General features: G+C 29.1%; 15 protein-coding genes across 19 annotated transcripts; 8 read left to right on the top strand and 7 right to left on the bottom strand.

Moving 5' to 3' along the window:
* The first annotated feature begins 4,489 nt into the window (after positions 1-4,489).
* LOC123305351 (neural Wiskott-Aldrich syndrome protein-like) lies at positions 4,490-10,589 on the top strand. Its single transcript, XM_044887042.1, has 6 exons — positions 4,490-4,570; positions 6,672-6,838; positions 7,674-7,901; positions 7,966-8,059; positions 8,251-8,445; positions 9,042-10,589. The coding sequence occupies exons 2-6, from the start codon at positions 6,722-6,724 to the stop codon at positions 9,974-9,976; spliced, it is 1,569 nt and encodes a 522-aa protein (XP_044742977.1). The 5' UTR covers positions 4,490-4,570; positions 6,672-6,721; the 3' UTR covers positions 9,977-10,589.
* Positions 10,590-15,129: 4,540 nt separating this feature from the next.
* LOC123301769 (F-box/LRR-repeat protein fbxl-1) lies at positions 15,130-22,046 on the bottom strand. The gene is made up of 6 exons (XM_044884702.1): positions 21,810-22,046; positions 21,322-21,577; positions 19,489-19,611; positions 19,123-19,411; positions 16,792-16,965; positions 15,130-15,608 (listed from the first exon to the last, which is right to left on the bottom strand). The coding sequence occupies exons 1-6, from the start codon at positions 22,043-22,045 to the stop codon at positions 15,130-15,132; spliced, it is 1,557 nt and encodes a 518-aa protein (XP_044740637.1). The 5' UTR covers position 22,046.
* Positions 22,047-24,856: 2,810 nt separating this feature from the next.
* LOC123305343 (zinc finger protein 236) lies at positions 24,857-32,704 on the top strand. The gene is made up of 4 exons (XM_044887034.1): positions 24,857-25,186; positions 26,521-27,188; positions 29,404-29,741; positions 30,117-32,704. Exons 1-4 carry the CDS (start codon positions 25,046-25,048, stop codon positions 31,628-31,630), a joined length of 2,661 nt encoding a protein of 886 aa, XP_044742969.1. The 5' UTR covers positions 24,857-25,045; the 3' UTR covers positions 31,631-32,704.
* A 5,006-nt stretch (positions 32,705-37,710) lies between these two features.
* Positions 37,711-41,251, bottom strand: LOC123305353 (mitochondrial-processing peptidase subunit beta). The gene is made up of 6 exons (XM_044887044.1): positions 41,104-41,251; positions 40,876-40,969; positions 40,296-40,755; positions 38,803-39,271; positions 38,130-38,333; positions 37,711-38,067 (listed from the first exon to the last, which is right to left on the bottom strand). The coding sequence occupies exons 1-6, from the start codon at positions 41,173-41,175 to the stop codon at positions 37,927-37,929; spliced, it is 1,440 nt and encodes a 479-aa protein (XP_044742979.1). The 5' UTR covers positions 41,176-41,251; the 3' UTR covers positions 37,711-37,926.
* A 1,998-nt stretch (positions 41,252-43,249) lies between these two features.
* On the bottom strand, positions 43,250-44,503 carry LOC123305376 (60S ribosomal protein L32). The gene is made up of 4 exons (XM_044887077.1): positions 44,426-44,503; positions 44,116-44,217; positions 43,902-44,054; positions 43,250-43,430 (listed from the first exon to the last, which is right to left on the bottom strand). The coding sequence occupies exons 2-4, from the start codon at positions 44,206-44,208 to the stop codon at positions 43,272-43,274; spliced, it is 405 nt and encodes a 134-aa protein (XP_044743012.1). The 5' UTR covers positions 44,209-44,217; positions 44,426-44,503; the 3' UTR covers positions 43,250-43,271.
* A 396-nt stretch (positions 44,504-44,899) lies between these two features.
* On the top strand, positions 44,900-57,858 carry LOC123301851. Its single transcript, XM_044884822.1, has 7 exons — positions 44,900-45,258; positions 46,997-48,446; positions 50,420-50,508; positions 50,571-50,769; positions 51,734-52,078; positions 52,399-55,448; positions 57,790-57,858. The coding sequence occupies exons 1-7, from the start codon at positions 45,121-45,123 to the stop codon at positions 57,817-57,819; spliced, it is 5,301 nt and encodes a 1,766-aa protein (XP_044740757.1). The 5' UTR covers positions 44,900-45,120; the 3' UTR covers positions 57,820-57,858.
* A 3,679-nt stretch (positions 57,859-61,537) lies between these two features.
* LOC123301972 lies at positions 61,538-73,475 on the bottom strand. The gene is made up of 15 exons (XM_044884850.1): positions 73,288-73,475; positions 72,315-72,460; positions 71,332-71,770; positions 70,610-70,801; positions 70,429-70,529; positions 70,106-70,305; positions 68,904-69,004; positions 68,615-68,765; positions 67,971-68,179; positions 67,689-67,884; positions 67,447-67,630; positions 65,771-65,925; positions 65,358-65,707; positions 64,197-64,465; positions 61,538-62,821 (listed from the first exon to the last, which is right to left on the bottom strand). The coding sequence occupies exons 1-15, from the start codon at positions 73,473-73,475 to the stop codon at positions 61,638-61,640; spliced, it is 4,065 nt and encodes a 1,354-aa protein (XP_044740785.1). The 3' UTR covers positions 61,538-61,637.
* A 1,790-nt stretch (positions 73,476-75,265) lies between these two features.
* Positions 75,266-82,802, bottom strand: LOC123300612 (glycosylphosphatidylinositol anchor attachment 1 protein). Its single transcript, XM_044883211.1, has 7 exons — positions 82,591-82,802; positions 80,788-81,132; positions 80,129-80,320; positions 78,446-78,648; positions 77,603-77,819; positions 77,019-77,514; positions 75,266-75,587 (listed from the first exon to the last, which is right to left on the bottom strand). Exons 1-7 carry the CDS (start codon positions 82,763-82,765, stop codon positions 75,287-75,289), a joined length of 1,929 nt encoding a protein of 642 aa, XP_044739146.1. The 5' UTR covers positions 82,766-82,802; the 3' UTR covers positions 75,266-75,286.
* Positions 82,803-84,309: 1,507 nt separating this feature from the next.
* LOC123303876 (exosome complex component MTR3) lies at positions 84,310-89,067 on the top strand (the record flags this gene model as incomplete). Its single annotated transcript, XM_044886314.1, has 4 exons — positions 84,310-84,536; positions 84,692-84,944; positions 86,271-86,527; positions 88,817-89,067. Coding segments are annotated over exons 1-4 (894 nt in total), but the record flags the coding sequence as incomplete, so codon positions are not given.
* Positions 89,059-89,478, bottom strand: LOC123303892 (splicing factor 3B subunit 5). Its single transcript, XM_044886315.1, has one exon. It carries the CDS (start codon positions 89,376-89,378, stop codon positions 89,121-89,123), a length of 258 nt encoding a protein of 85 aa, XP_044742250.1. The 5' UTR covers positions 89,379-89,478; the 3' UTR covers positions 89,059-89,120.
* Positions 89,479-92,155: 2,677 nt separating this feature from the next.
* LOC123301784 (N-acetyltransferase ESCO2) lies at positions 92,156-97,830 on the top strand (the record flags this gene model as incomplete). Its single annotated transcript, XM_044884685.1, has 4 exons — positions 92,156-92,268; positions 92,354-94,741; positions 96,532-96,705; positions 97,513-97,830. Coding segments are annotated over exons 2-4 (2,784 nt in total), but the record flags the coding sequence as incomplete, so codon positions are not given.
* Positions 97,831-102,998: 5,168 nt separating this feature from the next.
* On the bottom strand, positions 102,999-105,508 carry LOC123304293 (cytochrome c oxidase subunit 5B, mitochondrial-like). Its single transcript, XM_044886347.1, has 2 exons — positions 105,333-105,508; positions 102,999-103,434 (listed from the first exon to the last, which is right to left on the bottom strand). The coding sequence occupies exons 1-2, from the start codon at positions 105,412-105,414 to the stop codon at positions 103,154-103,156; spliced, it is 363 nt and encodes a 120-aa protein (XP_044742282.1). The 5' UTR covers positions 105,415-105,508; the 3' UTR covers positions 102,999-103,153.
* Positions 105,509-106,890: 1,382 nt separating this feature from the next.
* On the top strand, positions 106,891-111,001 carry LOC123296504 (40S ribosomal protein S7). 2 transcript variants are annotated; one of them, XM_044878005.1, is made up of 4 exons: positions 106,891-106,990; positions 107,288-107,455; positions 107,512-107,844; positions 110,887-111,001. In XM_044878005.1, exons 2-4 carry the CDS (start codon positions 107,288-107,290, stop codon positions 110,962-110,964), a joined length of 579 nt encoding a protein of 192 aa, XP_044733940.1. In that variant the 5' UTR covers positions 106,891-106,990; the 3' UTR covers positions 110,965-111,001. The 2 variants fall into 2 exon arrangements, with proteins under 2 accessions (XP_044733940.1, XP_044733932.1); XM_044877997.1 differs by having other exon boundaries at positions 106,956-107,104.
* Positions 111,002-113,777: 2,776 nt separating this feature from the next.
* LOC123291042 (activin receptor type-1) lies at positions 113,778-121,591 on the top strand. Its single transcript, XM_044871472.1, has 8 exons — positions 113,778-113,959; positions 114,023-114,234; positions 114,298-114,532; positions 114,804-115,027; positions 118,078-118,533; positions 119,609-119,796; positions 119,916-120,141; positions 120,272-121,591. The coding sequence occupies exons 1-8, from the start codon at positions 113,899-113,901 to the stop codon at positions 120,422-120,424; spliced, it is 1,755 nt and encodes a 584-aa protein (XP_044727407.1). The 5' UTR covers positions 113,778-113,898; the 3' UTR covers positions 120,425-121,591.
* Positions 121,592-125,848: 4,257 nt separating this feature from the next.
* Positions 125,849-139,650, top strand: LOC123302768 (trifunctional nucleotide phosphoesterase protein YfkN). Of its 4 annotated transcripts, XM_044885872.1 has the most exons (9): positions 126,500-126,558; positions 133,134-133,398; positions 134,612-134,698; positions 134,757-135,022; positions 135,742-136,134; positions 136,219-136,629; positions 137,047-137,412; positions 138,645-138,701; positions 139,414-139,526. In XM_044885872.1, exons 1-8 carry the CDS (start codon positions 126,529-126,531, stop codon positions 138,696-138,698), a joined length of 1,872 nt encoding a protein of 623 aa, XP_044741807.1. In that variant the 5' UTR covers positions 126,500-126,528; the 3' UTR covers positions 138,699-138,701; positions 139,414-139,526. The 4 variants fall into 4 exon arrangements, with proteins under 4 accessions (XP_044741815.1, XP_044741807.1, XP_044741798.1 ...); XM_044885880.1 differs by lacking the exons at positions 126,500-126,558; positions 138,645-138,701 and adding an exon at positions 125,849-125,966 and having other exon boundaries at positions 139,414-139,647; XM_044885863.1 differs by lacking the exon at positions 138,645-138,701 and having other exon boundaries at positions 139,414-139,649.
* Positions 139,651-144,179: the final 4,529 nt, after the last annotated feature.

The raw sequence follows: 144,179 nt of genomic DNA on the forward strand, positions 1-144,179 counted from the left end.
TAAATTTAGTATAAATCAAAGCTTTATAAGAATCTGTTATTAAATAATAATATATATTAAAAATAAATTTATTAAAGCTCGTTTTTACACATGTTTAATATCATTATTCGCTAATAAAAACTTCCAAACCATAATTAGCCTTATGGAAAATTTGTAGTAAGCAAATAATTCGCATTCCTTAGGATGGGTGTATCTAGCTTTTCACTTGAATGAGAGGAGAAGAAATGGCGCTAATTAACAATTTACTTTACTAATTTTTCAAAAAATTTAATAAACCCAATAGTATTTTGGCACAAACATATTCCTACTTAGTCAACTAGGTAAATCTAGAACCAGGGAGGCAGCTGCCCCGATTTGTTTACTCCCGGCACGTCTACGTCTCCTAGCCATAATGAAAATTTAATAAAATAGAATAGTTCAAAGCTAGAATGAAAATTTGGGATTTTCACGACTTTTTTATTTTCGATTTTGATTTCATTTTTTGGAATAATTTTGAGTGAAAGTATGTTGAAGTCCCGAAGCAATATTATCAGTCGATACCCCAGAAATATGCAGTTTAATCACAATACAAACCATATTTTCGGGTTTCTGGTTTATACAAGGTAATTAGGTATAAAAATTCAGCCCACTTGACGATTAGATCAATATTCTAGAAATAACTAGACCAAAACTCTGGTCCCAACTCCCAAGTTGTTGCATCAAATTCTGAAACAAAAATCTGTTTGTGTTTTAAAAATATATCTAATGATTTGTCTCCTATTTGGATAAAAATCATTTTCTAGAATAATTTTGACCCAAAATATGCAAAATGTTGTCTTGACAATCGGAAATTCAAGACTATTTAAAAAGAAAAAAAATTTCAAAGTTTATTCTGACACATGAAACATTTCTTTTATGAAAATTTTAAAAAGGCCTTTCTCCTTTGTTACGCGATTCCTGTCAAATTACCGCACATTTTGTAAAGATCATTTTTATTTTAAATTGATCGTCCATAATTTTTTTTGTATTTTGCATATTTTCGGAGATATATTACGAGATATTATGAATTTTAGTTCATATTAAATATTCAATAGTGAACTAATTTTTCCTTTTAAAATAGTCTTTTAAAATATCCGATTGCCAAAACAATTCGATTCGAGACTTAGAGTGTTTTAGAATATAGCGCATCATTAAGGTCTCTTTTTTTTTATTTTTACCCTTAAAATTAGTCTTGATAGGGCCCAAAAGGACTAAAGATAACAAAGTTACATGCCTGGAAAATTATGTATTTTTAGCAAAATTTTTTTTTTTTCAATTAGTGTCACATTTGCTAGAGATGAACTATATATAAAATTTGATTAAATCAATGTTGAAGTCAAAAATTAATTATTAATCATGTGTAAAAATGGAAGTTATAATTAGACCTCTAAAAAGCTCCATTTAAAATGGTATAAAATAAAAAATTCCGTCCCCATTAAAAAATTTTATGTATTTTTCTAAAGTAATCTTATAAGTAATAAGATAAGAGAATATTTGTACCTTCTGTTGTGATATATTTATGTTTAATATATAAATAAGTTAATTATTGTAATTTATAATAAAACTATGTACTTAATGAAAAAAAAAATATAATTCGTATTTCATTAATATCCACTTTCCTTTATGTTTATTTTAGTGTTCAAAAACGCTACAAAATCTGAAAATTCAAAATTTATACAAAATATTTTTTTTTTACATTTTGAAGTACTTTTGTAGTCAGCGCCCGATCTAGCTATTTAATCGCTCTGGGGAAAAATAATATTTGCCGTTCTTTACAGTGATACCATATACAAGGTATCCTTTTTAAGTTGACATATGCTTGAAACTCGATAAATAAATTTAATCAAGGAAAATGCTTCAAACGAAAAATATTAGTTTCAAAGAGACACATCGTATACCAGCATCGAATTCGATCTAAGTTTTCATGTTCAATTAAAACCTCATATGATTCTCAACTGAATGAACGCTTTAAATTAGAAAGTTGTTCTTTATAAATACGTAAACATTTATTGTTTTTGTTTGAAACGTTTTTTTATAAACCAAATAGTTGATAATAGATAGTAATTGATAGCAAAAAACTAGCTTTTTGTGCGATTGTTTACCACTTTTATTGAATTTATTGGAGAAACAATTATACGAAATATCAATTTTAATACGAAACAAAAATTTTGAGTAAAACTTTTCAGTCCATTTTTGCCTAAACTGTACGCGTTGCGGAAAAATGTTTCGAACAAAAAATGTTACTTTTTTAATCAATAACAACTTTCAAACTTAAAGCGTAAGATGTGCGCCTATGCACCCAACATTTCAAATTAAAAAAGACCCTGTATACAAGGTCTATTTATAAATTATAATGAATTTTTCCATACAATCTTAGTTTTCCGAATGGTCCTGGTCTTATTGAGCCCCATTATCGAGATTATCATATTTTAAGGATTTGACGCCCCACATTCTTGCCGCGCCGGTTGTTGACAAGGCTGCGTTCGTCGCTCGAGGTCACAAACTTGGATTATTCATTATAGGACAACATCATAAACAAGTCTGCTGAAAAACAGAACTATCGGATTTGACATTAGCTCTGATGTATAAACTTACGTCGATAAATTTTGAAAGGCTATATCTCGGAAAGTATTGGATCCACAGAGTCCATTTTCGGCGCCTATTGTAGCAAATTTAGTCTAATTTAAAAACGTTCGGGAAAGATTTTATCAAGAAACTAGTCCTTTAGGGTTATAATCGCCAAATTCTAAAATTTTCACTGATTTTTCGAATTTTGGCAAAGTTGCGTTCGGCGCTCGAGGTCACAAACTTGGATTATTCATTGGAATAACATCATAAACAAGTCTGCAAATGATCAAAACTACCGGATTTGATACATACTGTAATGTATAAAGTTACTGTAATAATTGAATGTGTCTCGATTTCTTTGGCTAATACAAACCAAAATAGATAGATTCGAATAAATAGATTAGAATAAAGAGATTAAAATAAATAGATTAGAAAAAATAGATTCGATTATTGATGGTGAGTAACTGGTAGGATTTTGTTTAAACTAATTTTTATACCATGTATATGAAATATACCAAGGTATACTAAGTTTACTCCCAAGTTTGTAACGCTTAAAAATATTGATACTATGAAATAAATTTTGGTATAGGTGTTCATAAAATCACCTAATTAGTCCATTTCTGGTTGTCTGTTTGTCTATCTGTCGTCTGTCACAATTACTCAAAAACAAAAAGAGATATCAAGCTGAAATTTTTATAGCGTGCTTAGGACGTAAAAAGTGAGGTCAAGTTCGTAAATGAGCAACATAGATCAATTGGATTTTGGGTCCGTAGGACCCATCTTGTAAACCATTAGAGATAGAACAAAAGTTTAAATGTGAAAAATCTTTCTTATAAAAAAATAAACAACTTTTGTTTGAAAGATTTTTTCGTAAACATCACTGTTTACCCGTGAGAGTTAAAATTATACGCAAATTGTATTGTATGTATTATATGGGAATATCAGTTATATACGTGTGACATGTATATATGTATAATGTAATCAACATTATCTATACATGGTATTTCAATAATTAACTCAGTCAATTGTTTGTTTTCACTTGTTTTAAACAGTATTTATATTTTTTATATGTTGTAACGGTGTAAACAATGAATTAAAAATATTAAAAAAATACATGAATATTTAAAAAAAATTTCTTATAGATATTTAAGCATACCTCGATCCGAGGGGGTTCATTTCGGTCGCTAATCCTCTCAATTGTCAGCGGCAGTTCATCAATTTTCAAAAACAAGCAGGTAAAGACCCGTTTCTATTATTAATACAAATTCGAAAAATCAATAGTTTTCCCAAAGAACCCAAATAACCACCTTTTTTCAAAATTTTTCAAAAAACCCGCCAAAAAAGATCACTCCGGGGCAAATTTTTGTGTGCAACTTTTTAGAATTATTGTTTTTGATAACCATTGACTTTAGAGTTACATAAAATGTTAATGTTGATAACATAAAGAATTTTTGTATTATCTTACATCTCCCATGGTCACAAAGTGGGTACTTCAAAAAAGCTAATCTCATTTTTTGCCTAACAGGAGGACTGAACTATAAAAAAAATTTCCTTACAAAAAAATTAACAACTTTTGTTTGAAACATTTTTTCGTAAACATCATTGTTTTCCCGCGTGAAAGCAACTTAGGGCAAAACTTTGGTGCCCATAAGACTGGGCCAACTAGATCCAACTATACCTTAAAACCGTGTTAAATTTCAAATTACAATCCGTTTAATAAATCTTTAAAATTATTAATTTGTCTGATTTGTAATATTTTATAAACATTATTATATCAAAATATTATTATAACTGAGTGTCTCATATAATTAAAAATATAATATAATTATATTTTTTGATTTAACAGTTAAATTTTAAAATTCCCGCATTTTTGTATGTCATGTAAATATTCGTCATGCTGACGAAAATGTTATGATTAATCTATTTGTGAAAGTTTACACCAAAAAGAAAATTTTAAAAACATAGTTAAAGCCTTTAAAATATAGTAAGTACTATAATCAAATTTCAAAGTTTAATTATCATTGTCAAACATTTTTCAGAAATTTTTTGTGTACAATTTTTACAAGAAGTTATTTTTAAAGAAAATATGTACATTCTGACATTTACACTTCTATTAATTTAGAACATGCCTACTTTAATCAGGAAAATCTTCATAAAATGTTTAAAAACAATTGAAATTCTTATTAATATCAATTGTTTTTTGTGTTGTTAAAAACTTGTTAAGTTGTCTTCCTTACTTAACTTAATATACTTCCAAATCGAAACCCAAAAGGAACATTCGTTATTAATGTAAAAATATTTTCCTTTTATAGGCTTATTTAAAACACATTGCACATAACAAATATTTACTCAACTATTTGCGTACTGAATCATAAATACCAAATTTAGTATTTAAAACAACCAAAATATCTTATCAATCATTACTAAATATATCAATATACTTACACCTGAAATAATTGATAATATATTGTATAGGATGATCATTCAGTAAATAATACGAATACAAATCGAGGTCTAAAAATGTCTCGTCAAGACCTCAACGAAATATTAAGTAGACCTCAACTGAACCTAATACCCTAATTATAGCTTATAGTAGCCAAAAACTAAGTTATAAAATTAATTTTTTTGTTGAAAAAAGTTTAAACATTAGATTTATCACAGAATTATCAAAGTCTAAGAGTTTTTAGTTTGACTTGTAGGTTTTTATTAAGTATTTGCGATTAAAATAAATCCAAGTTTTAAATGAAATTAATATTATTGTACCATACCCAATAAACAAAAACGTATCTTTTTGAATTCAATAGTTTAGATATATTTAATTCAAATACATAAATCGAATTTATACATTTAATAAAATTTCGATTTCATAGGTATTTATTTTTGTAATAAGTAACGAAGATAAATAATTTAAATTGAAATCAGAGAAAAACAAACGCAGGAATTGTTTCTTTCAAAACTATTTTAGGTAATTAGCAATTAACATGCATACCCTAGCCATAAAACAGTCGAATAGCTCGTAGCTATAATGGAATTCCTCAAAATTTTTGTTGATATTTTCTCGATTTTTCTAAAAGGACCACCTGTTAAGAAAATGGCATAACAACAAAAATTGTGAATTTGTTTTTATCTAATTTAGATATCCTTTTCTAGAATAATATTGACTCAAAAAATACAAAAATCGGGACCCTTTAACAATTGGGCAAATTGTTTCTAAGATATTGAATACGAAGGGTAATATATCGAGGATTTTCTTCGATACTCCAGAAACTTTCCATTCAATCGAAAAGTCAACCAGATTCATGCCTATGAATTAATTATTTGGGGTAATTAGAATCACAATAAACATAAAAATCCAGCATATTTGACGATTAAACTAATATTTTTCGGTGATATTAAAAAAAAAAACTGTTCACCCAATCGTAAAATAACACAATTTTTGTATTTATTGAAATAAATGTCTCGATACTGAAAGTGTTTTTTTTATTTTTTGGTACAAAATTATCCTATATATATCAAATTTCATCAATTTTTTGAAAAAAAAAATATACTAATAATAATCTTTTTCTAGAATAATTTTAACCCAAAAAATCCCATATGACGATTGGACAAGAAGTTTTTGAGATATCTTCTGAAATCGTATTTTTTTGGGTCCAAATTCTAAAAAATTCTAAACCATATACACCAATTTTTTTCAAATTCCAAATTTTTTTAAAAATTTTCTCGATGTTTTATGTCTAACGAATCTATTTACGAAATCTTGCTTGATATTTAAAACTTGAATTCGTTTTCATTTCTTGAATAATCATTTGTTTGTATAAAAGTGAATAATTTGTTTCCACTGTATATAAAAATTTCAATAATATTCTTTAAAAAATCGATATACATATAGACGAAGATAATATAAGATAACAGGTGTCTGATAATTTATAAACTTAAAATAACTAAATTTAAAACTAAAAATTACACATTTAAAATGATACCGTCAAGCAGCATGATGTCCTTACAAGAGGATGTTAATAATTATTTTTATATACAAACATTAAAACGAAACCCAAACGTTAATAAAAACAAATATGCTTCCACAGGTAATTTATCGCATATTAAAAACAAGAAGCTTACTATATCACAACCAATAATGGTATCTGCACCACAAACTGCCAAAAAATCAAATCATATCGAAAATAAAGAATCAATATTGTTAACAAGAACGGAAAATGAATTGATTGTTAAATTATTGGGTGAAAAGTGCCAGGTAATTATTTCAATTATTATGTATATACGCCTCAAAAAAGCATACTTTATATTTGGCCACTAAGAAATTTAACAGCTACTTACTGTATGTTAATAATTACATTGTAAGCGTTAAACAGAGTGCTCGGTACATAAACCATATAAACTAAGTGATCTCTAGGCAGTTAGCATCCTTGTTTATTTTTCTCAAAGAGGAAATTAATCTGCTACGTCTCTAGAGGTAATTCAGTTTATTTATTATTTATGTTTTGTACACTAGCTTGTATACAATTTTAAACGTCAAAGCCTTTCGCTTATACAATTGATGTTTATTTATGATGCAATGGCATAAACTATAAAGACAAATAACTTGCCGAGTAATCTTAATTAAAGAGAATTGAAAAGAATACAATCGCACAAAGATTTGACTCAGGACCTCTTGGATTCATACCAAGTTCCTTATCCAGTTTTACTATACAAGCTCTAGACACAGAGTGTAATTTTTTCAACTGGTCGAATTTTTATTTTTGTTTATTTGTTTGTCAATATTAACTCATTTAGTTATTATTTATGTTTTGTTCACTAGCTTAGAGTCCAAAAGGTCCAAGTTCGAGTTCTGATGCAAGTGTATTTTTTTCAATTCTCTTTAATTAATAATTCAGTTTGTTTACCGAGCGCTCATTTCTGAACAATGTACCCATTTCTGTATGTTATTTCATATGTCCAAAGAAATTCATATACAGAGTGTGTTCAAAGAAATGCATCTGCACAGTAAAATAGAGGATACAATTTTAAGAAAAAAGCAAAGTTATAGAAAATAAAATTAGATACAATTTATCTTTTTACGATTTTTTCAGACCTTAGCAACAGCAATAATTCAGTTATTTGTAACATCTCCACCAGATCATTCATCATGGATAAAACATGAATCAGGTGTATTATGTTTTGTTAAAGATAATGGTAAAAGATCCTATTTTTTTCGAATATATTGTCCAATTCGTAAGCGATTGGTATGGCAGCAAGAATTGTACAATAATATTGAATATAAATCACCTGCAAAATATCTGCATACATTTGAAGCAGAGGTGATTTGAACAAATAATATTTATTAATAAAATTAAATTTAAATTAATTTGGAATTTATTTTAGGATGGGATGGCTGCATTTAATTTTGCAAATGAAGATGAGGCCTCGTTTTATCGACAAACTGTTTTAGAAAGAGTAGCATCACGCCAAAGAAAAGGTACCATTTTTTTCATAAGAATATAAGAGTGTAGAAAACATTAACTTGATTTCAATTTCGTTTATAAATTTTTCCATTGTTGAAATAAACTAGTAATGTGGAGGGGAGGGGGTCCTACTTAAGTAAAAGGCTAACATTTTTTATTAGAATGTATACTGACATTTTAAATCTATTGGCATTTGTATTTTTAGAAAAACGCATGCGCAATTCAATACAAAGTCAACGAGCCGCAACTGCGTCGAGTATGCAACAAAGCCGAAGTCATACAACATTAGGACCAACAGGAACATGGGGTGGCGTATCAAATGTTTCAAATGGATCATCACTATATCCTCATTCAAATGGGGGACCAGTTGTGCCTCAACATCAACGAAGCAATAGTGCAGGTTCGGATAATTTTGATTTGTTAAAATATCCTCTGCATTAAAGCATTCAGCTAATTTTTGCAAATGTTTGAGGCGAGTGTAATTAGCAATAACACTATCTAATAATAAAACTACTCGCAAAATTACTAAACATGTTGTCCAAACAGGTTTTATGCAGTTACTAAATACTTGCACAAGTTTCACTAATCACTAAACAAACTGAAATAAATACATCAATATTTTTAGCTTTAATAGAGAGAACCCATTTTCTTTTCTTTTTAATACCTTAGTTGTTAGAGGTAAGGATATTAGTAGTTTAAGGTAACGCCACTGTAGAATTATTAAGCAATTTTGAACATTGTACAAATAGAATAATAAAAACAAGGAAAAAATCTCTAAATGTCACTAAGTTTACAAAAAGCATCTATTTTACATTCTAAGAAAAGTCCCACTTTTTTTAGTTTAACTACTACAGAGTCTGTCATCTTTACCATCCACATTTAGTACTTAAATCTACCATCCGCATTTAGTACTTAAATGCAGAGAGCAATTTCAGAATACTTGGAGAACTTTTAAATTATTTTACAAATTTCAAAACTAACATTATTTATTTGTAGGTGGTCAATTAAAAGTCGTCGATAAAATCAGTTTAAGTAAAAAACGTACACGAAATTTAACGACAAGAGATATTAGTGCACCAAGTGATTTTAAACATGTCTCACATGTGGGCTGGGATGCCACCAAAGGATTTGAGATTGATACAAATGATGAAAATCTAAAAAAATTCTTTGATGAAGCTGGAGTGTCAGAAAAACAACTTGCAGACAAAGATACAGCCAAGTTTATTTATGAATTTCTTGAATTGAATGGCGGTATCGAAGCGGTAAAGGAAGATATGCAAAAGAATCAAGCACCACGAAGTGCTCAACCGCCACCAGTTCCCGCTCGTATTTTACCTCAACAGCGAACTGCTCCACCTCCTCCAACAAGAGTGCCACGAGCTGTCCCAAGTATACCAACGAAACCTCCACCTCCTATTACTTCTTCATCAGTGGCTGTTCCACCAAATGTACCGCCCCCACCTCCTCCGTTACCTAGTGTATCTGTTGCTACACCACCACCACCCCCTCCTCCACCACCACCGCCACCCGCACCAATTGAAGATTTGACTACTAGATCAACCGCCTCAATTCCATCGTCTCAAACTGATTCACGATCAACTCAATCAGATTCTCGATCAACTCAACCAGATCAAAGATCAGCATTATTAGAAAGTATTAGAAGCGGACCAAAATTGAAACATGTTGAAGTTGATAAAACGAAATCCGCGCCTACAAATTCTGGTGATTCGCGAAATGATTTACTGAGTGAAATTCGACAAGGTGTTGAATTGAAGTCGGTAACTGTAAATGCACAAAAACCAGCATCTTCAAATCCAGAAAAAGGATTAGCTGGTGCATTAGCACGAGCATTAGCAGAACGATCACGTGCTATTCATTCAGATTCTGATACTAGTGATACATCCAGCGATGAAGAAGAATGGGAGGATTAATTGAAATTATTTTGAGTTAGTCATTTATTAATTGTAATCTAGAAATATAAATAATTTTATTTACTTCTATTCAAAGGCGAAATTTCGTTTAGCGGTTGGATCATACGATATATCTTTACCATAACTTCTTGCGAGCTCTTCACAATTTCCGTAACTCTTAAAAAAGAAGTTATTAGACTCAGCATAATTACGTTACACGGAAACCTAGTCTATTAAAAATTTATGACGAAATTTTCAATTGCAATTTAAAATTTCATTTCAAAATGTAGTTGAAGAAAGTAAAATCTCCAAGATTCAATCGCTTAAGAAACACCCCTTTTTTTGTTTGTGGGGTAGAATAATTATTTTTTTTATTAACAATATTAAATAGATGGTTAACAGAGATAGTTTATTTCCGTATAAAATTTCGGCCAGATCCCATTTATTAAACCTCTAGAATCCAAATGGTGGTAAAAATTGGTGCACGGAACTAAATATAAAAAATTCCCTTCATTGTTCATGGCCATATCGCCCATTGCCAGACTTTTAAAGTGTGGAATGTAGTAAACTTCTAATCTACCTCACTATTTAACAATTTTCAGTCAATCCAAAAAATATAAGAACGATTAATCGCACAGAAATTTTTATAAACATTTTATTTATATTCATTTATTTAATAACAATTTTAATCATATTTTATGTTTTTCATTAAAATTATTCCATTATGTGGGTACGAATTCCCCAAATTAATTAATTGAAAAGTATTAACTCATTCATATTTTTTATAGTTAAACATTAAAGACGTGTTTCGGCATAGTAAAAATCCTGTTTCGCGTAGAAATTAGTAATTACAGACGTATTTCCGATAAAAAATTAAATTCGCGACAACATGCAGACAATGCATTATTAAATTACTTTGAATTATTCATTTGTCTTGAAGTTTGATTTTGAGTGAAAATAGCAATGATTAATTAATGTTACTCTAAAATTTTAGGATATTCAATATCTTTGTGTTTATGTGTGCATTTTAAATAAATTTATTGTATTTCCTATTTCCAGAACAAACTTTCGTTGTAAATCTAACAAAAACCTCATAATTGCCGAACAAACCCTGTTTATTCAGAGTTTAAAATAAAACACGAATGCGCATCAATCCTCTATAAACACCATTGATCAAACTCTAGTATATTTAAGTAATCTGAATCTTTAGAATTTGTTTGATAATATTTTGTTTGCTACTTAAAGAAACTTAATTTTCAATACTTATACTTTTAATTGAGAACTGATCATTTTGATCGGTTGGAACAACATCTGATAGTCACTGAAGTCACATTTCACACTCATTTAATGTTTCTTACTGTTAAATGCTTTCTATTGAAACGGGATTTTTCTCGAGAAATGTCTTCAAACTGAACTTCTTAAAGCATTATTTTGTTGTATAAAAAGGAAAGAAGAGAGACTGACAGGGACTTTACACTTACTCAACTGATATACCAATTTTAAGCTGTGGAGATGTGCAAAGCTTTTAAAACCCGCGAAAAACATGGTTTTATGGTATAATGGCTGTAGAGATATAGCCAATAAAATGTCGAAAAAGCAATTTTTCTCCTGGGAATCTCTTCTAAGTTACTAGATTAGGCCCCCGCATCTATGACATCGATCCGCCTAGTAACCAATTCTCCCCTAGTGTTATAAACTTGCGAGCGAAATTAGGTCGTATCAGGGTCGAAGGGCTTCTTGATACACACTTCCACTTGATCCTTCTTTAGGATTGTATCTATCGTACGCGTTTCGATAATACTGTGTTTGCATTGAAACAACGTAGATAATATGCCACTATATCGCAAACCGACAAACTTTTAGACGTAGTAGAAGACATCCAAATAAACGTTTTAGACCTACAAATAGGAAAATTCATTTTCTTTGAGATAGAGTATATTAAAATTTATTTAAAAAAATCATTTATTTTTCTTTTTATATAATAGGAAAAGATGTTGTACCTTGGGAACAATGATCTATGTTTAGAGGCCTAAAATGTATTTTGTCTCCTACCACCTATAAAAGTTTCTCTGCAAATTTATGAAAAGCACTGTATATCCTTAATTTTAATTAATTATACCCAATAATTAAATGCCTTAATGACTTTTTATCGTAAAATGAATTAGACGACCGATATAGTGACCAAATAATCGTTACTTCTTTTTGCGTGGAGTCATTACATACATTGATCCTTTTCAATTTTTATGTAAAAAGTAGTGGGAAGATAAAGTTTTAAGTCAACGTCTGTTATTTGTTGAACTATTTTTGTATAATTTTAAGGGATAATATATTGTTTTGAGATCTTGAGAACTAGCTGAACATAAATAAATTTACTAATAAAAGAAAAATTAATAATTAGCATATAATTTAAAATGATATGTAATTTAATTGTTTATTCTATAAAATTGTTACAAAAAAATTTTTCTGTGTTTTCTTTACTTTACTAAATTTTTCTAAGTTTTTTATCATTCATTAAATTTTTCTCCCTTCGGCAATGTATTTGATTGTCTATCATTCGCTTACAAGAACGATTTTCTTTGTAGATGCTTAGCATTTATAGCCTAAAACGATTTTTTTTTTAAATGTGATTTTTCTAACACCTTCAAGTGGTTGGGTACAAAATTGTTTTGGATGATAATTCGTATTTTCCATCTTTGTTTAAATATCTTATATATTTAAATATACCATGTGTGTTTGAACCATCTAGGCATATACATATCTGTAGTATGACAGAATATATCCGTTTAGTAATGCATCTAAGCGAGAGGTATTATATACATGTATTGAACATTAGTTCACATCGAGACTTCAAACAATCCTCTTATGTCGTCTACGTCGTAGTCTTGCTCTAATGATATCTGAAAAGTTTCCTAATCCAAAAACCTTAAATGAACTGCTGTTTCTAGCCCATATAATTTCTAAATTAATTTAATTAAAAAAATTTCTTTTTTTAATAAAAAAACTAAAAAAAATTTCAAAAAATTTATTCACAAACCTCAATATTTATAAGCAAATTTTACAAGAATTGGAATGTAAACATATACTCATTCTTTCAACTCAGGAACTATGTCAATATAGTAGAATGTTTCTTTAAACTTTCTTCTTGTTAACGAAAGATTACGAAAAATACAAAATCGTAACATAAAACAAATAAGAGGACTATAAAAAAAGACATGTAAATTTGATATTCCCATAAAAATATATACAAGCGAAATAAGTATGCATTATAGATTCCACAATATTTTTTTATCCGGAAATTGAAAGATTCGTGGTTGATTCCGCCGTAAGAAGTAGTTACAATAATAAACTACGTTTTCTTAGTATAAAGCTTAAATTATGGATGTATGAGGTACTAAATATCTGAAAAGTGTTTCCTCGGCAAACCAAATCTTCTTTTATATCAACTAACACTTTAAAAAATTAAAATTCAGATAGCAAAACATTAAATCTTTATTTTTAAAATTATCTGGTTTTAAATTATGTGATTATAATATTCCAGTCTAATACAAATTTTATTAATAAAAGCCAGTTCTTTTTACATGTATTTTTTTCAAGACTTAAACATATTGTCCGTTAATTAGAATATTAAAAAATTGAAAATGAGTTTTATGAACAATTTGCAATATATAGAATGCCACTTGAAAAGAGTGTACAACGCTTTACCATGTATAGTTTACTTCAAAATAAGTCGATTTAGCCAAACGTACCTTAGTACAAAGTTGCTACGTTTGGTACTTGGAAACCAATGCTCAAATTTTGTATTAAAACTGCTTCCAATGATTAAAATTGTAAATTTCGAACAATCCATTTGAGTAAATCAAATCCTTCCAAGTACCTTTTTTAGTAAACTTGATTTCAATTTCATACTAACAATTCTTTATCTCCATTAGCGTAGACATTTGGGGGGTTAGTGTTTGGTAAAACAGTGCTTTCAAAGTATTATATTTCGAATATTAAAAGAAAAAACTTGTTCTATATTTGAACTTTAAGGCCGTCTAACTCCAAAGTCCCAAACGAAACAACTTTGTACTAAGGTAACTTTCGCTAAATTGACTTATTTTGAAGTGTACTATACGTGGTAGAGCGTTGTACACGCTTTTCAGGGGCACTTTCTTGGATAATGTACAGAAGAATCCATGTCCACATATCTAAAACTCGCTTTAGAAAAGTGATATGTATATGCTTTAGAAAAGAGATATACATATGACTGAAATTATTATTAATTAGCACTCATAATTGCTTTAGCTGGTTATTTAACACTCACTATTTTGTTGTTAGTTTTATTTAGTTGAATTATGTTGGCTTGAGTTTATAAAATGTCCTAATGACAAAATATCGAATACACAAATATGAAACTATTAAATATTAGACGCAAAAATATCTAGTGACATTAGATATTTTGTAAATTCAATCTAATATAATATAATCCAACTAAGTAAAATTGATTTTGAGGCAATTACGACAAAATAATTAGTACTAATCAGTTTGATAAATAATCAATTATTTATATATATCATCCTTAAGTCCTTTTGATACAAGATATCAATAAAAGTGAACCATTGGCAGTTCAATCCAACTAATAAATTAAATTGACTTTCGTGGAAACTAACGATAAAATAGTGAATGCCAATCAGTTTGATAAATAATTAATCAGTCGCTTGCAAATATTACTGGATATAACCAAAAAATTAAACTTTTCCATTCATTCATAACAAATTTTAGCACCAATTTACGAGCCAAGAACTTTCGAAAATGAACTTTCAATACATAATAATATGTAAGAAAAATTTTACAGGCTACGAAAAGTTAGTTGACGCCTAAATTAGTATAAACACGCATTTTTTATTTCTTTCGATCGTTCACTTGCCGAAAAATAAAACTTTACATAATAATACCACGTAACTTATGTTAGTAACTTTGTCCTTAAAGTTAGATTATACGCCATTCTTCAAATTTTTAGTTTCAAAACGATTCAAAAATTTTGAAGTTTTTTATTTCAATTATGATCAAGTATTCCAGCATATGACCGTAATTAATAGTGCCCAGATTGCACACGAAATTCATTTGTCGAACATAATCATTATTTAAAAATAATGAAAAGCAACAGTAAAATTAAAAACGCAAGTCGTCTTAAATTAAATTTCAAAATCACATTTCAATTCACAGCATGGTCGTAACGCTTGGAACTTTAAACATCCACTATGTGTCACACCCGTACCTCGCACGTCAATAAATGAAATTGTTTGTGATGCATTCGTTAAATAAATTAAACCTTTATTGGTAATATTTTGACAGCCACGAAACGAAACACGTTCTAAATGTACACATTCTGAACGTGGATTGAACAATGCATGAACCGTTCGATCATCAACCGATGAGACATTAGGTGCAGCTCCTAATCCCACCAGCACTGTATTATCATAAAAATTTGCATCAAAATCAATATTCATATGTTCGTTTTGTCCGTTATTTACACGACGTGTGAGTTGTTTTAAATCGTTGAGGAAAGTCTTATCTAGATATGGTGCATTGTCATCGGCATGTTCTTCTACAGTTTTACCATACTTTTTTGTTACATTCATACAAATGATTCGGCATGCATCACCAATTGTAGCTGGCGGCGTTGAACAAGATGGTTGTGGATTGATTGATTGAATAAATTCATTTAAACCATGCCTAAAAAAAGTAAAAATTCAATGAGATCTTTGTACCGAAATAATATTCAGCCATCTATGTGGTTTAAGAGCGAATCGAAAAAAATCACTCATAACCGCTCATTTGAAGGGTCGAAACAGTACTTAAATTTCCCTGAACTTATTAAAATTTGCAGATATTTTAATTCAAACTTGATAAAACTTCAATTTATTATTAGTCCTTAATTGCGAAAAGGATTAATCAAAAATATGATCGTTATATAAAAAGAGGGGTGTTATAAGTTTGATCGCTATGTATGCCTGTGGCATCGTAACTCCTAAACGGGTGAACGATTTTTAATTTTTTTGTACGGAAGATAATTTACTGGAAAATGTTCTTAGCTATGTTTCAAGAAAATCGATTCAGTTTGGAGAGAGCTACAAGGAAAAAAACCTCATTTGTCGGATTTTTTAAAATTTTGTAAATTTCACTTGTTTCTTATTATCCTTAAAAATTGAAATTTATATTATGATGTAATTATTACAGGAAAATAAATCATACAATTTTCGTCGAATTAACCACCTTTTTTCGGAGTTTATAGTATACCTTTAGATTATATAAAAAGCACTTGTAGGTTGCCTCTGTAAGTTTTATTAAAGGTACAAATATAATTTTAAAAGTGAGCTTTAGGTAATGGGATAAATATTAGTGAGAATTACATCTTAGTCAGCGAGTTCCACTCTAAACCAGCGTAGCTCAGTACGTAAATGGATTTCTCTTATATCTACCTCCCCTTCAAAAGAGCTTTCATGTTAACATTAAATGGTATTTAGTTCGAACAGCTATTCTGCTTTCTTCTTAGTAGTCGAAATTTTACCTGATGGATGATGATGACACTGGCGATGATGAGATTAATTTAATGGTGTCCTCATCATCAAACGAATTAATAACAACATTATCACATTTGTCTGATGATTGAATTCGTTTTTGTATTTTAAAATCATATTTATTTAATGTACTATGAATGGCCACTGTAGAAGATGTCAAAGATGTATCGTTATTATCATTATCATTATCGTTATTAAAATTTACTTCTAAATTGACTAGTTTTTGTAAATATTCGAAAGAAGAAAATAAACGATAGAAGTTTATTTTTGAAATACTTTTACTTAAATCTTGCATTAGAGTATTAAAATTTGTTTTCAATATTCTTGATTTTGGTGTATTCATATTTTCTAAATGTTGTTCAATTTCTGTTATCATATTTGACAAACGATCCAATGCCGTTTTAAAAAATTCGGTTTGTAATACTTTTGAATTATCTTCTTTTAAAATTGCTGAAATATTTCAAACAGACAATTATTATCAAGTTTATAAATTTTGAATTCATAGAAATTGTTTCACAATTTTGCAATTTGTAGGGTTTTTAGTGACGATAAAAGTTGCGGAATAAATTTTTTGCCTATATGAATGCAAAAATATACTCCCGGTCTAATTCGCGATTTTTTTAATCAAATGGCGAAAAAACCCAACTAATTTGTAAAGAAATACTATAGTTTTTTACTTTTTAGATATAAGCACTTCTACCGTTTTTAAACGAAGTTTACTTGGGCAGAATTTTTGGTTGCGGCAGCCATTGAAACAGTGACTTTTTACGATTAATCAGCAGATATTTTCCAAAATGTGTTTGCATTCAAAAGACAAACTTTTTATGAAACAACAAATTTCATTGAATACATTTTATGACAAAGGGTCCTCCTCTGCAATGTTTGTAGTTATTAAAGACGCGTAGGAAAACAGACAAACATCTCTATTCGTAGATTGAATCGTCACCAAAATTCAAAAGATTGTCAAGCTTCCGCATAACAAATTTTACCTCTACAAAAATTTTCATAACCGGAGACTTCTCTTTTAAAGGGTTCGAAAATTTTAAGTTGCGTCACAATTAGTCAATTTTAAGCTTGTAGCGAAATTAAAAATTATTTAGGTCTCTTAAGAGAAGTTTGTGGCTATGAAAATTATTGTAGAAGAATAATTTGTTAGGTGCGACATTTACAACAGACGCTCCAATTTATGTCCTTATCAAAATGAATTTTTAAACTAAAGCCTGGCGTAGAATAGAAAATTATAATCTATTTATGCGTAGAATAGAAAATTTATTTCAAAAATATTTAAGAATTGAAAATAAAATAAATAGATTTAAAAATCCCCTTGAAGTCGTTATTGACAAGAGATAGAAAACAGATTAAATTAGAAAATTTTTCCTTCTGATTAAGGTAATCCTCGTAACTTGCGGTAGCACCGTAGAAAAATAACATGTAAATTTATATTTACGATAAAATTTAAAAATTTTGTTCAATTATGAAGCTAATAATTATTATCCTGTAAAAGTTTTAGGTACTGCTTTCGGACGAATTTTTAGGAAACATCGATTTATATTATCCAAATTGTTTAAAGTTTTGTTTTTTTATAATATTATTAATTTTTATGAGAAAAGATCTCCTTAAGCAATCATCATTTTTTCAAAACCTTTTTTTAAGAATTAAATAGTTACGACAGATTTTCAATGAAATAGACTCATAAAAATAAAAACGCGACACTTTTTGTTTTGTTAAAAATACACAATATTTGCGGGTACGTTAACAAAAGTTAAAAGTTTTGTCATGGTAATTGGAAATTCAAGTTATTTTGTAAAAAAAATAGTTCAATGTTTAAACTAAAGCAACAAAATTTGATGTGCGTTTCAATCACGGCCTCCAATCTCATGTGCGTTTCATAACCGTATGATTTTTAATTCTCGAGACTTGAGCATATTTGTAAGCGGAAATCGTATAATATTCAATTCTATTTTACTCGATTCTTGTCAAAAATACGACACATTTTGTAAGGATCCTTTTTAGGGAATTTTACATTCTATAAATTAGTTGACTATAATTTTGAAAATCATCTTTTACAAAATCGCCCATAGCTTAACAAATTGAAGGGGAAAGATAGAACTTTCTAACGATCATAACAGCTTTCATAAAAGGGGCGTGACACGTGCCGTGAGTCAGGACAAACCTTGAACTTTTTTTTTCTTTTGCAAACAGATCAATGATAAAAAAGTTATTTTTCTGAAAATATCGTGTATTTTTAACGAACAAAAAAATGTCGCGTTTTTATTTTTGCAGAATATATGTTATTAGTCCAGAGGCGATAAAAAGTTTCCAACAAACTTTGCAAGTTTTTTATAAATATCAGCAGTCTTAGTTGAGCTTCCCTGTATCTCTTACTTATATCGAAAATTGAATAATTTTTGGAAATTGAAATATTTGCAATCATTTTTATTTAATCTATAAGGTACAACTTTCTAAATTAAAGCCCTGAAGTTCAAAATCAAATTCAAGGTAGATGAAAATTGTTTGTTTAAAAAATGTTTCTATAGTTTAGTTCAAAATTGTTCAATTTAAAATGGTACATTTTGTAGAAACTGAATAAAAAAATAATAAAATTACCTCTTGTATTTCGATTATTTTGACTGTCCACAGGAACATGTTCTAAATATAATGCTTTCAATGTTTTTGTTGCATTAAAACATGATACTTCGCTATCACTAACGTATGTTCGTCGTAAATCAACCAATTCTAAACTCTTAAAACCGTAACGCGTTGATAAACTTAAGTAAGGCATAAAATTATTTAACTGTATACATCCATCTAAATATAAAAATTTTAATTTTGGTAATTTTGAAATGGCCATTATACTATGTGATGAAAACCAAAGACAATTTGTTAAAATTAATGTCTGAAAAATTAAAAAAAATATTAGTCATTACCGATGGCATTTGTGTTAATATATATACAAAAAAAAAATATAGTTACCTCTAAATTTGTAAAATAGGAATCAATACCAGCGAAAAATCGTTGAAAATATGAATCATTTAATAAGGAACAATTGGCTAACGATAATTCTTTTAACGTTGAAGGAAATACTGATACGAACATCTAAAAACCAAATGCATTTACTAGTAATATTTTGGTGCTAAATCAGAGACTCGAAAAATACTGTTTAGGATTAAGATAAAGTTAATGGACCCCGCATTAATCTGGGTTTCAATCAAAAGTCTCAATAATCACGACGGTCAAAATGCAAATGTTTTTTAATTATGAGAACTAGAATATCAGTAATCACAGTGTAAAAGCAAACGCGTTTATTAAAAAAATTTTGAGAGTGTGTGCGTGTAAAAAACACTCATTCTCCACACTTTTTTAACTTTTTTTTAAAAAACGCACATACCTTTACACGGTAATTATTGACATTCAAAAACGAAAATTATTACAACTCAAAAACGTTTGCATTTGGATCATGTTGTTTATTATAACATTTCATCAGGATGCCAAACTCTACAAAATATCGCAATATGAACAAATTTGACCGAGACCTAATTCCCAATATTACATTTCAAGGTTACATTACAGGTGGTTCCATACTTTCATACGAATTACAGAAAAGGGAAGGTTGTGCTCAACTAACTGGTATTAACTCGACCCAATTAAGTTTTTGAATTAAGATCCATAATGTCACAAATATCAACGATAATCATCGCTAAAACAGTGTGCTATATTTGATTTAAGATCAAATAAAAGTTTTTTTTTTTGTTATTATATATTTTAAAGGATGTAGGAGTGGGGTAGTGGGGGGCACAAATTTAATAAAAATATTTTTTCAATTTTGATGGTGAATTGCTGCACCTTGACGCTGCGCTGTAAGAGGAAAAGTAAAAATAAAATTTTTCGATAGCTGGCGTAATTTTCAAAAAATCGAAAATTAAAAATTTTTTTTAAATATTCAGTTTTCGATATTTCGATAATCAACACAGATATCGAAAATTTTTATTCTTATTTTTCGTCTAGATTCATGAATTTATAACAAAATTCATCATCAAATGAATTAGAAAAGGAATTGTAATCTGGGTAAAAACAAAATCTGGCTACGATTTATATGCTATGGCTATCAATGACGTAGCTCGCCTTGGAGCGGTCCTGTATCAAAATTAGTTGGAGGGTCCAAATGAAGGGTAAAGATTTCTCACAAAATGCTTGCATTAAATTAAAATAAATGTTTATTGATTATAAGTTATGATTTTGGAAAACTGGGTGCAAGGCTATTGAATTTTATCAGCAATAATTCCATGACTTCCTTAATGGAATGAATTTTTTGGATTTTAGATTTTAAGCATGTTTTCAGAGCAATTAATTGTTCATAACATTATGCTAATATTTGCATATCATTGATACGGCTGTAGGTATGCCCCTAATAACCATACTACCTATAGTAATACATCTACTCGCTTCAAAATATATCTTTTACTGCCCCTATATCACATGAAAAATAATTTCTGGAATTACTGAATCATTCCTTTCATATTAACATAGAAAGATTTTTATGACTCAACAAAATGTAGACTAGGTGAAATCGTGGAAAAACTCTCTTTCTTTCGAATATATAGGGTCTAGGGTCTTTCAAACCTTATTTCAAGTATGGGAGAGAGAAAAAGTGGAAAAAAGCAAATACTGACCTCGCAATCTTAATTTAGAATAACTCAGATTAAGGAAAAATGATTTTTCTACTTACAAAATTGAATATGAATGTCAAGTCGAGCTATATCACGCTGTATAATCGTTAAATGATAAAAAATGAGAAATTATACTTACATAAACTGAATCAAGCATTTGGTTCTCCAAATGTAATGCACGTAAATTTGGACATTTAATCTTAATTTGATATAAATTGTCAAACGTTAATATTCTATTAAGTGAATCTGTACCAATTATGTGAAATTCTTCAGTGTGAGGACCAGCAAAATTCATGTATTGTCTGAATATATCGTCAGTTAAATTTATATCACGAATGTTTATTATTTTCCATAATGATTTTTCGTAGCATAGATCAAAAAATCGCTCACAAGTTCTACAAATAAGTCATTGTATTTGTTAAATTATTAAGTTCACAAATCTTGTAGAAAAAGGATATCTCACAAATCTTATCAAAAACTGACTTAAATTCTATATAAGCTATACCATACGATTTACATGTACATTATTATCTTGAGGGCTAAATTTATAATATCCTTTTATATCACATATAGAAATTTTTACTATTTACAAGTATCAAAAATGGAAAATGAAAACTTTTAACTTACAAACATAAATCCATTAAATCAACAGTATCTAAATAACTAAATATTGATATTAATAATTCATTTGGTAAGTTACATAAGTTTGTCTCAATAATTTGTTGATCATTTTCAATTATGGGTTGAAATATTCGTTTACGTTTAGCATCAATATGATCTTCATCATTGTCATTTACATTACGTTTTAGATGTTTCATTGAAGATGTTTCACCATTTTTTGTATTTTTCTCAATATCCTCCATTATTTTGTACTTTTTTAATATTGTTAAGCTATTTATTATTATTTATAAATTTGTTAATGAAACACATTACTTGTTTTAAAACATACTGAAGTTTACCAGATTATAATAATATTTATATTTTAATTCATTATTATTTAAGTCATAACCATAGATTATAGAAAATTTATATTTATTTTTTATAGTTGAACTTATCTATCAACTTTTCGTTGTTTTTCATAAATACATAAAAAGCGGTAAATATGATTTTTTAACTGGATAATATTACGGATAGTATAAACTTAGAACATGGATAATAACATAACATTATGTGGCAAAGGATTGTTAAAAATAAATATAACAAGTGAAAAAAAAAAAACAACTGACTGAGTTATTTGTTGAAATACCATGTAAAGACAGTGTTAATTACGCAATCGTTTCTTTTTTTACGTCATCTAAGTAAAGAAAGATAGCCAAACATATATACATACATGTCACACACACTTAACTGATATTCCCATATAATACTATATAATTTGTCCCTAATTTGCGCTCTCAAGTGATATTTCAAAGAAAAGTTTGTTTATTTTTTTAATAAGGAACATTTTTTACATTTAAATTTTCTATCCCAAACGGTTTACATCATGGGCCCTACGTACCTAAAACCTAAATGACCTATGTGGCTATGTGAGGTATCGTGTTGACAGGCAGACCTATACCAAAATTTTGTTCTTAGCGTCGATATTTTTAAGCGTTAAAAACTTGGGACTAGACTTAGTATACCTTGATATATTTCATATACATGGTATAATTATCCATATTTGAATAAGTAGATGATAGTAGGTACGTATACAATGTAGTTGAGTATTTTGGTCTTTTTAAAGTACATAGTGATAGGGCTGAGCTCCACCCAACTCTATTGAAAGTTGAAATGGTTAGTAACGTCCAGTGACGTCAAACACTGACATTAGTCGTTAAGTGACGTCAAACTAAACAGAACAGAAGCCTTATTTGTTAACTAAAGCTTCATACGGCAACTAACATAACTACTAAATGGTTTTCATAGAGTAAGGCATGTGTTTTCTACTTCAATAGAGAAAAAAATTGGTGTTAAAAATTTTAATATAACTTCAGATTATTTAAAATTTTTTTCCATTGACTCGACAAACACATATTTGTTAGGAAGTGGGAATCAATCAGAAGCCTTGTTAATTGGCTAGTTGCCGTTTTGGACACGACAATGCCATTAACGGCAAGAGCCTTAATTTAATCTTATAATGTTTGTTAGAAGCAACTGGTACGTTCTCACACGATCGACAAAATTATAATCCAACATTTTCGGTATTTCTCAGACATCCGTAATAAATTTAAAAACAAAAGGTTTTTAACAAAGAGCATAGGATAGAGGAGAAGCAGCCCAAAGAGCATAGGATAGAGGAGAAGCAGCCCATATGAGCTAATGTAAAATCGTAGTATACGAGTTTCAGCGCCTCTACCGAGTCAGGCTTTCAAACTTAATAGTTAATAGTCACCCCCGCAAAGTAGTTAAACTTAATAGTCATACCCGCAAAGGCCTACAAACTTAATAGTTGATCGCCTCAGACTCCAGATGTCACTTATAATTATACTTCTGCTTCTTGTCTATCCTATAGTCTTTGAAGCAGCCCATATGAGCTAATGTAAAATCGTAGTATACGAGTTTCAGCGCCTCTACCGAGTCAGGCTTTCAAACTTAATAGTTAATAGTCACCCCCGCAAAGTAGTTAAACTTAATAGCCATACCCGCAAAGGCCTACAAACTTAATAGTTGATCGCCTCAGACTCCAGATGTCACTTATAATTATACTTCTGCTTCTTGTCTATCCTATAGTCTTTGGTTTTTAACTAATTTTTTAATAGTTGTTGATGTCAAATTTCTATATTTATATTGCTGTGATTTTTGAATTTTTTTTTTTTTGTGGTTAATTACAAACCACAATTAAAAAATTTACATAAAAAATCATTGTGGATGTCACTAATACGGAACTTAGCTGATTGCACTAATACCGGGCTGTCACGAATATATGCAGATCGGTCTTTATATAAATCTGTATTATGTAGATCAACCTTTATATACATCTGTATTTCACAGATCGGTATTTTACATAGAATTAGAACCAAAGAGGTTATATATTACATAGAGGCTTAAAAGCATAGGAAACGCAATAAGTGAATTATTGACCGATTAAAAAGAGACCGAAAAAGGGGGGCCATCTTCCCTCTTTGTCTCGCAGCCTATCTAAGCGCTATATTAATATTTTAAATTATTTTATAAACACGTGCGTGTCTGTGTATTTCATAGAGGTAATATAAGACAGACGAAGTCAGCTATACGTGTACATTGGAGGCCACATTACGGTTCTATATTATTAATTCTATGCATAGAACCGTAATGTGGCCTCCAAATGGTTGATCGCTATAGAGAGAGACCTAAAAAAAGTACGCGTAGAGCTGTCCTCGTCTGTCTTATATTACCTCTACTAAATACACAGACATGCATGTGTTTTATATAATAATTCAAAATATTCATATAGCGCTTTGATAGGTTGCAATACAAAGAGGGAAGATGGTCCCTTTTCTCGGACTTTTTTTTAAGCGGTCAATAATTCACTTATTGCGTTCCCTATGATAGAGGCTTTTAAGCCTCTATGTTATATATAACCTCTTTGGTATTTTAACATATTAGTAAAGTTATAAACCCTTAATAAAAGTAGCCATTATGAACAATTGCTAAAATGAAGAATAAAACATTTTAAAATTTGTATATGTCAAAAAATAAGAAATTTTAAAAAGAGTTATTCAATTAAAACTCGAGAAATACTTAAGTAATATAAAATTGGCATTGTTTCTTATTAAATAAAACAAATTCAAAATATAAAAAAAAAATTATTTGTAACCAAATACACCAAATACGTACAATTTTAGTTGACAAACAAATATGAAGTTTTAACATGTTTTAAATAATTTCAATTGTAAATATTAAAAATGTCTGGATACAAGCGCGTGAATTATTATGAACTGTGTCGTTTGTGCACCAGCAGTGAAGGTGTTAAAATTCATATATTTTGTGAAGATGGAAAACGACGACAATTACAAAACAAGATTCAAATTTGTTTACCGCTGCAGGTAATTAAAATCTAGCATTTTTTTAGTAAATTATATGCCTTTATCAGTTCTCTAGCCTTCATTAGTTTATTATTCCATCAATTTACTGGTTTCCCTATTCACCTTGAAACACCTAGGATAATGAAGTCGGGGAGCCATAAAGTCCTTAATCTATGTTCTTAGGCATGATTTGTGAAGCCATAAACCTTACCGAATATATATGGGTAGGGTACACCTTATTAAAGCAACCCAGACGTTGTACTATTTTTTGTACGATAACCTATACAAAGTATGTGGAATGGAATATCATAATGTGCGGGACTTTTAATTTTAAATAAACGGGATTACAATTTTCCTGTCGCTGTAATTTAATATATCGAGGCTGTGATAAATTAATAACCAAAGTTTTTTTGATTTCCCGCTTGGTTTTCAAGATATTGAAACCCAAAAAATGTGTTAAGCTCCTTGAAATTTTCATTCTAATCAAGAAAATTTGGAAAAAATAGCACTTGTCATTGAAGGCATAGGTTATAAGTAAATACTTAGAAGGAAAAAATACAATACAAAGAAAATAAGGAACACAAATCTTTCTACTCGAGCTAGCTCAATTAGTATTATAAATCCTTTTGAAACTTTAATCACGAGGAAAAAAGATTTTTTTCTGTATACGAAATTGAAACTGTTCGGAGTGCAAAAAATGAGTTTTACAACAAAAAATATTGCGTTCATCATAAAAAAGTAAGATTATCATATACCAGATACTAATCTTGGATTAAAAACACGTTGTCAATAATAAACAAAATAAAAAATCATAAAAAAATTTGTTATTAATCTTACAATCTCTGCTTCCGAAAGTCGAGACAACAGTATTAGAAACTACATACGAGTGTAGATTCAATCACATTCACAGGGTATTCAAAATTTAAAGGAATAAGTATGTTCAAATTTTGTATTTGTACAACAAATTTATTTAGATGAGAATCGAAGTCTTATACAATAAATATTTAAGACATATTTTAATTGGCAAATTGGTATGCAGTTTATATTTTAAACATATTTATTACAAATTTCCCTGTGTGCTTTCTTTAATAATTTTCTCCTGGACGTTCCATAATCGAATCGAAGATTTTTATGACAATTTTTATTTCTCGACAAGGAGGACTTTTATGAAGAACGCCTCGCTACTTGTTAAGTTTGACACTTTGGCCTCTTGTAAAATTAATCCGTGGACACACTGTATTTCTTATTAAATGAAAACTCCATTTAAAACACTCCAATAATTTTGAATGCAATTTCTATTCAGAAACAAAAATAAAAATGTATTTTAATTTTTTTTTTAAATTCTTACTTTCAAGGTTTGTGAAGATGATTCTTTACCGAAAATCGTATGTGCTGGGTGTTTAGAAAAAATAGAATACTTTTACGATTTTCGTGAAAGTTGTGTAACATCTGAAGGAATGTTAGAATCGTATTTTACATCAATGCGATATTCGGATGATTTACTTCGAGAACGAAAGGTTTATATTAAAGAGTCCGACAAGTCACGCAGTAAATCAAAACCATTACCACAATCTCTATTAAATCAACAACAAAACACCATGAATGAAGATCAAACACAAAGTCAAAATCAACCTCAAACAGTCATTAATCAAAATATTACAACATCTTCACAACAAACACAACATCAAACACCAACAAATCATCAAACAATACAGCAAAACATTCCAAATATTATAAATACGACCAATACCAAACAGCAAAATTCAAATATTCAAACAACACAATTAACGAATTTAGAAATAATATCACAACAAGTGCAAACTACTCAACAGCCACAGCAACAACAACAACAACATGTGCAACAAAATCAACACGACAACTCAATAGTAACGCAACAATTAACACAAGATTCAGTCCCGCAACAACATACTCAACAGATCATACCACAATTTATGATTAGTTTAACAAGACCTGGTAATGAGATATTACAATGGCAAATTAAGGATAATGGATTATCTGAAAGGTAATTATATAATATGTATACCACCGTTTCAAATTCCATGTCTATATGACAAACCAACAATTATACAATTCAAAATATCTAGCAACAAAATGCTAAGTACTAGTCAATTTGTTAAATAATCTAGCATTTGTTTATATCACAACTTCCTGGGGCACTTGGCCCAGCTAAATTAGAGTTGTTTTTGTTTCAATTCAAATTAAACATTAAAATTATATCTGTTAGTACATACTGTTCTGTGCGTATATTATATAGTGTCCCCCCGGATAGAGGTAACTATACTTGTAAATTTTCTTATTTTGCATTTTAAGAAAAAAAATAATTCTTTATATGAAGTTTCGCTTATTCTGAAAAGTATGTAGGCATATTTAAAACTTCTAAATAATGTACAGGGTAGCCAAAAAATTGAAATCACTTTTTTTCTTTTTGGTAAAATAGCCTTCCTTTGTATAAGTTGACAAAATGTTACTAAGAAGAGTTATTCGCAATTAACAATTATGAATCTATACAAAATATCAAGAAGATCCGTGTACTTTAATTATAGTATCATTTTTTATTTGAACATAAGTTGTAATTACAAAAAAACGCAATAAAGAAAATAAAAATAAATCAATTGACATGTGCTATTCGAAAGTGTATTTTTTTGTGGACTAAGTTAGAAAATTAAAAAGAAAATTTATTTTCTCGGATAAACATTCACTAAGAATGAAATTGTCAAAGTTGGAAAGATCTTGAAATTTTGTATAGAGTCATAATTGTTAGTTTCGAACAACTTTTCTTAGTAACATTTTGTCAACTTATAAAAAGGAAGGCTAGTTTACCAAAAAGAAAAATAGTGATCTCAATTTCTTAGTTACCCTGTACATTATTTAGAAGTTTTAAATATGCCTACATATTTTTCAGAATAAGCAAAACTTTTTATAAAGAATGACTTTTTTTCTTAAAATGCAAAATAAGAAAATTTACAAGTATAGTTACCTCTATCTGGGGACACACTGTATATACATAAATATTTTTGTCATCTGATATTTTGTCAACAAAATTTGATTTTTTTTTTAATCCCATTGGTGCGACAGAGCATTTACAATTTTTGGGGTGCTGAATTCGAATTCGGTTTTAGAATTTCTCTAAAACATACGGTTTTCAAAATATTTTTACTTAAAAAGGGAAAAATCCACCACTATGTAATTCTTTTCTGACATGGAAATTGGAAGCCTTCCTTTTCCTTCCCTTTTCCGATAAATATAAATAAAAATACTTTTTGAATCTTCCGATATCCTTTTTGCTCTTCGAGAAATCATATGATATTTATTATAGTTAAAATACACATTGTATTACTACTAATATAAATATTTAGATATAATTAATTAATTATATTTATATATTATCTTCTCTATTTTCTGGAAAAAGATTTTGGAAAAATTCAAAATAACTTTTGAAGGGGAATGAATAGTATTTTCTGATGGCGTAAATTTTTTTGTGAGAAAAAATTATTTACTGGTGAAACATGACTTACTAGTTTTTGCCATATTAAGGCCGAATTTCTCGAAGACGTGACTAGCTAAAGCAATTTTGCTCTCACGTTCGTATTCAGCATGTCAAAATCTTTCAAAAAGTAAACTAATGCTTGTCTGATAAAATTTGTGTAGACCCGTGTTATATTTGACGTCTCTTACAAAGGATAAAACGACTCAGAGTCTTACGAAAACTACCACCATTCAAAGCTTGTTACGAAGATTACTTTTATTTCTTACAAAATTTACAAAAATAGCTTGCATATTTTTACAAAGATTGATTGATTTCGATTTTTTTTTACAAAGATTTGTTTTAAGAGATGATTAGATTTGAAAATGTTTTCAGGAAGTTTTGAACTGTTGCTAATCTCTTATATCATGTTCAACAATTTGTATACACCGCTATATTTTCTCAACAAACAGGCATTGTAGGATTTTTAAAAGGCTGATCAAAATAATTGTATTTTGTTTTCTTATTAACACCTTTGGCCACAATGTATAAATCGTTCAGCCTACCCGCCCATTAAAATTTTTAATACATTAAAAATGTTCCTTTTTCAAAAACAACCATTGCTAAACGTTTAACAATATCTTTCTTTTCATAAAGCAATAAAGTAAACAGCATATAAACAGGCAATTTAAATAATTAACTATTTTAGTTTTATCAATTAATTAATAATGTGAATTTTGATTAAAATTTTCAGATTTAAAATATTAGATCAACTACCAGCAATACTAACACAAAACATTTGTTTAAAATGCCGACAAATATTTTTAAATACCGACGATTTAACAAACCATATATGTTCAGCGGTTGAATCACCACCATCATACATTATACCTGATACAGAGATACCTGAAACAATTACAACAACCTCAACAAAACAGCAACAAACAAATGGTACAGCAGCCACAATGACCACATCATCTACATCAACAACATTGGATATACAAAAAGCAATTTTATCTAGTTTAGATCAAATCGATTCATCAAATAGCAAAGATAACAAAACTACAAATCAACAAAAAATAATAAGTCTAAGTAATAATCAAAATAATAACTCACAATATTTAACAAATCAAATAGCTTTATCGCATAACGCTTTAAATTCATTACTAACTAATCAACAACAGCAATTCTCTAATATATCATTTAATACGTTAACTGATAATCAACAATTCACTAATACTAATACTAATAATAATTGTAATGCGCTTACGTCACAATCCACACAATCAACAATGCATATAACAAATAATTCATCGTTTGTAAATAGTTTTTTAAATGTAACACAAAATAACAACCAAGGTTCATCTGCTTTATCATCCTCAACATCATCATCATCATCAAATCATCAAACTAACAATAACATATTTCGGAATACGATCGATAATAAGACAAACTTTATATTAACAGAGACATCAACTGATAATAATTCAACATCAGATGAAAGTAAATCAACGACTGTTAATTCTACTGCAACTGTCACAACAATGACCACGTCTTCAACAAGTACAACACCTATAACAACACCTCCAAAACATCAATTTAGCGTACAAAATGGTTTATATATGTGTGATACATGTGATAAAACATTTAAGCGAAAGGAGCATTTAATGCAACATCGTAAATTACATTCCGGTGAACGTCCGTTTGTTTGCGATAAATGTCAAAAATCATTCTCACGCAAAGAACATTTAATTCGACATTCGGTTTCACATACTGGGGAAAAATGTTTTGAATGTGATCAATGCCATAAATCGTTTTCACGTAAAGATAATTTACATAAACATCGTCGAACGCATTTACCATATATCTGTGATATATGTAACAAAAGTTTCATGTTTAAACATTATTATTCCACGCATAAATTAACACATTTACAAGAAGGTACTGTTGCGACAATTCCTGAAGATGATAAATCAAAAATAAAAAAACAAAATTCACGCCGTAAAGAACAAAGTTCACCACCGTCTTCAACGTCATCGTCAACAACAACAACGCCATCGAAAATTAAAACAGACCCTGAAAATGTTTTTATTCAAAATGGTGTTGATAATATTATTAATTTAGGAGGATCTACAATCAAATTTACTCCTACAAATAATAATACGTCGGATCAAATACAAAATTTAATACAAAGTTTAACTTCAGCTGCGGCGGCTCAACAGCAAACGAATAATGTAATTACAGCAAATATGAATCATTTAACTGTTGTACAAAATTTAGTACCATGTACAACCGATTTAACCCAATTAGTAAATAATAATAATAATACAGTAACAAATAATAATGGAACAATACGTAATGGAAATGGTACAACAACGCCACAAACTAATTTGACATTAATCGAACAAAGTAGTAAACATTTAGCACAAATATTAACATCACAAAAATATCGTGATAAATATATCGCAAACACAAATATCAAGTTAGAACAAAATGGTGATAAGAATTTAATAACACCAACAATTTTAAACCAAGGTGGTATTATTTTATTACCAACAAAATCTCAAAATTTTATATCATTAAATCCTCAAGATTTAATAAATGTTGCAACTCAACAACAACAATCAACATCCACCTCATCTTCATCTCCACCTTCAGCAAAAATAACAAATAAATCTGATATAAAATCAACGTCAAATAAAAAAGTGAAATATACACAATCGAATAATTTTACAAATAATACAATTGTAACAAATTTAAATCAAATTGGTGGTGGTAAATCAAATGTTTTATTTTCGTCGAGTAGTAGTAATAAAAATGGTGGTATACCAACAAATGTTATAAACAATACAATTGTAAATACGGCAACGTCACAATTAAATCAACAGCATCTTACGAATAATATTTATCAGCATCATATAAATGGACAACAGAATTTAACAGTACCAACGTCTTCGACGTCGAATGCTCAATTTATTTGAGTAAACGAGACCATATATGTTGCTGTTACAATGGATCATATTGTTTAAAATATTGTGTAGTGTTCAATTCAGGTGAATCTGTATATATTTTACCGAATTAATGTTTTTGGGGCAAAATAAATTTGTTTCATTGACCCTGTCATACAGGACGAATGTTCTAGCTTATGAAAGTTACTGAAAAAATAATCTGTCTATCGTACGAAGTTGTGCGATTCGTAATATTATGGCAAAATATTATCGGAAAGCCTGAATGAAGTCTCTCTTACATGAGGTAAACCTTGTATTCACTATCTCATCCCATCTCCTCCGCCATTCATAAATACTTTAAACTTTCAACAATTAAATAATAATATACGAAATAGTGACCTCTCTTAGGCCACCTTGAATGTAAATCAATATCTATTCCGGAAAACACTTGTTGGTTTTTCACACGCATATTTTCATTGGAGATTGTATTAATTTGACAAGTGCAGACATTTCGAAAAACGTACCACTGTTGAACGATTTGTGAGAACCTTTGGGTATGTTCGTCTCTGTATGGCCGGCTACTAATGTGCCAGTTTTTTTCAGTAATTATATTGAAAATTTAACCTTTGATCTTAGTGCATTTATTTTTGGCATTTGAATTAATGAATTTTGACTCGTACTAGAAATAATCTAGCTCACTTAATTGTGGTTAAAAATTCAGCATAGCGTTGAAAGCTCCCAGGGTATCTACGACGTAATGTACGACTATACTAACGATGCAGTATCATTTTATTTTTCTCAACGATTTCTCAAATCTGTTTCTTTATGAGAAAATAATTTTATTAATAAATGAATGAGTACAATCTTGATTAAATATTTAAGGAACTGCCATTAAAATCACTAGTGGGAGAAAAACGCATGCAAGGGACATTTTCTAAAATAAGCATTTGATCACGTTGTTTCATTGTATGAAAATATTAAATAATTTTTTATGCCTTTTCATTAATTTGAATAATTTTCATAATTTAACGAGAATTACGTACGAAAACTGTATCATATACCTTTTTTTTACAACGTGTCTACGTATTTTGTTGAAATATAATTTTAGATATTAAAGTTTACCATTTTTGAATTATTATAAATTTTAACAAAATGTGGTGTGACTCTGAGTAAAACTTTTCATAGATATGAAGCATAAACATAAAGTTTTAATTTGCTTGTAAAAATTGTAAATAAAAATATTTTACTTAGAGCTCCATCGATTAAGCAGTCTAGCGGTAGCTGGAATACTGAGCAATTAGTTTCAAGTATTTAACGAAAGACCAGTTGTGATCGTCTTATTGGATATCGAAGCCAAGCTGCCTAGTGCGTATATTGAATAGTAGTTATCGAAGAGTAGATACTTATGTGAATCTATTTTAAATAGCAAATAGATTTATTCATTTGCAGGTCCAAATTTAGAGTTAGTTGGAGAATAACCTGACTCCAGAACAATAAATTTCTTCCGATCTGAGATTTCAGTAAATTCTAGATTTATACAAAAATGATAAGCTTTAAAAATTTTTTTAAATGATCTCTACAATATATTATCCCTAAGATGACGTAATATTTTATATAATAATTTGAGTCAGTCACTTTGTATACAGTATGTTAATTTTAAATGGACCAGTGTTTTTAATTAATTTAAATAGTTTATATATACATAATTAATTTATTAATATATTATTATAATATATTGAATGTACAAAAAGTAAGTAAAATTATGACAATAGACGAGGAAATTTAGCATTTTACCTCTAAAATTTCTGAAGTAAGATTGTTCGAGATGCGTTTTTTTGTATTAGGTTTTAGAAGGTATTTATAAACTTTTTGAATATTGTAGATTATTGGGAGATAATTTCCCTCGTTTGTGGGAATAATTGTGGACTAAAATTTTTTTTTCAATTCCCTAAAAAAATGCATTTTTTAATGCACGTATGAGGGAAATTATCTCCCAATCATCTGCAATATTCACAAAGTTTATAAGTACGTTCTAGAACCTAATGCAAAAACCACATCTCGATCCTTCTTACTTCGGAAATTTTGGAGGTAAGAACTTTTTTTTGTGTTAAATTTCCTCGCCTACAAGTGTTTATCAAAGTGTTATTTTTTTATTTTGGAAATTTAGCTTTTTTGAGATGAATGTTTCAAACATTAATATTTCATGTTATTTAACAATTCGAAGATAGAAAAAAGTATTTTTTCATTGGGATGTTTTCTTTTTATGTATATAAATGAAATCGTAACCTTTTTCCCATTTATATATATATATATTACGCAAAAAATTTTCGGTCGATAGGCAATTTCTGTTTTTAATATCTTTTGTATTAATTTTTTAATCAATTTATTTGAAAATATTTTTCTCGAAAACGCATGGTTTCTAAAATTTGTACCTCTTTAAGTTAAACACTCAATTTATACAATAAAAATAAAATAGCCCGTGATTTGGTGAAAGATAAAGGGGACTCATTTTCTCGTTTCTGCCCCAAAGGAGGCTGAAAAACATATCATTATTGACTAGTTGTAATAAGATACTTCTATCAACAGTATTCCGCAAAAAATATTGGAAGTAACATGGACATTAAATCTTCGAAAATTTAGCTATTCGCAGATGTTGTGGGAATAATTTTTGGGAACTACTCTCGCTAGCAACTTTAGACTTTCAACCCTTATGCTTGTTGTTTTCCTGTATCAGATTCTATTATACAATAGTCTATATAGAAAATAAGTTCATAATTATTAATATTTTCATAGATTATGAGTTTTAAAATTAATTTTTTGTAATCTGACAAAAAAAGAATGAATTTATTCAAAAAATTTTGAAAAAAATTGAATTTTTTAATTGTCAGTTTTTAGTGATTGTTTTATGACATCACATACAAGTAGAGCATACCTCATATTACAGTACTTTTTTTTATTGCACTTTTATATTGGGTATTTTATTTGAAATTTTTGGAAATATAAATACATAAAATAATTAAAAGCTTTGCGTTTGCTTGCAATAACTCAAGTTTTAATAGAGATATTCGAAAAAAAGATTCTTAAACTAGAAAAAATTTGCAATTTTCTCATGTATAATTATGTTGAGTTTTCTTTCGCTAAGGGCTCTTACTCAGCGCCTACAGTCCATTGTTAATAATATAAAATAGATTAAATGTTTTATATTTTTTTGCTTGTTTATATCCTTTTCAACTGTCAAGACAGTTAAGCCTATAGTTTTTTGGAATCCCGAATAAATACCATCTAATAAATTGAGATAGTTTACAGAAACTAGTCAAATAGCTTATTCGTAGCATTGGATTCGATTATAAAATTCATGGGGAAACAAAATCATATTGTTAGCAAAGTAGTACTCTTGCAAAATTTTCGCTTTATTCATTTGTCTCCTCCGAGTTAGAAACGAGAAAAAGGGTGAAACATGCCAGGGTCTATTTTATTACATGGATGAGTGAATGAATCAATCGTTAACTAATTAAGTAGATGAAATAATGACGTTTTTTCTAATTCTAATAAGAATATGTATATAATCCATATTATGTTTTAAATAACTTAAAAAAGCTATTTATATTTGTCAAACGCAGTATAGATAGATACTATATATATAATATATATATTTAAATAAAATACTTAATTGTATTTGAAATGAATACATTTTGTCATGTTGAATAAAAATTTAAAACAAATACTAATTCTTTAATTTTTATACCTCGATAATTTTAGCAAAAATAAGAGAATGGAATCTCAAAATATCATTATATTATATTTTAGGATTAAAAGTGCATCATTGCGAGTAAAAAAGGAAAAAATTGGACCATCTGCTCGGAGTTATATGTCTTAGTGTCACCGGAGTCCTGAAAACAACACCTACCGCTGCGGTGGGTGCGCTTCTAAATATTTTGTTGATTCACTTAATGATTGAACCGGAAGCTATGACAGTTGCCTACTGACTTAGAATTTGTAGTCAGTGACACTGTAGGACAAAAACAGGTTATGCGGGATTGAAGATTTTCACCCCACTTGTGGAAATAGTGCAAAACTCCACTGTTCCGATTGACTGTTTTGATCGCAAATTTGGGGTAATCGTCCCTTCCATATTATACGTTAATACGGATGTTCGGACCATATGTTTATACGGATGGATAAAGGTACAGAGATCTATCTGATGCGGGGGTTTATGGACCTAGAAGAAAGAAATCGATTGCTTTTGATCAATATACGACGATTTTTCTAGATCTGTAACACGAAGGGTAGATAGACAGGAATTGAGGAATAGAGGAATTGAACCATCTAGCACTGAATAACATAGTCAGATTGATCTCGATACCTTGCCACTCTGGCGTTAAAGCGGACGAAGCAGCGGACTCGTTGGCCCGAGAAGAGTCGTCTTAAATGCACCTTTTTTACCTGAGCTTGTCATTCCCATAGCAAAATGCTCTGTAATTTACCGAATCAAGGAAGTGCTACGTAAAGCCCCTCTTGGTTACTGGGAATTTGCGCAGGGCATTCCACAGGCCAAGTTGTGTATAACTACAGCTAACCCATTCGACTGTGTTCGGCTGAACCTCACGAGATTACACTGACGATTGAATTATCACCTTTGTAACATGGGATCTCTGATGATCCCACTTTAAGGGCCTGTATGTAGGACGATGAAATCTTTATACATGATATTTGCACTTGCAGAAAAATGCGGGGTGTCTGGTATAGAATTTTTGGGTCCGAAATCTTGGATCCATCAATTAAAGAGCAGTCCCGGCGGAGAAGCTGTTGGCTTTTTGCGTGGCGTGTGACCTCGAAATAATCCTATAGCTTCATCTGCTTAAAATAGCGCCTCTTACCCGATAACATGTCGCTTCGGGTGATAGGTTTTTCTCAAAGAAGGCACAGGACAGAGGATGATCCGCCTTTGGTCTACCTTCTAGAGACTCATTTGCCTATAACTATTTTTCTTCAACTGTCACAATATATTGACAATTTGTTACTATTCTATGGGCCAAAAATTATCAATTCTCTTACCATGAGTCACCAGGGATATAGTATATATATAATTATTGCCCAATTTATAACTTCCGAAATTTCGAAGTCTCTCAAGTTTTTTGACGTCACATGTTAAAATTTAAAAAATAAACGCAAAATTTATATGTAAAAACAAAAAAACAAAGTTTTTACTATACTTCCTTATTAAAATTATTTAACTTGATGTTGACGTTAAAAATAATATTTTAACTGCTGTTGTATTTTAATTATTTCTATTAAGGGGCCGTTTATAAAATACGTCACGCTAAAATTAGGATTTTGAGTCCCCCTCCCCCTGATTGTCACACTTTCTGTGACCCCCCTATAAATATTACGTCACAAAAACTAAGTAGCCCCCCCCCCTAAAAATAGCAAATTTTGATTAATAGTACACAAATTTTTATATTAAAAAATATTAATTTTTTTTCCAATAAAATTTAAATAAATTAACAAAACTCTTTTATAATAAAAATAAATAGTGTAAAACAAATAGATAAGCCGCGAACGTCACATTGTCTTAGACCCCCCCCCCTTGTCACACTCAGCAGAACCCCTCCCCCTTTGAGTGCAAACGTATTTTATGAACGGCCCCTAAATTATAAAATATGTGACGTCACAAGGAGGAGGAGCTTAAAAAATGTAACCATCTGTGACAATGGGGAGGAGGGGATTAAAAATCGTAAAATTGTCCCAGACTCAAATTTGGTGGACATATAATAATAAATAGGGCTTTTCATTTACAAAATGATTCTTTTTTGTTTCGGACTGTTTTCAATCAAGTAAAGACATATCTTATATTTTCTATCCTTGTCAAAAAGCGCTGCTTGAAAAAGATAAAATATATTTAACTTTCTTAGGTTGAATAATTTTTTGACAACTGTCCGAAAAAAAAGCAAATCGATGAAAAGGTCTATTGAAATACCACTTTTCGTGTTTAATTTCAGATCTCTTTTATCCTAAAGGACACTTTTTATCTTTAAAAAATCACTCTCATTTTCTTTAGTTTTAATGTTATGTTAAACAAAGGTAGTTTGGTCAGTAAATAAAACTACACTAAATAAATTATAATATAAATAAAATTTATTTAAAATTTAGACGCCTCGTCTAAACACCATATAAATCAAATCGAAACAGTTGACGACAGTATGTAAATTAAATTAATATAACATTTATTTTCCAGAATATTTTGTTTTGTACAAGTTCAGAAATTAAACGGTAATAATGTTTTTTTTAAATTTATAACAGATTTCACTAGATGCACAAAATGTATTTATTTAAAGACGTAACCAATACATACTGGAACGAATTCTGTTATATTCAGGAAGATTTTCTACAGGTCCAACAGCTGCTACAGCTGGACAACGATCATAAATATATTTCATTGATACATCTCGAACATTTTTAGCGGTGATTGCCTACAAATAATATTTTCGTATTATAAATAACTCAAATAAAAGTGTTCAAAAGTTTTACTTACATCAATACGATATATTAATTCGTGGATTGGTAATCGTCGTCCGTAGCAAAGAGCTTGTCGTCCAATATCTTCACATATTGGTGTAGTTCCATCCAATTGTAACAATAAATTCGTTTTCAACAAATTTTTAGCACGCGTTACTTCACTTTCAGTTACTGATGTACATAATCTCATCCATTCACTTTGAATGTTGTATAACATATCCTGAAAAATAATTAAATTTTGTATTTTTTTTTTTCATAGATGAATTAAGTTTTACAAAGAAATTGTCATGGATAATCTTTCAGTGTTCATTAATTTTATGAATAACTTAGATTTAAATTCAATGAATATAAATTAGTTGGCATCTTGACTACGTGGAAGCTTGTTGAAAAAGATGCTCCTATATATAAAAGTAAGTTTAAGCACCATGGCACCAATTTTTTATTAGGTGCTTGTTACTGAATTGGAACACAATAGATTAAATTCAGAATAGTTCTTCAAGATAAAATTCCAGTTAATAAGATAAATCTGAACTTAACTAATAGCAAATTTGAACTATTACATTGCTTTGTTCCAAAAAAAAAAAAAAAAAACAACAACAATAATTTGAGAGCCTCATTTAGACACATGCTTATTTCTTATTTTAGAAAAACAATAATGAATTAAATTATTGAAAATCCAAAGTTCTCACCTCACATTTCATTGGATCTGCTACAAAGTAAATTCCCCAAAGACCAGTATCCTTGTAGCATGTATTAAATGATTGATAACTGTGGCAAAGTCCACTTTGTGCACTGGCTAAAGCCAATTTTCCAGCATTAACTCCACCACCGCCTTGGCTACGATCCCAAGCTCCTACTAAAGTGTTAGCAACCATCAAAGTTAAATTGTCTGGATCAGGCCAACCACATCCTTCGACAGCTATTGCAACATGAGCTAATGGAATTGAATCGTCACGTACACGAATTTCAGAGCCAGTAAAACGGCATGGCTCTAATATTGGTACACCTTCGGTGTATGTACTGCCTAAACCTTGGAGATGAGATTGTGCAAGTTTGCATAATTCACTGTGGTTTACACCACCAGCTGCGGCAAGTACCATACGGGGTGCTTTATAATGATCTTGGATATATTTTTGGAGGTCAGCTTTTGTAATTGACCTGTTGAAAAAAAAAAAAAAATTTATCAAATATTTGCACTTTCGAGTTTTAAATGGTTCGCATAATTACGGATTTATAAACCGTAATAAAATTTCTAAATGGTTTCACATAATTGTGGATTTATAGATTCTTTTTGTCTGCCATTTCGAGGTTTGATAAGATTATTAATAATGAAAAATGAGGTTTCAGCTATGGCTTAAGTATTGAATTTATGGAAAACTATTTCCTCGATTTTCCTAAGTCGTCGAATTTTTAGAACGACTGTATTAATATAAAATCATTAATACAGTAAAGATAAACAAAGCTGCAAGAGATTTAAACCTCTTGGGTAGGTGCAAACTTTCTGCCATTTGTTTCGACATACTGTGTTTGTTAATGACTTTTTAAATTTAAACGACAGACATAAGATGCCTCATTTTTCTTAATCACCAAATTTACCTTTATCAATCCTCCTTCAAATGGCAGATAAAAATAATCATAGAAATTTGAACTCATGGTCTATTAGTAACGTAGTTATCATTAATTTTTTCAACAGTTTTGTCGAAAAATATTTCACCAGGTCAAATAATTATATTCCAACAGATCAGGTATTTGATCTTGAAGGATATATTTTTTTCGAATTGTCATAAATTAGGGCTTGATTCATTCAAAAATCCTGCCAACTATATACGACTTCGAACACATTATTTTCAAGATTACTTTTAGGAGTGGTTAATCTCGTCCAGCTACCAGCATACCAGGTCAGCAATAACAATTCTTTCGTAGCTTTTTTTAATTACCTAAAGTATTATTAATTGTGAAATCCCCCTCCTCAAGTGTGAAAATTATAAATCTTATATAATAATAACCTTCAATATTAGAGTAACAACACATTGGTTTTAAGGAAAGTCAAAGAGTGCATCTTGATGTTTCACAGCGTGCATTTTAATGATTTAATATAAGATATTGTTACTAACTATCGTCCATAATCGCGTTATTGAGTCATCCGATAAGTTAACTATATGCAACCAAATTTAATACTAACTTAATATTTTCAGTTGGTCCTAAAATAGTATTTCCAAGTGGTGTTCCTTGGTAAGCGGTGGCGTGTAAATGATCGAAAACAACCTCTTGCAAATTTGATTCGACTTCTTGCATCTCACGTAAAATCACCCCACGTTCACGTTCAATTTCTTCTTCGCCGAGTTTTGAATTTTGAACAATATCTGCCAAAATTTCCAATGCTTTGGGAACATCATTTGCTAAACATCTTGCATAAAATACTGTTTGTTCTCGACTTGTGTATGCATTCAAATGAGCTCCAATATTTTCAACTTCCAATTCTAAATCGGTTTGTGAGCGTTTCTTTGTTCCTTTAAAGGCCATGTGTTCCAGGAAATGAGCCACACCATTATTCGAACTGTTCTCGTATCGACTGCCAGCATCAATCCAAAGTCCAATTGTTGCTGTCGCTGCACCAGAATCTTCAGTTGCCACACGCAATCCTGATTTAAAAAATGCATTTTTTATTAGTTTTGTCAGATTTATTAATAAAATTATTAGAGAGGAAAGGTATCTCAGTTAGGTGAGTTCCATTTTAAATGATTTAAAAATAATTATCTAACCTGAATCTAAGATTGTAGTTTGAGTTGGTGGCATATTTACGAGCTGTTCGGCAACTCCAGCCTCTGTAGCGGCGCATCTCCATAATTTTGGAGACTGAAAAACAAAAATTTCATACTTCAAATGTAAAGTTGAAAATTACGTAATAACCTAAAATTATCTTATAAAAAGCGACAGTAGATTTTATTTAAATAGTATTAAACATAGATAATAAATAATTTTAAACTTACATTTCTAATTAAATTTGTTCGATTTGTTAAAACGCGTAAAGGATTGGATAATTTTAAAATATTTGACGCCATTTCGATGAAATGAGGCTGACTTTCCTCCTAATTTTTAATCTGTATAATGTCAAACGTACACTTGTAGACGTTATTCCTTGATACTATCCGGGTTTCGTAATCACACTATGACGTAAGAGGATCCTGTACTCATTTAATAAATTAAAAAAATTTTAATATTTTTTAGTAAATTTTTTTATTTTTTATTTGACAATACACTTTTAATTTTGGAGACATTTGACAAGATATTCATACAAATATTTTGTTTGCTTTGTAACTACAGTTTTGGCATTTTTTAATTTTGGATGTTAGAAGCGAAACAAAAATACTCAATCACGGTACTTCTTCGGAAGTTATAAATACTCTTTATGAATTATTCTTTATATAATTATCTAAGGAGATTAAGCTTCAATAACTTCTTGGTTTATGCCTTCAAAATCGCTTTTTACTGAAAAACAATTGTGAAAAAAAACAATTGACTTAGTTAATGTTGAATATCACACGTTTTACGTCCTGAGCAAGCTGCAAAAATTTCAACTTGATATCTGTTTTCGTATTTGAGTTATCGTGTAGACAGACAGACTAATTAGGTGATTTTATACCAAAATACCAAAAACCTATACCAAAATTTTGTTCGTATCAAGGTCCCATCTTCTAAACAGTTAAAGAATAAATAAACAAATATCCTCATAAATAAATAAACAAATTTTGAAATATTTTTCCGTAAAAAATACTGTTTACCCGTGAGGGCGCAAATTAAGACAAAACTTTGGTGTCCATTTTCTCCAAAACTAAAAAAGATAGGGAGTTGAAAATTTGAAGGTACCTTCAACTAGTGGTCTTAAATTATAATTTCAACAATTATCTAACTCAGTTGTTAATCTATATTTGTTTTTACAAGCTTTGCACAACTGAGTTAAGTGTGATATATTCAATGTACCAAGAGTTTGGAACGGAATGAAAAACTCATGACGAATTAATTTCATTCTTTCCCATGGCGAATTTATTGCCTCCACTGACAACTTTGCATTTACCTGTACTTCCTCCTTGCTAAATTTGGTGAGTAGATAATATAACTAGTGCAACCAAATGAGTTTTAAATTTAAACTCCCGTCCGGTTTTTCAACAGGATAATTATGATAAAAATATTTTAAGAAAACATACTATCGAAAAAAGTTGGTGTGTAGGAACTTGTTCAAAAAAAAACCATTAAAAAGTTGCGAAAATCAAGTTTTTTGCAAAAAAAAAAAAAAAAAAAAAAAAAAAAAACGAAAAAAAAAAAAACAGTTCAAGAGTTTTCGCGTGAAAGACAATAACAAACATCCATCCATCCAAACTTTCACTATCATAATATATAACAGCAAAAGCATACACATTTCACATACGTCATCATACATTACACTTTCAATTTTCGATTTTACTAATATACGCTTAATATATGATCAGATGTATTATGGAAAATAAAAAAATATTGGAACAATATATTCCCAATATGTGAATATTATATTGTCTTTCAATTCGTTTCAATATATTAAAATTGAAACATTACTCGATTTTTCTTTGCGTTTTCACGGTTCCTTCGTGCATCTACAAGATTCATAATTATGGAAAAATTTTCATAGAATGCTTCGTTAGCAAACGCTCACGGCTTTTCGGACTCATATTTTTGCATTTTCGTAAATTGCATAAATTGTTCTTGTCTTAAAACCGTGTTCTCTAATAAAGTTTCGATCGGAGCTTGTCTCATTTTTTTAGCTCTAGAACGCTCTATTTTTTGTTTTTTATCAAAATCATTTTTCGGATTTCTTTTTTGTTTCGAAAAACCTTATTTTCGATGGTTTTGGAACAAGTTCCTACGCTCTAAATCCAAATTTCTAAAGTTTTTTCTTAAAAACTACTATTTTTATCATAATTGAGGTATATTATTCACTGAGGTATTTTATAACGTATTTACTGCACTATAGCAAAAGGAACAAATGTTCTCCAAATTAATTTTAAGAACAATTACATTCAACTTATGAAATTAAAACATTGATTTATTAATTTAGGTAATTAAAAAATACAAATTAAATAATAAGAAATATTTTATTATATTTTAATCACTATAATTACAAAATTTATTCGTTTTCTTGTGATCTTAATCTGGCATTAGCGTTTGTGACTCTTATGCTTAATTGTTGGGCTCTTTCAACAATCAATTTTCGTTTTTTAGATGAAACACCATGTGCAATTTCTGCACAGAATTTACGATTTTGCATCATGAGTACTTCGAGTTCCTAAAATTATAAAACAATAAAAATTACTATCTTTTGAAATATATTAACAATAATTACAATTAAATTTTTGTTAACTCAGCAGTAGTTGTCATCAAACAATTTGTCAGGCGCAAATTACCAAAAACATCATTGTATTTCTTTACAAAAGAAAAAAAATTAAGGCTGTTAGAAAAGGTGAACGATTCTTGGAGCGCAAATTTAAATATCGTTTCGTTTTCGTAAGTCAAATATGCCGGGGATAATAATCAGAGAGAAAATTTGCAAACCTCTTCAAAAATCACTCGTTAGTTTTTCCATGCGTAGAAAATTCTAAATACAGGCCTAGCGCGTAAAATAAATTTTTTGAAAATACTGGTATTATTTGAACGGTTTATAAAAAAAATTTGCAATCGACACTTAATTTCCAAGAAATCGTAAGATCCTTTGAATTTATAGAACAACCTTAATCTCATATAAAAGTTGTGTACATACCTTAACATTGTGTACAAGTACTTTACGGAATCCTGTAGGTAACATATGACGGGTTTTTTTGTTTGATCCATAACCAATATTTGGCATCAAATATTGTCCCTTAAAACGTCTTCGGACTCTGTTGTCAATACCCTTGGGCTTACGCCAATTCCTCTACATGACAAAAAAAAATAGGTTAAAAAATGAATTTTTGAAAACTAGAGAATAAACAAACCTTAAGTTTATCATATCGATCTGATTGATGTCGGATGAATTTCTTCGTCCGCTTCTTAACGATCGTCGGCCGATATACTGGACGAATCGACATTTTCCTTACCTATAATACAAAACGTACATGTTTATCACATGAAACATGCCAACACTTTTTAGATATAAAATGTCATCATAAAAATTATTTTTCGAAATAATATGAATGAAAACAATTTTAGAACACATCACTGAATAATTTACAATTATTTGGATTGGAGAAATTTAACAGATGTCGAAAATATTTTCAGATTGACAAAATTATATGTACACCTTACCTATTTTATAAATGAATCTTAGAAGAAAGATCTTCGACGAGTTGTGAACTAAACATCAGTTACTTTAAGGGGTACCAACTTATACCACCAACATATAATATAAATTACTAAAAGTTTTTAGTTTTAAAAAATAGGCGCTAATTTGGAACTTATAAGTTAACATTATAATAAAAATATTTTTTTAATTATTTTAAAATTAATTAAGTGTTATTGATAAATTCAACAGTTTTAAAATTAAAGTATTTTAAGTGTATTTCAAAAGTGTTAACAATTAGACAAGGCGTATTTCTCTTCTATATTTTAACTTAACCTTTTAATTAATTAAAATTATAAAACGTATCGAATTTTATAATATTTTATTAAAAAATAGTTTAAAAATTAAGTAAGACTTTCTTTCATGACGCATAGAATAAATTCAAGATGGTTGGCAGAAGGTCGGAAGTAAAGACATGGAGGTAAGTAGAAACCAGAGTGTAGACTGGTTAATATCACAATCCGCAGTTCAATTTCAAAAAATTATCGGAATAAACGAATTTTCCCACTTAGTAAAACACATGGTGTTATTGGTATTCGTAATTTATCAACATCTCGATTACAGGTGGTGTTAAAAGTGTTTAAACGTCTGATGAAACGCCCCTCAGTGGAAAATAACCAATATTCAATTTCATGTAGATGCAAGTATTCACATTGTTAAAATGGATGAATCTGTAAAAATGTTATCGACAAAGTGTCGATTATGTGGAGAGTTGGAAAATTTAAATTCAGATATATTTAGTGACGAAGCAAAACTACGTGAATTACCAAGGAAAATGGAAACATGCCTACCAATAAAAGTTAGTATTATACAATTTTTTTTTAAATCAGGAAAACTAGGGTAAAGCTAGGTATCTACGATTCCGTGTTGATATAAAAAGATGACATTCCAAAGATTGTTCTGATATTCATTTCTAAATATTTATGTGTCCACGTCGTTTGAATTTTTGATGGTCTTACATTCCAAAGATTGTTCCGATATTCATTTCTAATTTCTAAATATTAATGTATCCACGCCGTTTGAATTTTTGGTGGTCTTTGGAATTAATCTTGAATATCAACATTAACATTAAGGAGTAAGATTTAAAAAATTTATATTTTATCTTTAAAACATAATCTGTAAGATTTAAAATTTCAGTTTAATAACAATCCAAATTTGATTCTTTTACTTTTCAATTATGGCTCGATAGTTATAGCGTTGTATTTCATCAAGTTATTTTACCCCAATTAACGTTTTATTCGTTTGTGAGTGGATTCTAATTTATTTTGTATAAAATCGCTCCATGAAGTCAGCTATGACTATAAAAATGTATATAATGTATCGAACCCCCGTTTTAACTCTGAATGATAATGTGTGGGATAACTGATTCAATTTAGTTCTTGCAAAACGCGCCTCTAGTTAAGTTTGAACCCAAATTTTAAAATATTAATTTGTTTAATTATATTCAAATTAATTCAATTCGTTGAATTGATTTTTTTTCGTATTTTGGAAATGAATTCGTTTATTTTTGAAAAAGTTAAATTAACTGAAAAATATTGAATTTAATAGTTCAGTTCGTTTGTGAAAAAGATTAATTTCACTGTCATGCCTGCTTTATTATCGTCTTAGCCACGACCACCCCTTGGATTTCGCAAAGGGTATTCGAGATAATTTTTTCAAAGTCTTCGCTTTCTGACATAGAAATGACTGCTTAATTTATCCTAAATCTTAAACGAAAACAAACCTCAGAAAAACTCTTTATGTCAAGTTCAATTATAACTATGTCGTAGCTATGTTTGCCTTCAACTGATGATTTCGTCGTAAAATTTCAAACTGCTGCTTTTAATCACAATATCTTTTTGATTAGCAAAAAATATCGAGAGTAGCATATTAGGCGATAATACCAGATGTTCATAACATATCGTATTTGGAGAGCATAGAGCTGTACTGTAGACTATACTAAGGATAAAATTCTAAGAAGGAAATTCTTTTTCAATTTTTAAATCCAATTTAACAATATCGAGAGAGCAAATTATCGTTTTATAATTTTTACAATAAGTAAATAAAATACATGCTATTTTATACATGCTACAATTTATCTTCTTACTATTTTTTCTATCAGTTTCGTTTTTACGGAATTATTCATTTACTTTCTATGTTCTTAAATAAAAACTGTGATTATTTTATCAAAAAATTTTAAATTTTGTATTTTTTTAGAAGTTTGAATTTAAATATATAGTAAATAACTTAGACAAAAAATTTAAGTTTCATTTTTGCAAAGTAATTTATTTACTTTCAATGTTTTAAAACAAAAAATTCGATTATTGTATCACAAAATTTTACATTTTAGAAGTTTGAATGTAAATATCTTCGTAAATAATAAACTTTAATCATAGACTAAAAATTTAAAAAGATACTTCAAATTCAAAAAAAACAAGGACACTTTAGAATATAATTCACTCTGCTCTCTGAATTCGACCTACGAAACACTCCATGACGCAACAACAGAAAGGGAGAATTCACGATTGTAACATTTTATTTATTTTTAAAATTTACAGATAAATGAAGAGAACAATACTCCAAATAAAATTTGTTACCGATGTATTTACAAAGTAGAAAATTTTTATGATTTTTACAATCAAGTTAAACATAATGTAAAAAATTTTGAAACAATGTTAAAAAATACATCATTAATAACAAAATCAGCGGATATTTCCGATGAAAATAAAGAAAATTCTGTTGAAAATCGAATAGATTTAGTTGATAAATGTACGGTTACCGATGAATTAGAATGTGAAATATGTAAATCAAAACTAAGTTACATAAAAATTCACATCCCAAATAAATTAGTTGATTACGATTCAGATTCTAAATCGAATAGTGATGAGACAAGACTGAGGGATAATTTACAAGAAAATCATTCCACGTATACAAATATTTTAAATGAAATCTCATTCAAGAAAAAGAATCAAAAACGTACAATTGATTCAATTTTAAATACACTTGGTACAAAAAAACAAAAAGTCTCAGATGATAGTACAGTTTACTCGGATGTTATCCAAAGTGTTCCATCACGGCGTAAATCCAAACAACCAAAAAAAATCACTGATAAAAAACCTGTCGAGCAAACATGTTTACTCTGTGACTTAAAATTTGAATCTCATGAATTATTAGTCAAACATCTATACGAATGTCATGAATTAGAACCGAAAGAGATTTTTGATCCAACTCTTATATCACAAACAAACATACAATACGCAAAAGAAATATCGAATGTAATTCGAATCACAGAACGTTTAAAAACAACGGAACCGCGACCGCGTTTAAAAGATGATGTATCTGATGAATCTGAAGATACAGAAATCAACAATCGATTTGAGTTACCACAAATTCCAATTCAAATAGATTTAGAAACGTTTGCGCAACAATTATGGACAGAACGGCAATATTTTATGGAATCAACACAAATGATCTTAACAAATGGATCAAATCAACGTGGGGCGTATATTTGCCAAATTTGTGCACGAGATTTCCATGACAAATTCACAATATGGTTACATTTAAAATCAGTTCACCCGAAACATGCCAGTTTAGCATGTGGTATTTGTTTACAATTGAATTTTAGTTGGGAACAATTAAAGCAGCATATTCGATATGAGCATAATCCTAGTAAATTAACTTTAGCGGAAATACGAAAGTATTTCTGTGTGATTTGTTTACGGCAGCATGATTCGAAGAAAAAATTACTAAGTCATATTTATATTCATGAATTTTTGGTTGATGCATATAAGAAAAGTGGTATATATTTTGATCCTGAAGACTTTATTAAAATGAATTTTGGTGGTATTCGAATTGAACAGGATGCGAATAATTATGAGAATAAGAATGAAGTGATGGATACTGGAGGAGTATCAGGTCAAAATTTGAACAAAATTAAAAACAATGGTTTTAATGATATTTTATATAATCAACTTACCATGGATGAAAACATCGAGCAAGATATTGAAGGTATAATCAAATATAAACTTGGTTTAATTTTATTATTTTTATTTAATGTAAACAGTCTGGTAAGGAGACCAATTTATTTTAACCATCCAATTGATTCAATTTAATCGTCAAATAATTAATTTTTACATTTCTCTTTTTTTATTGATTTGTATTTTTTATTTTAAAATAACGAAGAGATGCTCTTTTGGAGTCTAAATATAATATTTATGTACATATGTAATATGTAATCATATGTGCACTTAAGGTATTTCTGTTGCACTTGCAGAAATCTGCAGGGCGTTAGATTCAGAATGTTCGGATCCGAAACCTTGGATCCATCAATCCTGCGAGAGATCTCGGCGGAGGAGCTGTGGGCTTTCTGCGTGGCGTTTGGCCTCGACAGAAGTCTATCTGATTAAAATAGCATCCCTTACTTGAAGACATCTCGCCTTTGGGTGACAGGTTGTTTTCAAGGAGGGCGAAGAGGCCCCTTGGTTTAGATGCTAGGGACCTATTTGCAGTGCGGTGCTCTTGTTTTATCAATATTATTATTACACTGGTCAACACAAATTTTGTCACAGAAGCTTGACTTTACTTTTTGAAAAGTTTTTGACGTGCTGAATATGAATCTGAGCGCAAAATTACTTCAGCACGTCACGTTATCGAGAAATTCGTTCCTTAACATGAAAAAATTTGTTTTTCTTCTTAATTCGAGGTCATATTTCACCGGTGAATATTTTTTCCTCACAAAAACATTTACGCCATCAGAAAATACCATTAATTCCCCCTCAAAAACCATTTTGAATTTTTCCAAAATCTTTTTCCAAGAAATAGAATAGGTAATATATAAATATATAAGTATAGAATTAATTAATTAAATATAAATATTATATTAGTAGTAATACAATGTATAGGTATTTTAACTATAATGTGATATGATTTCTCGAAGAGCAAAAAGGATATCGGAATAATTCAAAAAGTATTTTAAAGTAAGAGGGAAGGAAATGGAAATCTTCCAATTTTTCATATGAAAAAATAATTACATAGTGGCGTTACGGAATTTCAAATATAACCAAAAAACGAATTTTTCCCTATTTTAGCTAAAAATATTTCGAAAACCTTATGTATTAGAGAAATTCTGAATTCGAATTCCGCACCCTCAAAAACTATAAGAAATGTCTGTCGCATCAATGTGACAAAAAAAAAATCAAATTTTGTTGACCAGTGCTATTATTGTTAAGGTATTTCTAACGACATGTGACTAAAAATATTTTTGTACGAAAAATTCCAAAGATGTAGTTTTCAACGAAATAAATTGCTATAAATTTTCAAAGATGTCGATATTTAACATGTAAAGAGAAGATCAATATATTTAGAAAACATTTTTTAACATTTTTAGTTAGCGTTTTTGCCATAGAAAATAACTTTAAAAAAAAAAAAACTATGTATATGTAAATAAACAAATTAGGGAAGCTTTAAGCCTAATTAGGATGTAACTGACCGTTTAGTTTACGAAAAAACTATAAAAAAAGATTAATTTTTGACGAATATTAGTCTAATTCAGAATTGAATTGTACAAGCGGCAACATTGTTCAATTTACTCTGTGTGCTGTTACTAAGAGAAACTTGTACGCAGTATACTCAGATGGACAATATATGACAGTATTCGTAGTATTTTTGCCAGATTTACTGAAGTAATATACTACTATTTAGAGAACTATATATTTTTCGCGTTGAAAGATATCGCGTTCTGTCTTATGTCGTTAAAAAAACTTTAACAATAATTTTTAGAACGGAACACTTATTGTGTACAAACAACTTCCACTGTCCTTGTTTTGATCTGTAAGTCAAAATACAAAGCCATGTACGTTCGTATGATGCACATCCTTTCTTTTATGGTTGATAAAAATAGATTCATACACTAGTAATGTAGAATCATTAACTTAAGATATTTAAGATTGATGTATAAGACTTTTTTTTCTCTTTCGTTCTAGAAATATCTTTAAACGGCGATTATGAAGATAATCCAGATGTGGAACCACCTCAAAATAAAATTGAAGAAAATGATTCGAATACACAAAAAGTATATAATATAACAAAGAATTTAATTTGTTCGAAATTTTCTATTTTATTTTTATTTTCTAGACCCCAAGAAATTATACATTAACTTATGGATGTGAATGGTGTTCCCGTACATTATCCAGTAAATGGGAACGATGGTTGCATGTGGCAGCAGCGCATGCACCAAATATTGAAACATTAAGATGCTCATTACCACATTGTGATAAAGTATTTGTAACGGAATCATTTCGAATTGAACATGAACAACATCATCAGGTACAAGGTATGCATTTCAAATAGATTTTCATCCATTGTTAGTAAGGTTGGCTTTAAGGCTGGGTTACTCTAGCGGAGGCGACCAGCATTTACTTTTAAATCTAAGTAACATTTTTGATTTGTTATCTTCGAGTGTTAAACCTTTCACTCTACACTAGTGGAGTATTAGTTTTTAGTTAGTTGTGAGGAGAGGAAATTCGTTGTTTTCAACCGCATATCCAGAGAGCCGGTATCAATCCGCAGAGAAATTTAATCTTAAACTCTATTGAATAAAATTTAATATAGTGGAAGCGAAACAAAATGAATTAGGCGAAAATTTATTACTGTACGAAGTCGAAAACATTTAATCTCTTTTTGTTAAAAAAATAACTAATTTGTAAAATTATTTCACAAAAACGTCACATGTCCCAAAAGACGTTGAGAAATGCTTCTTTAGTACAGCGGGACTAAAATTGACACTTTCCGCCCAGAGAGGAGAAAGTTTATTATGAAACAGCTACATTCAAGTCAATGAATTGACCCACCATAATCCCTACCCCCCTGCGCATGAGCCTTAAAAGCTGACATTTCGAAAATATACATTATACGTGCCTGATTAACACTACACTGTAACTAATAAGGCATGTATGTAATTTTTATTTTCATGCACCTCATTGCATCAGGTAATTTTTTGGGTGAATATTGAGATACATGAAAATTGTTTATAATTTTACTCATTTTTCCTCCATAATCTAACTTTTTATCCATATTTTCCGAAAATCTTGAAAAATCAAAGAAAACTTGTTAATATTTTTTTTTAAATAACGATAAACGCTGCATAATACAAAAATTTGCATTCATTGGTTTTATGGTTTAATGGCCTTTGCCAAAATATTTTAAATAATAAAAAATAATACAAAAATTGGTTTTATGGACAGAAACTAGCTTCTGTTTTTTTTAATGACTCCCATTATTTTGAATTTTTTTTATAGGACCTGTACCAAATTCATGTGAGGTATGTTGTAAATTATGGAATACACGTGTTGATTTTTACAAACACATGATGGGTGTACACCCACATGCGGTTCCTCTTGTGTGTGGTGTATGTTTAAAAATATTTCCAACAGTTCCAAATCTATACGAACATGTACAAACTTCACATTTACCATTACAAGGTGATTTTGTTTGTAATATTTGTGGACGAAATTACTCAAATAAATCTAAAATGGTGCGACATCGACGAATACATGGTGTTAATGAATCTGGAATGTTTGTACCAAATTTCATGAAACCAGAAAATGGGCAACGGCGAATACAAAGGCGTGTTAAAAATGAAGGTATGAATGAAGAATAAATACAGCTACTTTTATTAAATATCATTTATAATTCCATAGTCACCAAAACCAGAGCTCTTTTTTTTTGTTGAAAACCCACCGCAGACGGATCCTGCGAAGGCAAACCTTGTATCAAAGTTTTACAACTGAAAAATATTATTTTGTAAACATTGTGTTTTTGGCATACCGATTAGGGTTACCTTAAAGTACTTTCTTAATCTAGGTCTAAAATTATTTCTTATCGAATATAATATTATGCACTTGAAACATTTGTAGAAATTTTTGATATGCACACAAGTATTAACTTCATTTTTTATTTATAGGTGCTAAATCCGGAACAAAATACTCAAATAATGAATCACCATCACCATCAATAATTGATACAAAAAATCTAGATAATAATTTACGTTCTTCTGGTGATAATTCAAATCAATCGTTACATGATAGCGATTCAGAAAATGACAATTACGAATCATATTCACCAATGAACACATCATATCCAGCATCACAAAAACTAGAAACATCTTTATATCAAACACGTAATGAAAATTTCCAACAGTGTAAAGAATGTCCAACTTTAACATTCACAAATTACGATGATTTCTCCACACATAGACGTGTAGTTCATCAAATATTCCACTGTGATTTATGTATTAAATCATACGGTCGCAATTCTCATTTATGGAAGCATGTAAACCGCTGCCACAAAGGAAATAAATTAATAACATGTCAACTGTGCTTTAAAACATCCGCTTCGAAGTATCACTTACAACAACATTTTAATAAAATTCACGCACTAAAATCTGATCGTTTCAAATTTAACAATTCACCACAATCGATTGAAAGTTTCCTTGACAAAAAATTCGATGGATACAGTTTTGAGAGTGTAAAACAAAGTTTTCTGCGACAAGAACTGTTAGAAAAAGAACAAATGAAGAACGAAACAAAATTAACAGATACCAAACCTGATATTTATTCTAAAGAACCACCCCAAGAGATAGATATAAACAGTGAATTATACACAAGTATTATTACAAATTATAACCCTCCAACAGCATCAGCGGGGCCGTATAAATGCTTAAAATGCAGTAAAGGATTTACAAAACGATATTTATTAAAAAAACATAAGAAAAATTGTCGACCTCGCTTACAAAAAGATTTATTGACTCGCTGTAAATCATGTGAACGTATTTTTAAAGATCGTCAAAGTTTACAAAAACATTTAGCGAATTATCATTCAGAATTTAAATGTCATTTATGTATGTTAACATTCCCGTCAAAATGTGAGATTATATCACATATACGATTCACACATCCAAATCATACAGATTTTGTATGCGAGTGTGGGCAAATCTTACGTTCCAAAGATGATCTACAGGTGCATAAATCTGATCATCGTAATAGTCACATATGTCAATTTTGTGGTGATAGTTTATTAACTAAAATGAAATTAAAAATGCATATTTTAAGTTTGCATCGTAAAATTTTATCATTAAGTTGTGGCATTTGCTTAAAATTGTTTGCAACACAACATGTATTACGTGATCACGTTAAATTAGTACACTTTCGTGATACGAAATTTGGTAATTGTTGTCCGGTGTGTGGTAAAAAATATGGTTCTAAATGGAAATGTTTTGATCATATTAATAAATCACATGGGAAAATATTTAAACCATGTAAAATCTGTTTAAGTGTATTCGAAAGTGAGATTCAATTACGTGATCATTTTTGTGCGGTGCATCTAGGTGTAGTAGGAGGTCCAAATGAATCATCAAACCCAATGCAACCCCATGCCGAAGAAGTTAAACCTAATGAATATCAAAGTAGTGATAATGAGGAAGATTATCATAGTGATTCGTCACTAAATTTACCACAAATACCAAAAATAACGTTAACTTCAAATAAAAGCCAACCAGATAATTATAGTATTGTTAATAAATCTGATTATTATGTAAATACACCGACACCGGTCAAAACAAATAATTATCACCAAGCAAAACGTACTGTTTATGAAAACTCCGATGCCCCTTCAATGTGTGAGATCTGTTTAAAAACATGGCCGGCAAAAAAACACTTATGGCAACATTATATACGATGTCACAAGCGTGATGCGGCTACGATTTGTGGAATTTGCTTGAAAACTCATGAAACATATTTAGAATTGCGTAAACATTTACATGAGAAACATCCAAATTTATTACATGGACGTGGTTTCAGTTCGAATTTTATTTGTAAAATTTGTGGACGTTATCATAATGCTAGTTCCAAGTTAAAATTACATATGGCAATTCATGTTAATTATGATTTAACCGATGACTATGATTACAGCGTAATTAAACAGGAACCAGTTCAAGAAATTTCACAATCAGAACTCACTATCACAACTAAAGAAGAACAACAATCTGAGTCAGAGATTGAGGAGGAGGAGGAAGAATACAAAACAGTTCCACAGCATAAAGAGAGTGATGTGGAAAACGAATCATTATTTACTGGTTTTAGTCTACAGCAACGTAAGAATAGTGAAAATTACTACCGAAATTATTCAAGTTTATTAGATTGTTTCCAAATAATGGAAACATCACCACCAAAGAATTTAATTAGTGATTTAGATGAATCGGATGATATTGATGTTATTAAATCCGATGAAGAAGATGAGAATAGCGAGGATGATGATCAAAATAGCGAATGCGATTCTGAAGATGAAAGGCGTAAACTTTTATTAAAAATGTCACCAATTAGTATTAAATCAGCGAATGATGATAAAGATTACTCTGATTTTGATGATGAAGATGACGAGTTAAAAATTGATGAACATGCACCAAAAAATAATGAAGAACAAGAACCACCACGCGATGATCAAAGAGCTTCGTCAAAATTAACAAATGATAGTGAAATCTCAAATTTGTATTACGAAGGACCTTCGTATAAAGATGATGAAGACGTGTCATCATCGGAAAGCTCTGAAAACGATGATGACAAAGAGAAATCAAAATTTGAAGTTGATCCAACTAATAATATAATTGTTTTAAAATATGACGATGGAAGAGAAGTACGCTATGAAAATTTAAATATGGAATATGAAATTGTGAATGAGGAAGTGCATGGGGAGGAGGTACATGAGCATGATGAAGAGCATGAAATTCAATATGAAGAAGAAGAAGAAGAAGTGTACCAAAATAAAAATTATAATGTTGAAGTTGATCAGACGTCTGTTATAGAGAATGCAATTAAAAGTATAAATAATTCATCGGATTTAGAGAATACAAATCATTCAGAGCATACATACGATGAGTTCGATGAACATGCTGAGATTATGGAACATTCACAAGATGAACATGATCTAATGTTGGAAGAAGAAGTTGTTACTGAGGATGTAAGTGAAATTGAAATGGCTATAGAATCCATTTTATAAATATTTCTAACTTACTATACTATTAATTAATTGCCATATAGATCAATACTTGATAATCATGCTACAAGAAAAAATGTGCAATATTTATATATAACATATATGCAACAGTTCAGTTAATACTTTGGGCTACATATGTCCCCCTCTATGCCCTCCTATGACTATGTTAAATTGACTGAATGTTTCTTGGAGTCCCATAAACACGTTACAAAAAATTTCATTAAAATTGGTACTGTTTCCCAACTTTTCCTCTATCGACTCTTTTCCCGCTTATTCACTGTATTATAGGATTCACATGACCTAAAAGATTTTAGAGCATTGATTTTCCAGCATCAGATATTGACACATCAGATTTTCTATCATGGTTCTATTAATTAATTTTTTTTTAAGTCAATTGTTCTATTAGATATTGCCAAAGAAGTATGTTAATAAATATTTATTTCAAGAAAATAATTTACTGATTATCTTGAACAATTTTTTGGCCCGATTATCAAATATTGACCCATATATAATCTCTAATCCCTATGTATGTCTGTCTGTGATTTCCAAACAAATGTTTTAAATGAAATCTATTGATTTGTATTAATCCAATAAAAATAAATATTCAAGATGCCCAAAAATGCAAGAAAACGGATTTCTTATTCTAAAATCACAATGTATAAAAAAATAAGCGAAATTATATGAGAGATTGAAACAAATTTTGAATAATTTCTTTATATTCCATGATAAAGTAAATGATTGCGGAAATACGAAGGGTATACAAATTTGTTTATTTCTAAAACGAAGAACACATAGAGTTAGAAATTCTGAAGTAATTGTAATTTGCCTAATTTTTTTTTAAAAATATTTTCTTATTGTTTTATTATACAAATAATTACTACCCCCATTGCAGACAACTGCCGTTGACTTTGAATACTGTTCATTTCTAACTGATGATTTTTCAATTTCTCATAAAATGATTTTGCCGATAAAATTGAGTGATTTTATAGAAGGAGTGTTTACGCCTATTTTCTCTATATTATTTTAAATAAATGTGTATAAAATTGAAAATCACGTAGATAGAATAACAAAAAACAAATTAATTTATTAAGAGTTTATGGATTAAATAACATGAAATACATTTATTTTAAAACAATTTAATGTATATAATATATATGATAATAATTAGAAAGGGAAAAATGTACTATTTCCGCAAATGTTTTATTTTGGTTATATAATTATCTTAAAATAATAAAAAATATCAACTTAGCCCAGGACTACACAAGCATTAAATCACTCGCTACAACTAACGTTATAACATACGTTTTAATATGTTGCTATTTATGTAGGTAACACGTTAAATATAGGCTTAGATAAGTAAATACACGTTAAACCCTTTCTGAAATCAATTTTAACTGTACACTTTGAGCGCATGCATTCAAAATTCCTTCTCGACCGTTATTGACCGTAATATTGTGTTCATAGCCAGAAATAACAAACAGCTAAATGTACATCGACTAATGAATCGTGTGTTGTTTCGATACACGAGAATTTTGATCGAAGCTGCTAATTATTTTTTCTACTTTGTTTATACCGTGAAAACGAGATATCTGAAAAACGAAGCAACTTCTTTTGATGGTTTAAAATAAATTTTAAACGTCTACGTTAAACAAAGTGAAAAAGCCTCATTGAATTTATCTAGGTTTAAATGATAACATTGACTTAGAAAATCTTGAATATCTGGATAGGCATTGGAATTTAAGATTCTTGAAAGGATCTCTGTCAGGGAAAATGATTAACTTGAAAATCTGATGCGTCAATATTAAGCAGAAAATCTTGTTTTTTGGATTCAATTATTTCTGTATTTTTCTTATTTTCGTGAGACTTCAAAACAGTAAATGATCCAATAGTCAGGAAATTTCATAAGACAGGCCTATTCGTACAAATGTGTATAAAACATAACAGACCAAAGAAGTATGCTTATAAAAGCTTTCATTTTTTTTTTTAGTTTCAAATACTCTTTGACACTTGTGTAAATTATTTATACGGTATTACGGTTGTAATTATTTTTTTAATTTTGTGTACATATTGCTAGAAGTTTGCCATTGGGACTCTGTAGAATTCTATTGCCATTTAATTTATTTACCTCGAATAATAATACCCTATCTCATATGTGCCATTTTTTGAGTAAAATTTAAAATTAAATTGAAATCGAATTTTTTAAGATAATTATATATGAAACTTATATCAAAGTATAAACAAAAATCCTTTAAGAATTAACACGTTTTTTATTTATTTTAATTTTGTTTTTAATTTTTGTTTTTAGTTTACACAAAGTGCTCCATATTCCTACTGAAGTATAATAATGATGTATTGATGTATGTTATTAATAATTATTAAGTATTATTATCGTTTTTATTAATATTATGATGTTTAAATCAATTTAATATTTTGTGCGTTAACAAAAAATAATTTATTAATATTTTTTTATCAATTTGATAATATTTTGATAAATGTATATGTATGTTCATTTTGAGACAATATCATTTCAATTTGTTTTTGCTTTTTATAATAGGTTGTTATAATGAAAAAAAAAATTGTAATTACATTCCTTTCATCAGAAAACAAATAAATTATTGTGTAGTTATTTTTATTTATTAAAAAAAAAAAGAGAAATAATTTTGTTATCGTATTTATTTATTTTAATATGATAAAATTGACAAGATGCTAATTGCCAGTATGACATCCTTTTGCTTTACGTATGTTTTATTTTTTAAATATTTTTGGCTCAGAATTCGTTCTCATTAGAACAAGGAGTAAGAATAACTTTTTGAAGTCCAACTTTTGATTTTTGTTCATATTATCGATGTTTTCAAAAGAAAAAAACACAACACGCGTTGTGTTGACGAAAATTTCCTATGCTCAAATTTTAAATATGCGATTCGCAATCAGTATAAATCGGAAATATTCGTCAACACAATGCGTGTTGTGTTTTGTTCTCTCGAAAACATCATAAATATTTTTGTTATAAGATGTTTGATAACTTCTCGTATAAATTTTATTTAAAATTTGAAATGTTTCTAACTTAATATATCAAATAAGATGTCACTGCAACAGCATTCAGTATCTTGTGAGAATAAGTTACTGCAATCGTATCATTAAAATAGTTGCATGTATTAAACCGTATAAAAAATTTTCGAAACGCGTGTAACAAAAAGTCCTTGATAACACTGACCAACATTATATTTCCGTTGTCCAATCACATTGGTCAGAAATACTGCTAATATCAAACTACTAAACTAAACTAAAATGTAACTAAAAATTAGAAATGAGAATTTAAATACCTCTTGTCTGTAATCTGTATATGTTTGTTGATTATTGAAAATAATTTTTCGTCTTAAGAAGAAACTTAAAACAAAATAAATAGTGTAGACGCTAAGAGGATCTGGATATATTAAGGCTCAAGAAGGTCTACAAGAGCAAAAATAAGCATGTTTTCAACTTAAAACTGTGTGCTCTTTGCGTGGAAAAAGTAAAATTTTAATGTGTTATGATATGCTTATATGTGACTTATCCCTAAGAATGTACAAATCCACATATCTATGTCACAGCCATGAAAATACATTCGCCCCATCTTCCTTAACTTTTATTTTAGTAGTTGAATCTTACATTTGATATTATTTATCTTCTTTATTGTATTCCTAAAAGTTTAAATCAGTAAGGTTTTCAATGTTTAGCGATTATCACACTAATGAGACGGCTTTTTCAGTTGAAACATGCATTTTTATACTTTTCTACACCTCCCCCCTGCTGTAATATAGTATTTACAATATAGTTTATATAAAAAATCCAGCGTCTATACTAAAAAAATGTATCATCTAATTTGCTTGGAAGTAAATTAATTCGGTGAGAAAGGCACAATGAATCGTACATGTTCAATTTAATTACTTCATATTCTTCATTAGTGTTAAGGGCTGAATTAAGGACGATAGTAAATAACAATGTCTTGCGAGCATCTATATATTTCGTTTTAATTAAACTTACGCTTTCCGTATTTAAAATCTTTTAACATTATTTTAACAATGCGATTGCTACAACTTCATAAAATTACCCTATTTTTGCTTAGTGGCGAATTATTTATTTTATTGCTTACATTGTTATGGTTTTTTAAATAGACATTTGATATTTAGATTTTAAAAAATTGGTGCTATAACAGATAATGTCAATGCTCAGTACGAATGAATATAAATAATGGGTAGATGAATTTTCAAAGATGGTTTGTGATTCGAACCTTGGATTTTTCAATTTAGAAATCATCCATGGTAAATATTTTATCCAACAAAGCCAGCGTTCAAGACACACATCCCAAAAGGCTCCTAACTTTTAAATTGGGTTACGTTTGAAGTACTATCTGTTTATTCACATTATTATTGTTTCCAATAAGAGTATTTACAACTAAGGTAAGAAAAATTTGCAAATTATTTTGAACATTCTCCTCTGTTTGATAACCACAAGCTTGATAACCACCCGCTGTTTGATAACCACATCAACCATCAACCTCCCGCTGTTTGATAACCACAAGCATTCTCTTTTAACTTTTGGATGTATTTTCTATTTCCAGAATATACATAGCTGTTAAAGTAACTGTTATTAACTGCAAGTTAATCGATGAAGGCAAAATCGATATATTTGAAAATTTACAATTTACAGTTCTTATAAATTAAACCAAAGAAAGTGACGCGAGATGTTTGAAGAAAAAATAGAAAATGTATTTTCCCTATCACGAAACCCTTTAACACGAAAATGAAAATATATAAACAAAATACATATTCCGCCACAAAAGCAAATATGATCGTATTATTCTGTATTATTATCGTAATTTTATTTTCGAGTACTCTTATTTTGTATGTTTCGACTAAACGCATGCACTAAGAAACATGTTTTAAAATTCTTTAAGACTATTCGATCGAAATTATTACATTTTTTTAATATTTATTATCTTGTTCGAAAAATTATAATATTTCTCAGTTAAGACATTCGATAATTATTTCTATAACAGCCTATAATTATGATTTTAATAAGAACCTAATGTCTTAACTGAAAATAAAAATTTTTAGATGGTTTAATTTTATTATTTTAAATATTATTCGAAAATTAAATTGATTTATGCTACAATTTCCTTTGGCATTTGGCATTAGTTTAATTGTTTTTTTTTATTACCCTGACTAAAATAACTTGAGTTAGAAATATTTATGTAATTTTCAATGAGTGTATCAATTCCTAATCTATTTTTGTGTGTTTTACATCAATCCCATTTAAGTTACCCCGTATAGATCAATACATGTTCAATTATCACAATATTTGATAACACTAAAAGACAAGTCAAACGTTTTTTAGGAAACTGGAGTTTTAGAGAATCAAATTGAATTGAATTAAAAAATATGCGGAACTGATGGTGTAGTAAATATATGATAAATAAAAAAATGGCCATCAAGAGATTTCATAATCTGCCATGTTTTTATATATGGGACCGTCGAATATCCTCATGTGATGTGAATTACGGTACAATTTATAATGTCTAGTCATGGGACCCAATAAAGTTCGAAACTGCATCTTTATTAGTTTTTAACCGAGTATATATATAAAATGCTGTGCTTCATTCGCAACTTAGCCTATCGCAAACCTTTTAAGACGAACCCGACCATGCTAGTTGGACCTATACACCTTCGCTTGTACGCCAGGGTGGCTCATTTCCCAGTTCATTCTGATTGTGTTATCAATTCCAAGATATCCCAGCTAATCTTCAAGTTTTAAAATACTAAATTTATTCAAAACTTATATGAGTACGAATAAATTATGTAACAAATAAGGCCTCTTTAAGAAATTTTTTTTGATAACATGAGGTGCAAAAAACTCCAGAATTCTGTCTTATCTTCTACGAATGGCAATATTTGAACATGTAAATTAATCTTTGTAATCTGTATAAACTATTTGATAGATAAGATTTGTAAATGAAATAACGTTTTTAAAATTAGGTTGCCGCATTTTTAACGATTTTTAGGCCTAAGTAAAATTTGTATTATGTAAGGTATAGGCTTTTTAAGTACCATTCGTCTTTAACGTATTATTATTTAAAATGGCGACAAACATAAATTTATCAACTGTGGCTTCTAGTTACTTGGATTTTCTAGCCGCAGCTGTTCGAGTTTCTTGTACGGCAGCGACTAATGTACGAACAGCTTCCTCATGTCCTTCAAAACTATCTGCTTTCTTCATACCTTCATCACCTGGCACAGCCATTGTTTGACGTTGATCATACGACGATAAACTTTGCGAACTTTCACCTTTAAAATACCCTTGAAATTTCCGAAAGTGTGGTGAATTATTCGATGACTCACCTTTAAATGTACTCATATGACTTTGTATATTTATATTATCACCTTTAAAACCGCTCGACGATGCTATATCTGTTTTTTCGCCTTTGAATGTACTTAAATGTGATGGTACAGCAGGTCCTTTAAATGTGGTTAAAGCAGCTCCGGTATTTTCTGACTTGGATTCTTTTGCATATGAAGTACTTTCACCTTTGAATGTAGAAAACTTTGTTGGATAATCTCTTGCAGGTAAATTAATTTTATGTTCTTTACTACTTCGACGATCAATTGTTAATTTCATTTCATTCTCAAAACCAAAAATGTTATCACTCATTTCTCCATCGTCTGGATTATCCGTATCAAAATCTAATTCATATTCTGAATAATATCCACGTTCGGCAATCATTTTCTGTTGTCGTTGACTTTGTTTCTTATTTACATTCTTAGTCAATTGTTGCGTTGTTAATGACATGACTTCATCAGACACTTTAGTATCAATGTTTCGTTTTTGTACACTTATTGATTTTGTAATAGTTGCAAATTTTTCATTCTCTTTGCGACCGCTTGATGATGATTCTTTTCGTTCAAGTGGTTGTTTTCTTGGCGGCTCGTTATTGGCATCCATTAATTGACAGTAATGATAACTACGATTGCCATTAGCACGATGTTTCTTCGGTGGGAAAGTTTCCCAAGACCTTTGTTTTAAAGAAAAATCACTCTTATCGCCTTTACGACCAGGACTTTTATCTGATTTTGAACGTTGTGATTGTTGTGGCGTTGATCCTGAGCTTTTATTTAGTGATTTATTTGAGCTACTTTGAGTTTTATTCCGAGTTCCAATTACCAAAACTAATGTTTTATCAGCATTTTCGAGACTGCTACGCCTTGAATTTAAACTCAACGTGCTTAGTGATTCAAATGAATTTTGTTTGTATGCGGTACGATGTTGTGATGTTTTCTTTCCACCAGAACCACAAGGATGCTCTGTAAATAATACAATTATCTACTAGCTAAGTAAAATTAAATTGGGTATACAAACTAAAACCTCGATGCGGTAGTAGAAGGTAAAATAAAATAGAATGTAAAGGGTTTTTCGCATGCATTCAATCTTTTACTGCACCTGGAGGAATATTAAAAACTTCGAATGGATCTGGCTGTTTCGGTACTCTTATAAGAAAACTTCTAAAAGTATATGTACAAATTCAATTTTTTTTACATTATAACATTTATATATTAAAATTTAAAGTAGGTAGACACAGTGGTGGATTTAAAGAAGAGTGGGCAAAATGTACAAATAATGCGTTTTTTTAGCCTTCGTTAATCACCTTGGTGTCCACCTTGGTACCATTTCGTACAAATTTGCCTTTTTTTAGTTTTTGTTAACTAACTTGGTGTCTCCTATGTGGTGTCCTTTTTTTAGTCTTCGTAAATGCACTTCCAGCCTTTTGCGTTGTCTTACTTCGAGAGCCCAATGGGTAACTGCTCCTTTGCGACCCCTTAAATCCACCACTGGGAAGACACTGATCTTTACATTAATTTGGATAATTGTGTTATGATGTGAGATCCGACTAGGGGAGAATTATATCCAGGGTTGGCCATTTTAATCTATGCATCTGAATATCTCGCCAGAGGCGCCACCTACTAAAAAATGACTAAACAAAAATTGTATGGGGGGCATGTTCATGTTCTGACGTCAGATTTGACCTAGTTCTTCGGGTTTCTTTAATAGCCAATTTAGATCCTAATCGGTAAGAGATAGAATAACACTTTAAATTAGAAAGTTGATCTTCATAAAATAATTTTTCATCCAAACCATTTTTTCGAAAATCGTCAATTTCGGAGGGAATGCGATTTAAAAATATGTCATTATTGCATCTAATGAAAAGAAAACACGCTATAACTATGGAAAAATGCTTTAGCCAAAAGTTGTCATCGATAAACTTTAAGCTTATTTTATTTCGATTAAATGCAATAATGACATGTTTTTAAGTCGCATTTCCTCCGAAAGCTAACATTTTTCGAAAAAATGTTTGAAATAAAAATTGTTAGTTTATTTATGAGGATAAATTTTCTAGTTTAAAGTGTCATCCTATCTCTTACCGTTAAGAATCTAAATTGGCTATTGAAGAAAAAGGGAAGAACTAGATCCAATCTGATGTAAGAACATGATGTCCCCCATCAAACTCTACAATTTTTGTTGAGGTTTTTTTTTAATAGTTGGCGCCTCTGACGAGATATTCAGATGCAAAGATTAAAATAGCAACCCTGTATATATGAGATAATTTAAGGTTTTTCGATAAAATCAAGCATTCTAAGGATAGTTTCAAGTTTTGATAGCCATAAAAAAGTGGCCACTTACCCATATGCATTTTTTGTTTATGACCTGTTCGTTCACCAGACTGTTGCCGACGGTAAAATTCCTCTTCGCCATCAGAATATGGATACACTTTTGGTTTTCTAGTACCACTGCTGCTACTTCCTTTTGGTGAACTTGGTGTCGAACGATTTTGTTTATATTTTCCCTTATCCCGTTTTAAAGATGATGTTGCGTTTGAAATATGTTGATATTCTGATTCTGATGTCATTTTTGAAGCACGACTTTCACATACTTTATCTGTTGGTTTTGAACTTGAAATGAAAAATAAAATTAATAATTTTTAAAAGTTATAAATCGAATTTTGAGACTATTTAATATTTTTATCTGGATTGTATTTCAGATAAAACATACGACAAAGCTTCAGAATTAGGAAACGTGTTTTTATCTTCTATACATTAATGGAGCCTTGGTTAGTGCGTAATAAGTGTTCAACATAATAAAAGTTCCCACTGTAATGATCTTGGTGAAATTTAGATTTAATTTGGAAAGTGTATCTACAGGTATGTTACTTTTCATGACAAAACTGCAAAACAAACTTGAAAAAATTCGGATGATAAATACTATTTTGAAGATGTATAAAGACTACATTTTACACTAGTTTTAAGTTCTTTGCCGAAGGAAGGAAGGTTTCACGAAAATCAAGGGGAGAATACAATCTGAAATTTGGAATCTATGTTCCTGAGGAGAAGTGCGTCCATGGAGACTCAACGGAGAATTGAGAGTTAAGTTAAACTTTTGCATTAATAATAATTGGTTGTAATTGAAAATAAAAAGGAATTATCCAGAGAAGCGAGCAGGTAAAAACTAGTAATATACAAAAGAGTGACGGAATGTTTGTTTCCATTGCTCGGCAAAATCGCTTAATCAAGTTTTATGAAATCTGGAAAGAAGTTATTTTTCATTCTGGAGACGGGCATTATCTACTTTTTACGCCAGGAAATTACATCATTCTTATGGGAATATATTTCACGCAGGAAAGCTGCGCAAGCACAGCTAGGGATAAAATTTATTCTTATCATACCTGATAAACCATGCAAAGACTTTAAAAAAAATTTAAGTGGCTATTTTTATTCAATTTTTTTCTTTGCGAAAACGATTTTTCATTAATTAATTTTAGTGAAAAAACAAATTAAAATTTCTTACCGATGAGGAACTGTTCCTTGTTGTTGTTGTACATTGCCGTCAGATGTTTTAGAGCAATATCGCTGGGAATTATCTGGTGTTTTTGATCGTACATGCGTATACTTTTGACGGGGAGATGATGATTCAGACGGTGCAAGTTTTAATGATTTCAATTCATTCAAACGATCACAGCTCTTACCAATTTTCTTTGATTCTAAAGCTTTTGTTGTTTGACTTAACAATGCCAATTTTTCCAAATCGTTTTTGGAAATTTTACGATGTACTAAATTAGCAAAATCTTGTTGAATTGAGCTATCTATTTGTAGTTCGATATTTTTCGGATATTTTTGTGAATCATCTTGAAAGCTTTTCTATAAAATAAATAACATTAAGAGAATATATTTTGGTTGAGAAAATTTGTTATAAAAATTTACTTGAGATTTGGCACAAGTTGGTAATGTTACGATACCATCGTCTATACGTGATTGTCGTCGATTTAACATATCGTGAAATTTTTCTTTGATATGAGACTCTAATCGTTCAATAGTGGCAGTAGTTTGTTGTATACCAGCAGATGCTGTTTTTTGACCTTAAAATTACAAATAAGTGGTATAACTGGTATAATGAATTAGTAGCATAAGATATCTCAGTGGCGTAACTTTAAACGTGGCTAGAAGCGCAGTTTTCATGGTCAATAAATACAACAAAACTAGACATCTCAATTTCGAATGGATGTGCGTGTGAGAAAATTATTATTACCTAGTCTATGAGTAGAGAATTGTTTTAGACTTTTGAAGGAAGTTGAACACGGTGGTAATGTAGCTGATTACGTTATTACTGAGAAGCCCAGACAATAGAGACCGATAAAGAGTTCATCTGAGGAAACTTCAGGAATTATGAAATCTGTGAAAATGGTCGGAGACGTGTCGAGCACCTCAATAACAGATTTTGCTATTCCAGACTATCGTGCCAAGATTATTTTTTTATTCTTTGTTAAAGTTCTACCTAAGCCGCCCGTAAAAACTGTACTAACAGATCCTCTCAACAAATAAGTTATTCAGAGTGCAGAATTTCTTCAATTCCTGCTTTACGTTGGGAAAATCCTGAATTAGATTTCACCTGAAATAGCCTGAAATAAAGTCATAGATAACATGAATTTATGCGGTTTGGATAAGGCGATCGTTTTTAAATTCATTCCTGTCACAACGGATACATCACGTTGTTGACTGGAGGGGTATATTTGACCTTAATATTAACGTATGAGTTGAGGTATATAGCTCGGCTACTGCCAACCTGCAGAAGTTTAGAATTTCAGGTTCTCCAAATTTACATCGTCGAAGTTCAATGAATTAATCTAGACTGATATAACGACCGTCTATGACGAGCTGATTGGGCATATCCCAATATTCTTCCTTTTGGGATTAGAATGTTAAAGCAAGTATCTCAATTGAATCTTACTCTTAAAACATTTTTAGGATTAGAATGTCCAGGCAAGTATCTCATTTCAATCTTAATCTTAAAACATTCCTTGTGGAAATAAGGAATGAAAAAGTCAGAAAAGTTCTGAAAACATTAAATAAATTATTCATAATAAGTATTTCTTCCGAAAAAGTCTCAATCTATTACCATTTTCTGTCATTAAATGATTGATTAATAATTTATTTAATATTCTTAGACTTTTTCGGACATAGTTTTACTTCACATATATTTTTTCTGAATTACAAACTAAGTATTCTTAGTTCCAAAAAGATTTATTTCCACAATGGATGTAGGTAAATGTGTGATACAATATTTGCGAATGTTATGACCATATCCGTGGATCTCTTTAGTGATTAATGGCAAGTGTGAATTCATATGTGGGTTTGGTTGTGAAAGTGGATGGACAAAGAGTGTGAGACGCATTTTAATAATCTCACAAATTAATAGACATAGAAAGGTTTTTCTTTTACTATTGACACCGTAAGGAATATTACCAAAATTTTGAATGATTCTAAAATACTTCAGAGGTCATTAAAACGACCAAGCAAAGAGGTTACTGCTTCTTTTGCCTCTTCGATAGTTACGCCACCATAACCATTCCTAATTGAAACGATTCAAATTTTACAATTACCTGATTTAACAAAACTTTTCTCTTTTGTTAATTGACCCGGCTGTTGCACACTCGAGGTTGATCGTGTACGCTCCTTTTCTTTTATACAAGTAACATTTGTACAAGTTTGTTGACCTCGGAATTCATCACTTGGAGATTTTTTACGATTTACTTTATCAATTAATTGTGAGATTACATTACGTTTCTGTATAAAAAATTTATATATAATTTATAAACTAAGATATAATGTTTTAGTTATTTACTTGTTCGCTAGAATGTGCTTCTATTGATGCAATACCCATTTGTTTTCTCCCTATCGTTAAATCTCCACTACTTGTGGCACGTCCCTTGCTTTTTGGAACTTCTCGTGTTGGAATTGTATCACCAAATGTAATTGCATCACTGGATGCCGATGGTGCACCCGTTGGATGTAATTTACATTCGGACTTTAATTGTAAACTATAAATACAAAAATACATATTGATACAAGATAAGTCCCAAAATGGTGAGAATTCGTTGTAAAAATCCGTTCAGAAAATATTTACTTTTCAGATTGAAGTAACCCAATGTGTTCCAGCAACGTTTGTAATTGTTGATGATTCGTAAATGATGCTGCATCAGGCATGTCTTCATCACCCATTGTACTACCTCCTCCTCCACCAGGTTGTTGAGTTGATGATATATATGGTTCCAATTGTTGAGCAATTGTACTTAACCGTTTTAATTCGTTACGTAACATAACAATATCTGAAATCTGTTTTTTTTTTGTTAGATTAATTAATATAATAGTAAATTAATATAAATGGGATTCGCTTTGAAATTAATTACTTATTAAGTCGGAAATTCAGATATAAGTAGTCAACTTTCCGAGAGCTTTCCTTTTTATTAAAGTCAGTATAAACCAACAAAGAGACAAAGAAAAGTGCATGTTGCCCTTTATAAATGCGTATAGTGCACGATCGAAAGATTTGTATACATCTTTCGGAGGATTTTGCATGTTAAGATATCACAAATGTATGCTATTCTGTTGTTTTCAAAATCGACAATCAGATTGACAACATTAGTATAGGTATGGGTAAGGCGTAAACTCAATTACTTATAAAGTATCATTGAAAGAAAATTACACATTCTGGGATTAATTTTCATTAATAACAATCTCATAATAAACTTAGAACAAAAATTATCTTACTTGTGAATGAAATATTTCTTGTTCAACATGGATTCGACATAATTGCTCCTCCCAAATTGTATCGAACACAAGTTTCAAACGATCTAATTCATTTAAATGTCGCTCTAATGTTTCATCCAGTAACGAGCAGTCTCTTGATATACATTCAAATCTAAAAATTAATTAGATTTGTTAATTTTTCACAAACAAGAATTGTTGAATGCTTACAGTTTAAGACAAAACAAAATTTCAGTTACATTTGTAACTTCTTTGTGTAAGTGAACATTCTGAAAATATAATAAATGCAAACCTCATTGATAAAGGTGGTAAATTTTCTCGTCTTATCAATGTTACATCACGATGCAGACTCTCCAAACGTTCCTTTACCCCAGTTAGTTGGGTACAAAGCTCCTGAAAATCAAACATATAATTTTAACAAACTGTATCATTAAGGTAATTGCACATTGTAGATTAAAAAAGTTTACGTAAGCAGAAACAAACTCTGCCATATGAACTATATCAAGAGGGGAAAGAAAAATCAGCAAAATGGGAATGATAAATGGCGAAGTTAGATTATCTATAAATCATTTTCGTACCTGAAAATCTCTAATAATAATTTACTTATAAAAAAAAATGGCGTACAGACATATGGTATGAAATGCCTTAACTAATCCGTATTTGAAAGAAAAATAGTTTTGGTGAATTATAAGGAACCTATGAGGATACAAAAGCTCAGGGTTACAATCATCATCAATAGATTATTTGGTCACCACTTACCGGGAATAATTTCTATTAAGAAAGTAACTCAGTAGTAAAGAATAATAAGATATCCAATGCCAATAAAAGAAACAAACCAGTTTCAAATACTACATGATTAGGGAAAATTACGCAGATAATCAGACAGCAGTCAAGGTCATAACATCAAAAACGACAAGATCTAAGGCAGTGAACCCAAGCGGCCGAAGCTTATACGTATGCTGGGCGCTTGATTATGAGAATTTGAAGAAAATTATTAAGGTTCATAGAGTGGCAAAGCTAGGAGTAGGTGAGCAGCGTAGATTCATTCCATAAAATCATAAAATCCATCTATCAATTAGTTCAGTAAAACAAATGAGGGGTATGACAGAAAGTTGTCATTTTATGTGCATAACTTTCAGAATAATCAGAGGAAACTGTGCAATCGGATTGAATGTCAAAAAATAAAAAACAGAATATGGAAAATGACAATTACTGCAAGAAGTGGAGATAGAACACCTACAGCGCCACTTCCCGGATTGGGAAACAATCGTTTTATTATAATAGAATACAGTTATTTAGGCAAGAGTTTGATACATGACCAAAAGGAATTGAAGAACATTTGCACGAAACTGGAAATACTTCAAGCGGTAGAACTAAAAAATAAATTATGAATTAAACTACTAGCTCCGAGTGGCAGGATCGAAAAAATTGTATAGAGATTTAATAGAAACTACAATGCATAATTATAGATTTGTTAAAAATTAATATACTTACTTTAACTTGATTCTCAAATGTCCGACAGTGATTAGAAAATGGCGATTCTTCTTCTAATAATTTCATTTTTAACATGCTTTGTTGTTTCTTCGATGGATGCGAGAATAGCTGTTGCGCTGCAGATGTTGTAGGTGCCCCACCACTGTTTGGTTCAACTCCACGTTTACTTGTCGTCGAATCGTATATAACATCAGACGAAACTAAAATGATACATTGTTAAACAAAAAACACCGATTTTCCTTTCTGAATGAGAAACTGAAAAAAAGGAAAACAAAAAACGAAAAAAAATTAAAATAATATATTATAATTAGAAAATGTGTTACCTGGTTCTGCGGCAGTTAATACTGCTTTTCCAACCCATGGTTCCAAACTTTGGGCAAATTCATTTCGATAATTTGTTCGTATTGTACTTGATTGAATAGGCCTTTTGTTTGAATTGTTATAGAAAATTCTCTAATTATTTTACTTCCCTATTTCATATAATTAATATGGTGATAAACTTACCTTAATGGATGCGACAGTTGAGTAACGGCATTAAGTCGATCAAACATTAAATAGACTAACTCTAAAAACTGAAATTTACTTGCAGTATTTGCAAAGTTTGTACAAAGCAAACAATGTAGTTGTAGCGTGGGTAAAACACCTCCCAGTGTCATTAATTGATTCCGAAATACTTTTTCTTTGGTTTCATATTGTCTGAAAAAAGTTAAAACCAAATTAGACACAAAATGAATCCAAAATGAACTTTACTGAACTATTCTTATTTGAAACTTTAAAGGCCCAATTTTGAAAAATCCATTTAGGCGACAACTATTAAAAATAATCTTTACAATAGCTTCTCAAATTTCCATTTGTGATAAAATGAGGTGCCAAAATGTTTAATGGTCTAGAACTATGTAGAAGATATACTCCTTAGAAAGCTATTTTTCATATTCTTGATATTCTCTCCTTGAAGACTTGAAAATTGAAAAGCAATTCCTTTTGAAATTCAATTCCATGAAAATTGACATTTATCTTTTTGATTGTAAATTAAGAAAGACGTATCTCTTTTGGTATCGCTTTTGGCAAACCATCCTTAAAGGGAGTAAAATAAGAAATGACATATGGAATGGCAACCTCGTTGTTTTTGTACTTTATGTATATTGGCATTTAAACATCTTTTAGCGTTTTGAAAAATTATTCTCAACAGTAATAAAAAGGGCATTCATAAAGATAGTTTCCCATACCTTTGAACTTCCATAATCATATTAGCGTGAGTTTTAGCAATAGCTTCTTGCATTCCTTGACAAAATGTATTTATTGTATGCTTCTCCGAATCCATATTTTGGCGTAATTCATCCATAAGATTTTTAAACATAATAAGACCTTCACGAATTGAATTCTGTAATTCATTAATTCCACCTTGTGCCCGTTCCAATCTTTTGCTTGCTTGACTGTACGCCGTATCAATATCAATGCAAAATGATCGTTTCTCTGCGGCCGTATCACGAAAACAATTAACACATAACATTGTTTTTTGTGCATTTGAAAACATTATATATTGTTCACCATGTATCGGACATTTTTTCGGTTCTTTAGCACATTTTGACATGTGTAATACTTCATGTGTGGAAAACATTTTCGCTCTATGTGTATTTTCACGACAATGATTGCATAATGCTTGGCCTGGATATGAATATAAAATACATCAAATAATATGATATAAATCATATTTTCACATAAATAACAATGAATAAGGGGTAGCGTCAAGAGAGTTTTTCTGACCTTATATGATATACCTAATGTAATCTGTATTAATAAAATTGCAGTGTCTGTGATCTTAGATCCAATGACATAGAAATCTGCGCTTTTCGGGGCTAAGTTCTTATTTTATTCCTGTTTGGATGGTAGAAAGTAGGATGTAGTTAACAGTATACATCCCGTGACTAACCGTATGAATCTTGCCTAATTCTTTGCGCTGGACTTCTTTGAGTACAAGCCTCAATCCTTTCCAATTGCCCTTTTTTAGGTATCTAGCATCAGGATTGCTTTCCGGGCTCTTTCGCAGACTTTAGGCCCTCAAAATAGATTATAGGACAATGTATAGATATTCAAAACTAAAAACTCCTGAATAAATGACTTATAATAATAGCTGATCTGCAGTTTTTTTTCATTTTTAATTATCAAATATTATCGCAAGTATCGAGTTTTATAATAATTATTGTCTTACCACAAGTGTTACAATAGTACATATTATTACGATCACGTACATCACAATTGGAACAGGGTGGATTCTCATTGTTAGCTAACTCCAATAGTTGTTGCATTAACAAATCAGCTGGTGGTAAATTACCCTCTCGTAATTGGGTTTGTTGTCTAAAACATTATCAAAATTTAATTAAAAATTATTAAAACTATTTACAATATTTTGGAAACATTCACATTCTAATTCATTGAATTTTCACAGTAATCATTCGTTTTACTTTCGAAGGGTGATTTCTCGAGAACGATTCGATTTTATCAGGCTCTACGCAAAGTTTTAGGTCAATTAAAAAAATATGTAATATAACTTACATAATAACAATACTTTGCGTTTAAAGAATTCCAAGATGCTTTAATAACCGAAAAAATAAAAAATAAAGTGAAATTATTCAAACGCAAAGTATTGTTTTAATTTAATTTAGATTGCAAATGTTCCACAAAATAGATATCCAAAAATGATATGGAGGCATACACATATCTGGGAGGGAATTAAACTACGACCCAAGTCATTCCATTGTTATTGTGCCGCTATATGTATATTTCTTCACTATTTGATGTTTTTAAACTATTTACATGATTGTTTTTTATATTAACTTAGTAAGGGTACCTTTAAGGTTGGGTTTTAGTAAAGGAGGTAATACGCTTACTTATTTTTTATTTAAACCATGTCTCTGAGCACTCTAAAAGATTTTCCTTGAGATATTGCGAAATATACATATCTAGCATATCTGGCAAAGAATCCACATGCTATTCACCTCCGTCAGTCAAACACAACCTGAAAGACATCCTTATTAAAGATGGATGGTTGAGTTGAAAATTTTCAAAACAGTTAACTAGTTATAACAACATATGTTTTGTCGATCGGTTTTTGGATATTCAACTTCAACCAAAGTTGTATTAAAAAGCTCTATGAAAAATAATAAAAATTTGAAAAGAATTACCCGCATAATGGACAAGTTAATTTCCCATCGATATCTTGTCCACGTATACATCGTGTACAAAACGTATGATAACATTGTAAAATGCATGGCTCATTAAAATAATCTTGACAAACATAGCAAATTAATGGATTACGATTTTGAAAACCTTGTAAATCATTTGAATTTAAATTTTGATGAAGTCCATCCATTTTAATATGCTCTTGAAGATGTTTATTAGTTTCATAAGACATATTACTTATTATTCGTATAAATAATACATTTGATAAATATTAATTATTGTTCACTTATTTTATAATTAATTTATTTGTATAATTAATTATTCCTTAAAAATTTAACAACAATTTAAAACATAAGATGAATATCTTATTCGAAAGTTCGGTGTACGAAAAATATGTTTATTTTAACTATCATAGGCAGCATTTAAAAATAATCAAAATTAACTCTTTATTAAAATTAATTATTGTAATCAAAATAAATAAAAAATTAATTAATGTTTAATTGAATTAGTTATTTATTAAATTTTTTTTTAAATTAATATATATGAAGTAATTTATTTAAAATAGACAAATATTCTAAGTTGAAAATGTACTTGTTTGACGCCAATGCTTTTATTATGATTTTCTACTAGTGAGAAAATCAATATTATCTTCGCAGAATCCTTGCGCTATATACGTACTTTTAAAAACTAGGACATGAAAAGTACACACCGCAGTTTTTTCATCTTAATTAACTAGAATAAATTCTTCAATAGAATAATAGAATCTATTGTTATTAAGAACAGTATAATATTTTTTCTATGTTCAGTTTTCATTTCCCGTCTACATTGTCATATATCAGCCTATTATTGTAGCACGTTGTAAAGTACAGTGGAGTGTTAATTATTTTCTTCTTTTGTCAAGATAAAATTTACTCAGCAAATATTACTTTTAATTTTAGATAAAAAGCGATTTATTTATTTTTTAATTAGTGGTTCATCTAGCTTAAGATACCAAAATTTTAATTTTTTTTTCTGTTATTACTTTTGCTCCTGTTGTGGCAGAAATCACATTTTAGAATTAATTAAAAATTTGGAATTAAGATTTGATGGGAATTTTCAATTTTTTTTAGGTTTAAATAATAATCAAGTTAAATTGTTTTTTATTACTGCCTCGGGGTACCAAGGCAGCATAAATTATAGGCCCTTATTGAAGAAATAGACTACGGACTGTGGGTGAATATGGGAACTGATGTAGTAAGAATCAAAGAATATGTAACTCAGAGATTTAAATGATATACAGTTGCTGGTAATAATATTTCGAAAGGCTGGATTATTTTTCGAAGTATCTCCAGAATCTCTTCTAAGTAAAAGCTTTTGGTACAGGATATTAGGCTATATCTTGTTCATAAAATTTTTATGTTTCCGATTTGAATATAAATCATTTTCTAGAGTAATTTTCAGACAAAAAACATAAAAATTGGGGAAAAAATTCCCTTTACCATCGGACATTTAGTGTTTCAGATATCGAAGGTTATACGAAAAGGTATACCCCCGGAGCAATTTCTTTGACGTGCTAAAAACATAAAAATCAAGCTCATTTGATACATTTTAAGGATCTCCTTCACTGGGTCAAAAATTACCCTGTTACCAAGGTTCATTCGGTAAATGAAGTAATAAAATTTTTTATAATGTTCTCGAATAAAATTACAAATGGACATGTAGTTTCTGAGATATCGTGATATCGAGAGCAAGTGCATACAATTTGAGTGCATAAGTTATTACAAATTCGGTCACACTCATCAGACTGTGACCGAATCCATCCTGTCCGTTTTAAATGCCTAATAAAATTATAATAAGTATAAAATTTTTACTTTTTAGTACTGCACTTTTAAAATAAAAACATTTTTTTAATTTGTTATATTTATATTTAAAAATTACAATAACAAAAAAGAAGCGTTTTTATTAATACAAAACAGGTAAAAAATTGACTAAAATTTGACATTTACTAATTATTAAAATCTTTTATTCTTTCTTGACTTTATTATCAACATTTTTCACTTGATAATAGAACATACAATAAAAACTCATCCAAGTGGGCACAAATATCGCTGTAACCACATTAAATAACCAATTGCCATATATTAATGAATCAACAATTGTAAAAACTAACGCTTGTTGTGTAGCAAAAATTCCACGATTTACAACATCCTTAAAATTTTCTTCTGGAAACATTACATACGTATATACCATTACTATTGCGGACATTATTAAAAATGGATGACAAATTAACCAAATAATTATTTGTAATGCTGTTTTTATTGAACTGCAAAATAATTTTTTTAAATGAATATATAGAAGACTTTCGAAATTTTAATCAACAATAATTATCAATAATTCGTAAAGACTAGACCCTGTACTAATCTTATGGGAATTGGCTCTCGATCAAATTTTTTCTCATAGTTCTAGATTTTGTAGATCTTGGCATCTGGTCAAAGGTCTCAATAGGTACGACCAACCAAATCCAAACGTTTTAAGAGTTATGTTAGAATGTCAATAATTACTGTGTGAAGATATATATGCGTTTTTAAAAAAAATTTATGTTGCAGTGATGACGTTTCAATCCCCATAGCTCAAAAACGTTTGCATTTAAATGATTATTGCATTTGAGACTCTTGATCAGGATACCAAGATCTAAAAAAAACTCGAAAAATGGCCTATTTTAACCAAGGCCATACTCCCATAAGATTAGTGCAGAGTCTTTTAAAAAAACTTTAAATCTCAAAAATCCTAATATGAGAAATGATACTGATACGAAAGGAATCGCTTAGTTCATCGAAGGCAATAAAATCGGTGCATTAGAAAATTGTCCTTAGTTTGAACTATACCATCCCGTAAAAGAGAGTGCGGAAATTAGGTACTGCTTAATCTTCACAAAAAAGATACTTAACCCTAAAATTGCGGTCGAAATTGTAAAACAAGGCAGTTAAGTCATGTACCATTTTTATAAGTGGAATCAAAGTTTCCAGCCTGCTCATAATTCTTGTAAGACTCGTATTTATCTTGCTGTGTCCAGAACAAAAATCAATATCCCGCTATCTACCATTTCGAGCTCATCTTTGACGCAATTCTACTAGGAAGGCGGCATTAATTGCTATTATGGCATCAATATCATTGATGGCAACAACCCTAAGCATATAGATCAATTTTCAACAAGCCAGGGAATTCTTTCAGCATTGGTTTAACAATCATCGTATACAGACAACTTTTATGTGAAGTTAAAGTTTTGCACAGGACAGTTTTAAATCTAAGATGATACCCAAATCTTTTAACGAATTAGCTTGCGCGTTTTGTGTACCAGGAATTCAATCATCAATTATGAAACTCTTCGCCTTTTAGTAAACAATATACAATGCTTGATGAGAAAGTGATCTATGCCCCCGTCGATAACATCGATCAACACTCTGCATCAAATAACGATAGAATTTATTGAAGTTTAAATAAGACAAATTTTATTTTTATCCAGAGAATAAATCTATCGTATTGACCACTTCAGATTCTACAACAAGAAATATTCGGCGAATTCAGTTAAATCTTTCTCATTAGTTCAAAGTGCGATCATTAATTTTACTTTACTATAAAAAAATGGCACAGTCTGGTAATTTAAGTCTATGTTCCTAAAAATCTACAGTTATTTTAATAATTCACTGACGCTTATCAATATAGTCTCTCTTAAAAGTCAATTCAATTAACTCACCTTTTAGAAATTGGAGAAATTAATAAAATCCACGGTACATACATCGCTCCGATTAAAAATCCCAATGAAAAATTATGTGAACCAATAGCCGTTAATGCTGTAGCAAATTCTAACAATGCAATAATATTTAAAACAATCGCACTTTTTTCATCTTCCAATCGGCAAATAAATGGTACAACTAATGTAAATAATGAAATTCCACAAAAACCATAATATAATGATTGTTCCGTATTTAAATTATGTTGACCCAATGCTCTTGTTAAAAATGATGGAATATTCATAAAAATAATTCCTAACGCATGCGTTAGTAACATTATTGTTCCAATTTTAATGATTTCAGGTGTACTTATAGAATTTTGTTTAGATGTGGAGGAAGGTTCATTATTTGATTTCAATAATCCAATCTCTTCAGGTTTGTCACGTATTTGTAACCATAAAGCTAATGCTTTCACCAATAACGCAGCCGTGAATGCAATCAATGATCCAATGTACGTACCTATTGACATTTTATTAACAATTAATCTTAATTATAACATGTGTATATTTTTTAATAAATATAAGAATATTATAAATTAGAATATTACCAATTGAAACAAAACGATTCAACGATGGCAAAAGATAAAAGAAGTAACTTTGATGGAATTTTTCAATCAAATTATTTAAGCTACGAAATATTCCTTCCAATAATCTTCCTTGTGTATAAAAAGTTGCATAATTTTGATTTCCTTCTCGTGGAAATCCTTGCAAGGTAATCGCTTCAATTCCATAACGATGAAATAATCCATGATTTCCAGTTGGAACCTAGATATGTTACACATATTAAATAAATAAATAAAACAATGTCTTAAAGTGCTTCCAAAACGCATTATATCCGATCAATTTTAAGTTTTGTTTACATAGTTTTTGCATCGAATTGAGAATGTTTCAATATTTTATTCTGTAAAACGAACGTCGTAAAATAAATCGGCTTAACTTGAATTTGATAAAGTTACTATGGAGAATCCAAAAATAAGTGTGATCGCAATTTTTTGGAATCATACTTTTTTGGGAATGTTTTAATATAAACTAAAAATACAAAATATTTCTAAAGTACAAAGTCGCATATATAGTAAATCGCGGCTTAAGTATATAAAATTATATGTACAAAATTTATATAAAATATTAGGAAAACTATTGCAATTATAAAAGGCTAAGAGAGCAAATTTGGCACAGCACATTAAAATGTAAAATGAAATTGGTATTCTTTGTCTTTTCATTCAATGAAAAAATCAGCAGGTATGTTTACATTTTTTTTATTCGTGGCGCTGACATTTTAGCGTTAAAATTTCATAAGACTTTAAAATTTGTTTCGGTCGGTATAAAAAATTTCATATTGATTGGTAAACAGTCGTTATTGAAACTTTAATTGAATTTAAATTCCAACATACCCCTGTGGCTAAACTCAAAACCATAGAAATTAAAGTTTCAAAAGAATGAAACCATTTATTAAACGAATCAGTTTTAATATTTTGCGATCGTTGTTTAAATGTGTGCCGAATGCGTTCCATCGTCGAAATTCGTTCAGCTAAATTAACTAAATCTAAATTCGGCAACTGACCATTTAATCCTTCAATTTTAATATCAATATAACCTTGAAATATAAAAATAAAAGTGTGCAGTAAATAGTTTAATATAAAGTAATAAATACAAACATATTAGATAGAGATGAAATGTACACTTTACCCATAGGGCTTGCTGGTCGAATATAGTGTGGGCTCGAATTACTAGACGTCTTAAAGTTCCACCAGAATGTGTACACTTCTTCTTATCAAATATTAATGCTTCTTTGAACCTCTCTGAACCTATTCTACAATTAAAGTCGTATGTCGGATACAAGCACAATAAAGACTAATAGAAAATATTCATGAAATTTAAATTTGGTTCAAATATTTTTTGAACTTTATTGGCTGGACATTTGACCTAAACCATTATTTTAATTAATATCTTTTTAATTACTTAAAATTAATTAATAAAAGTGCAAATTCAGTGAGATAAATTCAAATTTCTAAAACGGGCGGGACGTCATAGTATGTGGCTTGTTAGACTTGTTGACATACTGTATGGTATTAATTACTTATATCACCAACTGACAGTTCACATATTAATACGCCATCAACAGAGAGCACCAAAAGAACTGCGTTTAAACATCTCAAAATTATTCTCTAATTTAAATACGTTTTTACACTTAGTTACAGCATTTTTAAACAGTATTTATATTTTTTAATATGTTATAACGGTGTAAACAATGACTTAAAAATAGACAAAAAATACATAAATATTCCCTATTCTTGGGAAAATAATTTTTCCATGCGAAAAACTTTACCTTTAAATAAAACTGCGATAATAGGCTTAAACTTAGATAACAAGCTAAAACTTACACCAAACTTATAAGTTATATCAAAGAAATTAAATGAGAACTCTAGGATTTTTCGAAATAAGTTTCGAATTTTTCCCCAATTTCTTGGTCAATTTTTATATATATATATATAAATACGTATTTTGACTATCAAGTAATCGTCGTCAGTATGAACTAACTAATCTTTATTATTCTTATAAATAGATTTGATTATTAAGATTTTGCACGCTGGTGTTATGGTGTGTGCACATTTTATACTTTCCAAGTATCTGATGATAAATTGATCTTCTTATCGATAAATTGTGACGTCAGCCAATCATCTTCGATCAGATGTTTGACCAATGACCGTGAATCGCGTGATCCTTTTAAACCGATGATATTCGAATATTTTATCGAAATATATACAAAATACATACAAAATTTGATCTAGGAAGTTGGAGCAAAAATCGAAACTTATACACCAAACACATGTAAATAATAATAATTTTAAATATGTTAATAATAAGAAATTAATCTTAATTTGTTTTAAATAATGTAATAAATCTATAAAATTTAAATAATCTATTTTATTATGATTTTATTTAAAAAATTTCACTTTATTTAATTAGGATACAGTTACCATTCGGTAACATGACATACGAATTTAATTGTAGAATTGTATTGAGAAATGTACAATAAGTTTTTTATTCAGTTTAAAACAGTTTAAAATTTATACCTATTTTCTCAGAATGAAATTCTAGATTTATTGCAGCTTGAATAGCTCCAGCGCGACCAATTAACATTCCAGAATTTAAAGCTGATGTTTTAGTTCTTTCAATTCCTAAATAACTTTCAAGCCATGCTTGCATACCAAGTTGTTCATGTTCGACAATCAAAAAAATTATATCTTTCGCCCAATATTTTTGTTCTAAAAAAGAAATCAAAATTTATTTTTAGTGAAAATGTTCAACATTGTTTTAAATCAAAAAGATTTGACGCTCAAAAACCTTTTTTGTATCAAAAATTTTGTGAGCCCCAATTTCTCCACGAAAAAATGAGAGAATTGAAGATATTTGTGAAATATCAAAATGTTTCTTCAACCATAAAAGTCTGACAAAATTTAGGTGGATTTTCAAAACATAATCGAAGCGAATAAATCCTCCAATGGATCACAAAAATTTAACTTAGTTGAATTGTTTTTTTAATCAAAATCTAATTTCTCTGGGTTATTGTTGAAAAAGTACAGTACAAAAAATTTTCAAACGAAATTTTCTTATAATTTCTATTTTTACAATTTTCGGAATAACATTTTAGATTAAGTGGAAAAATGAGAATTATGAATTAATTGTCTTTTAAAGTATCTAAAATTTGTATCTTAAATAAAAAGTAACTAACGTTTGCAAAATTTCGCAAAACTAAGCATAAGTGCTATAGAAGCTGCAGTGGTTTGATGTGCACTATTCGGTGGACGATATGGAGTTGACAATACCAATGCTTCAGTACTAGCAGCTCGTGGTGCACGCAGAATTGCATAAACATTTTTCCCACGAAATGATCTTCCATCTGCTAATGGATAATGCAACGTAAAATTATGTGTATATGTATCCAATCCAATTTGACTAAATTTTGCTAAAAGCCATGCATATGGAATTCCAGTAGGATATTTTTTCTGCTCCTCAAGTAATTCTTCATGATACGACATGGCCAAATTTTCATCTCGAAATTCATTATTTACTAAACCTAAACAGAGACAGGCATTCTTAAACCTTTTTTCGGTAACAATATTAATTTTATAAATTATGAAACTTATGAAAATATTGATCAAAGAAAATATTCTTCGAATTCCTTCAAACAACATTTCTATCATTCTCCGATAATTTTTATTGACGTTTACTTCGAAATATTCTATTATTTACCGATTACTAAATTTTATCTTAACTCTGATATCTATTATGTGGATACAAAACTGAAAATTCTTGATAAATGGATTAATCATATTTTTACCATGAATGTGAAACAAATTTTAAATAAGATCTGTTTCTCCACAAAATATAAAAAAATTCGAATTATTTTATCAATTTAGTTTTAGTTTTATTAATTTATTTTGATGCACAGATCCGATTTGGAAATCAAAAAAATCGTTTTTTGTTTAAGTAATAGTAAATGAAAATTAACGAAATAGACTAAAACTGTTGTGTAAGTGGAGTTACGAGTCAAATTTCCGACCCATTTTTCGTGCTAAATACCGGTCTATTATTTTCTACCGTCAAAGAGTCTCTCAGGAACCTTATGCGTCTCTGTCGAACTTTGAATGAAATTGGTAATTCTGAATGAGTGGATTGTGGAATAGGAGTTTTAAAAAAACCAAATACCTCTAAAATCGTGTTTATTTTTAGCTTATTTTTGGTTAATGCTTATTTAGGCACATTAAAAAAATGTATCCTGACCGTAGGCCTGTTAAGACGGGATAAGGGAACCCAGAATCTTGTTTTCTTTAAGGCTTATTATGTTATTTCCTAGATAATTTAAAAAATATTATTTTCCACGTACCCTAGAGAAATTTTCTGAACTAAAGCAAAAAGTATACCAACTTATGATGAATTGAAATAATGTCAACCAGACTTTACAAGTCGACGACATAACACTGTACTCGCCAGTGTACCAGATAGGAATACTGCTATATTCTTGGCTTACAATCTCTAGTGATTTAATTAATTAAGTATCTACAAAAATGTTGTTAATAGCCTCAGAGAGGATTAAAGTTATTCTCAAAAACATATCTCATCGACACGGGAGTATAACGCAAAGTATTCGGCTCCATAAGTATTCTTTAGCATCTACTAAATAAGACAAAAATTTGCATTGGTCGATTAAGAGTATTATTTTAAGTCACCAACCTTTTATAATTATGTATTAATTCCCAACTATATGGTTATTAAAGCCATATTACTTACCCGGTAGTAATGCATTTTCACCCACTTCTGTTTCATCAGATATGAAATCAAATGATAAAGCCATGAACAAAATGATACCCGTGAAATATAATGATATACTTATATATTTGTGTCTTTTAATAAGGTATATTTGGTGATCATCTTTTATATCAGTTAAAAAGCTCATTTCATCATATTATAAGTAGTATTTTCTCAGCTATAAAAACAATTTGTCAAAAAATGTTAGACAAATAAATGTACTTACCTGGTAACAATGCATTTTCGCTAAAATAAGTTTTATTATTTAATGACTCGTGAGCTAAAACTAAAAACAAACTAATTCCACCTAAATATAGTAAGTAGCATAATATATTATGTCTTTTAATTATAAATTCAATTAATGCATTCTGGCCACTACGATTATCAGTTAACAAACCCATTTTAATAAGTTTATATCTTAATTAAATAAAAAATTAACATTTCATTAAAAACTTAATTTTGAGTCATTTTAAAACCTAAACACTAAACTTAATTTATATATTGACAACTTGATTTTACAAATGATAATTTGAATCAAATTATAAAGGCTGGTTCACAACCTCCAAAATTCATTTCATAAACCGGTACTGTTTTTCTCATTGAGATAATACAAATAGAGAACGCCAGTCTGTAAATGAATGCGATATGCGGGGCGAGTGAGAAGACAGTGAGTTCTCCTGCGTCCTTGTTATAATCATATGTACATAGCATACATAGATACTTATTATTCACGATATTCAGTATATTACGTATAAAGTATATGTAATAGACAAGGACACAGAGCAACTCACTGGCAGTCTTCTCTCTTGCTACGCATATCGCATCCACTTGCAGGCTAGCAGACCCCTCGCGTTCTCTATCTGTATTACCTCTATGGTTTTTTTTTATTAAAAAACAATAAAACAGTTTCTAGGGCTCCGTAACGCAAGATTCAAATAATATTAGATAATTGAATATCGTTGATTCAGAAGTTTTTCTCTCCCATTGCTCATATTTCTGTCCTTAATAAAAATCCGATTTTCGATATGAAGGGTTCAAATGTTACATTTTAAAAAAGGAAGACTTAAAAATCGCGAAAAAAGTGGTCTTCCCTCGGGAACTCCCTCCAAATTATTGAAATCTACTCCGCTCGTCTGAAATTATCGCATAGTAAACAACCCTCCATACGGAAGTTCAGCTTACTTGAACTAATAAATACGGTTACTATGAAGGGCCCTACGTATCTCTTTATTTCTAGTCTGATAGATATCTATTATGCACATAATAGATATATATCAGACGTCTCCAAAACCCTACAAATTGTGTTAAAGTGATTCTACAAATAAAAATATAATGCACCCCCATCCCATTCCGTTGATCTTCGATACAGACATCAAGATCCTGAAGATTTGACATAGTTATTATCCATTAATTGGTAGTTCAAATGGTAGGAGGGCTGGTTCGGATAATAGAGTTTGTGAATTCGAAACCCGCTCAAATTATTATACTTTTCTTCATATCTAATATTAATTTCAAAAATTATCCTATGAAATCTTATACTCGAAGTGCGAAGTATAAATCTACCTGTAATCGCGACTCGAAGTATAAAATATTAGAAATATTAGGAATGTCTATTGCCACCCGCCACGGATATCCGTGCCAATAATGGGATCGAATTATCTCGGGTCTGCAGGTTTTTTGGCCCTTACGTTCACCCTGTGATAGGCACGGATATCCAGGCAGCGTTCATTACCAAAAATAACGAGAATAACATCATATGTGGATTAGCAAATGAAATTCAATTTCTTAACCTATTGAATGCTTTTTTATAATCACCGTGATAATTTGTGATAATTGTTCCTAAAAATATAAATTTTTATCTTTTCAAGCGAAAAAAAATTATATTTAAGAAATATTATTGAATTTATTAATCATTACTAAATTCATAGTTTACATCTCAAAGTATATATGCATGTAACTTCATGGTTTACATGAAAAACACATGGTTGTTTATGATTATAAATGTTTAAAGAGAAATAAATAATTTTTACAAATAAATTATGGATAATCGTCGAATACAAGGACCTGATCAATCTACAAATTATTATATTTATGCAAAGTCAGATAAATTAAGAAATTTTGTGTCTAATCAGCGTGAAGATTGTAGAAAATCAGAAGAATTGCGTAAAATTTGTACGAAATATTTATTTTTTTAAACTTTTTTTATATTTCATTTAGAATTATGTTATTAGCAATAAAATAATTATTAATAATTAAATGGCTATACCATAGTATAGATACTAAATTATTATGTTAAATTAATTAAATTGTTTTCATTAAAATTTTAGATATAAAGACAAATGTAGTTAGTCAAGCAAAAGGATCGGCATACATAGAATTAGGTGAAACAAAAGTAATTGTATCAGTCTTTGATCCACGTGAAATTCCTAATAAAAATGAATATAGTTTACTTGGTGAATTGTATTGTGAATTTAAATTTGCACCATTCAGTTGTATTCAACGACGTAATCCACAGCCTGATTCGCAGGAAAAAGAGTATAGTGCTATATTTAAACGTGCTTTAGAATCGGTTGTTTGTAGGTAAATTTTTACAAATTCTAATTGATATTGAGATCGCACAGTAGTCGGGTTTTAATAAACTTAGTTTAATAGCTATTTATATGTAAATTTTATCATTTTTATTTTATATTCGCAAGAGGAGATATCGGTGCATATCCAAATTTGGTAGGTTTATAATCAATGTTAAGAACTACTCCTCATATTTTTTTGGGGCGGTTTCGTCCCTTCCCCTCTGAGTTGTATAGATATGTATACATGCATATGGTAAAACAGTTCATTTTACTGTAACTTGAAAAATATTGGATTGATTTTAATGAAAGTAATACCAATGGTAGGTTTTATTACTTACAACCATATAGACCTCTTTTAAAAATAAGAATCCAAAGCAAAAAAACACCCCTCAAAGCCAGTCCATATACCCCCCAAACAATTATTTCCAGAAAGTGTTAAATTTTCCGTTTTTCGCAAAAATATGAATCAAGGAGTCATTTTACGGGTAAGCAACTTATTATAAAATCAAAAGATAATAAAAAATGCTACAATTTAAACAAAAATTTAACCCCGTAGGATAAAATGGCAGCCATTTTAAACAATTCACTAAATTTTGTCCGAACTATTTAACGGATTTCGCTAAAATTTTAACCGAAAGTTGTAAGTAAAAAAACCTACTATTGGTTTTAGTTTCATTAAAATCAATCCAATATTTTTAAAGTTACAGTCAAATGAACTGTTTTACCATATGTATGTATTCATATCTATATAACTCGGAGGGGAAGAGACGAAACCACCCCAAAAAAATATGAGGAGTAGTTCTTAACATTGACTACAAACCTACCAAATTTGGATATCTCCTTTTGCGAATATAAAATAAAAATGATAAAATTTCTGAAAAAAATTCCATTTTTGACGCCATTTTGTTGGTTAGACATGTTGCACCACTCCGGGAAAGTAAAAAATTTCAAAAAATGCTTATTTTGATGTGAAAAGAAAAACCCCAAAGTTTCGCTGCCCAAACTTTTAATCCATACACAAAGGCGTATTTTTATTCTACTATATGTAAATTTGGTTGAGATAATAATATTTATATGAAAGAATATCTTAAATCACTTACATTAGTTCTAATTTTTGCATTCCATTTAACCCAAAAAGCAGGAGATGTTGCCTTAAAAGACCGTTAGATCTGATAAAATTTGTATTTTTGTTCACTTTATAAATATGAATTTTTGATTAGAAATCCTAGCGCACTTGTAAAATTAAATAACAGCTGATAAATATAGTAACAAGAAATCTGACTACTGTATAATCCCGTGTAAAATAAATTTTTTAATAAATTATCTAAATTTCTAGACCAGAATTTCCAAATTTTCAAGTGGATATTTTTGCACTAGTATTACAAAATGATGGATCGGCATTAAGTGCAGCAATTTCAGGAGCTGGTGTAGCTCTCGCTCAAGCTGGTGTACCCATGTATGATTTAATATCTTGTGTTACCATTGGTTTTCACGGTGATCAAATTTTTGTGGATCCTACTTCTGACGAAGAAGATTTTTGCAATATGCCTTCAGAATCGCGTAATTTAACGTATAGAGATTTAAAATTACATGGTGAGTTGTAAAATTTGAATTTTGATTGATTTCAAAACAATATGCTCTCCGACTTACTGTACAAATAATTAGCCAAGATATTATTCGGAAAAAATCGATATGAAATACATAATAAAGTTTTCAAAGCTATTTTTAACACCCCCGAACCAAAAAGAGGGGTGTTATAAATTTGACCGGTATGTATGTCTATGGTTCGTTGCTCCTAAACGGATGAACCGATTCTAATTTGCGACCTCTCGGGTAAAGAATTTTGTTTACGAAAAATATTCCAAACAAAAGTTGTTTATTTGTTACTAAGGAATAACATTTAAATTTTTGTTCTAATTCTAACTGTTACGGTTTACAAGATGGGTTCTTTTTCATTTGATTGAATTAACTAAAAATGCACCATTTTAAAATTGGCATATCTCGGTCAATTCTGAAGCTAAAAAGTTTAAAAAAAATGCCCACAATTACATCAGATAGAACTTTTTTTTATTTAATGAATAGTTTTTTTTATTTTTATAATTTGTAAAAAACTGATTTTTTTAACTCCCATAACCCCTGGAGGTTGATTTTTTGGTACGACATTTTTACAACCTAATAAAAAACTGTGCAACTATACAAATTTCAGTTTGGTATCTCTTTACGTTTTTGAATTATTGTGTTTACGGGTGGATAGGCAAATGTAAATGTTTATATCATCAATATTTCTAAGCGTTCCAAACTTGGGACTAAAATTAGTATACCTTGATATATATTTCATATATGCAAGGTATAAAAATGCATATGTTTAATTCGATTTAAATTTGTTTTGTTTTTTAAATTTGTCATTTAAATTTTTAAATGGTTATTATTTTGTTTTTGTTTTTGCTTTTTTTACAAGTCGATAACATTGAACTGAAATAATTTTGTGGAGAATTGTTAGTTTACCTTTGAGAAGGTTTTTGACGTTCTAAATACGAATCTGTCTCAAAATTTCTCTATAACATCTTGTTTTCAAGAAAAGGAAAAATTCATGTTATGTTACACCGGGAAGTTTTTTCCTCGAAACAACTTACGTCATTATAAAGTGTCATATATCACAGGTCATTTTGTATTTTAACCGACTTCAAACAAAAAAGGAGGAGGTTATCAATTCGACTGTATTTTTTTTCGTTACCTCAGAACTTTCGACTGGGTGAACCGATTTTGATGATTCTTTATCTGTTTGAAAGCTGGTGCTTCCCGTGTGGTCCCATTTGATTTTAGTCCAGTTTTGACAACGACATCCATGAGAAAACCATAAAAGTCTTAAATTTGCATTCAGTATGCACGACAAGAGGACGAATAACTCAATAACACGCCAACCGATTTCGATGATTCTTTTTTAGTGACAAATTAGTTAGTGTACTTCACATTCACTAAAAATTACAAAATAAAACTTTTCCAAAAAAAAATTAATATGCACTAAAAATAATAATAACAAGTGAAAACAAACAATTGACTGAGTTAATTGTTGAAACACCATGTGTAATCAGTCACATTACACATACAAACATGTGACACATACATAACTGATAATCAAGTATAGTAAATATTATAAAATTTCCGCCTAATTGGCGCCCTCACGGGTAAACAGTGATGTTTACGAAAAAATGTTTCAAACAAAAGTTGTTTAATTTTTGATAAGGAACATTTAAACTTTTGTTATATCTCTAACGGTTTACAAGATGGGTCCTACGGACCCAAGACCCAATTGACCTATGATGCTCATTTACGAACTTGACATCACTTTTTACGTCCTGAGTACGCTGTTATGAACTTGACCTCATTTTTTAGGTCCTGAGTACGCTATAAAAATTTCAGCTCGATATCTTTTTTCGTTTTTGAGTTATCGTGTCCACAGACGGACGGACAACCGGAAATGGACTAATTAGGTGATTTTATGAACACCTATGACAACATTTTTTTCCTAGCATCATTATTTTTAAGCGTTACAAACTTGGGACTAAACTTAATATACTATGTATATTTCATATATACATGGTATAATAATATGCTCGGTTTTCTTTTTGTTAAAAGTTTTTTTATAATACAGCAATTTTGTGCTCAAATTCAGAACGTCAAAACCTTTGGAGAAGTATACTCATGTTTTTTGACAAAAAAAAACATCAAATTGTCTAATTTAAAATATATTTTTTTTAAATTTAAACTTGTTGCTTCTGCGAAACCCTCCAAAAATTAATTCTAGATTCGTACCTGAAAATTTAATCTTTATATTTGTAACTTTCATAAAGAATTTCATGAAATACATGAAATATTTTACAGGAAGTAAAGCTGCTGAAAAAAATGCGAATGAACAAAACAAAACAGAAGAAGGTAATGAAACTAAAATGGATGTTATTGAAGAAAAATCAGATATTGAGCATGGATTATTAACGATTTCATTATTGCACACACATCAACAAATCAGTGAATATTATCAAAATGGTTCAATGAGTTTAGAGACATTAAAAAAATTAACTAATTTATTAATTGAAAAAAATAATGAAATGATACCATTATTACAAAATTGTCTTATTAAATATGTAAATTATCAATTAAAAAATAAACATATTTAACATTCCATTGTTTATTCATTTGGTTTTTCTGGTGGTGGACCACACGGTTGTAACATTTTCTCCATTAAATTGAATCGGATTCTTGCCTTTGCTTCATTTTCAGCTATTGCAAAATAGCTTAATAAATCTGGATGTCCTAAGTAACTGCTGTAACTATCCCGGTGTTGTTGAACTAACCATTCATATTTACTTGTGTCAGCATGACCTGTTCCAATGTATTTTGATTGCAGATGTTCTAATTGACTGTGGATATTATAACGATCACCCATTTTAACTTGTCTCTTGAATTAAATATTGAGAACAATTTTTATATTTCTCGAATTATTTTATATTGAACTGTCATTCAATAACAAACAACCACGCTTGACAATCTAAAGAATAAAACCTACTCTTCTACACTAATTCAATCTAAAGGCCAGTTTACATATTCAACAGGCTTATCTAGTAATAATTGTTGACTCTATTTTTTTAAAACACACATATATTAATAATCCATTTTTTGTTAAAAAACGTAGAACCTTAATGTGACCATTCAAACTGTGGTTCACCACAATTGAATGATCAAAGACAAAAGATCGCAATTAGTCTTAATCGCAACGGCATATTTTGTTAAAATTTTAATTTTTTGCCTTTTAACTTTTTTTTTCAAACTTAACCTCAAAACAATGAAAATTTCCGCTAAAAATCATAATTTTTAAAAATGAAGTCCAAGGTTTGCAAATTTTTTTTGACACCATCGTATTCAGCGCATTTTTGTATCAAAATAGTCAATAAACTTTAATTTTCTGACGTTAAAAAAAAGTTTACTCGACTATAGACTAACAGAAAAAAGAGAAAATTCAGATTTAATTCTATTCAAACTCCCACTTCGAAGCTTCAAATATAGGAATGAAATGAAAAAAATGAATAATAATTTTCTCTTCATTCTGATCCAAACCCATTTAAAGATTTGAATCAGAATGAATTAGAAACTCTAATTTCCGATTAATTGCGATTCATTTCAATATATAGAAAATATTTCAAAATTTTTTAATAAGTACTAACTATTATTGTCATATTTTATCGCAAACTATCAAACTAATTTGATTTAGTTTTTGATAAAATATTGCGATTATTTTAATAGATTCTTGACAGTTGGTGTAGCAACCTATTATCACACAAACGAAAAAACCAAATTTTTAACATATTAACATCTATAAAGGACAAACTTTATGAAAATATAAATTAAAAGTACTTCGCTAATAGACCTTTTCATCATGTCATATGCGCAAGTGCAGAATTTATTTTTCCGTACTGACAGCAATAAGTAGGACTAAGATAGAAGATATTTGTTATGCATTTTATCACATTGGTTATAAATCATTTAGTACGAAACAAATGTGAATCGTGATTTTAAAATGAAAAGCCCTATTATTTTCATTTAAACCCAATAACTCATAGTAAAATTCTCAGCAGTTCTTCTATTTCTCAATAGAGGGAGAGATTATTTTTATAAATACTTTAATTTTATCTTTGAATACTTTTTGATTCTTTATTTATTTTTAAACAAATTATCATATAGTTTCACTGTTAATATTTTATAATAATAAGATATAACAACCTTCTCCACGATGAATTAATTCGAATCCCATCCCCATCGTTACCCTCATTTGATGAAAATTCACCTCCAAATGGGTAACAAAACCTCTTAGTGATTATGAAATAAGCAATGGCAACTGTAATTTATTTGAAATTTCGTAACTTCCACTGCAGATTTTTAAAATTTGTTCATCGATGTAGTTTAGAAGCTTTCCTAAAGGAACATTTTCCACTTTTACCGCCAAATTTACCAAAAAACAAAATTTTACTAGACGGTTATTGCTCACTCTTGCCCCTAAGTTACGATTCGGGTACTTATTCGCAAAATTTCTCAAAATAAAAGCCTTTAGAAACACTAAAGAAAAATGTTTACAAAAAAAATTCTCAAAACATGCATCATTTATTATACCATGTATATATGAAATATACATAGTATATTAAGTTTAGTCCAAAGTTTTTATACCATGTATATATGAAATATACATAGTATATTAAGTTTAGTCCAAAGTTTGTAACGCCTAAAAATATTCATGCTAGGAAAAAAATTTTGATATAGGTGTTCATAGAATCACCTAATTAGTCCATTTCCGGTTGTCCGTCCGTCCGTCTGTGGACACGATAACTCAAAAACGAAAAAAGATATCGAGCTGAAATTTTTATAGCGTACTCAGGACCTAAAAAATGAGGTCAAGTTCGTAAATGAGCAATATGGGTCAATTGGGTCTTGGGTCCGTAGGACCCATCTTGTAAACCGTTAGAGATAGAACAAAAGTTTAAATGTAAAAAATGTTCCTTATAAAAAAATAAACAACTTTTGTTTGAAACATTTATTGTAAACATCACTGTTTACCCACGAGGGCGCTTATTAGGTGCAAATTTTATAGTATACATTAATATGGGAATATCAGTGTCTATTTAAAAGTGGACATCTTTTTTTATTAACGTGACGTCAAAAAACAAACGATTGCTTCATCAACACTGTCTATACATGGTATTTCAACAATTAACACAGTCAATTGTTTGTTTTCACTTGTTTTTGTCCTACCTTTACATGGGCGATGATCAACTGTGGAGTGGCGTTAAAATAATAATATTCTCCTCTATAACAATTTACCCTTTATTTGTTTTTTCACAACATCAAGATATCATCACACTATGACGTCCTCGATTTCCCAAACGTAAGCATATATATAGTTGTATAAATTAAAGGTTGTGTTCATGGAGGTTATGACTCTTTATAACCTCCATGGTTGTGTTTGTGACTGTGTGAGTATAATTAGGTTTGCTATGTTGATTGTTTATTATAGTCACACCGAACAAACCTAATTGTCATAGTTGTGATTTTTTTAACTGATCTTTAGAGGTCAACAGCATCAAATATCCCTAATCAAGTCAAAAAGAGAAGAAATATAACCGATAAAAGTAAATATTATAAAACCGCCAAAATTATTTAACAGCTGTTTTTCGTATCTGTTATCATGAAAATCAGCATGAAATTGGATTAAAATAAAAATGTAAGAAAATTCGGTTATTTTAATTCAAATTTCAAAATATTTACAATGAAGCGTGGAGTTTAATCTTGTGAGTAAAACTTTGTTTATATCGATGAATTTTGTAAATACAATGGAAAATTTTCATTGAAATGTGTTTTTAATTATTTTTACAGAATTTCATTTATCTCAATGCAAGTTAGTTTTAATGTATGTATTTTTAAAATTAAAAATTATGATAGTGAATCTTCGAAAAATTTAATTTAATCGCAATGGAAGAAGATGAAGTGAATTCTACACCTTCTGATAAATCCAATTCATCGAAAAAGAAATATACACCCACACCAAAGTTATCAGAGCGCAAACGTTCACTATTTCGTATTTCAAATAAAATTGAAAAACCCATTGCTGAAGAAGAGGAACCATTATCCTCTGATTTACACTCCGATCATAGTTTAGACGGTCTTGAATTTTGTGACAATGATAATGAAAAATTACCAGCCAAAAGTAGTTTATTAAAAAGTTCGTCGTTTCTAACACGCATCGAGGATATAAACAATGATGATTTTCTTTTATCTGCGGATAGTTCAAATGATTTTGAAATCCCTGTACAAAAGTCCATCGAAATTGAGTTGCCCAAAGTTTTAAAAGAATCAGAAAAAACTTTAAATTTTCATAATTTTATAGCTTCTGTTAAAAAATCCGATTCCAGTCCAAGTCCTGTATTAACTAAAGAAAGTTCAAAATTTATAAAGCATTTATCAAACAGTTCTGTTGACTCGAATACGGTTATACCTGAAACTCCACCTAAGAAAAATACACCAAGAACTCCTTATGAAACGTTAAACACTGATTTACAATTACCTCGTATGAATAATCGAAAATCATTATTGGGTATATTCAAAAATTTTGGTGAAAATATTTCAAATATTGAAAATTTAAATGATAAATATATTAACGATTCGAATAATGAAAAATTACAAAATTTATTAACAAGTGAAATAAAATCACATGGTCTAAAACGTGCTTTAGAAACATCAACACCAGATTCAATACCGTCAAAAGTAATGAAGCTCGATGATAAAAAATCACCAAAAGCTCGCACTTCATTATTTGCAAGCGCCGATGAAAATAAAAATGAATCAGAGGATAGTGGTGTCTCCCCTAAAATGTTTTATCGTCCGTCGTTATCACCAGTGAAAAAATCAAATACAAATGAACTTTCTTTTAAATCAGATAGTAAGATTGTTCTTCGTAGTAGTAACAGACAAAGTGGTGGGAGAAAAAATAGTGTATTTTTATGTGGTCGATCAAAAAAACGTAACTCTTTCGGAGAAATTAATGCTGGCGTTCGTACGGGTATTAAAAAACCAAAATTGAAGAATAAAATTACTCAAAGTACAAAAAAACATCTTTTCAAAGAAGAAGCTTTGAAACTTTTACGTGAAAAACAAGATAATTATCAAACACCATCCATATGGAACAAAAAAATTATATCAAAGTTTTCGAAAGTCCCGTCAATACTCCCATCGGATAAAGTTAACGAAATGGATCAATTAATCCAAAAAATCAAACAACCAACTGTTGTTCAAAATGTAAAGAGATCGCATGAAGTACCATTAGACACTTCAATTCCTCCAGACGCTTCGAATATAATACAAGAACCTAAACGAATAAAATTAGAAGAGAAATTAAAAGAAAATAAGGAGAATGTTGAAGGAAAACCACGTAAATTTTTTAAATCTGGTGTTTCAAATGAAAAATGCACCGTGAAACTTGTAAATAATATTACGCTAAAATTTCAAAATGGTAAAATGAAAATGCAATCGAAACCGCTACGAAAAATTCATACATCGCGTCCTTATACGTTTGATGCTACTGATTTAACCGTTGACAGTAATGTTAAATTGAATAATATGGACGAAGTTATTAAGCATCTAGATGAAATTCCTGACAAAGAAGAATCGTCCATACAACCTCCAATTTCTGTACAATCAGAAAATGGGAACAAACTAGTACTTTCAGCTCATTATTCGTGTTCGAAAGACGATAACTCGATAATTCTCCATCAACCCCCACCCGAAATTGAAATGAAAGATATTGCACCCCAAAATCCAGTGATAACGAAGTTAAATAATCCAGAGGATATAATCATGTCTCCAACATCCTTAATGTGTGATATGACCTCCGGTCTAGCGTTGACCAGCCCTAAAAAACATATTAATATAACTAAAGCTGCAAATTTAACGGATAAATTATCAAATTGCCCAACAAAAGATGAAATCCAAAAATCACAATCAAAAGTTTATCCAGTTTTTGTAAAAGGTCATCAAAGTACTGCGGCTCAAACATTATCGTATGCAGTAAATCGAAAAAATTTCTCGACACGTAATCGTCGTATTTGGAAAACATTAGATGATCGCCAATATCAAATTGATGCAGGTCAAAGAAAGTGGGGTGTCACACAATGTCCAACATGCGAAGTAGTCTACTCTCAAAATGAACCTGAAGATGAACAACGTCATTTAGATTTTCACAATAAAGTTCAATATTTACGATTCAATGTAAGTTTTTAACATTATTCAATGTTTGTTTTAAAATCGTAAGTCGAAAAAGAAAAACTCTTCTACTGTATAGAAAAAGGTGTAAACATCTAATCTATCTATAATATAATCTCGAAATCTACTTAAAATATCGATGAGTATTTTTGATTTTCGCATATCGATATCTTAAAAAGGTACCAATAAGCGACAAAAATAAAATATGTCCTTATATACAATAGAGCCACGATAATCCGAGCACTAAAAATTTTCAACCTACTTAGACTAATGAGACGTTCGGATAGAGAGAGTGTCTTCTTTTTTAAATTGACATATGCTTGAATCTCGATATATAAAAATCGAGGAAAATACTTTCAAACGAAAAATGTTAGTTTCAAAGGCACACATCTTGTACCGGTATCAAATTCGATCTAAGTTTTCGGGTTTAATTAAAACCTCACTGATTCATAACTGACAAACATTAGATGAACACTTTACATTAGAAAGTTGTTCTTTATAAATACGCAAACAACCGAATAGTTTAGACAGTAATTGATAGCAAAAAATTAACTTTTTGTGCGTTTGTTTATTCAATTCATTGAAAAAAATAGTCTTTATAGAAAAATAAACCACTTCTGTTAGATTTATTGGAAATTATTTTCGAAGAGGGTCTAGATTTGGCAGAAACAATTAAACGACATAATAGTTTTAATATGAAAAAACAATTTTGGGTAAAACTTTTCAGTCCGTTTTTGCCTAAACTGTACTGTTTGCGGAAAAATGTCTCGAACAAAAAATATTCCTTTTTATATCAATAATAATATTCTAATTTAAAGTGCTCGTCTATCGATTACCAGTTATGGAGTAGAGTAAGATGTGCGCTTTCATACCCAAGATTTTTTGCTTGAAGCATTTTTATCGATTAAACTTATTTTTCGAGTTTGAAGCATATGTCAACTTAAAAAAGCTCCCTGTATATTTAAAAAAACTTTTGTTGAAAATAAACAGCTTTTGAAAGTAATCACAAATTTTAATGATTAAGTATTATTACACTTTAATAATCTAGAATAGTACTTCGGTGAGTGGAGTTTAATGACAAAGAAACTTTTTATTTTAGTTCCAAATCCTAATTTTTTTGAAATTAAATTACAGCCCATGTTACTAGCTGATAATATAGCATTTTATAGGTAAAAGAATTAAGTAAAATTGGTTAAGTAGTGAACTCAAAAATGACCGTTTGTATATATTTTCATAAAAAATTTAACTCCTATTTCACCCCTTTACGGGATGAGTTTCGAAAAATCCTTTCTTAAATGAAGCCACAGTATAAAATCAATATACCTTCGAAATTTCAAATACCTATTGCCTTCCCCCCCTCAGATTATTTCCTCTCTTTGAAAGGTTTCTGATTTTATATAACATAAAAAAAGAAACATTTACAAAAAAAAATCATAAAAATCGGAGCTGTTATTGAGGAGGTTCGATGTTTTGTTTATCAAAGAGCTCATTCATAGACCACTTAACGGGTTTTTGTCATGATTTTTAATCTCTTCCCTATGTGTAAAAATAAATCACATTTTCCGCATCACAGCAATCACTTAAAACAAATGATAAAAAGTGACAAATTTTTTCTCCATACATTTATCTAATTATTTTACAGTAATAAATTGATATAAGATATTGAATAGAGTATTTCAAATGAGAATTGGACATATTTTTTCAGCCAGAAAATGCAAAAACTATAAATAAAGATTTTAGTTTGTTTAAAAATTAGAAAAAAAAAATCAGTATAATAAACATATATTCTTATCTAGGGTTGGAAAAATGAGAAAATTGTTGGATATTGTAACTTTAATCGTGCTCGTATTATTGAAGTTGGACAAAATGATTCAAAAGTATGGTGGAAACGTATAACAGATTTATTATTTGTAATTGATCGAGAATTGGGATACAGTAATCTTCAAGTGATCAATTCAAATGTATCTAAGGTAAATATTATTTTTGGATTAAAAATATGATTTTCAAAATAAGAGCTGAAATAAAGCTATATAAGACATAAATAAGGTTTTTTTTTCGATGGAAATGGTAACAAGCTCTTTTTCAATTCGAATTTGTAGCTAAATATTGTATTTTTAGATATATCTCAAATTGAAAACAGTCTAAAAATTGTTGATAAGATCCAAATTTTAATGTCTGTAATCCGCAGCATAAATTGCATTTTTTTTTATTAACACGCTTTTATTAGCTTGGTATGTATCTATGTAAAGGAATCTTTCAATGTGATTTTCACCCACATCAAAACCTCGGATGGATTTGAAATTCGCACACTTATCAAGGACCGATTATAATACAATATTTTAATAAGTTTATTCGATTATCCTAATCAAAATATTCAAAATTAATGATTTTTTTCATTTCTGAATACATGTTTTTCACATATGATACACTGAAAAACGGATTCTTTGTTACTGCGTGTTTTTTTAGATTTTTTAAACTATTTTTCCCCACAAATTCTCTTGATAAATTTATCCAAAATGAATGTTAAATTGGCAAAATAAAAGAACACCGAAATAAGTCATTTTTGACAAAAATCGGAATTTTCTTATCAACAAAAATTAAAATAATTTAATTAGTACTGGAAATTGCTCTTTCATTTTGAAAATCCAAATTTTTCACTTGCCTTACTAACCGTACACAGGAGAAGTTCTTATATGAGTGAGAAAGTTGTCTTTCAAAAATCAGCTTTTCTCACGACTGTGAATGCCAAAAATTCGATCTGTTTATTACTGTTTCAGGTATATTTATATATTGAAAATAAACAAATACATGGATTTTTATCTGCTGTACCGATAAAAGAAGGATATCGAATGATTCCAACAGAAAATGTTGATTGTTGTAGTCAAACACCATCATCAGCAAAATGTGGTGTAACACGTATTTGGGTTGCTAGTTCTTACAGACGTAAAAAAATTGCAACCAATTTAATGAACGCATTACGTAAATCATTTATAATGGGTTATCATTTAACAGTAAATGATTTAGCATTCAGTACGCCAAGCACGAGTGGTAAACTTTTTATACAAAATTATACAAAAACTAATGAATATTTAATTTTTACTGAGTAGATTTTAAAAAATACTAACAAAATTTTTAATTTTAATTTAAAAAAAAAAAAAATCGATTTTTAATTTGGGTTGTCATAAATTTTTGTTTGCCATATTTTTATGTGCCATAGATTTTTGTTTTTATACATAATTATCAAAATCAATCTAAGGCATGAATGATACAAATTTTAACTGAATCAAATTTTATTCTTTTTCATGGGGTTGTGATGTTGTCGCTTGCAAAACTATATCTTATGGTGAAAATTTTGTTCACATTTTATTAGTTAGTTTACGGTATATTCGTAATCATAAAAAGGCTTGTAGACCTTTAGATTCTCTGTGTACTTAAAAACAACTCACCGTCCGTAGAAAGACGTTTATTACAAGCAAATGAAAGTACAGAATTCTGTCATAGTCAAGGAAACCCAAAAAGCTTACAACTTCTCTCTCGGTCCGAAATGCTTCCAGTAGGGAATACTTTTTTTTCCAAGTTTATAGACGCAAACAGTCTATCAGACTCCTTGTTATATGTCCTCCGTGAAAGCCACTTCTTGATTCAGAACAACATCGAGCATCTTTCTATGAAATTCACAAACATGAGCGATTTTATGTATCCGTACAGATAATAATCCAACAGTGTTTGTAATTCACACGATAACGTCAGTAAGCATTTTTCATGACTGGCCAGTATCGTATTTTTAGGAATATGCATATAGTTTTGGAAGTGACAACGCTACTATATGATGTTCAACACTTTTCTAATCAATTGGGTATTTTCATGAAAATGATTTTGCACCTATAATTAATTTAATAAATAAGATTAAAATTTAATTTTAACAAATGATTTTTAAATAAATAAATAAATAAAAGTGGTACAATATGATATAAAATCACGAGATGTGCTTTGTCTGCCATCATTGTGCATATTATTATTACTTATACATTATAATGTACCCATTAATAATAATTTTGCATGGAATATGCACACATCTGTAAAATGAAAATATTCGTTTAAATTTTAGCAATTTTTTATTATTAAATAGTTTAAATATTGATGACTAAAAAATTTGTTTAAATAATAAAATATTACTATTAAATGGATTGGAAAATCATGAAAATACCCAATTATTTAATGTAATTTTAACTGAAAATAATTATTTATTTTTTTATTTTATACATTTTATGTATTGCACATAATTTCATGATGGAAAAGATATAACGAAAATTTATTATAATTGGTTTTTATAGCTTTTCAATAGTTCATATCGATTGACATAAAAAAAAATAGCCGAGTTGTATTGAACTCAAAATTATTGTTTTCCGTCAGAAAATTAGAGGCCAGTCTATTGACTATTTTTATAAAAAAAATGAAAGGCTGTATGAATATTTTATTTTAGTCGAAATGCTGTGTTTTGTTCGTAGAATGCACAGTTTCAATTATAATTATTAACAATGAAGCCCAGTTTTTAATAAATAAATAAATAATTGTTTGCTACCATCGTATTCAGCTCATTTTTGTTTATAAAAAATAGTCACTGTAATAATAATAGTAGACAGGCCTCTTTAATTTTCTGACGAGGTAAAAGTTAAATTGATTCGCCTATAATTCGGATAATTTAATTAATATTGGGTCTATATAAGCATTAAAAAAACTTAGCGGTCATCCATAAATTACATCACACAAATTTTAAACAGCACTTTCAAAATTTCCGACTTAAATTCTACATAAACATTATAGTGTAAGATCCGGCATTAGAAAAATATACTCTCGTCTGTTAATTGACGAAAATAACATTGAATAGGATTATTACAATAAAAAACAATTTAGGAATTTAATCTCTGTCAAGATAGCCCTATTGCTATTAATATTAATTAATTAATTATCAATTATTTTATAATTTCGTTCTTTAGCTTGGTAATAGAATTTTATAAGTACCATACCATAGAATATTACTCGATAAACATTGTTATAACAGGAACCGTTGTGTATTACAGCCTTACTTAACTGGTTGCAGGTAATCGTACCAGTTATAAACAGCGGTGCCTATTATAATAATTGTAATATTCCGTGCTATGATACTTGTGAAAAAGTATTCATATGCAAAATAATAAATTATAAAATAATTGATTTTAATTAATTAATATTAATAGCAGAAAGACTATCGTGGCAGCAAAGATTACATTCCTGTTTAAATTGTTTATATTGTAATCATCCTATTCAATGCTATTTTTATCAATTAACAGATGAGAGTATATTTTTCTAATATCGAATCTTAGATAAGTTTTTCTTTAACTTCGTGTTTTAATATTTTAGATTTTGACATATGATGTTACAAAGCTTTTGATCCTCCGTACCTCTTGTCGCGCCATTTCACATTTTGTTGACTCCATTGGACGTGTGCCGTGATTTATGGATGGCTTCTCACTATCTGAGAAAGTAAAATTTATTTCGGATTCTGTATGTGATTTTACGAATGCTAGATAATTTATTCATAAAATAATGAACCGGAACAAATAAAATCTTAACAAAATTGTAAAAAAGTGTTAAACAACCCTACTTGAAAATTGTAATTGTATAAAAAAATAATTTTATCAATATTGTGAATTTATTTTATCTAATTTTGTTGAAATTGAATTTTATTAATTAATCTTGAATAATTTAGTGAATCAATGATGAAAGTGGATTTATATATAAGTACGTGTGCCGTGATTTATGGATGGCTTCTCACCATCTGAGAAATAAAGATCTTGATGTTTCGCTGAATGTGATCATTTTTTACGCGACGTTTCATATGCAGTTTTGTAAGCTGTTCTGCCAATTTTTTTAAGAATTTGTATAGGTATTTTCTTCTTTTCAACTATCTTCCTCTATTTTCGTCGTTTTTATTCATTTTTCACTAAAAAAAACCAAATCATTTAAGTGCAAAAAAATCACGTAACCACCTACTAACACGCGCACGTGTACACTTCCCGAGCGCATATGCGGTACCGATGGATATGTAAAAGAGGTATATAGACGGCCACTGTTCTACGACTTATACGCATTGAAATATTTGGATTCAAAAATACGTTGCGGTCTCAGAGATCGGTGGTAGGTGGTTAAGGGTTATGATAGTGTTAACAAATTGTAAATTTTTTTTTTCATAGAAAAATGTGTAATACCAAAACTAAATTAACCTAAGAACGAGGGGAGATTGTAGTAGCTTGATTTATTTTAAAGAAAATGTAATTCATTTGCATTTACATCATACTTCTGTAGAGTTTGATATACTATATGTGATATACTATGTGATGTAAATTACCGTCAGTCAATCACAGTCCGATTTTTAAAGCCATTTTGGTAAATCATTTATTTAAAAAAAAAAGTTTTACACTATAAACTTTCTATTTTTTATAAAAAACGAATACTTTTTTGCCACCCCTTCCCTATTGTGGCTGAATTCATCACAAAACATGTCAATTTTTACCGGCTCGTGAAACTTACAAATTTTTTTTTACATCTAGTCTGGTTGGTCTGTTGATAAAACTCAAAATAATTTTTACCGAAACAGGTAAAGTTTCAGCCGAAACTTTTTTAGACATGTTAAAAATCTTTTTTTACTGATATTTGGCTTATTTTTTACATTAATAAAGACAGTTAATTCGTTTTAAATGAAATGAAACACAATAATTGAAGCATGCGAGCAAATAACTACTTATTTCTTTTATGTTACTGCTATAAACAAACACATAATCAATCAAAAATTATAAAAATTAACAAAACATTAAATATAATACAACACATAAAGTCACAATACAATCACACCGAACCGACCGGCGAACTGAGCAGCAATTCATCGAAAGTTAACCGAATACTTGCGATAATTCACGAACGCAAAGTTTCGGTACGGCCGAAGGTTCTGCAGATTTTCTACCCAAACCCAAACTTTTCTTAAATCTCACATTTTTACTACTATGTAGAATCTTTGATCTACTGAACTACTATAGAATCTTTGATCCTCATATGTTACTATCCATAGTTTTAACGTTATCTCGAAATATACTATTTTGCATTAAATCCACTTTCAACAGTTTTATTCTATAAATAATAATTCTTATTGTATCAATTTATACATTCGTGTGTTATTTCTTTATAATAATAGCTTCTTAGCAATCCTTTCATGAAGGTGAATTTATTGACATTCCAATAAAATATTGGTAATATTTTTTTTAAAACGTTTACAATGATTGAATGATTTTTTTTTATCACAAAGCTTTATAATTAAATTTTCATAAGTTTTAAAATGATTGTAATTATATTATGAATATTGATTATTTAAATAAATAATTAACACGTACATGACAGCATGGATATATAATAATGTAATGAATCTCTTGTTAAACAAAGATTGTATTACAATCTATTTATTTTTTTATGATATTGTTGTAAACAATAAACTTTTTGATTTATAAACATTTTGTAACATTACTTGTCTTCATTTCGTTTTCCTTAATTGATATTTCTTATTATATGACGGTGATAAAAAGTTATACACTTGTTTTCTTTAAGTTCACGATTAATATAATAAAACGAAACTCGCAAAAGAAAAACTGTTTAATGTATTTAGGCCTTTTTTGAGAGGGTAGCAGCGTGGTCTGATAATAGTGTCATCTGTGTCAAATCAGAAAAGTTTTAGACCGGCTTTTGTAGCATCTAAAATTACAATGAGTAAGCCTTCGTTAATTATAATAATTGATAAGTGGAATAGATCAATGTAACATTAGGAAGTTTGATTAATATTAATTTGTGGCCCTATCCACTTCCTTCGTTTCCAGATTTCACTAATTTTTATACTCTGTATCAACTGTATACATGAAATATATATCAAGGTATTCATTGAGTCCCAAGTTTCTAACGCTTAGAAATATTGATGAAACGAACAAATTTTTTTTATTCCAGTGTAATATTTTGGTGTTAAAGGAGGCTGTTATGATAATTTGCAATTCTTTACATGTAAATGTTATAGTAAATGTCAAATTAAAATTATTGAAAAATAACAATTAATTAAACTTGTGCAACAACCACAAAAATCATGGACAAAATAAAAATAATAAAAAAGAAAAAAAAAAAACAAAATTAAAAACGGAAACAGATATTTTTATTCGTAAATTAATATTTTTTATTGATTTAATAATTTACAACAAGTTCATAATTATTTACTAAATATGACGTAACGATAAAGGGGTGGATTATCATTGACATCATTTCAAATATACTAGCATTTGTTTTAAAATTACAATTTACAAAAACACATCTCATTTGTTTAAAACAACGTATTTTATTGTATACGCTTTAAATTGGTGTTTTCTCAACTAATTTGTACCAGTAGCCACATTCACATCGTTTTGGTTGACCTTTATGTAACCACATCCATGTCACTGATGTTGCATCTTCTTCACATACACATCCTACGATACGAGCATCGAATGCACTAGGAATTAAGGTTGGATTTGATTTACCGCCATCCACACGTTTTATTACTTTCATGTCGAAAGGATCATCGTTACCAGATATTTTAGCTAATATTTCACGTTTTTCTATTCCTGTCGCATGTTCTACTGGATCTGCCAAAGCTGTTAACAAATTATTCAAATTAGCATTGTCAAAATACTTCTAACATCGGTGAAAATATTGTTGTTCTAAAAGTGGGACTTTCATTACAATATTGATGAAATAAGTGATTTTAATATAAATACTATTAAAGATAATAAATGAGAACTCAAGGATATTTCCAATTAAATTTCGATTTTGGAATAATTTCTTAGATTAATTTTTGTACGCATTTCGACCATCATGTAGTCATCGGCAGTATGAATTACCTAATCTTAATTACTCTTATAATTAATGTATGTTACTCGTTGCTAATTTTGTGACGATCTACACCGGTGATGGTTGAGTACGATTACTGTTAACTAATTCATGCTGATGACGACTACATGGTAGTAGAAAGGTGTATTTATACAATACAAAAATTGATCTAGGAAAGTGGGATAAAATCGAAATTAAAGTGATTTGAAGTTGGAGAGTAAATAATTTTCAGGTGAAAACAACATACCTAAAATTATTTTGGTTGGGTGGAATATCTAATTTTTCAGCGATAATAATAAAAGATAACAGGGGCGCTCCAGCCTGGTCTTTAGGCAATAGCTCTAGAGATTCTCTGTACCCTCCTTGAAAGCAATCCCTCAGCTGGTGGCAGGAGGGCCACCAGCTAAGAAAAGGAATGCCACCAAGACAGAAAAATATATTGTAAGCAAATTAAGGCACAATTCACAAGGTGAATTGATCCAAAATTTCTAACCCAAACGTTTTTAATTGAGAGTCCCTGTAGCCTATACCGATAGACATAAAGCGAATATTGTGCCAACTAACCCGCTAATTCTGTCGTCTTCCCACGAGTACTATCGTTAACCAGTTTAGTTATCGATACTAGCTGGATTATTTAAGGCCAGGTAATTCAATTTCGAGTTAAAATTGTTCAGCGTGATCAAACTTCAATCAGTGATCTTACACATTCAAACTATCAGTTATTATCAAACAATTTTGTTAATATTTTGGCGGAGACGCGTTTTGTGTTAAATTTACGTTACTATTAACTGAATAATAATAATTAAATTTACTTAATATTATATCAGTGTATTTAAAACTATTATCAAGCGATACTATGAAGTAGAAAATATTGTCAAATTACAGTAATCTGACAAACCGATTCAAATTCATTCCATTCTACTAATATTCTATGTTTGTATCTTTTAATAAATTCTATATGACATTAAGTGACTTCAGAGTACCAATGTAAGTGCAATTATTCTGAGAGAGAGAAATACTTTAAGTATCACCCAATATAATAGTACTTTAATAAAAAGGACTCAAATTCACTTAATATTACGAAATTTTTATAATAAGTTAAATTTTAAGTCTCCCGAATTTATTAAAAACTTTTTTGAACCATAAAAAAAATTTAGTGTCTCTTTGAAATCATTTATTACAGTTTTTAAAACATTTGAAAGATTTGGTATTTTTGTTTTATTAGATATCAAGGCTTGGTACCTACTTATCTAATAAGCCTAGTTTCATTTGTTTTACTAGTTTCATATTACATTAGTTAAAGATCTCTCAGAAAATAAATAAATTGAGATTTCAGCCTTAAAGATTACACAAAAAATTTCATGAAGAGGCACGGAGTTATGTAAACTAATAAGACTTTTCCTGTTAAGTAATCAGTAATCTTATCTTAAAAAGTTAGTATATTCTATACCTACATGAAATTAAAATTAAAATTTGCATATATTCGAATCATTTAAAATCTGCATAAATTTGAATGTGTTAAAAGGTGTGCCGTTTAAAGTAAGGTACAAAATTAAAAAGAACCGTAAAAATTCAATAAAGATTATATTATCCAACCATAAAAGTGAAGTATCCCTAATTACGTAATTAATTCAAATAAAAAAATTTAAAAAGAAATATTTACGTTTATCAGCAAATCGACTTGCAGTTAATGCTAAGTGTCGTCGTGGAGCACGAAATAGAATTCTCGAGCACAAGGAGGCCATTATTCGTTTTAATTTTGTATCACTCGCGTTTCGACCAGGTTGATAAGTCGCCTATGGACTGCAAAAAAAAATCGACTTTTACTATCATGAAAGCAGCTACACATTGTACTTTTTAGTGAAAAGTTAAAAATACCTAAAATATGAGAAATAACTCGTGAATTGTGTATAAAAAGGATGCAAATTTTGAGAAATACTGATAGATAATTAATAAAAAAAAGAATTTTAAAATGGTTTAATTTGATATTTGTATGAAATAATTGTGTATTTTGAAAAATCGTATAATTTTCTATACAGAGTGTACACGAAATAATATTTCAAATTTCGAAGAAAGGCTAAATGAGATTAATATTGTCTATAATAATTGAAGTTTACCTTTAGTAACGCTAACAATTGGTGGTAGCCTTTCTGAAAAAAAATAATACAAGCCATATAATAACATATGTTAGGGATCATACATATCTTTTATAATATCCTCTAACGGACGATAAGCAATTTAAACGTAATGCAAAAACTTAATTGCTTGCATTCAAATTCTTTAAGCTTGGCTTAACTATTCGGAAATGTTGCTTTTAATCTAGCGATTGCACTGATATTTCGAAATGCAACACACTAATTGTCTATTATACAAAAAAAATTTATGTTACATGAATATAGGGGTGTCTTAGATTTGGTATGACGTCCATGAAATGAACGTCACTGTGCACTATTTGTTGTTGTTGTTGCTTTTTTTTTTTTTTTTTTTTTTTTTTTCGCAAAATATGCATGGCAGATTTCACAAGTCCTTCCTTCAAATGTACGAATTAAATTTAATTAAAATTAACACAAGAAAACAGTAAAAATCATGCATTTTAACTTCTATTTGAGCACGCACTGAAGGGCAGTAAAAGTCATACGGAACAGGTAAGCCTTCTTCTTGTCCTGGCCTTAATTTAATAGTTTGCCTGAGACAGAGATCAGGAAAACTATCTTTTTCGTGAAGATTTTCTACGGATGGAATTTCGAGCCAACCATCATTGGTTCTACATAAAAGGGAATGGCGGTGGAAAAAATCCATTAGTTGTAAAAAGAACATTTTTTAAATTGGTCCTATTATTTCCACAGCAATCTTTATCAGCAAACTTAACAATCCAAAATTAGAAGAATTTATTAAATAAATATACTTCCCTCAAATAAATCAATTCATTAATAATTCATTATTTTATTCATAATTCTTTCCCAAAAATTAGTGTTTCATCTGTGTTTCAAATAAAATTATTTAACAATTTTAAATTTATTTAACAAATAAATTTTCATTTGAAGAAAACTACGTAGCTTTGCTCTCACCTCCTCCCGTCCGTTACGTGTCTCAGCGTAGCCTTGGGGGTGAGCCAAACTCACCCCCACCTCTCTTGGCCATGCTACGTGGTTTATGGACGCTACTTTATATTTTTCACGACTGCGACCCAGTAAAATTTAGAACATTATTTTCCTTTCACTCTGTATTTAAAAGTGATCGGACTTATTCCAAGCGATGTATGATTTTACAAGCGCATGTCATTTACAGTTTGGTTCCTTTTAGTAAAGCTAACCAGCAAAGGTACACGTTTTTAATACATAAAAATTAGGAAGTTTGACTTAAAATTAAATTTATAAATGTTCGATCACTTTAATATTGTTTGATACGATATTTTTTAAATATATTAAATTTATTGTGAGTAAAATAATTATGTGATTGTTCAGTTTTATACATGATAAATTAAGATGTTGTTTTGTTAATCAGTATTTTATTTCCTTATAAACAATTAGTAGTGCTATTCAAGTCACCTTCCTAATTTAATTTTTTGTTAATTTAATTATCTGTTATAATATCTCTTTCTTATAAAATTTATTACAGATGTTGTCGAACGCGAAAATTTTGAAAGCTGGTGGCGCCGAGCCCGATGCATTTGAGTCACAAGTATCGCAAGCTCTTTTAGAATTGGAAATGAACTCCGATTTAAAGGCTCAATTACGTGAATTATATATCACAAAAGCCCGTGAAATTGATTTAAACAACAAAAAGGTATGATTACACTCGTATATATACATGATATATTCTAATGTTTTATTTATTTCCAGTCTATCATAATCTATGTTCCAATTCCAAAATTGAAACAATTCCAAAAGGTTCAAACACGTTTAGTGCGTGAATTAGAGAAGAAATTTTCTGGTAGACATGTTGTATTTGTTGGCGAACGTAAAATTTTACCAAAACCAACAAGAAAAACCCGTACAAAGAACAAGCAAAAGCGACCACGTTCCCGTACATTGACAGCTGTATATGATGCTATCTTGGAAGATTTAGTATTCCCAGCTGAAATTGTTGGTAAAAGAATAAGAGTGAAATTAGATGGATCACAATTAATCAAGGTTCATTTAGATAAAAATCAACAAACCACAATCGAACATAAGGTATGTTTCATGTTCAGTTATTTTATTACCCACAGACAAATGTCAAATTAGAATGGTTCATCTGAAACTTGTTTATTTGCGCGTTAAAGTCTTCTTGTCTTGGTATATGATAAAATATTATTTAATTAATTTTCTTGTTAATGATTCTATTTGCTGTTTTGGTGATTTGAAATTTGGCCAATGAAAAATCTCGAATTTTCATTTTATTGAAGTTGATAGACAGTTATTATTTTTTTGTTCAACTATTTTTACGTATATACACCATGTTTCATGAATTCTCTAGTTTCGGAAAATTTTATCAATTACGTTAGAAGTAAAATTGTAAGACAGATTTAAAGCTGAAATATTATTTCATAAGCAAATAAACTTTTCACTCTACTAATTGTGCGAAAGTAACTAATAAAATTGCCGATAGTTATTTATCCCTTGATTTCGGCGTCGGTAACGGAGACATTCAATGTATCTATAATGGACCGTATTCATGAAAAACAGAAATGCTTTTTGATAATTTTTTATATAAATATAGGTTTAGTAGAGCCTGTAACTCAAAAATTACGCATTTTTAACAATAAAAACACTATGAAAAAAAATTGTTAAAAAGTCACAATATTTGAAATATTTTAAAACAATTTTTTTTTTTTTGCTTCGCCGCTCACGTGATCTGTTACGTCAATCCGACAAGAAATGACAATAAAACAGTGTTAACAGTTGTATTAATATATCACTATTATCAACTTTAAATGACGTCAAACCAACCTTCGTGTAACATCGTGTGTTTCCGGATCGTTTTCGCCAATTTTAATTTTAATGATTTTCATTGTCTGTTTTCTCGGTCATATGGCTTCAAAAAAATCCTGGAGAAAAATTAACCCATTTATCAAGATATTTACTTTCATTAAAAAAAAAATGTGAAAAAGGTCTATTGGGGCTCTATAATTGATAAAATGTTTTACAGTCCGTAGGTAAAATTTTATTATAGGATTAAAAAATAATTGTACAGAAGGTCAGCAACTCCAATTTAAGAGATATTATTTGTAGAAGATTCCTAAATAGCGAAGGGTGAAAAAGCTCAATTTACATCCTCACTAACTATTTTTTATTTAACTTATATTTTTAGTTTAGTTCAATATCTGAAAAATAACGCGGAATTTTGAAATTCTATTTTATCTAGCATTAGGTTTTAGGGGTGGTAGTTCTTTTGAAAAGCGGAGTTTTTTTTTAAAAATAATTTTAAATCCTCAAAATTTCAGTTTTCCAATTAAAAGTTTGTTGGTGTATTCTCAACCCTTAAAGTTGCATTAGAGAAACTAATTTTGTCATAAACCGAAGATAATGTGTTAATATAAATAACTCTCTTCAATCACCAATACTCGCTTCTGTTCTACAATAAAATTGATTAACTTTATTTTATTATATCTCACCAATGAAACGGTCAATATATATATTTTTTTTTTAACAATACATCAATGTTCAGTTTTTTTTTTTGAAAATATCTATAAATTTTTTAAAAACACCCACTCCTATGCTCTATGTTAACAAACTTTTATGGGTGATTGTATTATAACATCTTCAATAAGTGTAAAAATGACACCTATAGCAAGACAACAGCTTAACGTCAGTCAATGCCCGAGTTTGCTTTGATTAAATGTTTCAATAGAGCTGAGCCTGTAGTTTATTATATATAAAAAATATACCGGGTGTCTAGGAATTCATTGTTCATAGTCTAATTCTGTTAATAATAAACATAGATTCATTTTCGGAATGAAGCTGTAGTTAATAAAAACACTTTTTTTTTTTCAATAAAAACAATTGCATATCGATTATGGTTTTCCCGAAAAGAACCCAAACTTCCTTATTTCAAATTGAAACCTGTGATTCTTTGGACAGGGTTCTAAATTTCATGAATAGCAAATATCACAAGTTATGATTTTGTTTCAAAATGGAGGTCATATTTTCTAATCTGAACAGTCTGCGATTTTGAAGTACCTGATTAATATTTTGGTTAAATAATTCATGGGCTTAGTTTTAAAAGGATGTTTAAATGTTATTTTTCCTGTAGTTTTGTAGAACCCTTATTAAATGTTGTAAATTTATGGTTTACTAACTATGTTCATTTTTAAAGTTCATTTACATCTTTATCTTAAATAGGAAATCTGAAAAGTAAGATACATTCGATACTTTATACTATTAGCAGCAGCGGCGCCAGACAACGCGAGCCCCTGAACCGAGCACTTATTGTGAGACTTTTTAAAGCATAAAAGTTAACCTTGCGAGCTATTTGTTTTGCAAAATTGTGTCGATAACAGTGTCGAAATCAGTAGTACGCGAAATATGCCGAGCCATAGTCGATTTCAAATAGTTTTAGATCAATTTTAATCAAAGATCATTTAAATTACTCACCTCTTGTGTATGAAGAGGCCTTTCTAAACGCGAGGACCTGATCGGTATCCCAGGTTTGCGCACCTAAAACCGCCACTGACTATTAACTACTAAAATGTCCCAAAACAATAGTTCTACTAACTACTAAAATGTCCCAAAACAATTATCATACTACTCTTAATATACACGTTTAACTCAGTTGGCGTTGCACCAACAACGAATTTATTACGCATTTTCGTTTTTTTTTTTTTAAATTTAACCGTAAATGGGTCTTTGTATCAACTTAAACATAACAGCTTTGTCGAATATTTTGGTTTCGAAATTTTTTAATTCAAACTTTTATTTTTTGAAAACTATTTCGAAGATTTCATTCGCCGAGTAATAACATTTTTTGGATAGCGATTGGGTCCGCGGAACATTAATTTACCATCGATGACCGAGACTTATATCGACTTTTATAAGGTTTAAATATTTGAGTGATGGGCGGCCAGATACAAAACAGTGCAGTGAAAGATTTTATTCATACATTTAAAATTCTAAAACATTTTCACCAAATTTCGTTTTATGTTTCAAAAATTATGAGATTACTAATATGCCCATTAAATTATTTTAGGATATAAATAACAATCTAATTTTATTAAATATAATTTCGTTTTGTTTCAGGTTGATACATTTACTGCAGTTTATAAGAAATTAACTGGTAGGGAAGTTACGTTTGAGTTCCCAGAACCATATTTGTAAAATGAAAATTCTTAATAAAACTTTATGAAAAAAAAGATTAAAACCTGTATTTATTAGTTGTTGTTGTTTTTTTTTTGTCTTTTGAATATAAAACACTACAAATTATATTAAACAAGGGAAACAAACAATTGACTGAGTTAATTGTTAAAACACCATGTATAGACTGTGTTGATTACACTGTCACATTACACATACATACATGTCACACATACACAACTGATATTCCCATATAATACATACTATATAAGTTTCGCCTAATTTGCGCTCTAACGGCTAAACAGTGATGTTGACGAAAAAATAAACAAAAGTAAACAGATAAAATTTTTATAAAAAAATAAACAAAAGTTGTTTATTTTTTTATAAGGACATTTTTTACATTTAAAGTTTTGTTTCATCTCTAACGGCTTACAAAATGAGTCCTACGGACCCAGGACCCATTTGGCCTATATTGCCCATTTACGAACTGGACCTCAGGCGGACAGAAAACCGAAAATGGGCTAATTGGATGATTTTGTGAACACTATACCAAAATTTTTTTCATAGCATCAATATTTTTAAGCGCTAGAAACTTGGGGCTAAAGTAAGTATACCTTGATATATTTTATAGATACATATTACATGGTATAAAAATTAGTCAATTTTTCGTGTACCGTCGACAAAATAAATAAACTATTAATCGGAAACTTATCTTCACTTAGAAATAGTATTTGTGAACCATGCTACCAATATAACTGAATAGATCTCATGTACCTACTAAAATTGATCCAATTTGAACTAATGTCTCCGAACGAGTGAATAAAAAATAAATAAAACGTTAAACGACGCAAGCGTATATTGTAATAATTTTGGTCCAGTGCACGTACGTAAATCGTAGAGGGGTGGCCCAAAAGTTTTGAGACTATACTTTTTTTATTCATTCATTCAATAGGGGGTTGTTTGGGGACCTTGGAAAATTACTTTTTTAAGTTTTGGTTCATAAACTTGCGTTCTATTCATTCAAATATGATGATTTTGATGTCGTTGAACTTGCCTGCGTTTTATTTTCAAGCCCATTTATGTCAAAGTACACGTACGATTAGTAGAAAAAAAGGTATTTGTGTTTAAGGTCAAAAAATTTTTTGTGAGTTTCTTTTAGTAACGGTATTTTGCAAATAATTTTTTAATGGTATACCGCAGCTGTCGAGTTCGTAAATGAGCACTGTTTACCCGTGAGGGCGCATATTAAGTTAGAAACCCAAACCATTACAAAAAGAAACAAACGAAAACATTTTTGACTTTGAACACGAATAACTTTTTCTATCAATCGTAGCGTGTACTTTAACATTAATGCGTTTGAAGATAAAATTCAGGCAAGTACAACGACATCAAATCATCAAACTTGAATGAATAGAACGCAAGATATGGACCAAAACATAAAATAAGTCATTATCCAAGATGGCGACCAAAGGATTTCCCGAATACGCAAAATCAATTTGAGGTTTCCAAACAATCTCCTGTCAGTGTTGCCAGAATAGTTTTTCTAAAACTCGCCATTGAGCGGCGCTGAAGTAGCCAAATCCCGGATGGTAATAAATTCACAACACGAAAATGTATAATACTTACGCATGCGCATCTTAGCCAATTAAAAAAATATTTCTGATAGCGATAATCGACTGTCATAAATACAAATTAAGTAAATTGATCACTTTTCATAATATAATTTTTTAATACACGAGAAGACTTTATTACAAAGTAAAATTCATATTTCTGAAAATTAAAAATAGCCAATCGACAATTGAAATAGCCCAATCTGGCAACACTGCCCCTTATTGAATATACAGAGTGCGCATTCAATGAAAATCATGTTCCAATATTATAAAGAGATACAAAAAAAGTTCATAGAATTTTATACATAGAGAACGCGAGGCATCTGTAGTGGATGCGATATGATCAATGAGATAGAAGACTGCCAGTGAGTTCTCCTGTGTTTTTGTCATAATCAGATTATGTTCTGTTAAACATAGAATAATATAACCTAACGGATTGTAAAGTTAAAAACAGGATTAAAGCATCATTTTGTCTATTACTAGTTGTATAGTTGCATTCTTTACTCCAAATCATTTTAATCGAAAATCATACATTTGTTTAACATGTAATTTTTCATGCAGATTGGACATGATTTTCTTTCAAAATGATAATATTAGTCGGCTTTCTGGTTTCCATTTTTTTTAAACCTTCCAATACAGAATAATTATTATACTTATTTAACTGAGCATTCGTAAAATCTTAGATAAAGGCGGCCCGAGGATAATATTTTAAGTTGTGCAGTAAATCTCATTTTAAAATTAACCAATTTTTGAATATTTTCCCAGTTATGAGAAGTTTTACTGTAATTATCATGAAGGTTATAAAGAAGGAGAACGATCGCTATGTACTAAAGCATTAGCGCATCTGTCCCTGAAAATTTGTAGAATTTATAGTTCATTTTCAGCCACCAGCCGCGCTGTCATCGGTAAGTAGTATATTAGCGCAAAACAGCCCGCATTTAATGATACAACTTAGCGATCCCAGCGCCTCACTTATTTTTTCAAAATATTGGGGACAATATTTTCTATTGCGATCGTTCTCCTTCTTTATAACCTTCATGGTAATTATTATACGATTTGTAAGGAATTGGATCTATTGATATAATAACTATAAATGCATGCGCATTTCGATAATTTTATGATTGAGTAAATAAAAAGTTCATTAATTTTTTGAAGTAATCAAAAGTTTTTATAATTAAAAAATGTTTTTAATTAATAGAAACTATTTTATATTACATTGTTGTTTATGAATAGTAATTCATATATATATTGAATTAAAGCAATTTTACATGACAAAGACAGTTTGTTGACATTTAGCTGTCTGTAAATATTAAAATTTGACATAAAATGTTTTGAAATCTATATAAAAATGGCTACATTTGCATTAAAAATAAACTTTTTGATATTGTTATCGACAGCGTTATGTTACAGTAAGTTTTCTTAAAATTTATATATGAGCCGAATTAATTTAAACGATGTTTACTGTTTTGTAGATGAGTACCGTAAGAGTGCATTGGATGCTGGACAATCAACGGCGGCACTCAATTCACTAAACTCGGATGATGATGAGGCGATCGTTGAATTTCCAGAAGCTGATAAATTTATGGAACGTTCCCTTGGCACTGAAATACGTAGACGATATACGTGCCATGAATGCGAACCACCTGATTGTCGATTAAAAAAGACATGCTCTAATGCAATTGCTGTAAGTTTATCTGAGTCAAATAGAAATTGTTTAAAAATTGAAATGTTTTATTTGTGTTGATAGTGTTTTAAATCAAGTGTACGAGATGTTGAAGGTCATGAAACAGTGTCGCGAGGATGCACATCAAACGTTGATCAAGTTCCGCTGTTATGTAATGCGCCAGCTGCGTTTCGATCGGCAAGTGATTCTGATGGAACAATAAAACGTTATTCTAGTATGGCGAAGCAGTATCATATTGAATGCTGTGAAGGTGATTTATGTAACAACGGCAGTTTCCCAGCATTAACACCTCAAAATGGTATGCAAGTTTAGAAAATTTCTTTAGTTAAAAACTAATTGAACCCGAAAAAACTACGCTAAGGAATTGCGTACACTATCATGTGTCCAGCGTATCTCAAGAGTTAGTTCTTTATTTCAGGAGAATTGTTTTTTTTTTTTTTTTTGAGTTGGGTCGAAATAATTGAAGTTTACAGCTTTTTTCGTTCTTAAATACAATTTGGCAAATGACCCCTGTTTTCACTCGGCAATTATGTACATAATTACAACCATTTTTTCAATTTTTGTTTTAGATGATTTAAAATACGCTCCACCTAATTATTACATTGTAAAATTAACATTTGCTATTATTGGGCCAGTTTTTATTATTGGTCTATTGTGTGCAATTGTGTTGTTATTTATGCGTCGTACACATCAGAAACGTTTACTGGCAGCTAGAGCGAAACAAGATCCCGATTCTTATTTTGCTAGTGAAGATTTATTAAGAGCTACAGCAACGGGGGATAGTACTTTACGGGTAAAATTTCCTATTTTTTACACTCTATCTGCGGTTGTTATAATCCAAGCTCCCATACTAGTAATCGATTAGATCCGAAGACTAATGAATTTTTTTAATTGTTATTAAAAATTTTTGGAAATAGCATAATAGTCGTATCGGTATCGAAAAAACTATTATGGTATGTGATGTCTTGATTTAGAAAAAATTTATATTTTGCGAAAATTGCTTTCTAGCATATTATGCTTTATCCTCAAAATAAAATAAAAGCCCAATAAATTTAAATAAATATAAATACTAGGGGTGTTTTGATCAGCCGGTAAAGCCGACTATTCGGCCACTTACGTAGTTGGCGACTATTCGGCAAAAAGCGTAGACTATTCGAATTCTTACTTTGTATGTATTTCTAAATAAAAAATATATATAGAAGGAATTATATTAAAAGTAAAACTTTGATTGTTTATTTACATTTTATTGTATAACAGTCTTACGCATTGGGTTGGATGTCGATATTTGAAATGGTTGTTCATACTCGTTGTATTTGTTGATTTTCTCTGTCCACCACGAGAAATTATCATTTGGCACTGATTATACTTGGCTTTACGGGAATCATTGTTCAATTGGTCAAAAAGAAAATCTATACGCGAGACTTTCAAATCCTTTTAATATGATTACATATAAATTGTATTTGAGCTCTATCATTTTAAGGTTGTTGAGGCGCAACAGAAAAAGAACATCATTAACTTAAAATTTTTAGAAATTTATTCATATAAAAAAAATAATGTTTGCTGAAAATTACAATTAATATTTAGAAAATCTGCAAGAAAAAATCATTTTTATTAATAGGAAATATTCATGAAATTTAAATTTGGTTCAAATATTTTTCTTCCGTAACTTTAATGACTGGACATTTCAACTAAACCATTATTTTAATAATCTTTTTAATTACTTAAAATTAATTAATATAAGTAAAAATTCAGTGAGGGCATTTAAAAATTTCTAAAACAGAAATTCAAATTTTTATGCGGGCGTGACATCATAGTACGGGCTTGTCAAATTTGTTGGCATACTGTATGATATTAATTACTTACATTTTATATGATATTTCATTAAATTATACTATTCTACGACTTTTTATTAGAAAACTAAAAAATAACGAGTGTAAATTCTGTGTTGTAAATTCATTTTTTTAAAGTGTAAATTATACATTGAACTGTCACCAATTGACAGATCACGTACTTATACGTCATCAACAGAGAGTGCCAAAAAACTGCGTTTAAATATCTCAAAATTATAATGTATTTTAAATATTTTTTTACACTTAAATACAGCATTTTTAAGCAGTATTTATAATTTTTACTTTGTTATAACGGTGTAAACAATGAATTAAAAATATAAAAAAAATACATGAATATTCCCTATTCCCATAAGAACCAATGTTAATTTGCGGAAACTTATTTTCTGAAAAACTTGCATAATTTTTAGACAGTCGTTTAAAAAAATTTAACATGATTAACAAAAATTTCTCAAAATTTTAAGTTAATTATTATATTTTTAGTATTTAATGCTGTTTTTTTTTCTTCTGTAGCGCCTTAAAAGCCTTAATGAACAATAACAGTTTTGTACTAATGTTTTAAATTTTGTTTACACAAAACATTTCTCTGAACTATGCAACAGTAATACTCAAGGGACAATGCGAAGTAAACAAAACACAATTGCTACTTGTATGCTGTATACGAAGCGCCATAAAGATTACCGAAAACCCTCGAAACAGTGATAAGCTTGGCCGATTAGTGAGCCTTTTTACAACCGACTAATCGGCAAATCTCTAATAAATACGTATTTCAACTCCAATGTAATAATCATCTTCACCATGAATTACCTATTCTATGCAGAGAATATCTATATTATACTTAAAAGTCATCTCATTAAAAAAAAAAGGACTGCGAAAGTTTTTTTTTTTTAATAAAGGATTTTTAGTAGATATAAGACATTTATAACTTCATTTTGAGTAAAAATACGCATCAAATAAAATATTAGTAAATAAAAAGCAAAATATGTCAAAGTAAGTAACATGTTTTTGTTGAGAGCCCAACTTTTTCGCAAATAAGACATCATCGTCATTTACATTGATTTATTCCAGGGCTTCTTAAACTTTTGTAATTCGCGACCCCATTTATGACTGCGAGTTTCTTGACGACCCCCATACAAATTTAAAAGAAAAATAAATTAATATTTTTTGATGATTTATTGATTAGGTAACAATATACATATTCATATGAAAATATATAAGTTTAGAATTCGTTTTGAAACATACAAAAATCTAAAATTAAAAATTGCACAAAAAATTCTAAAATTGTATTTATTATAGTTTCAAAAATAAAAGTGGATTCTGACCGTCTTAATTCTCTCGAATATATTCAAGTAGTTGCGTGGTAACTATTAAATTAAAGTATAAGTTAAAAATTTAATGAGATGGATGTGCCTGTTTTTTATTGCATAACAAATCAAATCTTGGTGGAATGTTTGAAACTGCTGGACGTAAGACCTCTTCAACATTTTTTATCGCTGAACGATATTGGGAATTAATATGTGTTAAAGCTGTTTCTTCAGCAATAATACCTAGAAATTTTGTTGATAATTATTTCTCGGGATTATTTCGGCTTTTAGAGATTGACAAAAATAAATTTATATTTTTTATTAATTCCAATAACATTTCATAATTCATAGTAAATGTTATTCAAGTTATTATAATACTCTTAATAGAAATGCAGGTACAAACAATATTTCCGAACTAGAAGATTTTATGATATATTTATCTACTATAATTGTTATTTTATCTTTATAACAATAATTTTACAAGTTAAAAAACATTTTCTGTTAAATTACCTCTCGCGACCCCAGAATTTTGCTACGCGACCCCAAATGGGGTCGCGACCCATAGTTTAAGAAGCCCTGATTTATTCTAATCAACATATCGGTTGCTGTATGAGATCTTGGACAATTAGTGAAATAAATAATGCCATTATTTTCATTTAATACTCATATTTTATTTTATAACTAAATTTTAGGAAATTTTGGAACATTCTTTAACATCTGGTAGTGGATCAGGTTTACCATTATTAATTCAACGTACACTTGCAAAACAAATATCATTAGCTGAATGTATCGGAAAAGGACGCTATGGTGAAGTATGGCGTGGTATTTGGCATGGTGAAAGTGTTGCCGTAAAAATATTTTTTTCACGCGATGAAGCCAGTTGGACTCGAGAAACAGAAATTTATAGTACAATACTGTTACGTCATGAAAATATATTAGGTTATATTGGTTCAGATATGACGTCACGTAATAGTTGCACACAATTATGGTTAATTACACACTATCATCCACAAGGCAGCTTATATGATTATTTACAAAAAACAGCTTTATCTCAACATCAATTGATGAAAATTTGTTTATCTATTGCCAATGGCTTGGTGCATTTACATAGTGAAATATATGGAACACAAGGTCCACAGGGTCCTAAGGTATTCTTTTTGATTACGCATTTTTTTTTCCGATCTGTCCCCTCTTTGAGAACAACCTGTTAAACGAACGGAGAGATGTATAGAAACAGAGTTCTTCCAAGATCAGAGGCAACGCAGAAACTTCACAGATTCTTTAACGAGGACTGCTTCGAAGATGAATTTATTCGAATTTTCGTACTCAAATATTGTGAACATATTTCCTGTAGATTTCTCCAAGTGCAAATAAAATGAATACAGATTTAATCGTCCTCTACACATGGCGTGCATGTAAAGCTCTTTTGATATCCTCAAATTATAAATTTGGTTGTTCAACCGACACTGTTGTGCCTGTCAAAAAACTACTATCCCCCAGTGCATTTTAGTAAATTTCGACCGACTAGATTAAATGGTATATTTTTGGTAATTCATACTTTAATATCTCGTTCCTCGATAAAACCTAATAAACAAAGTGGGTTTAACACAATAATAAAATAACACAAAGAAAATACTTCATGAAACATATAAATAATAGAAAATTAAAACTAAATCGCAAATCATAAATAAATGAATAAAATGAAATCTGGTCACAAGTACAACGAGGCAGATTGAAATTCAAAATAAAGTGTAAATATTTATACACTGCTGTAAGATCTGCATTATCCTTGGCATCCAAAATCATTTTTGTATTATTTAACCCGCGAGCATAGCACTCCTCTATAAGATGTTCGACCGATTCAGTTCCGTTCAGGAAGCATTTGTAGATACTCCTCAATTGCGCTCACACAATGAGGGACACGAAAATCCAGATTTTCATCTGCTAATTTTATGAATACTGTGTGCATTATTGTTTGTTTGAAGTTTGACATTCCTCTTACAAGTTTTAAGCCTATCACATTCTCCTTCTTGAATTCTGGAAGCCAACTCCAAGTCCTCCCTATGTTTTCAATATAAGAATTATAACATTTTGATATGTATAATGCTTGAGTCTTGGGTAACAATACTTTTCTGACTGACATTTTTCTAAAAAATTAACAATAAGCTAGTTTAATATGAATTTTATTTCATTGAAAATGAAAAGATTTAATTTTGTTTCTAGGGGAAACCAGCTATAGCACACAGAGATATTAAGAGCAAAAATATATTAGTTAGATCAAACGGTTGTTGCGTAATCGCAGATTTTGGATTAGCAGTTACTCATGTCCAATCCACAGGCGCTTTAGATGTAGGGTCAAATCCTAGAGTTGGTACAAAACGTTATATGAGTCCTGAAATATTAGATGAAACGTAAGTTATTACTTAATTTTATATCGATTTTATTTTTACTTAAATTATGTAAAATCGGTATTTGCTTTTTTTTATTTTCATTATGTAACGTTTATTATTATTTTTTTTTTTTTTTTTAGAATAAATATGGACTGTTTTGAATCTTTTCGACGTGCAGATATTTATTCGTTAGGTCTAGTATTTTGGGAGGTTTGTATACGAACATTAAGTAATGGAATTGCCGAAGAGTATCATCCACCATTTTATGATGTAGTACCTAATGATCCATCATTTGAAGATATGAAAAAAGTTGTTGTTTGTGATCAACGAAGGCCTAATATACCCAATCGTTGGTCAAGTGATCCAGTAAGTAGTCGTTATTTTATTATACCACGTTTTGTAAAAAGTATCAAGCCTCCCCGATTTTTTTAAAAATTATTTTTGATCAAAAGAAAAAAAAACGTTTTATCTTTAAAAAATTTTTGTTTTTTATTAGGTTTTAAGTGGAATGGCAAAATTAATGCGAGAATGTTGGCATCAAAATCCAAATGTGCGTTTACCAGCATTACGAATAAAAAAGACATTATATAAATTGGCGCGTGCTGATTGTAATTTAAATTCTGATTTCGATATGGATATTTGTGTTTAATCAAACACAAAATAAGTGTCGATTATAAATCACACGCTCCAAAAAAGAAAAATTACTTCGTATCATCAAAAAATATGTTTTATTTAACGTATATTTCGTGATAATTTCATTTGTCATATCGATATTTACTATGTATATAGGAATTTCAGTTCTCATATCAAATTTTCGAATATATATCATACAATCCTCATTATCTTCAAGGTATAAAATATACCTTATGGAATTATGAAAACCTCTAGAAGGAAATATTAAATCGATATTTTATTTACTCAGAAAATCAGAATAATTTATTTATTGAAGTACAAAATTTTACATTTTGTATTTAAAAGAAGATAAAAAAACTTTCCGATACGCGTAATGATTAGTATGTTTAAGAGAAAATTGCAATTTTTGGAGCAGTATTTCGGTGACGAAAAATGCTTTAAAATTTGTAATTTCAATCGACTGTTATAAAACTGTTAAGAGAGGCTTTCGTGACGAGTCTATACATCTGCTCTAAAAATGATCGTTGAAATTCGGAGTGTCTTTTTAGGGGTGATGATTATCGTTGAACAGATCGTACCGAATCTTCACCGATGGTTACTTGGACATTTTTTTATGTTCAAAGAAATTAAATTTTACTAGAGTTTGACGTCACAAGGATTGTTGCTATTACCGCCATAAAAAAAAATGGGTAGACAGTTTGTTGTAAGAAGTATTATTCTTTAAAAGTTTTTGATAAAACAATTTGTTAATTGATGATAGTTAAATATATTAAACGAAAAATTTTATACAATAGTAAAAGTGCCATTCTTTAAAAAAAAAGTGCGATTTTGAATACAATGCTCACGATATGTTTTTAAGAAAAACAATTCAATATATTAATTGTGTGAGTGTTTATTTTCATCCTATTCGTCCTAAATTGTATCAAAGCTTTATTGATAGGCGTGAGGAAAAGACTTAGTAGGAAAAGAGTTACTACGAGCAATGGAATCACATCTTTATAATTAAGCAATTTTATTGTAACTCGAATTCAGTTTTTTAATAAATAAATGTGGTTTCTTTTGAAAATGTACTGTAAGTATTATTTTAATGTACATAAGAATTATTTTAATTTGCATTTACAAACAATTAGTGTTGGACTCTGTGTAACTTTGATTTAAAACGCTACTGTTTTGAATTCAGTAAAATAAATCATTATTCAATTTTTTTGATGGTATTTTACAAGATTTCTTATTTCGTTTTTACAAACTCTTGTATAAATAATATTTCTAAATAAAAAATTTTTAATCGAAGAAAATTAAACATAAGTATCTCAAAAGTTTGAACAAAAAAATTAGTTAGAAATTCTAATTTTTTTTTTAAAGATTTGCTAAAAGCTTTATTTTTTTCTAAAAGATTTGCGAAAAGCTTTATTTTAATACCTATGATAATTTTTTAAGGCTAATATCTAAAGTATCAAAATTTTTCATTAGTATCAAATTTCTCGAAATAGATTGAATCTTTATTTTGAGTCATTTTGTATTAATGCATTTATAGTTGAGTTTTTATGGATTTGAAAAGTATGATTTCACGAAGTAGGATAGTTACTGACGTGCACCTAGTCTATACTTGAATAAAAAAATACATATATAAAAAAAACAATACCTTTTCAATGTAAATGAAAATCCTATGCCAAATAAGTAAGTAGAAAAGACGTATTCGAACCGAGAGTGCTAAATTATTCGTGACATTATCATTTTCTAATCAATAATTTATGGTTAATTATTGTAAATGACAAATTGATGAATTCAACTAAATGAATCAGTTACGCCGAATCAGAGTTATTCAATCCAACACACAATAACAATTTTATTTCAAACTTGATTTATACACAAATATTGCATTTCGTAATGTAATTATGAAATGCAATATTCTCTTAACTATTACTTCATTCACTGTCATTAATTGTTGGAGTGTACACAGGGTAGTTGTAAATAAAATCAAAAGCGGAAATTTCATTAAACTTCTGTATAAATTATCTCGAACACTTTTTGATTAGAATTGAAATTATTCTGAGAAAGTTTGGAAGGGAGATAGTTTGCATTCTTCTGTTGAGAATCGATTTTTTTTATATCACATTTATGGGAATATAAGACGCGAGATATATGGAAATAACATCAAGGACTATATCTACTTTAAATAGAAAAAAGATTATATTTTCGAGTTATTTTATGAAATTCTACAATTTCCGTTTTTGATTAAGAATATCATTGTTAAGGTTATATTACACGAAATATTTTATGTTCGAAAGCAAATCGTATATAGGATTGAGTTAAAATATGACCGTGTCAATCCCGATACTTACAATATATAATGTAAATATGTTTAAATATCTTGTAAAAATTCATGAGATCTTTTTAATGGTTTTAATTTCTATTTATAATATAATTTCAAACGCAATAGATGTAGACAGTATTGAAGCAAGAAAATTATAATAGTTCTCAGAAAAGTCACTGTTTTTTTATAACTATTTTATCGATAAAAACTGTACGGTTATGTGAACGGGTCTTTACATTATTTTAGAAGCGGTAATTACTTATTACAATGGTTTTTATGGTTTATTTTAGTAATTCTCTGACTGTATGGATTCTAGTGTCACGAACATAATATTAGACAGCCTCCGTGCCATAGTAGAAATTACTAATGAATCGAAGTTAATTGAATAAAAGGAGTTGCTAGGGTGTAATGAATTACAGTTATATAAGAATCATAATTAAAGTCAGTGTATTTTCTAGTAAAAATACTAAATAATTTTCACATGTCATAAACTGCATTAAGAAACCTGTCTATTATGCGACATAGTAGCCGCAGATTAGGAAATAAACATAAGCTTTAATGATAAATCATCATAATACAATAACAGTGTGGCGATCAATCTGAAAAATGTAAGGGAATTATGAGATTCTGAAAAAGTCAGGGAGTTTTTATATTAGTCAGGAAAGAAATAGAAGAGTGTTTGAAAAGACTTGATTCCTCGTCGATATCTTATGATACTTTATAAGAGCAATTCGATCGCCACACTGAATAAACAAAATAAAGACCCTGTAAACCGGACTAACAAAAATTAAATATTAAAACCACCTAAATGCCTAATTTTTTACATAAAAAAATAAATTGTTATGAAATATTTTGTTAACAAATACTCTCTTATCAGGGTACAAGAAAACCCTCCTCTGTGTATTATTTGTTATAGACAGGGGCTTGTTTATTGGATTGAATTTTTTTAAATCAAATGTGTGGTACAAAAAAAAGTTGTTAATTAATTATTACTTAAATAGTTTTGTTAAGTTAATTACTATTAGAAAATATACAATTTTTTTTTTATAATTATATATATTATACATATATTAAAAAAAAAAAAAAAAAAACACAAATTACTCTAATAAAAACAACAAATTTTATTTAATTATTTTTTATTAATTTAGATTAAATTGATTTAATTGATATTTTGCATTTTCATTATTGTATATAATTAAACATCACATTTACAATAAATATTTTTTTTGGTATTTTTTAAGTTTTACCTACCTAAAACCTAACTACAGAAACCTATTTCTTATTAATTATTAATATATTAAAGGATGTCTCAAAATTAACGTAAGAAGTAATTTTGATAGAAAACACAGATTTTAAATAAAAAAGTTGTACACTCTTTATAAATTCATAAAGTATACATTGCCTATCTGTTGCCGTACGTGGTATACCTAGTAGGTCTCAATAAATACTAATTTAAATAGTTGTGAGGGGCTGATGTTGTGCATAGTATATGCATGCAACCTCTCAAAATTAATTATTGACAGCGATTCCATTTTAAAATGGTTCCCTTACTTTTGGTAGTCCTTATATTTCTTTAGTACTGCAAATTAGAAGTAACCCAAAATGGCCTAAAACAAAAGGTTAGCCTTCTAGGGGAATATCCAAACATTTTCAAATTACAGGAATACTAGTTTCTTCCCTGATTAATTTTTACAGACATATCTGTATCTTTACAAAAAGCTGCGTTTTGGTGCTATACCCTCTAGAAGTTGCATGATTTTGATATTTGGTGTAGTGGCACTGTTTTTCATAAACTCATCTCAATTAATGGGCGAAAAAGGCGGAGTTTTTGGTAACTAAAATGCCCAAATTTTTAAAGTATGCCTATGAAGGTAAAGAATTGTGAAATTTAGATGAAGTTAACTGTTTACTACAAAAAACGTGCTCTTCATAAACTTGATGAAGTTTTGTTTACAATCTGAGGGTGATGGTTTTGTTGGTGCAACCAAAGTAATGTTCTAATATGGTAACCTTGGATCTAAATGATCTTGAATAGGATCAATAAGAAATAAAAATCACCAAGTCATCACTTCCTCTTGTAATAGAAGAAAGTGGAAAAACTAACTATATTTAATTTCGAAACAAATATTCTACTTGAAGGAAGAGATTTAATATTTCTAATTAGTTTCGAAGTAAGATCAATGAGAAATAAGAATCACCAGGCTGTCAAAACCTCAACAAAAATTGATTTAGGAATCGAAGCGTAATTGAAAGTTTATGATTTTAATAGACAAATCTGTTATCGTTTTCGTAAATAAGGACATGAATTCACTTCAAATTAAATTGTTAAGGTCCTCGTAAGCTGGATCTCAGCCAGGTAAGGCTTGATTGCGGGAAGCAATAGTGCAGGTATAGTGGGAGATGGGAATGTAATATGTATGTGGCTGACTTTTCTCACACTTATCGAGCAAAAATAGAATTTATTTAGTATCCTAACACGTTTAAACAACCTTCACGTCTATCTTAACACTCTTCAATTTCGTTGAAAATTCTTAGTATGTAGAAAGAAATTCCATGTTTTTTATTTCAAAAGAAACAAAATTCCAAATTAACAAAAAAAGTCGTATTACAAATTATTGATGAAAATTTATCATAAATAAAATAAATAAATTTTCGAATAATGAAATATGCATTTTACTTTGTAACTACTTTTGAAACACACTGTATTTTTTAAATTTTGTAGGCGTTAATCATTTTTTGTTTATTATTTTAACAAAAGCTTTAGATACCATAAATAAAAAAACAAATATTTGGCCCTTAATTTATGGTCATATTATAGAGCAAATTTCAAAAGTCACCAAAAAAAGGTAATTTAAATCCGATAAGCAGAGAGTGCAATGAATCATTATTGTGAACATATATTGAAATTCCAATGCAGTAATTAAATATGCACAAAAAAATATTAACATAAGCTATAAGGAGAGTGATTAAAATAATAATTATACGCATTTACAAAAAAAAAAAAACATAGTTTATTCTTAACAAATAGAAAATCGATAAAAATATACTTGAAAAAAACTTCAAACACCATTAGAAAATTTGAATATTAGGGATATTCACTTTCAAAGTAAAATTTTGGTGATCATTCCGTATGAATTCTTGTCATACCGAACTGCGCGTGTACAATACAAGTTTAACTCGACATTGACAGTGCTGTATAAAAATTAAAAATTCTTCTAATTAGTGTTATTAATTCTCATAAACGGTAAATATAAGTTTTTATTAAAATATTGTTTATGTAAATTTTATATTAATTTCATTTATACATTCATGTTTCATTTTAAAACATTACCTGAAAAATTTTCAAGTATACATTGATTGACAGCATGTAAATCAAGTTAGTTCACGTGAATTATATTTATTTGACCTAATCATGACCTAAATCATTTCATTACCACTTTATAAATATCCGTGTATGTTAAAAAATATTTAAATTTAATTTATTTTCAATTGTTAAGATTAAAAAATTATTTTTCATATTTTCATGAATGCGCATGCTTAATAAGAAACACTAAAAAATATAAACAAATCAAAATTTTAACTCGTAATATTCTATAATGATATAATAATTTATCCTTGAAATATTTAGCTTTCTAATTTTAGAGATAAGAATATAATTTGTATTGTGAGTAATTTGTTATTGAACTTTTATTTCTAATAGTTTAATAACAAATTAATTTAAATAAAAAAATTATCATTCCTAACCTAACTAGACATTTTGTCTCTCCATTTATTAAAGTATATAAATTATATTAATATTTGTAATAATGATATCAAGAATTCAACTTTTATTCTTGGTAGGTTAATTTTTACATTTTGAGATTGATTATTTTCACATTTTGTATTTTAAAAACTCATTTGTACTGTTTCGCTAAGTAATTTTTGTAAACTTATTAACTAAACTTCAATAAAAGAAAAAAAACTATTTTTGTTATGTTATGTAACAATGACATTTTCATTTGAATGGTATATTAATTTTCTTAATTTCTTCTAATCAAAATAAAATATCTTGAAAATGATTTCAATAGACAATCTAGTAAAATTAAGCATTTGTCTGGAAATGATTTAAATGTTAAAACTGATGTCTTTATTATCGATTAGTGTCAAAGGTCACGGAAATTTTTTGTTTGTTTGTTAATATTCTGGAATTAGAGGATATTTTGATAAAAAATTCTTTTTCGATTTTGAACTAAAAGTCTACATCATTTTCCAACAAAACAGTTTGTTGGATAGAATCAACTTCAAAGAGCATAGGATAGTCTTTGATCAACTTATTTTCGTTTAAGCGGGTGAAAGTTAACGCAGTTCTCGAAAAGTATTATTGACAATACATTATTTTTTAATAAAGTTCGACAAATAGTAGCCAAATTACTAATATTAATATTAAAACATTCAAATTATTTCAAATGTATTTTTGGATTTGTATTTCTATTCTATATATACAGAATGCTCGCGTATTAAAATTAACAAGGGAAAATTTGTTTATTTAATAACATCAAATTAGAAAGATGTATCTTAGTACATTAGTTGATATGTAACTTTATCAATTTTTATGCATTAGGTCCTTTATGTTCTCTTTCGATACATTTTTTTGTTTTCTAAAACTTATTCGGAAATTGATATTTTTTAATCGATTCCGAAAATCATTCGTTATAAGTACGACTTACTCTCAACGAAAGTTCTTATTATGTAAACGAAAGCTTTAACTATTGGCTTTTTTCGCACACGTTCGATTTAGATTTTCCGTTTTTTCGTTATTCTGTCAATATAATAGTTCAAATCGATGATTTTGTACTGATTGATCTCGCCAAAACACTTATCGAAAAAAATACCCTCGTTATAGTCACGCAAGAAGGATGTAGATGGATGTAGATGGATGTAATTCTCATGAAATTTTATGATTGGTATTGACGCGTTAAATTGTTACGACAACAAGTGAAAACAAACATTTGACTGATTTAATTGTTGAAATACCCTGCATAGAAAGTGTTGTATGTCAATGTTTGCATTATTTTTAATAAATTAGAAAAGCTTAAAAACCAACACACACCGTAAAGTCACCAACCAAAACAAATGGTTTTCGAAAATTTTCAAAAGTATTTTCTATAATTTTTTTCGTTTTTCGAGAATGTTTCAACAGACCACAAGGTTAAGCTACCTGAAAATTTACAACTCTCTATATTTTATAGTTTTGGAGAAAATGGACACCTAATTTGCGCCCTCACGGATAAACAATGATGTTTACGATGTTTCAAACAAAAGTTTAAATAAAATAAACATTTTTTACATTTAAACTTGATGTATCTCTAACGGTTTATAAGATGGGTCCTACGAACTCATGACCCAATTAACCTATGTTGCTCATTTACGAATTTAAACTTACTTGTCCTAAGCATTCTAGAAATTTCAATTTGATATCTCAATTCGTTTTTGAGTTATCGTAGTGTCAGAGGGAAATATGGACTTAAAAGTAATTTTATGAACACCTATACCAAAATTTTGTTCGTATCATCAATATTTCTAAGCCGTTACAAACTTGGGTCTTAAATTATTAACAATTATACGAAAAATCAATTTTGGGTAAAACTTCTCAGTCTGTTTTTGCCTAAACTGTACGGTTTGCGGGAAAATGTTTCGAATAAAAAATGTTACTTTTTTAATTAATAACAACTTTCTAATTTAAAGTGTTCATCTATCAATTACCAGTTATAGAGCAGAGTGGGCTTTTCATGGAGCTTGAAAAACTAGGTCATGTTTAATGTCTGTGTAAGATGTCACACCCAACATTTTTCGCTTGAAACATTTTTATTGATATAACTTATTTTTCGAGTTTCAAGCATATGTCAATTTTAAAAAGACACCATGTATACAGTATAAAGGACAAATCTATCTACTTCGAAGTTTTGTTTAATAGTTTTGCCTTGGGCGACAATAAACATGAGATTTGAGACATTCTTTACTTGCTCCCGTGGTGTGTATATTATTTTCCTCCCCGGCGGAAAGCGGCAACTTCGTTTTGCACAGTGGGCAGAAAATTGACACTTTATACATGTTTGAATAAATTAATTGTGTTTTAATTTAATAACAGACCATCTAAACGAAAATGTTTATATAACGAATAAATAAATTCTTTGATTTAATTATGCTTTCAAAATCATTTTTTTATTCATAAATTTTATCAATAATATTCATTTAGTTGATTATTTTGATAAACACCACTACCGCATGCAATGGAAACTAATGGCCTACAGCTCTTTTAAAATTATTAAAATGACGACAGATCGATATTACAAGACGCAACATACAATATGACAAAATAGTTATCTCCAAATTGCATATTATTTTAAAAACATGCAAAATTGCTGAAGATGTAACGAGATGCATTCATTTAAATTTGTTTTTAATGATATAGAAATCATTATTAGCCTTTTTTACAATATGAATTCAATAATAAAAATAAGTCAAAAGTTTGTTCCATTTATCAAACATGTGAAATTTACAAAATTTAAAAAATCGCCAAAAAAATTTCGGATACGGAACCCTAAACTCGCACTTAAAACGTATCTAAGAACACTCTCCATTAAAATATCTTTTAAACGAAATTAAAAAATCAAAATAGGTTCATCCGTTTAGGCGCTACGATGCTACAGACAGACAGACACACATAGAGGTCAAAAATGCATTTGTGTATTGTGTTACATCTAAGTAATTTAAATTTATTTGAAATTGATATATAGTTATTGAAATAAATGTCACGATACTCGAAATAAAATTGTTATGAAATATTACAAAAAAAAAGGATGATCATGAAAATTTATTTTTTCGATTTTGTGAAAATTTTTGTACGTGTTCTTATAATTTTGGTAATGTGGTATATATTTATTTTTAACACTGTAAAGATTTTTTGTAATGTGTTGTACGAATAAATTTAGCTACTGACGATGATTTCATTACAATAGAAATATCGATATTTAGCGACATGTAAGTCTCTTGTATACTTTTTAATTGCATTTTGTTAAATAAAATTTTTTAATATAGTAATACCTCGACTTACAAAACCCCGATATACGCGAATTTAAAGTTACGCAGTTATACGCTATTTATAATTTTTTTTTTGTACACTATCTCATACAACGCTATATAGAACAATATAACAGGTTGGCTGATAAGTCCCCGGTCTGACACATAGATGGCGTCGCTAGTATTAAATGCATATTATTTTTATATAGTACCAACCTTCAAATGATTCGTGTCAAAATTTGACGTCTGTAAGTCAATTAGTTTGTGAGATAGAGCGTCTTTTGTGAAGCAACTTTTGTTATTGTGAAAAAAATGGAAAAAATGGAATTTCGTGTTTTGATAAAATACTGTTTTCTGAAGGGAAAAAATACAGAGTCCGGAAACTCATTATCAAGCCAAGTTTTTGCTTCCACTGTATTTTTTCCCTTCAGAAAACAGTATTTTATCAAAACACGAAATTCCTTTTTTTCCATTTTTTTCACAATAACAAAAGTTGCTTCACAAAAGACGCTCTATCTCACAAACTAATTGACTTACAGACGTCAAATTTTGACACGAATCATTTGAAGGTTGGTACTATATAAAAATAATATGCATTTAATACTAGCGACGCCATCTATGTGTCAGACCGGGGACTTATCAGCCAACCTATTATACCTCAATATACGCGAACTATATATCCACTCGAAGTTAACAGAATTTCATTTTTATATTTCAAACTTATTTACTTTTTTTTTCTTTTTTTTTTTTTGTAAGAGAGCCAACAAATATATAGTAGATGCCTACTATTAAATTTCGTTAATGTATTAGACGATTGTTAATAATTTTATGAAATTTACTGCATGTGCTTATGAAGTTATGAAACGCTCTTTTATGAGCTGCTGTACACCAAAATAATTCCTACATCATCATATAGTTTGCCCTTGTCTCAAATATTATTGTAAATAAAATAGGGTTTATATTTGTGTTATAATGTGCGAGACAAGACGTTGACTATTTTGGTCTATATGAACTCCCCTCAAATTCAACTCAAAATGCGCCACTGTTAAATATATTAATGATAAGTTGTTAAGTATATTAATTACGAGCAAAATTAAATATTACATAATTAATTAATTCATCAAAACATTCTAATTAAAATAATTAATTTATAAAATTTTTTAAAAATATTTCAAGCGAAAAATTTTGCTTGAAAATGACCTCAAACTCAGCAATCACAAAGTTTGATCTAAATGTTTAGGATGCCGTACCAAAAGTAGTAATAGGTTAAAGTGGTTGTCCTAGGGTGATACATACTAAGATTATTTTACGAAATTTTGGAAAAAATCGTGTTTTTACTTATTAATGTATATTGTTTTAATTTACTTAAAATTTTTTTCTACTTTTTAAAAGAATAATCTTAGACATTACACCATGGCTTATAATTTAAAGTCGTTCAAATTTTAATCATGGTAATTACACGCATATAACAGTTATGAATATTTTTTTAAATGTAATATATTTTATGTTAAATTCATAAAATGATCTATTCAGTCCAGTTTCACGATTCCGTTTATACGTGCCATGCAGTGACCCCTCTTCTTTATCAATTTCATAACAAGGGAAAAACTTTATTGTTCAATATAATGCATATTTTATTTATTCATGCAATACGTATTTTGGCGATTTTTGTACATTGAAAAAGCGTTATAGATTAGTGATTACTAAAATGCTTCTTGCAAACTTTCATATTCATTTTATATTCGCAAAGTAAAGAATATTGAAAACGTCTTTTCTTGCTTCTAGGTTTTCAATAGAAATAATGGTCAAAGAGCTCAACCTTTCTTGTTACATAATACTTCTCAGATAATTTTTGATCAGTTTCAATTTCGAAATAGTATATTACTACTAGGCCAGAAAGTTTGAGATTCTTTCACTGCTCGTTATCTGCACTGGGCATCATGGGCTCTCAAACTTTCTGTTAGTGTTATGTATACTATTTTTCTTTATTTTCGATCGAAAGTACGTACTTGCTGCTTCTGTTGGGAGGCCGAAAGTGCCACTTTTATGCTTTGGTACCAAAGCATAAATATCGGACTTTCTGCCTCCCAACAGTAAGCAGTACGTACGAACTTTCTTTCGACCGCGGATAAAGAAAAAGAACTTTCTGCACTTGTTACTGTGACAGAAATAGGTAGAAATAAATAACAAGTAGTTATCATTTTTCTGAAACTACTGCACGAAGAAAAATTTTGGATTAACAAATATTCAAACATTTCCTAAGCCGTTTTTATATTCATTAAATCATGTCTGAAGCAAGTTCTGAACGATTGGTGAGAGAATTGATCTGAAACGTCTTCTAAATATTCAGTATAAAAATCATGAAAGTTAACTATCATTCTTATATATGATCAGTGGAAAACTTCTGAAATTTTCATAATTTAAAAATATAAATAGTATTTGTGACTTTTCAAAGGAGCCCTTTTAAAGCCATGGGGTCCGTGTTTTGTCGAAAACAGTGAACACTGGTAGTTACGCTACTGGTGTCATGAGTACGGTTTCTAAAAAATGAAAAGATCTTCTAATTTGATCTAGAAATACAAAGTGGTTTTGGACGAATGTGCAAAATGGGTTTTGCATCCTCGCAAATAAATTTATCGTTTAAATCGTAATAATTTTAAAGAATTATGGTAGTTATACCCTCTTGATTAGACTGCGTTTATAACTTTCAAAATAGTTATTGCGAATTTATAAAAGGAATAATTTTTTGGATTCCATTCCAATTATCAAATTAACCTTTGACTATAGACTATATAGAGAAAGGTTAAAAATTTATGAGACGAATGTTAAAAGTTGTATTTCATTAACGAATTAGGTAAATTCATGCTTAACCGATAATGATTTTTGTATTTATAAAAATACAATAAATCATATAGATAACACTTTCTTAGGTCAACAAACTAAGAATGTGGGAAGGACCACAAAATTGGTAATTAATCATAAATTCAAATCACATTTAAAAAAAAATATGTAGACTATTTTTTGTTAGAGAAAGTGATCTAAAATTTTTTTAATTATAAAAAAAATCATTTACATGCTGCATAATTTGGATATAACTAAAAGAATGGCTAGTTTTGCGGCACAAGCTGCTCTACGTAGCAAATGGAGTTCACTAGTGGAGGAACATACAATTGACGTACCAGTCGAAGTCAGCAATAAAGTGACTTCGGTTGTGGGATGGTTAAAACAGGTTTAAGTTCATTTTTTTAAAAATAATATTGTGTAACGGTTACTTTTTAAATACACGGTGCCTACGTTATTGATTAAACAAACTGCAACGAAATATTGAAAAATTTCATTTATTTGTATTTAGGCCTCGTTGGAAGTACGTGCAGCTGGTAGAAGGGCTGTGAATTCATTAGCAATGACTAGTGGTACGGATTCTTTAGCAGATAATTTTGATGGAACTAAATCAAATCACTTAGTTGTTTTACATTTTAACGATGTGTATAATGTGGAAGCAAGACCTGCACCCGAACCCGTTGGAGGTGCTACAAGATTTTCAACGGCTATTAAAAGTTTCCAACAGTTAAATCCATTAATTTTATTCAGTGGTGATGCATTTTCCCCAAGCATGTGTAAGTTTTTTTTTTTTAAATTTATTGTTGTAATTTAATTTATCTGTAAAAGCTGTTTCGCATTTTACCAAACTTTACGTCACAGAGCAATAATGTTATCGCACATTCAATTCGACACCGAATGTGGCTAATTTTTTCGTTGTTGCCTTTCTAAGAACTAATATTAAGCTAGCTACAATATTTCTGTTGATTTAGAATTTGTTATGATTTAATTTACTAATTTTCTCGAAAACAGTAAGTTTTGCCTTACTTCTTACCATTTTCGAAATAATATTTAAAAGAGATTTGGGAGTTGCGATTAATTCATTAAACAATTGAAATTCACATTTTAGCTCAACTGTATCTACGGAAAATTTAAACACTTCACACTCGTCTTGTAGTTAACCACTCAAAAAAAACTTGGAACAAAAGTTGTAGAGTTTGAAGGGGGGCAGCAGATTGGACCTAGTTCTCCAGGTTGTTTTAATAGCCAATTTAGATATTAAAAAGTAAGACATAGAATAACACTTTAAATTAGAAAGTTAATCCTTATAAAAAAACTAAAATTTTTAATTAAAAACATTTTTTCTAAAATTGTTAGCTTTCGAAAGAAATGAAACTCAAAAATATATCATTATTGCATTTAATCGAAAGAAAACACACTAGCTACAGAAAAATGCTTTAACCAAAAGTTATTGAGGGAAATATTTCTAAAGCTAGCGTATTTTCTTTCGATTAAATGCAATAATGGCATATTTTTAATTGGCAATTCCTCCGAAAGTTAACAATTTTCGAAAAAACTATTAATTAATTGTTTTAAAAAATGTTAGTTTTTTATGAGGATCAACTTTCTAATTTAAACTAAAGCAACCCGGAGAGCTAGGTCCAATCTGATGTCAGAACATGTCCCACACCACACTTGCACTTTTGTTATTTAATCAAGTTATTTTTTTATTGGTTTACTACAAAACGAGTTACTAGCCATAATGGTCCACTCTGTATACATTTAAAATTAAAGCTACGGAAAATATTGGTTTATTTAAATTTATATAAATAATTTTCATAATAATTATTTTTTATTAATATAAGGCAGAAACGCAAATCATAATGCAAATTTAGTTTTTTTGAACGATATAATTGAAACGGACTTGATTGTACTTTTCACTTTGCCAGCATTTAAATTTAAGGTTTTTGTTGGATATTGAGGTTTTTTAATTTAAATTAATATTTTTAGTAAGTACATTTACGAAAGGAGAGCAAATGGTCCCAGTATTAAATGAACTAGGAACACATTGTGCCGTGTTTGGCAACCATGATTTTGGTAAGAAAGAATTTTATTCAATTTTTTTGTTTTGTTGTAACTATTAATTAAATTTTAGATCATGGACTTGAAGTATTATCACAGTGGGTAGCTCAAACAAATTTTCCGTGGCTAATGTCGAATGTGGTTGACAATGAAACTGGTCGTCCATTAGGCGAAGGCAAAATCACAAGTGTTATAGATTGGGCAGGTCGGCGAATTGGTCTACTTGGTTTAGTTGAAAAAGAATGGCTTGATACACTGACAACAATCAATCCTGAAGAAGTGACTTTCCTTGATTTTGTTGAAGCTGGACAAAAATTAGGGGCACAATTAAAACAAGAAGTAATATTTTTTATACATACATGCTGTGTTTGGTTAAACGCTAGTTTAATAATAATTAATTTTCATGTTTTTGTGCGAGTGGCGTAGTAGCTATATATTACAATTTCGTATAATGATGTTCTAAAAAGTCTGATTCTGATTATCCGGGCAATAAATTTTGACCAATTTTCGAAGTTTTGATCAGGCGAGGATCTAAAATACTCCAAGTCAAATAACGAGAGCTGAAAACGCTAAAATAAATGTACCAAGGAAAAACGTTATTCTTATTCAGGCTTAGGAATTTTGTTGTAACAAAGACAAAAAATAAGTTTTTTTAAATTTTACATAAACTGAAAAGGGTTAGGGATACGTTGCATAAACCAATGGAAATTATCAGGAACTTAACAAGACCGAAAGGAGTGATTATGGCATTTTCCTCGTTATCACCGTTCTAAACAAGAATCTTTTCATAAGCTCTGTGTAGATCTAATTTACTTCAGATTTTCTTACTATTTAATTTTGTATACACACAAATTAGGAAAAGGAAATGTGACAGGTACCGTAATTGGTTTTAATTGACAATAATAAAATACTTAGGAAATAATATTAGATTACTAAGACCTTTCTAGAATAATAGCGACCTTCATAGGACTTTAAAATAAATAATTATTATTTCATTATCATGTAACTAGACCAAATCATACTTTTTAATTTTTTTAAACGAATAATTTTTTGTTTAGGGTTGTGATTTTGTGATTGCATTGACGCATATGCGTACACCCAATGATATTCGATTAGCCGAAAACTGTGAGGATATTGATATTATATTAGGCGGACATGATCATGTTTATGAAATAAAAAATATAAATAATAAGTATATTATTAAAAGTGGTACGGATTTCCGACAATTTTCAAAAATCACTATTAGTTTTGAAGCAAACACGTTCGATGTAAAAATTGATGAAATTAATGTTACATCTGAATACGAAGAAGATTTAATTTTAAAAGAAAAATTAGAAAAATTTACATCTTTAATTGAAGGCAAAATGGATGAAGTGTTAGGATGTTTTTCTGTACCATTAGATGGAAGATTTACATCTGTTCGAACATCTGAATCAAATCTAGGAAATTGGGTAAATATTAATAAATATTAATTAGAATTTATTCACCTGATTTCTGAAACTGCTAAAATTCATATATATTGTTTATTTAAATAGGTTTGTGATGTTGTATTATCAGCAACTGGGGCAGATTTAGTTTTAATAAATTCAGGAACATTCCGTTCAGACCAAGTACATCCGGCTGGTGATTTTACAATGCGTGATCTGGTGAACGTAATACCAATGCGTGATCCATTAGTTGTGTTACAAGTTACTGGCGAACAAGTACTACAAGCATTAGAAAATGGTGTATATATGTATCCAAAATTAGAAGGGCGTTTTCCACAAGTAGCTGGTATTAGTTTTGCATTTGATCCAAGAAAGCCACCTGGACAACGTGTTGATCCTTATTTAGTACGAATAGGAGATGAGTATCTTATTCGAGATCAAACTTACCGTTTAGCTACAAAAAGTTACATGCATTCTGGTTGTGATGGTTATGTGATGTTGAAAAATTGTAAAATTTTGGTAAGTTTTTTAATCAAAATAAATTAAATTATTTCCTGGCTATTTTCATTTATATTTATGTAAATACAGGGTCGACGTGACTCGATATAGTTTAAGAGCGTATTCTTTTGAAAATTCTAAGTCGAAAGTGCCTAATAACTTTTTTTAAAAACCAAATAGTTAAGAAGTTACGTGCACTAGGTTTACAGTTCTCTTCTGGCCTCCGAGCTCACTACACCTAGTTTCTCTTGAGTATTATCCTTGGGGGCATATTACAAGTCTTGTATATTCAAATAAATCACAAACCAGATATGAGATAACTTAAAATATTATGGCTACATCTGCATCCATACAAGACGACTCAATTACTCGGCCGACGAGTCACAAGACATTCTGTAAAGGTAGAATACCCAAAAAATTATTATTTGTATTATTTAGGTTGACGAAGATGAATGCCCTGAATTAGGATTAGCAATACAGAATCATTTTCAAGCAATCAATGTACGTATGGGTAAAACAAAGAAACCATCAAAACATCGACAATCGTTGGTGACATTATCAAGAAGGCATAGTCTTGTAAAAATGCTGGATATTAATTCAATGGAATTTGATGGACCGCCTCCGGTACGCCGTGCATCAGTGAATGAATCATCATCAATGCATACAAATGGTATTGCACCCACACCGTTAACATCAACATCACATAAATTGTCAAGGCGAGCATCATTAGATGATTTAGAACAGCAAAGTTGTCAATTAACACCACGTACAGATCAACGGATATTAATTATTAATAGTGAAGAGGTATTTTTATTGTGATAATGAAATTTAGTAATTTTAATAGTAAAGAAGACGTAACCCACCACAGCGCTGTACCTAGTATTAAGTTTACCTGATTAAAACAGGCACATGCATCAACAATGATTTTCAGGATTTATTCAATTCTAATTATTCAGCTTGTTACAGTAGTTAACAAGCTGAAATAAAAGCTGAAAAAGTATTATTTTGATCTAAAAATAATCAGTCAAGTACAAATGGCTCTTGCTTAATCAATTTTCGTAATATAAGTTGTTCAATAAAGCAAATTTGTATATTTGTATTGCCCTTTCGAGGGTGGGCAGACAACTTGTAATATACATGTATAATAATTTGACTTTCATTATTAGAGTGGTTCCCAAAGTTGACTGACCCGCGGCTCATCTAACGATAATTTTTAAATTCGACACTCATCTCTTGACTCTTGATTGCCATGAAGAAAATTGAGTATATATACGTATACAATTGAAGCCAGGTCAGTGGTCGTCCGGCTGTTAACACGATCGATCGACAAACCGTCTCATTTTTTTGACCTCATCCAATATTCCTTCGTGAATCACGAATCAATCCCAGTAAGTTGTGACGCATAGTTTAGAAAACCCTCCACTAGTATATTTTAATAATACATAATTAAATTCTTACTAATATATAAGGCTAAAGAGTTTGTTCGTTTATTTGTTTCGTTGAACTCACTAATCTAAGAATTACTGGTTTGAATTGAAAAGTTCTTTTAGTGTTGGGTATCCCATTTATCGAGGAAGGATATAGGCTACATAACATCACACGCTAGCAGTTATGACCATTTCGAAAACTACTGAATGAAACTCTACAATAATATAGCTCATACATCAGAATAACACATTGGCTATAATTTATAAAGATAGCAGTTACGAAAGTTTGAAAGCCTTCGCGGAACGATTAAAAATTTTATATAAATATAGATATAACATATTTAAACCGCATTTAAACGTTTGACTTTGTAGTATCAAAGTGTCTTAGCTCCTTTAGAATTGTATTATAGCTTAGAATTATATATAACTTAAATTTCGTTGGCTAGCAATATTTCTATTTTGATCCAATCCTTAAAAAAATGTACATGCGTCTTCTTTATTTAGCATAATTTATTAGAAGTAGCTTGTTTTATTCTTTTTGTGCTAATTTTTGTTTGCTTGTATAATTTTATTTACGTTTTGTTTGGATTTTTTGTTGTGTTTTTGTAGAATAGAGCAAAGTTGTACGAGACCTTTAAGATTTTACCTAAAAATAATGGATAAATTGTAAGCTTTATTTGTTTATTGTTAAGACGGTATTCTATTGCAGTGGCCAAAAATGAATTTAAAGAAAGTTTTTTACAAAAAGTATTAAAATTATGATATTTCTTATTCAAAACTTTTTATAGATGATGTAGGAATCTCTCAAATCCTCAAATTTCAGTATATTGCGCGGTCATAATTTATTAAAAGTGTGATAAAAAAATCGAAACGAATTATTAATCAGTAAGAATTACATAGCTATGGTCGTAATCGTAACAGTTTTATTCATTTAAAATTTAAACAAAATTCATCGAGGTCTTAAAATATTGCACAAATTTTTTTTTTAAATTCACATATACACTGCTGTACATATTTAGAGGAACGCTTAAAAAACAACATTTTTCTTTGTAATTAGAAAGTCTGCCTGGAATAAACCGAAATGCAACTTATCGTAGGCACGAATAAATCATTCATAATTAGAAAAGTTCAATTTTCTATTTTTATTACGGAAAAAAAAATAAAATAAAAATAAAATTCCATACAAAAAAAAGTAAAATGAATTAAAATTTTAATAACTTTAGACTTTTTTTCTTTTTGTTCCTCTAAATTTGTCCAACACTGTATTATACTTTCACGAAATAAATAATTTTTTGCCAAATTTCACAGTAGCATACCGTCTTTAGCTTAACTTAATGATCATATTTTCTGATAAAATTTAAATTTTTTGTCCAATTAGAAACGACAAGAATATGTATTGCAAAGACAACGTTTAGAAGCAGATTCTGTTATTCCTGAAGTTGACGATGAAACATCCCCTCAAGACAATTACAAATAATAAATAAACTTTTAAAAAATTTCAAAATACATTAACTTTTATTTGAAATTTTTATTTATGAATGCCGATATTTATTTGTTTTTGATGAATTAAAAACGATACAAATAGATTGGGGAAAGTTATATACCGAAGATTTTAAGCGATGACTTAATTTTTTCGATCGTATAGTAAATCTCGTTAACATTGAAAAATATTAGATCTTCTGAAGAAGGGTATATTTACTAGAAAAAATATTTTTTTGAAATAGACTTTAAAATCCTCTTATTTATAAGTTAAATGATTGAAAAGGTATTAAATGAAAAGAAAAAGAAGAAACGAAGATATAAAACCGATGGTTTGTAAGGCATTCCAGAAAAATATCGTTGGGTGCTTTTGCCCTATGATATAGTATCCAAAAAATATATTATATCTGACAAGAATGTTTTTCACCTAAAAAGAATATACTACTCCGTGGTTATGGAAGATCTGATCAAAAAATTATCTGGTAGTTCAATTTTTCTAAAGGTTTAAATTTTTTAATGTTTTGTTTCATTAAATGTTTCCACAATGATATTTTTGAGAAAATTCTTTTCTGGACTTCTGTAGCATTTTTACGAAAATCATAATTCTTAAAACAAAGTAAAGTCAACATGTTATTACCGAACAACCAATACCGTTACTGTGCCTAATTCACTAGTACTGAACTTTTCCCGAAAATTATTATTTACTATTCTTAATAAAAAACGGCAATTACAGACTGGTCGGTGTCGTACAAGCTATCATTACAGAAGTTCAAAAAAAAAAAAACGATTTTAACTGTTTTATTTTGGATTGCTCACGCTATTTTAAACTTATAAAAGTTGATGTTATACTGTTTGTAAACCATATCGTTAGCTATTTATATTATATGAAGTAAGAAGAGTTTTTATGGACGTTCTTATGCATAAAACAAAGAGGGATTGTATATGTGTATACATGAACACAGCCGGTCAGACTCATCATCTGAAGTTATACACATATAATACCAATCACACACTGTAACACATAACCATAACACACAGAACACATTCTCTCTTTATTTTATACATGAGAACGTCCATAAAAACTCTTCTTACTTCATATATTTTATATGGCTAACGAGATAGCTTCGGTAGAGAGTTATTAAACGAATAAATCATTCGTCTATTTACTCATTAAACTTATTTCTTAATGTTCTATATCTGACTTCCTGAATTTTATAGAAGTTGAGAGTAATATTAGTCTTTCATCACCTGGAATGAGACAGATTCAAATTTTAAGGTGGTTTTTTTTTTTTTTATTTTTTTTAAAATCAGAAATTAAACAATACAAAACTCGTTTTATATCTTGAAATACAATATTTGTAGATATCGGCATTATTAATTAAAATAACAAAGAAACTTTAAAACAGTGTAGGAAATCCAAAAATGAACATAAAGTCGTACAAATGAATGTATTGGAATTTGTTTATTCTCAAATCTATTTGTATCGACATTACATTATCGAATAAACAAACAAAAAATACTTTTTTTTTAGATTCTAATTTGAAAAAACATGATTGTGATTTTAACTTATAAAAGGACCATTGGTTATTTAAATGTATACTTTTTTAGGATAGATATTTTTCAATTTTAATCAAAGTTTGTATATTCTTGACAAAAGTTACTTCTTATAATATAATACTTGGAACTAATTTTAGTTTACACACAAATGGTAAACCAAACCCTCTTTTTATATTATTAATCACATATTTGAAATTTTGTCTGTGGCCTCATTAGGACAAGTTAGTTACATTTTACTTTTTCGGAAATTTTTTAATTTAGCAACAAGCTTATAATTATTGGATCAGAAGACAATTAAATGATACACGAGCGTCCGAAATAAAAAAATGCTAATGTCGAAAAAATCATAATTAATCGCTTTCTTATTAGAATTAAAAATACCGAATATTCATTCAAATAAAATGGCTTTATTTTCTCAATTAAGAATTAAAATATATCTTAGACTCGCCATAATAAGCTACTAATGAAGTTTCAAATAATTCGAAATGTATCACCATGAAGTAACAATTGGGTTGTTTAATAAAACTAATCATCAATTTTTGTATGTTATTTCAATTCTTTATCATGAATAATATTGAACTTAGCCAAAAAAATTTTTCAAGAAGTATAATTAAATATAAGTCAATTAAAATTTACAGATTACAAACGTTATTTAGGCATTGTGTACCATGTTTGTGGCGTAGAAATCTTAAAATATAAAAGCCTATGTATAAATATGTACAAATTATATAATTAAAATTATTACGTCACAAGATGTTTTACGAAAATTTTTTCTTCGGGCGTTTTCATTTCTCTTTTGAAAAGTTTTTTAAAACTGTACTTTAAAATTATTATGAAAAAATAAAAAACAGTTTTTCTTTCAGATCTTTTCATCATTTTTGTCAAAAAAAAAATTGTATTCAACAACTCAATTACTAAATATATATAAACTTTGAGATTCTACATTTGTGCTTGAGTGTGCGTCGTTATCATGGAGGTATAGACAAAACGGTTAAGAGAATTATATTTTTTGTTCTTCGGATTTTAAGATATATTAACAATACGCTTATATGATTGGTTATCTTAATCAAAGCTTTAATATGTATTTTATGGTCTTTGAATAAGTTTATTCATTGTGTGTTCTTATATTTAATTTAAAATATTACCATGTACAAAACGAACGCACACTTTTTTTTTTTATTTATTTAAAATAAGACAAAAGAGATTTTATTATATTTACTTATAGAATTGAATTGATTTATTCAAATAATTTATCAAATTTAATTGTTAATTTTTGTTTTATTCGATAAATTTTAATCCTTATTAATTTTGAAATAGAAGTGTGATTGATATTCGACCCAACATACTAATTTTTTCAGTCGATGTTATCAAATAAATGTTATTTTATTTTAATAATTGTTATTAATTAAAAGTTTTTATAAAATTGAATCATTTTTCATGTTCTACGCTCAAAACACTCAAGTATTTTTCGTGTTTTTACATTTTTAAATTTGAAAAGAGAAAATTAAATAACATTTCTGCCTTTTAATTTTCATTATTATAATATTTTAGATACTAAATAATTTCTACGACTTATTTATTTATTTTACTATAGAATTATTTATTTTTATAAAATTCCCTACCCATCCTATTGAAATTAATTGTGAATGTCTAGTTCCAAAAGGATAAGAAATTTGTAATAAAATTTCAATGGATAATGATTCATTTCATCATCAATGATTCATTTTCATTTTATTTTCTCATATGGTATTATTTTTAATTAATGAATTAATTCAATCAAAAATTTGAATTATGTTTAATTCGTATTCATATCGACTTAATAACATTTTATGAAAGATTCTTTGGAAAATCTGAACTGAACTGAGAACTGTGAAAATCCAAAATTATATAGAAAACAACTTATGGTGTAAGAGTTATGTGAGCTGTAAACTCGAATTGTAATTTTCTATTATTATTTTTATGAATCAATTTTACATTGATCATGTGAATTACTTATTTATTTAGTTTTGAGGCAACTAATTTTATGTGGAAATGATCTATATAAGAAACGACTACATATCCGTTTAAATGGTCGATCCTAAGATTATAAAAACACATTCTAGAAGAATTATTGTGTATGTTTCATAATGTTTGGCAACAATGTAAAGATGAATTTATTTTGCATGAGTTCTGTTTTTAATAGTAAAATGTGGATTAAATTTATCAAATAAAACAAAAAATTGTTATGAACAATTTTATTTAATGTGTGTAAATTCTTATAACAAAAATATAAATTTTAGTTATCGAAGATGTAATTACAAAAAACAACGCAAACTTGAAATTAATTTAAAAGAAAGTTGTTATATTTTTTCTAGTAATAGAAATAATTTCGAGTCGATAGAATATATTAATCTTTACAAAAATTTGCACATTCCATTTTTATAAAGCAAATTTATAATTTTATTTATATACGAAATATATTCAAAATGAATGTTTTTTTATAAAATTCAAAATTTTTCTATGTGCCCTACTTCCCTTTAAAAATATAAACAAAAATTTGTAAAATATCAAATCCTTCGAACAAATTTCCAAATAGTAAACTTGTTATTATCATAAAAAATAATATATGCTTCCATTTTTAAACAAACGAGATGTAATTTGATAAATAAATTTTTTAAATGTATCTGCAATAAAAATTGACTAATGTAAAAAAATCCTTTTCTTCCGAACGATGTCACTAAAATTTTCTATATGATAATAGCACGTTTAAGGATACAGCGAATTTTGTGTTTTATACTCGAAAATATTACAAAAATAATTAGCCTTTTTTCATTATCACAGTTTCTTAAAAAAATCTCTTTTTGAAAGAAACCAAAAACATAAAAAAAAAAATAAAGAAGGCAACAGTTGATATTTGAAAGAATTATTTTTTCAGCTATTCCAGCTAACATTCCAGTCTATTGATAAGCGGATAATATTAAGAAGGGTCACCTTATGAATTTAGGAACTCTTTAACTACCAAAGGCCCAAAGAAAGTCACCTGAAATAAATGCTATTAAATTATTTTTATATATTATTCGGGGAACTTTGTGTTAAGTTTATGACCCACAAATTTCCCTTTGTGTAATA

Source organism: Chrysoperla carnea, chromosome 1 (genome assembly GCF_905475395.1).
Source record: "Chrysoperla carnea chromosome 1, inChrCarn1.1, whole genome shotgun sequence".
Taxonomy (NCBI): domain Eukaryota; kingdom Metazoa; phylum Arthropoda; class Insecta; order Neuroptera; family Chrysopidae; genus Chrysoperla; species Chrysoperla carnea.

Coding starts and splice junctions, on each gene's coding strand:
- LOC123305343 (XM_044887034.1), top strand. CDS start 25,046: ATGTCTGGATACAAGCGCGTGAATTATTATGAACTGTGTCGTTTGTGC. Junction 25,187..26,520: donor AAATTTGTTTACCGCTGCAG/GTAATTAAAATC, acceptor CTTACTTTCAAG/GTTTGTGAAGATGATTCTTT. Junction 29,742..30,116: donor ACAAAAAATAATAAGTCTAA/GTAATAATCAAA, acceptor TTATATTAACAG/AGACATCAACTGATAATAAT.
- LOC123296504 (XM_044878005.1), top strand. CDS start 107,288: ATGTTGTCGAACGCGAAAATTTTGAAAGCTGGTGGCGCCGAGCCCGAT. Junction 107,456..107,511: donor TTGATTTAAACAACAAAAAG/GTATGATTACAC, acceptor ATTTATTTCCAG/TCTATCATAATCTATGTTCC. Junction 107,845..110,886: donor AAACCACAATCGAACATAAG/GTATGTTTCATG, acceptor GTTTTGTTTCAG/GTTGATACATTTACTGCAGT.
- LOC123305351 (XM_044887042.1), top strand. CDS start 6,722: ATGGTATCTGCACCACAAACTGCCAAAAAATCAAATCATATCGAAAAT. Junction 7,902..7,965: donor TGCATACATTTGAAGCAGAG/GTGATTTGAACA, acceptor AATTTATTTTAG/GATGGGATGGCTGCATTTAA. Junction 8,060..8,250: donor AGCATCACGCCAAAGAAAAG/GTACCATTTTTT, acceptor TTGTATTTTTAG/AAAAACGCATGCGCAATTCA.
- LOC123305353 (XM_044887044.1), bottom strand. CDS start 41,175: ATGGCGTCAAATATTTTAAAATTATCCAATCCTTTACGCGTTTTAACA. Junction 40,756..40,875: donor AACTACAATCTTAGATTCAG/GTTAGATAATTA, acceptor TTTTTAAATCAG/GATTGCGTGTGGCAACTGAA. Junction 38,334..38,802: donor CAGATCCAATGAAATGTGAG/GTGAGAACTTTG, acceptor ATTATTTTTCAG/GATATGTTATACAACATTCA.
- LOC123301851 (XM_044884822.1), top strand. CDS start 45,121: ATGGATGAATCTGTAAAAATGTTATCGACAAAGTGTCGATTATGTGGA. Junction 45,259..46,996: donor AAACATGCCTACCAATAAAA/GTTAGTATTATA, acceptor TAAAATTTACAG/ATAAATGAAGAGAACAATAC. Junction 48,447..50,419: donor CATCGAGCAAGATATTGAAG/GTATAATCAAAT, acceptor CTTTCGTTCTAG/AAATATCTTTAAACGGCGAT.
- LOC123301972 (XM_044884850.1), bottom strand. CDS start 73,475: ATGGATGGACTTCATCAAAATTTAAATTCAAATGATTTACAAGGTTTT. Junction 68,766..68,903: donor TTACCACCTTTATCAATGAG/GTTTGCATTTAT, acceptor ATTAATTTTTAG/ATTTGAATGTATATCAAGAG. Junction 68,180..68,614: donor AAGAAATATTTCATTCACAA/GTAAGATAATTT, acceptor AAAAAAAAACAG/ATTTCAGATATTGTTATGTT.
- LOC123291042 (XM_044871472.1), top strand. CDS start 113,899: ATGGCTACATTTGCATTAAAAATAAACTTTTTGATATTGTTATCGACA. Junction 115,028..118,077: donor CGGGGGATAGTACTTTACGG/GTAAAATTTCCT, acceptor ACTAAATTTTAG/GAAATTTTGGAACATTCTTT. Junction 119,797..119,915: donor CCTGAAATATTAGATGAAAC/GTAAGTTATTAC, acceptor TTTTTTTTTTAG/AATAAATATGGACTGTTTTG.
- LOC123302768 (XM_044885855.1), top strand. CDS start 132,885: ATGGCTAGTTTTGCGGCACAAGCTGCTCTACGTAGCAAATGGAGTTCA. Junction 133,399..134,611: donor TGCATTTTCCCCAAGCATGT/GTAAGTTTTTTT, acceptor TAATATTTTTAG/TAAGTACATTTACGAAAGGA. Junction 137,413..139,413: donor TAATTATTAATAGTGAAGAG/GTATTTTTATTG, acceptor TTGTCCAATTAG/AAACGACAAGAATATGTATT.
- LOC123305376 (XM_044887077.1), bottom strand. CDS start 44,208: ATGTCGATTCGTCCAGTATATCGGCCGACGATCGTTAAGAAGCGGACG. Junction 44,055..44,115: donor ATCGATATGATAAACTTAAG/GTTTGTTTATTC, acceptor TTTGTCATGTAG/AGGAATTGGCGTAAGCCCAA. Junction 43,431..43,901: donor TACTTGTACACAATGTTAAG/GTATGTACACAA, acceptor TTATAATTTTAG/GAACTCGAAGTACTCATGAT.
- LOC123304293 (XM_044886347.1), bottom strand. CDS start 105,414: ATGGCCTCCTTGTGCTCGAGAATTCTATTTCGTGCTCCACGACGACAC. Junction 103,435..105,332: donor AAGTCGATTTGCTGATAAAC/GTAAATATTTCT, acceptor ATTTGTTAACAG/CTTTGGCAGATCCAGTAGAA.
- LOC123301769 (XM_044884702.1), bottom strand. CDS start 22,045: ATGGAGGATATTGAGAAAAATACAAAAAATGGTGAAACATCTTCAATG. Junction 19,612..21,321: donor AAATGCTTGATTCAGTTTAT/GTAAGTATAATT, acceptor TTTGGTTTTTAG/ATGTTCGTATCAGTATTTCC. Junction 15,609..16,791: donor AATGCAAGATTTAAGTAAAA/GTATTTCAAAAA, acceptor CAACGCCGCCAG/CTACAATTGGTGATGCATGC.
- LOC123300612 (XM_044883211.1), bottom strand. CDS start 82,765: ATGGGTTTGTTAACTGATAATCGTAGTGGCCAGAATGCATTAATTGAA. Junction 81,133..82,590: donor CGAAAATGCATTGTTACCAG/GTAAGTACATTT, acceptor GTCTCTGTTTAG/GTTTAGTAAATAATGAATTT. Junction 77,820..78,445: donor TTTTGAGTTTAGCCACAGGG/GTATGTTGGAAT, acceptor TAACATATCTAG/GTTCCAACTGGAAATCATGG.
- LOC123303892 (XM_044886315.1), bottom strand. CDS start 89,378: ATGGGTGATCGTTATAATATCCACAGTCAATTAGAACATCTGCAATCA.